The sequence below is a fragment of the Acinonyx jubatus genome, chromosome A1 (assembly GCF_027475565.1).
Source record: "Acinonyx jubatus isolate Ajub_Pintada_27869175 chromosome A1, VMU_Ajub_asm_v1.0, whole genome shotgun sequence".
Lineage (NCBI taxonomy): Eukaryota > Metazoa > Chordata > Mammalia > Carnivora > Felidae > Acinonyx > Acinonyx jubatus.
This window is the reverse complement of record NC_069380.1, coordinates 232,111,702-232,252,494: the sequence shown is the minus strand read 5'-3', so window position 1 is coordinate 232,252,494 and position 140,793 is coordinate 232,111,702. Positions and strand designations below refer to the sequence as shown.

General features: G+C 51.6%; 2 protein-coding genes and 1 long non-coding RNA gene across 12 annotated transcripts; 1 reads left to right on the top strand and 2 right to left on the bottom strand.

The window, feature by feature from the left end:
* Positions 1-39,662: 39,662 nt before the first annotated feature.
* LOC113603224 (uncharacterized) lies at positions 39,663-41,248 on the bottom strand. The gene is made up of 3 exons (XR_003424773.2): positions 40,474-41,248; positions 40,102-40,265; positions 39,663-39,851 (listed from the first exon to the last, which is right to left on the bottom strand). It is a non-coding gene; the product is annotated as an uncharacterized LOC113603224 (long non-coding RNA).
* Positions 41,249-44,569: 3,321 nt separating this feature from the next.
* LOC106985127 (uncharacterized) lies at positions 44,570-55,684 on the bottom strand. 8 transcript variants are annotated; one of them, XM_053202329.1, is made up of 8 exons: positions 54,708-55,684; positions 54,418-54,612; positions 53,143-53,248; positions 52,012-52,147; positions 50,372-50,587; positions 49,029-50,012; positions 48,121-48,728; positions 44,570-44,853 (listed from the first exon to the last, which is right to left on the bottom strand). In XM_053202329.1, exons 1-6 carry the CDS (start codon positions 54,719-54,721, stop codon positions 49,606-49,608), a joined length of 1,074 nt encoding a protein of 357 aa, XP_053058304.1. In that variant the 5' UTR covers positions 54,722-55,684; the 3' UTR covers positions 44,570-44,853; positions 48,121-48,728; positions 49,029-49,605. The 8 variants fall into 8 exon arrangements, 5 of the variants coding, with proteins under 5 accessions (XP_053058304.1, XP_026929706.1, XP_053058296.1 ...); XM_027073905.2 differs by lacking the exon at positions 44,570-44,853 and adding an exon at positions 46,595-46,968; XM_053202321.1 differs by lacking the exon at positions 44,570-44,853 and adding an exon at positions 46,595-46,965.
* A 253-nt stretch (positions 55,685-55,937) lies between these two features.
* Positions 55,938-112,941, top strand: ICE1 (interactor of little elongation complex ELL subunit 1). Of its 3 annotated transcripts, XM_053202305.1 has the most exons (19): positions 55,939-56,265; positions 68,507-68,565; positions 69,222-69,250; positions 71,445-71,469; positions 72,213-72,324; positions 73,832-73,908; positions 74,864-74,901; positions 77,033-77,115; positions 77,339-77,378; positions 77,464-77,520; positions 85,280-85,366; positions 88,094-88,506; positions 90,782-95,533; positions 96,653-96,821; positions 99,410-99,570; positions 102,500-102,690; positions 104,959-105,065; positions 110,750-110,848; positions 111,889-112,210. In XM_053202305.1, exons 1-19 carry the CDS (start codon positions 56,182-56,184, stop codon positions 112,068-112,070), a joined length of 6,765 nt encoding a protein of 2,254 aa, XP_053058280.1. In that variant the 5' UTR covers positions 55,939-56,181; the 3' UTR covers positions 112,071-112,210. The 3 variants fall into 3 exon arrangements, with proteins under 3 accessions (XP_053058279.1, XP_053058286.1, XP_053058280.1); XM_053202304.1 differs by lacking the exon at positions 104,959-105,065 and having other exon boundaries at positions 55,938-56,265; positions 111,889-112,941; XM_053202311.1 differs by lacking the exons at positions 110,750-110,848; positions 111,889-112,210 and adding an exon at positions 105,727-107,150 and having other exon boundaries at positions 55,938-56,265.
* Positions 112,942-140,793: the final 27,852 nt, after the last annotated feature.

Genomic DNA, 140,793 nt, shown 5'->3' with positions numbered 1-140,793 from the left:
TCTCGCAGCTTCGAAGAAGGAAGAGGCGGACACAAAGTGAGCAGCAGGAAACAGTTTATTAATTAAAGAGTAAGATTAGAAAGGAAAAATGGTAGGGAAGCTCTCTTTGCAGAGAAGGGGCTTTCAAAAGTGGATGCCCGTGGACCAGAGGCAAGCGTCCTTGTTTTAGAAGGTCTTGGTCAGTCCCCCGTCCCTTGCCCCTGGTTCTTCTCAGGTCCCCCCCTTACTGGCTGGATCACTCTAGGTGCTGGGTTGTCGTTCCTGACTGGCTGGACTCCACTGTGTGAGGAATCAGATTGGTCATACTGTCCCTCGTCTCACAGAAGTTGTATGGTTCACCGGTTTTAGTTGGGCATCTTGATTGTCACATACCTAAGGGGAACCTGAGGGGGAGTAGGTGGGGTCTGTTGCATTCTTAAGAGGGACCTTATGCCCAAGGGGTTTGCTGTGGTCCAACACTCCCAGCATTGTTCCAGAATATGTGTTTTTCCCCACCCTGGGACCACAGGTCCTTTCCTTTCCCTCTCTGCCTGCTGAATCCCATCTTTCCTATCACATGAGGATACCTCCTGCTATGGCGTAATTGGTGACATATGCAGATTTGGCTGTAGGATTTAACCCTTTCTCCTCAAATCATGCGGGTCCTCGTGCTCTCTTACGAGATATTCCGAACTGTTAAAGGATCCTGACTACCCAGGATGCCACAGTGGCCACCAGCAAGGATCAGGCTGCCGCCACCATGGCGGTCTTCTCACCAGAGCTACCTACTTACCCACGGTCCAGCAGGTACACGTGGGGGCAGCTGAGAAAAAGAACGAGGGGCCATGAGCCCTGACACTGAGGGAACATACCGTCCAATATCCTCTGACCACAGTGAGTCTACTAATTGTTTTATTTGGGTCAGTTTGGACAGAATTGGGAACTGGGTATTTAATTTTTTTTTTTTTTGATGTGTATTTATTTTTGAGGGAGAGGGAGACACAAAGTGTGAGCGGGAGAGAGTCAGAGAGAGAGGGAGACACAGAATCCAAAGCAGGCCCCAGGCTCTGAGCTGTCAGCACAGAGCCCGATACGGGGCTCGAACTCACAAATGGTGAGATCAGACCTGAGCCGAAGTCGGATGCTTAACTGACTGAGCCGCCCAGGTGCCCCTTGGGAACTGGCTATTTAAAGTGGCCCTAGCCACCTTTTGGGATGAGCACTGGGTGCTCTATGGAAACCAATTGGACAATAAATTTCATATATTGGAAAAAAAAATAAAAAAATAAAACATTGAATGCAAAATACATATAATAAAAAATAAAGTGGCCCTAGCTTCGACTTCATGATCAGTCTCGGCGCGTGATACATGTGTCCTCGAGTTTCTGGCAAGAAATGGGGAGGTGGTGAAGTGGTCACTGATGGGACCGTGAGGAGTCTGGTGTCAGTCCCCACCATGGCTGCGTCGATCATGTCACACGGCAGAAGGCAGACGAGATGTGAGCCGGTGTGAGCTGCCCCTCGCTGCCCTTCCTCTCACACAGAGGCTCTGCGTGGGGAACAAGGACCATGTCTCTGGCTGAAAAGGCAGAGTGGACGGGCCACGTGAAGCGTGGATGTGTGCAGTTTTGTGTATGCAAATGTGGACGTGTGTGTGTGTGTGTGTGTGTGTGTGTGCTTGAAAGTATATATGGTCAGTTCTGTTACAATATGACGTGGCTGTTGCTAAAAATCACCGAGCTGGATAAGATCACGCAGTGACGACGACAGGGCTTACGGGGCCATGGGGGCAGTGGTAAGGGACTAAACACCCTCATCAGTAACACACCGATATGGACAGTGGAAACCCAGCAAAACCAAGGGGACCATTTTATACGTGTTACATGGCTACGAAACACGTAAGTACGCAGACTTCACCTTGGGAAAGACCTGAACAAAGTCTGATGTGCACAGGCAGCCCCACTGCCCCTGTTCCCGCTGCCCCCCACCCCCATGCCAGCAGCCCCAGTGAGAGGAGAACCAGAGAGGGAGCAGAGGGCCCAGGTGGAAAGCACAGCCGGCTGAGGGGTGACAGGAAGGGGGAGCCCCGCCCCGCGGGGCAGGTGTGGCCATGGCAGCCGACAGCCGACAGCTTCGAGTGACAGTGAGGGCTGGGAGCGGGGTGCCTGAGGCGGGGCTGGAGCTCTCACAGCAGCTGCGGTGGGGTTCTCACCGTCCTACGCAAGCATTTTGTGAACACCAACACGGCCGTGGTCCCCCGGGTTCCTTTCTCTATGTTCACCTGATGTTTGTCTCCGACAGTCCCCCCTGAGCAAACAGAATCCCTGCCACCTAGGACCCGGAGCTGCCTCTTTGGTTTAGGTCCCAGATCTGCTGCGTACTAGCTGTGTGACCTCGGGCAAGTTACTTAACCTCTCTGTGCCTACGTTTCTTCTGTGGATCAGGCAGGGTGCAACCAGGACAATGAAAACCATGGTGAGTGTTTAAATTTTTTTTTTAATTTTATTTTCAGAGACAGAGAGAGAGAGAGAGAGAGACAGTGCACGTGTGGGGAGGGGGACCAGAGGGAGAGGGAGAGAATGTCAAGCAGGCTCTGTGTTGAGTATGAACACGGGGCTCCATCCCATGACTGTGACACCACAACCTGAGCCGAAATCAAGAGCTGGACACTCAACCCACTAAGCCATCCAGGTGCCCTTTTTTTTATATATATATAATTCTTTTTTTTTTTTTTTTTAATATGCTGAGTGTTTAAAGACAGAGAGGACATAATGCAAGGGTTTCGTTGATCAGGTAAGGGAGAGGATGAAAAGTCAACCGACCAGGGGGTGGGAAGGCAGCCCAGGGAACAGCCACAGGAACCTGGGCCATCCTGAGGTTTGGCAGATGACAAGGGGAGCGGTGATTACAGGACGCATAAGCTGGGCCCATGGAGGGAATGTTCCGGCAGGGTCCAACTGGGCATTCAGCCTTTGATTCAGCCCCCACCAGATGGGAAGGATCGGGACAAACACGAGGACACGTGCCATGGTCTGGAAGGTGGGCATCGCGACAGCACCTCCCCCCAGGGCTTCCTGAGAGTCATGAGCTAACCCCTGGGGACCCCAAGCCCGCCCCAGACACCACCCTGGGGACGGTTTCCGCCCACGAGGCCAAAGCCCTGCGCGCACGTTGCCTGGCGATGGCCGGGGTGAGATGTGCTGACGCAGATTTTCATGTGTTACTGTTTTGATATAAAACTTCCTCGCTGGCTGCAGCAGCACATCCTTACTGCTCGAGTTTAAATCAGGATACTTTGGGTCTCGCAAATGCCAAGAAAATTAGTTTCTACTGATATCTAGTGGTTTGGGCATTAGGGAGATACAGTCACAGAAACATTAGATGTGCTGGCCCGGGTTCCATCTCGTTCACTCGAGACACTCCCACCACCGCGATTCTAAGGAAATCAAGACCCTGTCCTGGCGTAAGAGGGGTCAGCTTGCTGTCCACAGTCACAGCAACGTCCTCTGCGAGAGGGCCCCCGAGAACCGAGAGCACTTGGGCTGGGATCACCACCATTGCACACCGCGGGGTCCCTCCTAGTGCATTAAAGATCAACCCCTCGGGTAACGAAGCAGAAAGAGTTGCGGTGTTTCGTGAGTTCCAACTCTGTCTCACACTTTTGCCATTGCCAGCACATTTATGTTCCATAACATAGAAGAATTATTTTGCCCACATGGGCTCGTTCGATCCTCAGAGGAAGCCGGTGACGTGGGCAGGACAGAGTGCCTCTCCCCTTCGGGCAGATGAGAAGATTGAGGCTGGGGTGCTCCCCGCCCCCACCCGTGGGACTGGGTCGTGGGGGGCAGGGAGCTGAGCGCTTCCGACTCTACTCCAGCCGAGGGCTGTCCCTGCTCCAGCCTTTTCGCAGAAAGGAGGCGAAACACCCTGCCGTAGTGAGCATTAAACTCCACTGCACATGCACACGGTCACACACACAGAGTCACGCATACACATGTGCACACAACCACGACGACACGTATGAAGACGAGGTCTCCCCAAGGCCCGACTGTTACCCAAACATCTCAATCGTGTTCCTGGGACGCGAGCAGGGATCCGTGGGGGTGCAGGACTCACGCTGGCCCGAAGCAGAAAAACGAAGGCGATAGAAAAACTGTTTTTCCCGAAGACAGTTTCATTGGTTACCAATTAGGAAAACGGCTCCTTGGAGGATCTTTAACGCGAAATCTCCATCTGCTTGGAGCAAAGCTGAGCCATCGTTGTCAGCCACAATCCCTCGGGAGCCCTCCCTCTCCGGCAGCACCAGCCCGCCGTGGCGGGGCCTCCCTTCTGGCGGTGGCCTCAGCGGAGGACAGCTTGCCAAAGAGGAGAGCCCACTCCACTTTCCCCCTCATTACGGAGTGATTGCATACTCACTGTAGGTGAATTTGCAAAGCACTGAGCAAAACAAAAGGAAAAAAAAGACCCTCACTAGCCCATCAGCTGGAAATAATCACTCCTAAGCATTTTGTATATTTCTTCCCAGCCTTTGGAAAAGGACTTGGTGATTACAAACTCGTGGATGTGAAAAGCCCTACTCCATTCAAGAAGTGAACTCACCCACTGGTAGTGGATGCAGGGAACCTCCCCGGGAGAAAGTGAGGGTGGCGACTGGCTTCGGGAAGCTGCTCCCAGACCCAGCAGCCCCCCCTGAGGGGGCTTGGGAATCGGGATTGTATGTCAACCGGAGGCTTGCTGGTCTCAGCAGCCTCTATCGGGCTTCTGCGTATGCCTACGCCTGGAAAAAAGGATTTTAATTAATCAATGGATTTATTGATGTATTTTTAACGTTTATTTTGAGAGAGAGAGAGAGACTATGAATGAGCATGACCGACGTGGGGCTCGAACTCCCCAACTGTGAGATCGTGACCGGAGCCGAAATCAAGACTCACGCACTTAACCGCATGAGCCGCCCAGGCGCCCCTGGAAGAAAGGACTTTAGTGCTTAATTTTTTTTTAAAGCCCATTACAGTAGAGTCCTGTGAAATGCTACCTGCTTTTTGTGAAGGAGAGACTCACGCTTTGTTCCGATATCTTCGCGGTGTACCTGTCATTGTCGAGTCCAGCCCCTTTCCACTCTAGGGACACGCCTGCCACGTGCCTGTGAGCTGGGTCTCGAGGTTGAGCATTCAGCAGCAGGAGAGAAAGAGACTTCCAGCTTCCTGGAAAGTTAGTTTTGTGGGGAGAATTTGGGGGTGAATTTCAGATGCACGCAAGTGTGCTGAGGAAGCACGGAGAGTGTGCAGAAGGCGTGAGACGCACACAGGGCAACTCAGACTTTTACAAGGACGTGGGACCCCTGGCTAAGAGAGCAGATCTTCAAGATTGTCATCACACGGAAAAACATGTCACTGTGTGTGGTGACGGATCCTAAGTCGAAGCACTGTGGTGAGCGTTTCGTGATCTACACAAATACCAAATCATCATGTTGTGCATGTGACCCTAATGCCACCTTACATGTCAATTATGTTTCACCACAATAGATGTGGCCACTTTACTTCTTTGCAGCCGACCTGCACTCCTCTAATGCCCATCACGTTGGTGACAGCAGAGGACACTTAAGCTGGCCACCTAACCGTCGCTCATACTTTTCTTGCCGCCACTTTCTGGAGGGGTGTATTCAGTCGTCTTAGGGATCAGACTCTGCCCCATTTCCTGTCCTTGCAAAGATGCCACCTGGCACCTGGGACTCTGCTCCCTGCACTGCGTTCTCCTTGCTGGTTCCCACTGCCTGGCCCTGCCCTGTGCCGTCCTGGGGGAATCGGAGCTGGAGGACGTCAGGGCCCGAGGGTGTCCAACCAGGGATGAGTCAGTACCTCATCACAGGCTCAGAATTGGCGTTTTCCTCATGTGGGATGGTGCGGAGCCCTTTCAGGCCACATACTTACTGGCCATTGGCACATCTTTCTGGTGAAACATCTTCTCAAATCTGTTGCCCACTTTTATTGGATTGCTTGTTCTCTTGTTTTCGAGTTTTGGTTGTTTTGTACAAGAGCCCCTTATCAGACATGGGTTTGGCAAACATTTTCAATCTGCGGCCTGGGTTTTTTGTTTTTCCATTTTCGCAACAGCATCTTCCACAGACCAGAACCTTGCCATTCGATGAAGTCCAATTAATTCATTTTCCAGCTTATGAATTGTGCTTTCGGTGTCGGACGTGAGCGGTCTTTGCCTCATCCAAGGCAAGAGATAGTCATTCTCTCGTATGCTTTCTTCCCGAAGTTTTACAGCCCTAGGTTTTCTCCTTCGGTCTGTGATCAACGCCGGGACGGTGTTTGTGGGAGACGTGAGGGTCAGTTGTGGTCGTGGGGACGCCCAGTGGTTCCTGCATCACTTGTTGAAAGAGCTTTTATTTTTCATATTACATATGGCAGCGAGGCTGCCGTGGATGATAGGTCTCTGTAAGCTTCCTCAGTTAGTCTTCAAACCAGTCCCACGACCAAGGGTGGGGGTGGGGGTGATCAGTCACCTCCATCTGTGACGGACGGTGGGGGGTGGGGGGGAAAACGAGGCAGAGAGTGTGTGAGCGTTGACTCAGGATCAGCCAGCCGTTAAGAAGTCCAGCTGGGATCTAAGCAGCCCTAACTGACCCCCAGTCCATTTCCTGCCCCACCTTGGGTGGCAGGGAGGAATGTGGTCAGACCGAGGCAGTCTCTTTGGCCTCTGGGCAGCAGACCCTTCTGCGCACCTCAAGGCGTCGGCGGGGCTGGGGTACGCCCCTCAAGTCTCATCATGATGCCAACTCATTATGGGGCTAAACGTGACAACCTATACACCCCGCGGCCACCAGGACTGGCATTGGCTATGTTTCCTCCGTGCAGAGAAGGAGGCGAGGAAGGGGCAGGAGCCGGAGCTCCCCCTAGAGGCCAACCAACGTCTCAAATGAAGAAAAGGCCTCGCTCTGGACCAAGAGAGGAGGGGGGGCTCCTCTGTGCCAAGGCTTTACTCTCAGAAGAAAGGAAACACGATCCCACCCAGGATAAACATCTTAGTGAAAAAGCCCAGGGACTTGTATTCTGTTGCATTTCTGGGCTTCCTTTATCCTATTCTAAACATTGGTTTTGGACAGTGTGCTAAAGCCCCACTGCTATTTGATTTTCTTTGTAAAATCATCCCGATGGTCTTGTACTTCTTTTAAGTTTTCAATAAATAAACACCGTCAGGCACTGTTGCCCCCCTGTGGAGTGACACATCAGTGCCCCAAACACGTCTCCTCAATCATAGGATGGTGAAACCCCACTGACGTTGTTTAAAAAAAAAAAAATCTTGTAATTGTACATGTTTCTGATATTTCTTCATTTAAGAAAATCACGGAGTCAGCCTTTTCAAAAGTTACTTTTCATCTTAAATTACTCAAGAGAAAAGCTTGCCCAGTGGAGCCCGGAAATATGTGATCCCTCTCATCTTAGATGATTCATTGAAAAGCGCCCTGGCCTAACATTAACCACTAATATCACTCCCTGTAGGACCGAAGTGTGCGTTTAACGCTGGACTCAGCCCATGGACTGATTTGTTCTTTTTCCTCGAGAAAATAAATCGCTTCATCTGATGGTTACAGTTTAGTGGTCATGTTGGTGCTAATTGGGCCAGTCAGCCTGCTTGTTATGCTATCGGCATCCTCGCCGATTCTGCCCTGACCAGCAGTGTCTGCTTATGGACAACTTTCTCAGATGCCCTTGGTTCCCCGAGGCTGGTCCACGACACTCGCCCCGGCCCCGCTTCCAGCCCTGCCACAGGTCCCAGCGATGGTGAGAGGGTCCTCAGCATCCCGGGCGCCCCCCCGGGGTTCCCACCACATGTGCACCTGCTCCCCAGTTTGTGCCAACAGTCGGACCGCTAAGAAGCTCTGTCTGCCTGGAGACTGCCTGCCTCAGTGGCTCAGGCTGCTCTAACAGGTTATTACCGACTGGATGGCTTAAACAACCAACAGTCGCTCATAGCTCTGGAGGCTGGCAATCCGAGAGCAGGGTGCCCGCAGTGTCGGGTTCTGGGGAAGGCTGGCTTACCCTTTCCCCTTCTGAGGGCACCAATCCCTTCGTGGGAGCCCCACCTGCACAACCCCTATCACCTCCCAAGGGCTCCCCTCCCAGATACCGTCAGAGTGAGAGCAGGACTTCAATGCATGCATTGAGGGGGGACACAAGCATGCGGTCCCTGGTACCGTCACTTCCACGTCAGTCCTCAAGGCTCCACCCACGCACACACTGGTGGCCTCGGACCATCTCCGAGATCCCCGCCATTCTTCTAATTCTGCATCTGCCTCTACCTCTTGAAATGGAATTAATTTGCACCTGAGAGAAGGAATGAAGGAATGAGCCATGGCTCACGATACACACCTCCCCACACTATTCACATCAGGAGAACCCAACGTACTACGTGTTGAGAACGAACACATGATCAAATGGCGGGTAAAAGAAGGGTGGATGGATGGTTGCATCCACAGAGCTTGACATCACTAGCCAATCAACTTTATTTTGTTTAATGGGGCCAAAATATTTGGAAGTTAAGGTCACGGAGGTTCAAGTTACTCAATTATCAGAAATTTGAGGACAAAAATCATATTTCGCTTTTCTGTGAAAATCGTCTCGGCAAATTCCACAGTCGTTCCTGCAAGGATAAATTAAAGTTCAGTGTTGCAAAATTCTGGAGAACGTGCCATTCCTTACGCAAGCCTTGCAAATTATTTGTAAAGCCTCTGAATTAGATGCTCGCTGTAAAAATAAAAGCCCGTTTTTCAACCGCGAAGAGTCATAGGTCGGACTATACTTGCCTATGTTTGTGTGTGCATTTCTATAGTCTTCATAGAAATAACTTACGACCGTAACATCTAATATTTAGTCCTCAGAGAAGACAAAATCCAATCAGTCCACACACTTGAAACATCTACCTTCAGAATGATGTGACAACCGTCGAGGTTGTCACTTCCTGGGAGTGCCTACCAAAGAACACCATGGTCTTTTCTCAAACTGGAGGCCATTGATATTACGGAGGGCAAAGAGGGCAGCATTCCTGAGAAACTGGGAGTGAGCTCTACTCAGTGAAATGCTTTCAAACGTAAATAGCCTGTGATCATGAAACAGAGACTCCCTTTTGGACACGGAATGTTCCCACACCTAAAAGCAAAATAAGCCAGCCCCAAATATACAAACAAAGCACGACGTCACCACGGAGGCGCTAAGAGACTTCTTACCTTGCTGCATGCAGGTCATGGAAAAAAAGGACATGTGGATGCAACCTTGTCTGCAGTGAGGGCATCTCCGCACAGCCCTCCTCAACCCCGTTTGTCCCTGTTCATCCCCGCGCAGCCTGCGGAACCGAAGGACCTTGCGAGACAGGAGACACGGCGTCCCTGATCCAACGAAGAGAGGCAGCTCAGAGAATCCATCTGCCCTGTCAATACAAAACACCTTGACCACCCTGACTCACGCAATAATTCCTTTCAGGTCACATCCGGAAGAAGTGTCCACATTCTCTGACATTCCAAGGGGAAATTTGTCAAAAGGACGTATGCGGAATGAATATCGCAGGTTTTTAATATTTTAGGCTACCTTTTAAAAAAAAACATTGATTTGGTTCATCAGGTCAGTTATAGCAGTGAAGTCATGTTGTGATTAGACAGCCTGGCTGCTGTCCTTAGACTAACCACAGGCAGGTTCAAGCCCGCACTAAAGAGGGGGATTAAACTCATCGGTGGGGGGTGGGGGGAAACTTCGGCAGGCTACTTAATTCCATGGCCAAAGGGGACAGAGAGCGCACTGGGGTCTCTTGTATAAGGACACTAACCCCATTCATGAGGCTCCACCCTCGTGACCTAATTACCTCCCAGCGGGCACGATGGGATTCGGATTTCAACATGTGACTTTGAAGAGTCTTAGACATCCAGTCCACAGCCCCGTGGGATTTCCCTCCCATACGCTTCGTTCTCGATGGGGAAAAACCAAGGTTATGTGGTGAGTGGTAAGGACTAGGATTCAAGGATGTGAGCCTACTCGGGCGGGCTGGTAGAGGCGCCCCTCTCACTGCACCTCTGTTCTCCTCCCTGCCCTCAGGTTTGGGTGCAGGATCCAGGACCCCAGTGTTCTGGCCTTGCCAGGGAAACACAATGTCCCAGCACGTGTCTCTCCTGGCGTCGGTCAGACCCTTGTGCCCTGCCTGGCCAAGATCTCATCCAACACCTGGAGGAAACCACAGGCGCTGCTCTCATGCTCGAGAACCAGAACCTCGAGCCAATACTTGGAATAAAAAACCCAAATGTAAGTCTTTCCTCTCCCCCGTCATGCAGCGCGTGCTTCTTGTGGAGTTGATTCCCCTCCTGCGGTCGAAGGGATGGACAGCGGTGAAGAAAGCAGAGAGGCTGGGAAGAGAAGGCACCCCTCACAGGGTCCAGGCCAGGAGGGTTCCCATCTCAGTGGCCCCGGAGACAGGGCGCATCGTCCCTGTGCAGCCGCGTCCCGACACCTCGCTCTCCGACACTGTTAGGGAGGCTTTCTGCTTTGCTGTGTCTTCTCTGTCTAGTACAAAAATGGTTTTTGAGAGCGGTGGGCGGATTTTGCTCTGAAAACTGTCACGGCTGTTTCCATTGTTGCTTTGCTTTTGTCGTTTTAAGAAAGAGTTATTCTCCGGGAGACTCCACAGAGAACCTTGTGCCTGGAGACATCTGCCTAAATGTTGCCATAATTGAACGGATTACCAATAGTCAACCATTGATCGGGTGTTTAGTGCCACGTGATTACGTGCGCGATCTCTCCACAAATGTAGGCGTAGATGCTCTTGCCCCCAGTTCACACGTGAGGAAAGCCCAGAGTGGAAAAACCTCTCCCAAGATGTCCAGTGACCAAGTAGAGAATGGGGCCAGGATTCCAATCAGGGGTTTCTGGTCAACCTGGCAGAACCCCCCCCGCTGGGTGGCTCCAGAGGGCGATCTTCCGTGAGGCTGAGATAACTTTGCTCGAAGGGTTTCCAGGGCTGCTCTGGGTAGGAGGGAGCCAGGCTGCAGCCCAGAAGCAGAACCCAGGGGGCATTTCTGATAAATGCCACAACCACATCTCGGAAGGCAGCGGCCTGAGCTGTCAAGGCTCTCTGGTCCTCAGCTTGGCTTTCTTTCCTCAGTCTGAATAAACGCTACTTTCCTACCTCATTTTGTGTGCTTTTCCCCACAGAGGGCCCCACAAAACCTGGATCTGCCTCTGTCGGCCACAGTATTATCATCTTACTGTGGATTCCTGTAGTAGATTCTTTCGTGCAGGGCAATGTCCTAAAGCACTGGGATGTGGGACAGCGAGCTTGGGTGCAAGGATGTAAGTTTCAGCCCTCAGAGGACACTTTCTGGGCCTGGGAGAGGAGCCCGTGGGCAGGTATGTCAGTGGGAGACGGACGGAGAAAGCCGAGCGAGAGGGAGGCGGAGCAAAGGAAGGGGTAGGAAGGCCCACCCCAGGGGTGATCTCCTGCCCCCCTCCCCAGGGCGCCTCCACTGGAGAGGGAGAAGGCTGGATTTTATTACAGTAGCAGCTACACCCCCAGATCAACAGTGGAAAGTCAGGGGCGTGCAGGAGAGGGGCTGTGGGTGGCCTGAGGGCCACCTGAGCAGAGAGAGATCGTTGCAGATGGGGGACAGAGGCCAGCGGCGTGTCGTGGGAACATTTCAAGTGCACCTGTTCAAGTCACCAGAAACAATGAATTCCTGCTGTGCTGTGCTGTGGTATGGTAGGTTGACTGATACAATTGCACTGAGAACTTTAAATCTCCAGATTCCACATATTCTTGCCTACTGAATCCTGCTTTCGTGAGCGTGACTTGCTGGCACGCCCCTCCGCAGGGGCTGCACCCCAATGAAGAGAAGTGGGGTCGGTGGGCTTGCAGAGGCCTCTTTCCCCACGTGTGGACTGTTCTGGACTTTCAAGATCGGGCTGAAACCAGCCGTCCCATTTGGTGGAAAACAACCAACAAAATAAGGGATCGTCCGACTGCCGCCCCCCGGGCCTCCAAAATCTTTGTAAGACGTCTCTACAAAACATAACGTCCAGGTTTAGACGTTTAAAACACAACCTCTTAAACGAACGGTTCTTGTAATTTCGCCTAAATAAAAGGGTACGTATTCGAGCAGAGTCAGAGAGTTAAACACGATAACGAAAACAAGTTTTCTAATCGACACTGAAGAAATGTGAGGTGTCTGCGAGAATGTGTCAGGCTCAGTAGGTTTGAACGTATGAGGCTCAGAGCCTGGGAACTTGAGACGCCCCGTAGCTCGGGTTGTCTCTACCCTTGTCGACGCCTGGTTTCTGCCTCTAAAAGCTCATTCTGTCTGTGCAGGAGACCAAAGCATCGCTCGGGGCCCCAGATGAGACTGGCAGATAGACCTGGCTGCACATAGAAGGTGTGGTCCCACAAATCTGAATTTCTCTTCTTGTGACCGGCGAGGCTGGGATAAATGTCTGTGTCAAGGGCGCTCACCTGGAAAACGGGGAAGGAGGCAGGGCTGGGAAACCGAGGGCTGCGGTCAGGGCAGTGCAGGGTGTTGGCAGCTAGCCAGGGGCTCAGTGATGCTCAGTCCTTCTGTTCTCTCCATGCCCGGCACGGACAGATGTGGATCCCTGACTCTTAGTGATTCGAGGGTCTCTGTCAAGGGGGATTCATTTGCCATATAAGAAATTGAACGCAAAATAGGGAGAGTTATTTATTTATTCTTTTAATATAATGTATTGTCAAGTTGGCTAACATACAGCATATCCAGTGTGCTCTTGGTTTTGGGGTAGATTCCCGTGATTCGTCGCCTCCATACAACACCCAGTGCTCATCCCAACAAGTGCTCATCGGGGCCCTCCCTGATGCCCATCCCCCATTTCCCCTCTCCCCCACCTCCCCATCCACCCTCAATTTGTTTCTGTATTTAAGAGTTTCTTATGGTTTGCCTCCCTCCCTCTCTGTAATGTTTTTTTCCCCCTCATCTCCCCCACGGTCTTCTGTTAAGTTTCTCAGGATCCACATAAGAGTGAAAACATATGGTACCTGTCTTTCTCTGCCTGACTTATTCCATTCAGCATAATACCCTTCAGTTCCATCCACGTTGCTTCAAAAGGCCATATTTCATTCTTTCTCATTGCCACATAGTATTCCGTTGTGTATATAAACCACAATTTCTTTATCCATCCGTCAGTTGATAGACATTTAGGTTCTTTTCATAATTTGGCTACTGTTGAAAGTGCTGCTATAAACATTGGGGTACAAGTGCCCCTGTGCATCAGCACTCCAGGATCCCTTGGGTAAATTCCTAGCAGTGTTATTGCTGGGTCATAGGGTAGGTCTATTTTCAATTTTTTGAGGAACCTCCACACTGTTTTCCAGAGCGGCTGCACCAGTTGGCATTCCCGCCAGCAGTGCAAGAGGGTTCCCGTTTCTCCACACTCTGGCCAGCATCTGTTGTTTCCTGAGTTGTTCATTTTAGCCACTCTGACCGGTGTGAGGTAAAATAGTGAGATTTATCAGAGGCGCTCAACAAATGTGAAGCAGTGAGGCTAGGGGATTCCACGTCCATAACTTTATTTAAGAAATGATATGGGGCACTTGGGTGGCTCAGTCAGTTAAGCACCGGACTCTTGGTTTCAGCTCAGGTCATGATCTCTCAGTTTCGTGAGTTCGAGCCCCACGTCGGGCTCTGCACTGACATCACACAGCCTGTTCGGGCTGTCTCTTTCTCAACAATAAATGAATAAAGTTTTAAAAAAGAAGGAAAAAAAAAGAAATGATAAGTAACCCCATTCTAACTGAATGGGGAACCGGCTTCTTGTTAGGGTCTTATGGGTTAGGTCTGCCCTAAAACCATTGTTCTTCTGGATTGTTATGGTGGTTATTTGCAGCCATAAAGAAAAAAAAATCTTAAAATCTCCTTCAAGTAAAATAAATAAAGAAATAACTACATAAAAGATCCAAATGCCCACCCCACCAGAGCGCACTTTATAACCAGGTTAGTAAGGTTTTGCCTGAAAGGGATGTGTAATTTACATTCAGTCTATACAGACAAGCCACGAGGTTTATTTAAAGAAGTTTGTAAATAAAACTAAGTAAAGGGACTGAAGTCTAGTTACCCGAATCCAGACACAGACTCGGGACTTGTTCTGTTTTGCTTTTCCTCATTACAAGTTCTTTCTGAGGCGTTAAGGACAACAGCCAATTAACATTCCCTGAATGATTAAAAAGTTTCATTTGCAAACTGGGTTCATAGATTTATTAGGTGCTTTGTTCTGGGGGAAAGCTGAGCCATTGCAATGCTCTTGCCTCATGCAAGTACTTCCCATCTGGGGCAGAAGCTGGGAGTCAGGTTTTTGCCCGTTGCAAACAAATTTGTTTTATCTGACACATTCCGTCTGAATACAGTCACATTTCTGGGCTCGTCTTTTGTGGTTTCTCCTTACATCATGCCCCGAGGAGTCCTGATTACAGAGGTGAGGGGGGTGAGTGATAAGACAGGGGTGAGTGACAAGAGCCTCTGGGTCAGAGTTGACTGGGGGACGTTAACTGCGCCTCTGCCTCGCTTCTCTGTTTGATATCAGCAACAGGCTTTCCATTTTCTCATGAGGAAAAAGAAGGGGTTTGGGATCGCTGCTGCCTGGGGTCCCCTCCAGCTCGAACTGACCTGAGTGTTTGATGCTAACCTCTTCAGGGTCTTGTCCATGGGCACCTGCAGGCTTTACATGATCCCCATACAGTCACCCAGAGGGTCCATTCCTCATTCCTCTTGTCCACGGACCTCTGGTTATGGACCCAGAGTTGGAGGTGAGTCTGGGGGCCTGTGACTTCCCAGAAGGCTACCCGGCCGGAGGCATGGGCACACCCATGTGCTGGGCTGCCTCAGTGCCCGCCCCGGTGGGTCATTTAGGGTCCCAACTCCCCCCATCCTGATGCAAGGCTGGTCCTGGGCGCCCCCTCCCTCTGGGGCTGGGTCCAGCGGTCACCTCCCCACTCTAGTGGCCACACCGCTTAGTTTCCTCAAAGTCAGCCAGCCCCGGGCCGGAAGGCCACCTGCGGGACACATCCCAGCCTCTCACTGGGGGGACTGTGGGGACGTGGTAGCCTTTCTGAGATGTGACGTCGGCATTTCACTGAGGCAGCCTCTGCTTGACATCCAGTAAAAACTAACCCGGACTTTATTCAAGAGGATTATTGCAGTGTGGGGAACGTTCTGACAGTCAGATCTGCAAACTTCTCAAGAGTTAGGGAAAGGGAGTTTCCTTTTGTAAGGAGATGTCACAGGACTCAGAAGATCCCGCTGCGGGGCAGTGAGAGGACACGGTGACCTGAATGGATAGTGGGTCAGAGGAGGTCCCAGCCCCCAGGACGGGCGGGGGAGGCTTCTTGTGGGTGGCAGGGACCTACCTGTACCTGCCGACTTCGAGCTGGGGAAGCCCCATGAACTGGCCACAGACATAGGGCCATACAGAGAGATCTGGGTGCATAGAGGGCTCCACCCCCTCTACCACGGGCACTCCAACACCCACATGCAAACCTGATCACCCAGGACACAAGTTTTGCTACAAAAGTAGCACATATTTAAAAACTGTGGTTAAGGGTTCTGGATATGAACTCCAAGAAAAGGCTTCCAGGAACCCAGGCAGCTGCCAAAGGTCTGTGAGGAGAGGGAGGTGGGGTGGGGGGGGACTTAGGTCGGGGTCTGGGTTTCTGGGACAGGAACCTGGCAGTGGTGTTCTTTTCTGAAACGCCAATGCTGGAGAAGCATTGGCATGGATCCCGGGGCTGGTGGGTCTAAGGAGCTAGGGCAAAGGAGAAAGAGCCCCACACAAAGGAAACGATTTGAGGGAAAAGATCGAGGTCGAGATCGGTTTCCAGGAACCAGAGAATATTCTGTGGACCGGACTCAGCTTGGCCGGGGCAAGAGTGGAGCCTGCGGGGAGGGTTCTAACAGCCTCCAAAGAGCAAGGGACTGCCTCTCCCAGCCAGCGCGGAGCCTGCCGCATCCACTGGGGCCGGGGGCCTCCGTTGTATTTTGTGTTATTAACTTTTCTTTGGGTAAAATCCATAGAGGAAAGCATTCACCATTTTAATCGTTTTCAATGTGCAAGTTAGCAGCGTGAAGGACCACATTTTACTTTAGGGTATGAGCCTGTTTCTATGTAATAATTTGCCGTTTTACTTTTATTAATGTTTATTTAGGTTTGAGAGAGAGACAGAATGTGAGTGCATGAGTGGGGGAGGGGCAGAGGGAGAAGGAGAGGGAGAGTCACACGCAGGCTCTGTGATGTCACCGTGGAGCCTGACTCCAGGCTCCATCCCACGAACGGAGAGATCGTGACCTGAGCCAATATCAAGAGTTGGACGCATGGGGCACCTGGGTGGCTCAGTCGGTTGAGCATCTGACTTTGGCTCAGGTCATGATCTCACGGTTCATGGTTTCGAGCCCTACGTCGGTCTCTGTGCTGACAGCTCGGAGCCTGGAGCCGGCTTTGGATTCTGTGTCTCCCTCTCTCCCTGCCCCTCCCCCGCTCATGCCCTGTCTCTGTCTCTGTCTCTGTCTCTCTCTCACCCAAAAATAAATAAGCGTTAAAAAAAAAAAAAAGAGAGGTGGATGCTTAACCAACTGAGCCACCCAGGCACCCCTGCTGTCTTATTTTTAGCACAACTATTGAATCTGAAGGTCAGCACCACGTTTAATTTCATACTCAGATCAGAAGGGATATGAAAGCAAGTACTTTCCAGGTACTTGTGCTTAGAACTTTCTGTACGAGGGTTTTGTGAGCAAAGAAACACAGCATCACGTCATATATGTGTGTGTGTTGTGATATATAATAATATAGCATCTTATTAATAGCCACACTGACTGATCAAGAACTGACCAAGAGAGGTGATGTCATGGGCCAGGGCGCGCTGCTGGTTCCTGGCAAGACTGGGTTCGAATTCAGGGTCCCACCTGTCTCCACTGTCCTTCCCGACAAGCATAAATAAATGCTTTCTTTCTTCCCTGACGTCTGACAAACTAAGGTGTCGGTTCTCCACAAAAGCAGAACAGAACAAGGTGCAGAAGACACAGGCGAGACGTGCCATCGTCCGCCCTGGGCAGCCTTCCCCACAATCCCACAGGAGCCCGGGCTCTGTCCACCTTCTCTCCCTCCTGGCCCTGCCCACCTCCCCTCCTAGCCCCGCCCCATCTCCCTCCTGCCCCGCCTTGTCTCCCTCCTGGCCCTGCCCATTTCCCCCCAGCCCTGCCCCATCTCCCTCCTGCCCCGCCCCATCTCCCTCCTGCCCTGCCTTGTCTCCCTCCCGGCCCCGCCCATCTCCCTCCTCCCCCGCCCTATCTCCCTCCTGCCCCGCCCCATCTCCCTCCTGCCCTGCCTTGTCTCCCTCCTGGCCTCGCCCATTTCCCCCCTCCAGCCCCGCCCCGCCCCATCTCCCTCCTGCTCCGCCCCATCTCCCTCCTGCTCCACCCCATCTCCCTCCTGCCCTGCCTTGTCTCCCTCCTGGCCCTGCCCATCTCCTTCTGTCCCGCCCCATCTCCCTCCTGACCCCTCCCCATCTTCCTCCTGCCCTGCCCTGTCTCCCTCCTGGCCCCTCCCCTTCCCCTCTCTTCCCTTCCACCCCAAGGTGGCCACTAAGACTCTGTGGGCATTTGAACGTTACAAGGATAGCACACACACACACACACACTCACACATGTACACCTGCACATACACACTGACATGCACTCACACACACCACACACACTTCTACACATACACACTTGCACATACCTCATGTACCTGTGTATGCACTCACACACATGCACACACCATGCACACACACACATCACATCACAGGCACACACACAGACCCACATGTGCTGCACACACTCTCACGGGCACACACACACACACACACACACACATACATGCAATCTCTCACACATACAACTGGCTCCCAACCCCACTTATTTCAGAACCAGGTAAGGTCCAAGATTCCTGTTTTCCAAGCTCACCTCCATTCCCCCCACTTCCTTTTTTTATGAATATGCATTTTCCCTCAGTAATCTTGTTATTTATATGTTGAAGCTTATTGATTAATGTTGAGAGAGTGAGAGCAGGGGAGGGGAGAGAGACAAGGAGAGAGAATCCCCAGCAGGCTCAGTGTTATCAGTCCAGAGCCCCACGTGGGGCTTGAACTGACAAGCCGTGAGATCACGACCTGAGCCGAAATCAAGAGTCGGACGCTCAGCCGACTGAGCCCCCCAGGCACCCCGTCAACCGGTTGTTTTTGAGAGATGGAGCGCAGCCTGGGGTTGACTCTAGTTGGAGAAAAATCTCACATTTTCTTGTGTGTCTCCGGAGCCACGCTTGCAGGTTACCAGAGGACGCGTTTCCCTTCTCCTGTGCGAACCACTTCCGAAGCCCGGATCCCGCCTGCTCGCTTCCCTGGAACTTCTGTGGGCTGGCCAGTCTCCACTGCAGACGTGTTCTCCCATCACCCCTGCTTGGAAGCCATCTAGGGAGCCACCACGTACGTACACTTAGGACAGAAGAAAACCAATGGTGACAACTGACTGGGGGGCAAATGAACACGTGTTTTATAAGGAGCCAGTGACTTCCATTTCACCTCCCGCCAACCAGAGTAGAGATCTGTATAAACTCCCGGCTTTCCACTTCCTGACCTTGACTTTGGCCCTTGCTCCGTAGACCTTGCAAAGCCGTTCCCACGTCTGCCGCCATGTTCTGTCGGTGCATGTGTCTGACGGCCAGTACGGCTGCGTCCTGAGCCACCGCATGTGCGTTTCTGAAGGGTGTATCTGCTGCCCCCTCCATGGCTCTACTGTCCCCTTCTCATTCCCTGTCCGCTGTGACTTTGGAGAGGGGGTGAGGTGTCCACAGAAGGGCCAAGAGTTCTGAAAATGCCTATGGAGACATTTCTGGTTTATAGCTTACGTTTTACCTCATTTCACACTTAAACGTTGCTTTTCCCACGGAAGTGACAGAATGACACCTTACCTCTAGTGCAGTGGTCCATTCATTAGGTGTATTTATTGAGCCCCTACTGTGTGCCCTGAGATGAAGTCACTGGGGTACAAAACAGGACGGCAAGATGGCCGTGTGTGGGAGCCCACCATCCAGGAGAGAGGGATGTGCGGGCAGGGGAGCCGCCAGGAAGGACTCTGATGCATCTCCCGTAAAGAGCTTTCTATTCCCATCGCAGGCTGAACAGGTGTACTGTTCCTGGGGAGAGGTCAGGGGCGTGGAGGGGGTACTGTGGGGAGAGGACGAGCGAGTTCCCTTGCCCCGTGCCTTTCCTCTCAGTCAAGTGAGGAAGGAAGGCTCCGCCTCCCCAGATGGGTCACACTGGACTCTGTCGTGGGTCCCTGTGGCACGTGTGATCCCACAGGTAGCCAAAGACAAAGGCAAGGTGGACCCCGATCCCACATTCCCCAGTGTCCCTGTAGCTTCCCAAAGGGCACCCTTTAAGAAGGGAAGCGTGTCCCTGTGCTGGAGAGCACAGGGCTATGCCCACCTGCCCACACCAAGCCCCCACGTTTGCAGAGCTCACGCCCAGTGCTGTCTGCGGGTGGGCACCCCGCTTCAGTCCGGCCGCTCTCCTGGTGCCTATGTGCACCCTGAAATGTGTGTAGATTCCCCCACTCGGGGCTGAGGCGTGACCCCAGCTCTGAGCCAGACAGCCCCCTGGCCAAGGACGGTCCCCGCCAGACCCTGGGGACGCAGGGGAGTCTGGGGCTTCCACTTTTGCCGGTCTCCGCACGTGTCCTTCGAAGGGAAATCCGACGCGCTCCGTGGCTCCTGCTCTGCCGAGAGGTCGAGATAGGAGCAAATTCTGGCGTGTCATTTTGCAGCAGGGTTGAAAACGCCTTTGAAGCAGACAAATGCAGCGTGATGTGATTCCGGGTAAACCAAATAAGAGAAAGGAGGTGAGAAATGAGAAGTCATCTGGTCCGGTTCCCCGACTTTTCGGTAAGCCAGATGATTTGACTTGATCTACCCAGGGCTACAGGGAGTGATGGGAGATCCATTAAAAGCTGTCTCCTTGAGAGGTTGGTACTTCGACGAAAGTAAACACTGGGAAAAGAGAGCTGGCCCAGTGATTCTTAAACCCTAGTGGACGCGGAAATCATCCAAGGGCTGTTAAATCCCACCCTGAAAATGAGAATCACCGAAGCATTGGGGTCTAACACTGGATTTTTAAAATTCTTCCTCTCACATTTGGGATTTTAGTTTTTAGCCATAGTTTACTTTCAACTGACGTCAGCCAATATTGGGCAGAACGACACCCTGTAAATTACGCTTGGACGCCCTGTGGTATTTAAAATATCTTTTGTTTCCAACATCCTGGAGTATTTAGCTAACCCTTTTCCAGATCAAATGACATCCCCTGCGTTTTGATTTATTTACAGTTTTTCTGAGGCCGCAGGAAAGCCAAGTCTCATTGTTGGCACACAGCTGGGTTTTTTCCGCCCTCTGCTACCTGGAGGTTAATTGAAGCCAACATCCTAGAAAGGAGAAAGTCACCAAACACGTGGCGGAAAAGCGAGCGGCCTCACGCCCCACCTGCTGCACCATTACCGAGTTCAAACAGCAGAAAGCCCGAGCCAAGGATGCCCCCGAGTGCGAGTGACCCCCGGCGGGGCTGGGTTTCCAGGAATACATCGCACTGCTTTCCCTGTTGTTTTTAACACGTTATGGCGAAATAAAGTGTTAGAAAATTAGAGAGAAAGTTGTAAAACAGAACAAGAACACCTGTGTAGCCTGTATTGAGAATCAACTACTGTTTCCTTTTGACCCGTCGGCTTCTTCATTGTGTCTCTCTGTGTAGAATATTTTCTGAACCCTTTGAGAATAGCCTGCATACATCACGTCTCTTTACCCCCAGACGGATGATATGTCCTGACCTAGCCACCGTCCAGTCGACACCTACGGTGAGTCTCACATTGACACAACCCTCTGATCTGGCCCACCATCTATACTCCATGTGCGGCCACGGGCGCAAAGATGTCTTTTAGGACACTTCCCCGCTAGGACTAGTGCCGTCTAGGGTCACTTTCTGCACTCAGCTGTCACTTCAAATCTCCTTTCCCCCAAAACATTTCAGAATCCGGCCCTTCTCGCTTTCTCAGAGCGTGTTCTCAGCAAGCATTTGCTCTCGTGGGTCTGGTCTCTGCACTGTGTCATGTGCACTATGCAAGCTGTGCTTGGCACTAAAGGCCCAGCCTCCCCGTGGTCCGATTTCTCTGCTCTGCACTTGCCAGTTCTATCCTTGCCTCTAATAAGAAATCTGTGGAGGGGCGCCCGGGTGGCTCAGAAGGTTAAGCATCCGACTACGACTCAGGTCACGATCTCGCGGTCCGTGAGTTCAAGCCCCGCCTCAGGCTCTGGGCTGACGGCTCGGAGCCCGGAGCCTGCTTCTGATTCTGTGTCTCCCTCTCTCTCTGCCCCTCCCCCATTCATGCTCTGTCTCTCTCTGTCTCAAAAAGAAATAAACGTTAAAAAAACTAAAAAAAAAAGAAATCTGGGGAGAGGCCCTTTAAGATTTGACAATATCCTGCTCCTCCTCAAAATCCAGCCCGTCCCCGAAAAGACTGAGCGGTCATTGATGATTCTTGCCGGAAGGACACTGTTCAGCAACCTTCTACCCAGCGCACCTGCCGCATTTATCGGCCTGACTCGTCAACACCACTGCAACACCACTAAAATGCCACCACAATGCCGCTACAATACTATTCTAATACTACCACAAGCGAGAGCCCTCCCTTCTCCCCCTGTTAGCTTGTGTATCTATTTATTTATTGCATGGACTCCTGGATATTTTGCAATAATTCATTGTCATCCTTGAATACATTGGAATGCAAATACTCCCAGATTTGGCCAGTGGGAGCTCCGTCTGGCGGCTCCTGTGTCCTTGTGACAAGCCCCCATCTCTCTCTCTCTCTCTCTCTCTCTCTCTCTCTCTCTCTCCCTCTCCCTCTCTGTTTAGTATTTCCTTACTTTCTGACACAATAAGACGTTCCTTGATCATCTACTTTCTCCACCGCAATCCGGGATCTGCCATTTTTATGCCCAAAATAAAGTGTTTGATATCTGTATAGTATACTTCAATGCTGTGTACAGAGTTTTCTTTACTAAGGAATTAGGCTCTAGGATGGAAAGCCACTAGTCCGATAGGACCCCTTTGGTGGCAAGAAATAGAAAACCTGAGGTGAATGAGCACGAGGAAAGCGTCAGTTAATCGGGTTGGCAGAATCCAAGGAAGGGGATAGACGGCCAAGCCCTGGCCGTGAGCAGCGTTTCTGAACCCCAGCGGCTGCTGACCGCTGGATGTAGGCTCAGGCTTTCTCAGCGTCAGGACCTCAGCTCCTCTTGGTGGGCCACCGTGAGCCCAGCGCCCTCCGTCTAAATAGCAGGGGACCTGGTGCCCAGGGTGTCGTTGGCTTACGTTGTTCGGCTTCCGCCCCTGAGGAATTTCCATTCAAAGCCCTGGGGAAGAGGCTCAGCGTTTCCCGGTGAGGATTGGGTGTCCCTCACTGGATCCGTTGAGAGGCCCTGGAGACAGCCTCGTAAAACCACAGGACAGCCTCTGAGCTGGTGAGTGGTGGCCCAGGAGGAGGAGCTGAGGGAGCATCGGGCGTGCACGAAGATGGTTGCTTGGATTCCTGCTCACTCTTCTCGGGTGCTGCAGAGGAGTTATCGTCTCTCTTGTACGCGATGCTGGAATGTGAAGTTTCCAACAGCTACAAAACCGTATGGCGTCCCTGACAGCTCGTGGGTCATGGCAGCCAGGTATCAGCGTAGCGGCGGGCATCGCTTCCTAGTGTTGCATGCCCCTGCCCGCGCGGCGGTGGCGTTTCAATACATGGTGGAGAGGTCACTGGGTGGGAGGGAATTTGGTGACTCGGGCAACTGGCCTGACCTTGCGGATCATCAACTAGCCTGAAAGGCACTTCCTCCTCTGGCACCCCGTGGCTGTGTGGTCTGTGTTTGGCCGAGTCATTGTTTTGATGACTTATAGCCTTGCCTTCACATAGACCTTGGCCAACCATGACTGTTGGTGGCCACAGATGGACGGAGAGTCCAGGCGTGGGCTAGCCCCTTTCTCTCCGTATTACTTAATTCCCGACTCCCTTCCGGCATGCCTTTGGCATTCTTCTGGTTTGGACCCAATCTACGGGTCCCGTCTCACCCGTCAAATTCCAGATTAGGTGTATCCAGGACCTTCGCAAGGAGTGGCCAGGGTGAGGCCAGCATGCCGGTCCCCTCTACACGGAATGGCAGCCACTGCCCCTGTCAACCCAGGGACCACCCACCACGCACAGCCCACATGCTCAGACCTCATGATCAACAGCCGTGGTGGTCCTAACAGCAGTCACTCCGCCATCAGCTGGGAGGGTCTCCATGAGTCCAGAGCTCCCACCAAGGTTAGGGAAGCTGCAGGGAGACGTTTGGAAGTGAAGCTGGGCTCCGGGGCTAGGGGACTCATGTTTTGACTTTATTATGAATGTGTCATGTTTCCAGGAGCATGGGCATGCCTGAGACTAAACCATCGGCTCCACCGTGAGGGATGGGATTAGCGGTTCCGGGGCCCTGACAGAAACACAGCTGTGTAGACAAGCCACAGTGACCTAATCTCCCAAACTATGAGCTGGCCCCGTCCAGCTGCAATGGGGAGTATGAGAGGGAGCCGGAACAGAGTGGAAAGGTATGCCCGTGTTTGTGGATACAGGATGGGGAGGGAAATGGCTAGGTCAGACAGAGAGAGAGCACGAGAGAGAAATATACTTTATGATTCCAGGGAAAGGCTATGTGAGCAGATGGCGAGCCCCTGTGCCCAGGGGGAAGAGAGAAACCACAGTGAAGGGGACGGACTGCTTTTGTCCAAAGGAAGTGAGTTATACTTCACTTCCGGGAAAGTGACTAATAAAATGAAAAGTACTTGGTTGTTTTAAAGAAGGGATTAGTTCGATGTGGAGTCCTCATCTTGATAAGGGTTTTCCCCCTTCTGGGGACAAGCTCACATCTCTGCTCTATCACCTGAAACTTAATGAGTAGGCAGTCTGGTGTGCATTTCTTCCACTCATTTAGTGGACATTTGCTGAACACCTACTCTACGCTAAACTCTGTGGTGGATGCAGGAGACACAACAGCGGGGAAGGCATCGAAACCCAACACGAGAAAATAGAGGTGTGCACAGATGGCAGGGTGGCAGGGCTCGTGCTGCGTATAGTACATGGTGAGCGTGGGGTGTGACAGTGGGTGATGGGGGTGGGGGGGGACCCTGGAGATAATGAGGGACAGCCGCATCACATGGGGAGATTAGGGAGTATGTGGAATTAACCTGGCCCAGGGCATCATCGTAGCGTGTTTACAGGGTGGTGGCGTGTGGGGCTTAAGGAGCTGGGTGGGTCCCAGTCATTTCCTAGATGGAGGGTTATGGTCATTGGGTCCAAGGCAAAATGGATCCAAACACAAATGCTGTCTCCCGGGCTGGGATGCTCCCCTCAACTCCCTTACCCTGATTCTTCTCTTACCCCTGCTGTCAGCCCCCACGCCCCCCCTCAGAAAAGAGGGACCTGCCCTGCTCCAGCCCCAGCCCTGTGGGCACAGTCCAAGAACACAGAGCACTTCTCAGTTATTCCAGTGGTCGCTCCCTCCGTCATCGTGCAATTGTTGGGGGCCCAGTGTTCTCTCCTCCCCACCCTTCCCCAGCCTCCCGACAGCCTCCTCTCCCCCACACACATTTTCAGAACAAACCACAACTGATGGCAAAGGAGCCTCTTCAACCCTTCGATTGCTTTTACTGATCTTTTCCGGTTATTTTTGGACACTCACAAAATCATTAAGGTATTACTGAAAACAGGTTTGTCCTGTCCCTTTGAGTCAAAAATTCAGAGTGGTATCCCAAGAAAAAGAAAGAACAGAAACCTTTGGACAACAAGCTTCAAAGATTCGTTTTTTTCACCGATTTCCTTATCTCAGAACAAAATACTTGAACTAGAAAGAGAGCACACGTACATTCAGTAGCTGGTCGGTCAATCGTTCTAACAATACATGTAACTGGATCGATGAAAAGGGGACATTTGGGGAGGAAATGGAGCCAATTATGATAATTTCTGAATGGCTCCAATTAACCGGTTCAAAATGTCCAAAATTTAGTCCAAAGCCTGGAAACCAACTCTTGTAAAATTGGAATCTTTTACGCGAATGAATAAGTTCAATAAATAGTACGAGGCCTTCCCCCTTTATCTGTGTGCCAGTACCGCATCCGTAGTGATGGTGGGTGGGACACAGAAGACCCACGGTGACCTTGGCTGGATGTGTGGTCTCGTCTTCCCCTGCCCCGGGGCTTCCTCTGGGGGTTCCCGTAGAGGTGAGCAGCGTGTTGGGAGGTGGGGGCCTGGCTTAGATTTGACTCAAAAGCAACTTGTTTCACAAAGAAGGTGCCAAAGTGAGCTGTTCAGCCTTCTGAAGACTGGATCAATAAGAAGGTCACTGATCAAATCTGTTGGCAATAAATGGTATTTTCTAAACCAAGGAATTCGGAAGTAGTAGTACTCTAAATGGACAGAGGGATACGGGTACCTGAGGTCCCGATCTTTTGAGAGATCAAGGAAGGGATTGGGGAGGGGGGCGGGATGGGTGGACTTAGATCATGGCACAACTCAACAATCATTCCTGTCCTTAAACACATCCCCTAGGGAGGCTGTCATCCTATGAAGAGACCCAGCTACCATCCAGTGAAGTCACACATACGCCTGAGGGGAGGAGTTCAGCAGATCTGGGTGATGACGATAAACTTGCTGGAAAAACAGGAAAGACTTCCATCCCAGTGAAATTCATTTGAGCACCTGAACATTCTCTCCAGCTACGTTTTTGCCCCTTGACGATTTGGTGCTGACACATAAATCTGCTTCCATGAAGACGTATTGAACGAGGTCCTGCTCAGCACGTGAATTCCGAGGCAGGGGTGCAGGGCTCAGAGGCGCCCTTCATGTTCTGGATGGCCATCGGACCGGAGGTTGCGTTTACCCAACCTTGAAACACTGTCTCCTGGCCTCCCGAATGGCCATCTTCGAAGTGAAATAAAACCCAAATTTCTCTTCTGTCAGCTTTCAGCTCTGTGGTGAAGGTTGGCCGATGGTTTTCCCGGTCAAATTTTCAACAACCATAACAACGTATGAGGGTTTGTAATGACCCCAAGTGGGGAAAACGCAGAAGGCCAGACTAAAGCTCTACGATGGTGAGGTAGCTGATTGCAAACCCACCTGGAAATACGATGACTTTGGTCCACAGCCAGAATTTTCTCGAGTAAGCCAGAGCACTCTGGAAAGACACTTGCAACCCTTACCAAGTTCACGTAGGTATGTTTGGGCCAATTTTCCCAGTCGTGCTGCATGGTAACTTGCCTCCCAGGTCAACACTATGAAACAAAAAGGCAGGCTTCGGGAAACAAAAAGATAATACTGCTTGTTCAGAGTGAGATCAAACCTGAAATTGGATTCCATCCAACTGACGTGATTAATTCAAAGAATCCACCGCAATTAGAGACTGAAATATCTTAGACTGTTCTATTTCCATCACTCGCCCCTCCATGCTACAGGGGCTTAAGAAGGAGCCAAATTCAATAGGGACAGACATTTAAGGAAGGAAAAAAAAAACACCTCATTTTATTTAAAACCTCATTTTATTAAACTCAAGGAATTTGTCTCTAGGTTTAGAGAGTTGATCCCGTGACTCAAAGGTTTCACGCTGGCCTCCTCTGAGGCCTTGAGAAAGCCTCGGGTGCCCACAGAAGACACAGCTGATTAAACAGAGACACTGCTTACCCCCCACATCAATGGGCACTTTCGGATGATTCCGATGGGATAGAAATGCGCCAGATACACAGAGTTCTCCAGTGCAGGGAAACAGAGAAGCATCAGCCTTGCCCCGGGCTAGGAACGCCGTTCTGCTTTCCTGGTTTTTCATCAGCTACATCTGTCTCTTCCTAGACTGAGAAGCTGGTCCGGCTGCCACATGTGTGCAGATCTCGTTTCATTACCGCGTTCCTTCCTGCGATGTCTGCCCTGCAGAAGGATGACGTAAACGGATGTCACGAAGGAACAGAAGAGATCATCAGCAGGGCGCAACCTGTCCCTGGAGGGGAAGCTTTAGCACAGGACAGAAGACGTTCCTTGCCCACGGTGTGGCCCACACCATCCTCCCTAGCCCCCCAAAGCAGCAGAAACGTGCTCTCGGGGGCGGCTTCGTCTCGCAGCTGTGTGTTTGTGGTCACCGGGAGAAATACGTTCTCCGCCACAAACACTGAGGACTGCCCTCTGTGTGGACAACTGGGTACAGATGTTGTCTCTTGGAGGAGATGTTTGACAATGGATTCAACTATTGACATTTTTTTTGTCCTTAATCACATAAACCATCCTTGACGAGCCTATATGCCTCTTCTGTTTCAACCCAGAAAATGCTGAGTGATGCCTGGATTAGAGGGGTAGGTGAGACCATATGCCTCTGTGTAATGGGGAAAAGAAAATGATTTTCTTCCTAAAATGACTCCAGGGGATGACGAGAGGTCACTTTATTAGAAAGTTTAGTTTGAAACCACATGCGATCCACACACATGCAATCCTTGCAAGTATCTGTGCCTTTAATTATTGCAATTAATTAGGAGAGTCGATTATACTCAGAAGAGCTTAGCTGAGACATTTGTTTGCGATGAGCATTTCCCCTCTGTGGAACTAGAAATATCGTAAATGTGGCGACGAACATCTCTCTCTCCAGCTCAGAAAGTGTTGACACAGATGTTTGGCTAATCATTCCGAGCAAATCACTATTCCCATAAAGGCTAAGATTAGTCGGAATTGGCATACATTTCTTTCTTCTGTGAGCCTCGTTTGATTATAGATGATGTTTTGTTAGAGTGTATCCATGCAACCTCATAAATGATGTAAAACCCAAGAAAAACAGAGATTTTGTGCCAAAACCAAATTAAATACACATCAGAAAAATGCGGGCTCGATTCGGGTTCGGGTACCGTGCGGCTTGCCTTGGTCTATCGTTGCTAAAGCCTTCAGGAAGACTATAAAAAGCAACCGTGACATTCATATCAGTTTAAAGTTAGTGTAGCCGCCAGCAGGCTCAGCTGGCTGTATCCTCTCGAACTCAGCGTCTAGTGGTGGCAATCACAGCCTCCAGAAACCGTGAGAAACGGCCCGCGCGGACCAGGCAGGCAGGGAAAAGCGTTCTTATCTGTTGAACGTATTGCAGTCGCCGTCCTCTTTCCCGCGAGCGGCACAGACATGTCGGGAAGGTGGATGGAGAGCTTGCTCTCTGGGTGAGCAGCTACAGAGTCAGTGGCCCGTGTGCCAGGTCCCCTTCCCCTTCCGCCAACCAACCCCAAGAGACACGTTCAGATCGCCGCCCCCTTCCCTCCTTGGCCGACTCCTCACCCAGGTCCCTGGAGCTGCTTGTTCAGTTACCACCGGCTCCCTCTGGAGCTTCTCAGGAAACCTGAAGTCCCCAGTCTCGTCTCCCTGCTCCCCGCCGTCCCGGTGGAGGGGGTTCAGGGCGACCAGAGCAAGGCCAGCCCCCAGCTGAGAACCGGCACAGAAGCAGCAAGGCTGGGGTCCACTTACCACTCACAGGTTTCAGAGGCAGTCGGGTGCCTGCTCCCTGGGCGGGGGCATCCCGCCAGGCGCTGGGGACAAAGGAAGACCGATGCTTGTGCACACTTTGCCCGAACTCGGCCACCAGGAGGCAAAGTCACAGCGGGAAGGCAGATGAGTACTTGAGGCTCCCAGATATCAGGCGAGCTTGTAACCAGTTACCCTGGCAAGAAAGTGACATCGGGTGAGCGGAGAGAAGGCTGAATTACTTGTCTCCAGTGGGGGGAGGGAGGGGGGCGATGCCAGCACCACCGCGGGGACCCGCCTGTGTGGATGGAGCCCTTTCTACAGGTGCCATCGGCCGCTCACCGCAAGGTGCTTGGTCTGCAGGAGGCATGGGCTCCAAGTGACCCTCAGGGTCTTGCCGAAGAGCCTTTTGTCCCCGTGACGATACGTTTCCTCCCCCAATCCCACGCCACCTCTTCTCCATCTCACGGACACTAGTTAAGCGGCCTCCCCTCCGAGTAACGTGGCTCCGTCCCCCCAGCACTCATGCTGCGCGAACGCTCTCTCTGTATTAATCTTGCCAAGCTTGGGGTTTTACACCTGGGTGCGTTTCTATTTATTTTCAGGGCCCTGGGTAGGGTCAGCCGCTCACCTGTCACGGTCTGCTTCACCTGGTGGCTCCCGCTCATCCTTGGAAACCTGGCTCAAAGTCAGCATCTCCGTGCTAAGCGCTCCGCACCTGTGCGCTCGTCTGCTGGGACTCATCGGGCACCATTCTCCCTTCCATCCCTCGGCAGCCGACTCCGGACGCCTCCGGAGAGGGCGACTGGGTCTTTTCTACCACGCGGCACACAGCTCTGAGCGCTCGGACTTCCAGCAATGACGCGGGAGCGGGTGCCGGAGGGGTGATGTGTCGTCGGCTCAGGCTGCCATGAGCAAGCGTCACAGGCTGGGCTGCCCAACACACAGACGGTGTTTTCACGGTTCTGGAGGCCGGAGGTCTAACACGAAGGTGCCATCCGATTTAGCGTCTGCTGAGAACCCCCTTGCCGGTTGGCAGATGGCCGCTGCCTGGCTGTGTCCCCACACGGCATGGACGAGAGGGGTCCGGTCTCTCCCTCGTCTTGTAAGGGCCCCAGTCCTATCACGGGGACCCCACCCTCAGGACTTCAGCTAACCCTAGTCCTTAGTCGCCTCCCAAAGGCCCTGCCTCCAGAGGCCGTCTCGCTGGGGGTGAGGGCCTCAGCATGAATTGGTGGGGGTGGAGGGGACACAAATATTTAGTCCCTAACAGGCAGCCACTAGCTACGTGTGACTGCAGGGTTCTTAAGTGCGCACCGTGTGACTAAGGAACTGAGTTAACTGTGGTTTGCCTCAAGGAGTTTACGTTTCTATTTCCATGGCCACATGTGGCCAGTGGCCACCAGATTGGACAACACAGCTCCAGAAGCTGCCATACTGCTTGGAATAGAGTATTTAGCCCTGCAATGAACTGAACTTAGGAGGAAAATCTATGTCGGTTCTTAGTTTAAATAGTTAAATCTTCCGAGATCTCAGGGAAGCTACACATCTTTGTCTTCTCGTTTCCCAAATGTCTGTGGGACTGGCCCGTGCGAGCCAGATGCCCTCTTGCCTTGGGGACACCTGTCCCACTGGGCCCCATCCTGTGGGGGAGGGAAGCTCTCTGGAACTGGGACGTCTGCCCAGAGAACTATGCACATGGGACCATCTGGCGGGAGTGGGTTCCAGGGGGAGGGGCCAGGACCTGAATGGGCCCCGAGGTGGGAAGGGACCTGGCGAGGACAGTGGACAGAAAGGCGAGGAGGCTCTTGGAGGCCAGGGGGTCGAGGAGGCCGCATCAGAGAAAGCAGGCTGCGGGCCGCTGTCATATCTGAACTTTATTTTAAGCCAAACGGGAAGCTCTTGGAGGGCCTTGAGCGAGGGCACAGAGTGACGTCATGTGGGTTTGAAACCCGTTCCCTTGGCACCTGGGTGGAGGGGGACACTGGGTACTGGGGTGGGATTCTTTCCAGCGGCCTGGCCGGAGGAGGGAGGCGGAGGGACACGGGGCCAGGAGGACATCCCGTCATGGGATCTGAGCTCCGAGAACATGAGAGAAACCCAGGGGCACGTCCCGAGTGAGGTGTGAGAGGTAGCTGGGCTGCAGACCGAGAAGGGTGAGATGTGGGGCACACGGGTGCGGGGCGACCACCACCCACACCCACGGGGCATCTCTGTGGGCATGTGGAAGGGAGGGAGGCGTCCGGAATGACTGATCTCAGAGCCACCACCCTGTTCTCAGAGGGGACAGGGCATGGCCCAGGGGGCGGGGCCTCAGCGTCTCTGTGCTCTCTGCCCCGGAGGTGGGGGACTCCGCGGGCCCTGGTTGGGGGTGGGGGGTGGCCAGCTCCGCCCGGAACAGCGCGATAGCTGCGGGCTGAGCACCGCGGAAGGCCCCGAGGCCTCCCCCACTCCCCTGCCCACACGCTGAACTGCTAGATAAAGTTGTTGAGAAATTCTGGAACACCCCCCCCCCAGATTTCTGTACAGTTTTATTTCTCACAGTGGACTATCAGCAGTGAGATAAATTTAGACTCCCTGCTAAGTGTGACACACGGTAATTGTGCAAGTATGATGTCTTAAATTACACTTTTATTATCTTGCGTTTCCCTTCCAGCTTATAATTCTTCTTTCTCATCACTCTCTGACCTGTGTCCCACCCCCGCCTCACAAGACAATCATTAAACTTCTCCGATCACCAGTAAATGGTGGAAAGAATGAAAGAGCTTGGCTTTAAACACTTCTAAGTAGACAGCTGGGAAGTGCTTGCAAATTAAAACCAGGCAGCTTAATGATATTAGCGTGGCCTGCTTGGGACAGTGGTCCCCATGACATCAGAGCTCGGAGGGGATAGCAGTGCGGGGGACGCAGGGACCGGCCCTGGAGCGGGGGGGCCCGTGCGGTGGGGCCTGTCCACTCAGCCCCCAGAGGAGGCTTGTTTCGTGTTGTAACAGGAAATCACTTCCCGGCCGGTGGGAAGGCTGACGGTTCCTGCAGGGGGAAGTATGGCAGGGCAACAGAAGGGTGGGGGGGCGGGGGGCGCTGTTCCTTTATCATCTCCCCAGTTCAACCCACCCCGCAATGGTGGCTGAAAGCGGGGACCTGCGACCCACCGATCAGTGGGCCCAGGGAGTCTGGTTTGGCTAAGTGTTTTCCTGCTAGATTTCACTAAAAACGTAGGGTGACATTTACAAACTCGCGATTAGGAACTCGGATGGTGAGGTGAGCGGTAGCTGGGGATGTGACATTCATGTGACAAAGTGTCCGTTGGGGGGTGGGGTGGGAACCGTAGTCTCTAGCCATTGATCATCGACGACAAACAAAACGTGAATGATGTTAACATCCCGTAAAGAACAGCCGGGCCACGGTGGCTAAGGATGTCATTGCCCCAGTACATTGAGCATTATTTCAGCCACAGACAACAAGTGGAGTTTCAAACAGAATCTTCTCAAAATAGTCACTAAAAGGCAACCATTGAAGGCTGCACAGATTCTTTCCAACCCCAGGACAGCACGGACAGGCAGCAGCGAGGAACGCAGTTTTGCCGGACGTGGAAAGAACGTGGCCCGGTTGTCACCATCAGCTTCTGGGGAGCCTCTCTGGTGTCCTCGTGTGTTCTACGAATTCTAACTGAGATCAAATCTCTTGTGACTCATTTTTTATGTCCCCAAGCACACATGGACCACCTTAGCAGCACACAAGAGTTTCTAAAGCAAGCCCGATCCTGGAGCCGCACCCAGTAAGAGGTGAATGTGGCTGGCAGAACGCCCCGGATCCCCACTGCTTCCCCCCAACCCCATCCGGTACACAAACTGTCTCCCAGATGTTCGATCCACACGAACCGCCGTGACTGGATCTTACAGGGACCAGTAAGGGTCTTAAGGGACCGCCGTGACTGGATCTTACAGATGGGATTGAGGTGCAAGTAAATTGACTTCTAGGCAGGGAGACTATCCTGGGTGAGCCTGACCTAATCAGGTGAGCCCATACAAGGGACAGAGCTCCTCCTGAAGAAAGAGACCTGGACTCCCTGTTGCTGGCTTGGAAGATGAGGGTTCACATGGCAAAGAGCGTGCACGGCCCCAGGACCCGGAATCCGCAGTCCTACAACCGTGAGGAAATGAATTCTGCCAACAACCCACATGAGCTGAAAGCCGAATCTTCCCCTGAGTCTCCAGAAAGGACGGAAGCCCAGCCAACCCTGATTTCACTGTGTGAGACCCTGAGCGGAGAACCCGGCTTCACTCTGCCGTGTTTCTGGCCTGGAGGACTGTCACCTAATAAATGGCTGTTGGTTTCTGCCATTGAGTCCTGTCGCTTGACACAGCAAAGGAAAGCTAACAAAATGTGTCGGGCAATCCACGGGCGCCATGCTCGTGCGGGCTCCGGCATCCCACGGCCGGAGGACGTCGGCCTTCTCAGCAAAGAGGGATGATAATGCCTCGCCTGCACTCTGCACCGGGGAGGAGGGAGGGCCACCAAGAAAATGTACAGAACTCACTTGGGAAAGCTGAAACCGCCACCAGAGATAGAGTGGATCGCCGCCTCCTTGTCGGTGATGATCATCAGTTACGGCTGTTTTCTTTTTCTCTGTTGGCGACATTTTGTCTTTTTCAGTTTTGTGTGAAAAATCATAGTATCGGAGAGATAGTCTTTCCCAGGCTTCAGAGCTTAGACAGCCTAGTGTTGACTGCGATGTTGACTATTGTTTCTAGGAGAAGGGTGCCAGGGTGTAATAACCAGCATTTCTGGGAGAAGGGTGCCAGGGTCTAATAACACTCTTGGAGAGTCACAGGATACGAACAGATTAAAGGCCCTGAGAAGTCCCGCTGCAGAGAACCTTGTTCGATACGGTACAACAGGCTATTTTCTAACTTTATTTTGAAAGAACTTTTCTCCAGCTACTCTGATAAATCTCATGGAACTTGAGGAGCCCAGTGTGAGAAAACGGGTTCAGAAGTTAATAAAAACAAACAGGGCCACCTGGGTGGCTCGGTTGGCTAAGCGTCCAGCCTCGGCTCAGGTCATGATCTCATGGTTGGGGAGTTCAAGCCCCGCATTGTACTATCAGTGCAGAGCCTGCTCTGGATCTTGTCGCCTTCTCTCTCTGCACCCTCGTCTCGTTCTCTCCCTCTCTCTCTCTCTCTCTCTCTCTCCCCCTCAAAATAAATAAATATTTTAAAAAATTAAAACAAATACATAAAGATCAGCTGACTCTTCATTGCAAGCACTCTGATCAAGCTGTGTCATGAGCATGTGAGAGTCTGCACCCTCTCACGTGCCCAGTTCCCCCCCTCCCTCAGCCAATTTCTGGACACCCCCCTATGACTCTGGGCCTAAGCATTCCCAGACACTCAAGCAAAGGAAAAGGGAACCTGGTGAGAATATTTAAGGTCAGTGGCAGTGCCTTTCATTCCACAGAGGGAAATGCCATGCCCTCAAAGGATTCACTAAGAAGTGAAAATATCTTTTTAATAGGAAAATAGCTGGTTTGATAAGATGATGGAACACCACTGTCCACCGAAAAAGAGAGAACACCCTTTTACTCATGTAAATTAAATACAAATCGTCACTCTCCCATTTGCAAGTAAAAGCTGTGATATTTAAAATCAGACCTGCTCTGCCAGATAAAGAAGTATGGTACGTGATCACTAGCAATTTACATTTTGTGGCCTGGGGCCACGACCGCAGGTCGATCAAGGGAAGAGAACAGACAGTCCAGAAGCAGGCTCTTCTGTACAGAGACTTCACATCTGAACAGTATGGCTTAAAAACATGAATTATCCAACAAAGCCAAGAAAACTGCATAATTCTTTGGGGGAGAACTAGTTGTATCTCCAACTCTCATCTTTTAGAAATGGGTTTCGAATGGAACACAAATTTAAGTATAAAATAACCACTTCTAAATATAGTTGGAGGAAGCATAGGTGAAGATTTAATCCCGGGATTGAGAAAGGACTTTTATTTTTTGTTGTTGTTCATTTACTTATTTTGAGAGAGAGGAGGTGAGAGAGAGAGAATCCCAAGAAGGCTCCCTGTTGTCAGCGCAGAGCCCGACGTGGGGACTGATCCCACGAACCGTGAGATCATGATCCGAGCCGAAACCAGGAGTTGGATGCTTAACAGAATGAGCCACTCAGGTGCCCTGAGAAAGGACTTTTCAACATAAAATCTCAGATGTGAGCCCATGAAGACAGATGCTGGTGAACTGGATTCTGTATCGATTTCTCTGTTAGAGAAAAACTAAATGAAAAGGCAAAGGGAAATTTAGAAAGACATTTCTAACATTTGTGAGAGACAAATGACACATAGACAGATGGGTTGCAAATGAATGAGGAAACGCAGAACTCTCTAAAAGGAAAATCAACAAAGGACAGGAAGGCAAAATAAATTAGAGCTGAAATGGCCAATAAATGTGTGGAAACATACTGGCCTTCCCAGCAGTGACAGAAAGGGAAGTGAGACACGAGATACCTGTCTGGTGGGCGGGAAGAGAAAGGAATGTTCATCCCACGTGGATGGTGGTTATGGGAGCCGGGGCAACTGAAGGAGACCACTCTGTGCGCAATGTCAGGACAGCGACGTTGAGAGAAAACATCGAAACTCAGGAACGGGCAAGAGGATGACTGTGTCTTTTCAAGGATACGTGCGGGTGAACGCAAGGACCACCTAAGACCTCTCTCATTCATGACTTACTAGTTTCCACTGACTAGCGTATCTCACAACCCTGTACGAGTGCACACTGACACACAGAGAACTGACCGCAACGCAAGTGACCACTGCTGTGGAGCCTCACGGAGGACGCTGTGCACAGTCAGAGCTTCCTTGTGAGTGCGATCGTGAAACCCCCTTTTGGGCACTGTGCCCCCTCTTCCTCCTGAACCAGCCTCCCAGCCCGCCAGCTGTCTCTCTAAATGAGACAAAGAAATCTTGGACACGGGCTCCCTATATGTTTGTGTCAGAGCTGTGCTTTTAACTTTCTAAAAATGATACTTGGATAGAAATTTGGCAAAAATATATCAGAGTTCTCAATGGATGCTGCTTCTCTGCAATAGTAATTTAGCAGCTGGGAACGTACCTTCTGGGTGTACTTGGATGGAGGCAGAAAGCAGGCTGTGGGGAGGTTCAGGCAGCTTTGTTTAATGATCAGCAAAGCAAGTAAGCGAACACACCTACAAAATAAAACCACTTAAATCCACGGTTCTCAACTTTGGGTGAGCCTGCCCCTGGTGGACAGTTGGCCCCATCTGGAGACAACGTGGGTCGTCACCACTGGGAAGGGCTGCTGTGGGCATCCGGGGGGCAGAGGCCAGGTACTTTCAGTGCCCAGATCCTCTGAGGTCTTCATCATGTAGCCGGCCCTGCAATTCCACAATGAATGAACGGTTAGCATCCTTACCGTTGACGGCCCCGTTGAGATCATTCCCTTGGCCTGACCGCTTTCTCCTGTTACTTTCAAATGATCGCAGACTCCAGGGAGGAGAACTGAGGTAAACTTCTCTCCAAGTGTCCCAAAGAAATGTCTCCCTACAAGACATTCTAGAATGTGGCCGTAGAAATCCAGGTTGACCAGCCCCGCTGCTCCCGCGGGCAGAAGGCGGCGGAGGAGGCTGGCTCTGTCTCTAGTCTTTGGTGTGTCCTGATCTGTCACTTGATAACATGATTTTCCTGTAATTCCTTGACGCCCAATAAATCTTCTCCGGCTCTGCAGCACTTACAATTGTTGCCTCATCTGTTAATGCATGTGAATGTCTCCCCAAGGTTGCTATGGGATTTTAAAGGTGCTGAGTTCAGTAGGTGCTTTGCGACTAGGTCACTTTTACTCTTCACTTCCATTGGGCGGAGCCATGAGCTATGACCGAGAGAGAAAGGAACATCTTTGTGAATACTGTCCTCCACCCCACAGCCTCTTCAGCTTCACATTCTCACGTGAGGATTGAGACCAGGCTCTCAGCCTTGGCGCCATGGATGTGTGAGCCGGGACGATTCTGCGTGTCGTGGGATTTTTCTCGGTATCCCTAGGCTCCACCTACTAAATTCCAGTAGCACTTTCTCCACCCCGAACGGTGTAATAATCAAAAATTCAAAAATGTCACATCACTGGGGGCTCTACTGGCCCAGTTGACCAATGGCCTCCACTAGCAGGGGAAGAAGGAGCTCCAGAAGCTTCTCCCTCACCAGTCAAGATGGAGCCTCCTCTCTGTGCCCTACAAGAACCTGTTTGGTCCCAGACTATTTCTGAAGAGTCCTCAGTCTGCGACATTCAAGTGTTGTAAGTGATCATCTCTTCATGGTAGAAATAGTAATAGCCAGGAATGATTTTATTTTCTTCTTTGGATTTATTCATGTCATCTGCATTTTCTATGTTTATTCCTTTTGCGATTTCTAAATGCTTAAGAAATGGAAGGATTCATACACGTTTAATATAGTCTTAGATAATGTAGCAGACATACCATAGGGTGATCCCCTGTCCAATGATTGATGTCCTATATAATCTTCACCTTTTGAATGTGAGCGGGGTTTGTGACTTACTTTTGGATGACAGAATATGGCAGAGGTGATGGGCTGTCATATCCAAGGTTATAGGTGATGTAAGAGTTTGAGGAAGAGAGACTCTCCCTTGCTGCCTTGAAGAAGTGAGCTGCCGTTTTGTGGGACCTCCTGCAGAAAGGCCATGGGACAGGGAACTGTGCAGCCTCTAGGAGCTGAGAGTGGTCCCAGGTGACAAACAGCAGCAAGGTGGGGACTTCCGTCCTGTAAGCCCAGCCAAACAAAATGAGAAGGCTTGGAAGGTGATCTTTCCCCACTTGGGCCTCTGATGAGACCACGACCCCACCTGATGCTTGACTATAGTGTGGTGAGACCCAAAGCGGAGGACCCAGCTGGGCTGTGCCAGGATGTCTGACCTGCATAGAGTGTGAGATAATTAATGTGTGTTGTTTTAAGTCACTAAATTTGTGGCGATTCACGACGAATCAACAGATAAAACATGTGGGAGGCTTCCCTGTCCTTTGAGAACACATGAGCCAAATAACTTCTGTAAGTATTGCAGCTGTGTCTATATTGAGGGACTAGTGAGCCCTTAATTACCCAAGAACTGATGGATCAGAACGTATGAATCTTTCAGAAGAGGAAAGCAGCCTCCAGGTGCTGCCAGACCCCGGCACCCTTGGCCATGCTCCTGCCCCTGTGGGGGTTAAACGGTGTCGCAGAGCACCAGCGCTACAGAAGGCCACTCTGGGGACATGGTGGAGCCAGGCAGAATGAAGACCCCTCCCAAATCATCCCACATACAAAGACAAGTGCCTCATGAAAACCACAAACGTGACTGAACATCCCTCTCCTCTGGCTCATGTGGGTGACTGCTGCTTTTTAACCAGACAGCATTAGCCTCACTCTGCTCTTTTCACCTTCTGGTTGAGAGTTATTATGACATCCAGTCCTGGAATCATGTGAGCCAACTCCTCAAAATCTCTCTCCTCCTGCCCTCCCTCCGGAGATTACGTATGTATCAGTGTATGTAGGTGCATACATATCATCCATCTATGTATTTGTCTATTATCTACTATCTATCTATCTATCTATCTATCTATCTATCTAATCTCCTCTTGGTCCTGTTTTCCTGGAGGACCCTCTATCATACAGAGTTTCTTTTTTTTAATGTTTATTTATTTTTGAGAGAGACAGAGAGACAGAGCATGAGTGGGGGAAGGACAGAGAGAGAGGGAGACACAGAATCCGAAGCAGCTCCAGGCTCTGAGCTGTCGGCACAGAGCCCGATACAGGGGCCCGATCTCATGAACCGTGAGATCATGCCCTGAGCCGAAGTCGGAAGCTTAACTGACTGAGCCGCCCGGGTGCCCCTGTCACACGGTTTCATGATCGTACTCTTTGGAAGCATGTGTGTGATTGCCTTCTTTCACTAACAAAACACTTTAAGGGGTGAACACCTTGTGTGCTGGAGAAAGCTGTATATCATCAGGACCTGATGGTCAACAAGTAATTATAGAGGCTCTTCCGTGTACTTGGCACTCTGCCAGCCTGGAGCGTCTTGGAGGTGGAACCTACAGATCGTCTGCCCACACGCAGCTTTGCGGATCTGATACGAAACTTGGTTTATTTTTATTTTTATTTTTTTATATTTATTTTTATTTTATTTTTTATTTGAGAGAGAGAGAGCGCGCGTGAGCAGGGGAGAGGGGCAGAAGGAGAGAGAGAGAGAGAGAGAGAGAGAGAGAGAGAATCTTAAGCAGGCTCCTCGCTCAGCAAAGACCCCGACATGGGGTTCCAACTCACGACTGTGAGATCATGACCCGAGCCGAAATCGAGAGCTGGACACTCCATTGCCTGAGCCACCCAGGTGCCCCGAAACTTGGTTTTAAACAGAGACATACTAGTTACAGTAATGACGTTGAGTGTTTACTGTCTGACTCTGCCCCCAGTGCTTTATGTGAGTCGCCTCACTGAACCCTTGCAAAAGCCCCTGGCTCCTATTTCTGCGCCGTGCACTCCAAACACGAGAAAACTGCATTTATTTGTGTCCTGTTGCCGCTGTGACATATCACCACAGACTTGGTGGCTTGAAACCACATGAATTTACTCTCTTGCAGCCTGGAGGGCACAAGTGCACAAGCAGGCTAAATCGAGGCGTGGGCAGGATGGGTTCCTTTGGGAGGCACCAGAGATTTTGTGGCCTAGACCTCCCCAGATTTCATCGGCCACCTGAAGGGCTTGTGGCTCCTTCCACTGACTTCCAAGTGCCTCTCTCCCTTCACGTGGCCTTCTCCTCTTTCCCAAGCCTCCCTCCACATCCCTGTTAAAAGGATACCTGTGTTTACATTTAGGGTCCCCCCCCGGGGAATCAAGGGAAACCCCCCCCCCCCATCTCAAGACCCTCCTATCACATCTGCAAAGTCCCTTCCACACACCAGCTGACGGGGAGGGGAAGTTGTGACTTCTCAGCTCACCAGTAGAGCAGGTGTTGGTAAGGGGGGAGTCTGGACCCACAGCCGATGCTTTAAAACAAAAAATGTTTATTTATTTATATTTGACAGAGAGAGAAAGAGAAAGAGAGAGAGAGAGAAAGCAAGGGAGGGGCAGAGAGCGAGGGAGAGAGAGAACCCCACGCAGACTCCTCATCGTCAACGCAGAGTCTGAGCTCTGAGTGGGAGCTCAAACCCACGAACCGTGACATCTTGACCTGAGCAGAAACAGAAGAGTGGGATGCTTAACCGACTGAGCCACTCAGACCCCCCTGCTGCTGACGCTTGGCCCTGCACATGGCTGTGGCCAGTCCTCAGAGATCCACGTGCTCAGCACAGAGGGCAGAGCCCCCAGGGAGGTGACCAAAAGTGCCTGTGCGTGCGCGTCGTGCTGCTGAAGGCTGGCTCCCCGAAAATCCTACCAGTGCCGTCTGGGGACAAGCAGGGCTGAGGGGGCTGCTCGCTCACTCTGGCGCAGGCAGGCATTGCCCTGACGGTCTTGGATTTGTCTGGGAGGGACTTGGACAAAGGCGACATAGTTGTGAGGTTTCTGCTTTCTGGTCCAAGGCCGGTCTTTCAAGTGGAATTGGAGCTGTGTTACCGGTCACGATCCATGATATAATCCAGTTGACCTTTGGACAACACGGGTTGGAACCATGTAGGTTCACTTAACACGTGGAATTTTTAATAAGTACGGTAAATGCATTTGTTAATAAACACTGTAAATGTATTTTCTCTTCCTTATGAGTTTCTCAACGTGTTCTTTTCTCTAGCTTCGTTTATGGTAAGAACACGGCAGATAACACCTGTCACATACAAAATGTGTGCCAATGTGCTTACCTTAGCGGTAAGGCTTGCGGTCAACAGTAGGCTGTTGGTGGTGAAGTTTTGAAGCGTCAAGGTTATACGTGGATTTCTGCCCGTGCAGAGAGAGGGTCGGCGCCCCCGACCTCTGTGTTGTTGGAGGGTCACCTGTAGTTTAGCAGAAGCGGACGCAACAAGCCCTGAAAGCACACCGTCGGGCACTGCTGTTCATTGTACATTCAGTGGCCTGATACCCGTTTAAATTAATACCGGGGAAGTTCCTGATATTAGCAATAAAGTTATTTGCACATTTTATCTTTCTGGGCTAGACTTACCTAGAGCGGTGAAGCCAGATTGCTTAGGACAGAGGAAAAGCAAGTAGATGTTAACGGTGACAGTCCGTTATGGGTGTAGATGCGTTGGATCTTATTGAGAACCAGCCCACCCCAAATTCCTGAATCACATTAGGGCGGGGCATGCCTCTGGGAGGTCCGTCCTTGGTAGGAAACCCAGAAGTACAAAGTGAGAGAGTCAGACGCATGTGGGGACAGGAGGGGGTCACCTGCGTAGTTTGCAAGGAAGGCAGCTGTCCGAGCGGAGCATTTTCTCCGCATGACTTCCCAAGCCCACACCCCGAATGACTTCCAAGGGTGTGTTCAAATGACAGAAAGTGTGGAACTGGAGACAGAAGGGGGGCGCATTCCGTAAGTGACAAGGGCAAGTGCGGCAGCCCCACCACAGACCCGTGCCGCCTGCCACCTGACCACGGAGGGCCTGCACCCAGGCGTGCGCATGCCAGGGGCCTCACGCTGGGGCGAGTTCGAACGTCGACAAAGCGTGAGCCCTTCGCCTTATTATCCAGAGCCAGGGGAGTGTTCTGGTAGCTCGTTCTGCTTCCAGTGAGAGCCTGTGGCAAAGGCGTAGAAATTCGCAAGTATCAAATCTACGAACGTAGTGTCTCTTCAGAGCTCAAAATCTCCCGCTCGCTGAGCACCTACCTGCTGCTCAGGTACATCGCACATGCAACCAACTCAGCACAGAGAAAGGTCTCGGAGCCGCATCTTACAGATGTAGGAAAAAAAAAACCCTCCCGGAGGCTGAGTATCCCGCCAAGGCCACACAGCGAGTGGCTAAACCCTAAACTCTTAGCCTCTGCACAATGCCATACTGCCCCCTGGCCTTTCTGGAAAGTCACTGTTAGGTCTGCTCTTACGCTCTGCAGCGATTGCACAATACGTACCTATAAATACACGTGTTGCCATAAATCACGCATTGTACGCCATGTGTGTTTTTATTTCTGTCCCACTGAAGAGAGAAGACGTCTATCCCAAGGAGGCTCCTTTCCCTTGAAGCCCAGACTGTCATACAAAACCCCGCTCCTCCCCCACCTCCCACAGAATACGGTGTCCTTGGTGGCCAAACTGTATTTCTGGAACTCCAGGGGCCCCTCAGCCCGCGTTTATGAGCCCATCCTCAGTGCCCAGTACACCTTTCTTTCTAGCTCTGTGCTACCCTCCAGCTCCCCTCCTGAAGCCAGTACGTCTGCCAAAGCCATCCCTCCCCCGGGAGCGCCCTAGGCCGAATGGCCCTGTTCTTGGAAAAATCCTTTTTAAATGGCCACCTCGAAATTTCCTACTCCTCGCTCTTGTGAATCATCCCCGGACACCCGGTGAGATTCTTGCCTCTGACCCTGCAGTGTCTCTCTGTTCCCCGAGTGTCACGCACAGTGCAGAGTGTCCCGGCTTGGGAGGTGTGTGCCAGGCCAGGAGAGCAGCCCCAGCACGTCCACATCCCAGAGCAGTGCCCCGCCTGAACACACGCTCAGTCTGCACGGTTCAGTGAGCCAAAGCGGGGGCAAGGCGAGTCCCTGACGTGAGCCCTTAGTGCTGGGGAGACGCTGGTGTGAGGAAGTTGTGCATTCTCCTCCTAGAACATACAGATGCATCATCAAACCTGGTGCAAAACAGGAATTTCCCTTCCAAACGAATAGGAAAGACTTTTAGATAAGTGAATTAAAAACATAAACTCTGGCAGGAACAAAGATTTTTTTTTTTTTTTGGTCTTCTTTGCTAAATTAGTACCACTTGGGTTCAAAGACAATAGATCATGTTTGTCAAGTTTGAAATTTATCAAACTCCTTTCACCTTTCCCAAATTTTAGATCTGTGACTTAAACATACTTCATAAAGAAGATTACCCTGTCCTCTCCATGTTGCTATTTATCAATGAGAAACAGAGTGCTTTATGAATAACACCGCACTTCAAGGATTCCTTTTCGGTGAGACAATATACGTACGCCCGCTTCTTGGGCAGAAAATCTGAAACACGGGCGAAGAAAATATTTTTAAGCACACAGGAAAGGCACGACCAGCTGGGTACTAGACATAAGGTATTTGCCACCATCTTCCAGGTCTGATGGCCGGAGCTATAGATCCATCCATCATCCCCAAGTGCCTGCTCCCCTCGCGCCATCACAGATTATAGCCTTGGGAGTCACTTTGCGATGTGCACTGGGGAAGACAGTGCTGCTGTGTGGTTCTGAGGGGCCGCGCCCTACCTGTTGAAGAGTGTGGGGTGGCTCAAGACGAAGCATCTAGCGCAGGGCTCAGAGGTATGGGGCAGGGCGCTGTTCTGGGCCAGGTACAGCCCTCTCTTCTCCGGCGGGGTGGGGGACTGGGGCACGGAGTCAAAGGCAGCAGCATTTGGATGAAGTTATGGGAGGGAGGGAAACGTCTTGAATGAAAGGTGACATCATCCAAGGCATGATTGGGAGTTTGAGGGTTGACTTAATGTTCTAATTGATATTAAGCTTCCAAAGGGCTTCCAGAAGGCTGCACAAGGGGTGGAGAGGAGGCTGTGAGTCTCCTTCTATGGTAGCGGGCTTTGTCTTGTAGGTTACTGTAGTGACAGTATTTAGGCCAAGACAGTGACTTGCTTTAAAAAAAAAAAAAAAAAAAAAAAGAAGCTCTTTAAGAGCACTAGCGTGTAGAGCAGTGAGGGATGTGGAACAGGTGGAGTGTGGGGCTCTGTAAGTCAGCCGATGCAGGGGTGCACCCTTGCTGTGATGAGATGCAAGGAAGGGAAGCAGAGGCAGGAGGAAGGGAGCAGGGGAAGCGTGGGCTGGTGGGGAGAATGTGTTGTCGTTGGCAGAAGTCAGGTGGGTGAGCAGGGAACCAGCTTGGGGACCGGGTTCGGGAGTAGCGTGTGCTCTTGCCTCCAAAGCCACGCCACGTCAACACGCAAGCAGCAGGAATCACTGGCTATTTAATTAATTAATTAATTTTATTTATTTATTTTTAATTTTTTTTAAACGTTTATTTATTTTTAGGAGAGAGAGAGAGACAGAGTGAGAGCAGGGGAGGGGCAGAGAGAGAGAGAGACAGGAAGATACAGAATCTGAAGCAGGCTCCAGCTGTCAGCACAGAGCCCGACGTGGGGCTCAAACTCACAGACCGTGAGATCGTGACCTGAGCTGAAGTCGGACGCCCAACTGACCGAGCCATCCAGGCGCTCCTTTAATGTTTCTTTTTAAGAGACAGAGAGTAAGCAGGGACAGGCCGAGAGAGAGAGAGAGAGAGAGAGAGAGACAGAGAGAGAGAGACAGAGAGAGAGAGAGAGAATCGAGGCAGGCTCCAGGAGCTGAGCAGTCAGCACAGAGCTCAACGCAGGGCTCGAACTCACCAACCATGAGATCACGACCTGAGCCAAAGTCCGACGCTTAACCGACTGAGCCACCCAGGCGCCCCACTAGCTATTTTAAGCAGAAAGAGATCTCCTGCAAAGAATTGTGTGCTGCCATCAGCGTCCAAGGGAGGAGTGGTCCGTGCCCCAGGCTCCAAGAATGAGTCTGGAAGGCCTTCTGTAGAGCTACGTCCCCTACCCGGGGCAGGAAGGTGAGGCCTGGGGAGGCTGCTGTGGGAAGCCTGCTTTAGGAACGCGCAGCCTTAGCCACGTCCCCGGGAACACGCACCCTTAGCTGCATCCGGGGCACCAGAAAGCCACCTCTGGGTGTAGGCAGTGAGGGCCCAGAGAGCAGGCTGCAGCCGCAGAAACCCAGCATCTCCGTCCTGCCTGCCAGCTCCACAGGCCAGGGCGACAGCTCCCTGCTGCCCCCTGCCCGGCAGCCTTCCCATGCGGGTGGTTGCTTCCTGGAAGTTAACTTCCACGTGACGCAGTTGGAATAAAATGACAGAAACACCGCCTCAACCTTGGACCTCTGGGAAGTCACATTTGCGAGTGTCCAATGGACTTGGAGTGCCCACGTGCCAAATGCGCCCTAGGAACTCCTTTGCCAACTCAGGGTCTACACACCATCGCGCACCGAAGATTCCGCACCGCCGTGAGGACACCCGATGCTCCCGCCCAACGTGACGGATTTGTTTATTCTTCATGCAAGTGAGAAGTAATTCCATCTTCTCTGCAGAAGGGAGGAAAGAGAGTGGTGTTTAAGTAGAGATTTAAGTTTTCCCCTCATCAACCATAAAATGTCTTACTGGATCCGAAATCTCTTCTTAAATAGAAATGCAGGATATAACCACAAGTTCAACGGGATGCATCCAAGAGACATTTGGGGGTCATACTTCCCTATCTTTCTTTTGATAAAGAACATTAAGTTATTTTCTTTTTTTTATTCTGGTATATGGTCTCCAACTCTTGGAGCACTCGCTACACATCTGGAATGCACTGTTCAAGTCAGCACCATTTTTCTTCATGGCAGGGTTTGAAGATGAGCCCAAAGGAAAATTTCTGGCTGAAGATGTTTGGTATCATTTTATCTAAAATTCAAACAATTGCTACACACTTATTCTAAATGAAAGACACTTTCGCCACCACCCCCTTCTTGGCAATAATTTTCTGCCTGGATAATTTACAGAATGTACTATATTCTCACGATCTTAGAATAACACCATTCCAACTCACAATCTGAATCATCAGTTTCAGAAATAAGGAAGTTTTGAGACCCGTGGCTTCTCAAGACCACTTAGAAACTCAAAACACTGCTTTTCAAAAAAGCTCTTTGTCACTCTGGGGTCCAGAGAGTTTTGTGTTGTGTGCTTTTTTCCCCGAAAAAAAGTAAACCTCTTTTAGGCTGCATACGTCATTGAATCAACACATCCTTGACTTCCCACCTACCCAGCACCAACTCTTCCTTCCCAACTGGGGAGATGACACCCAGGCTCCCAAGTCTATTTCCAGAAGGCAGCCGGAACCAAAGGTTTTCATGCAAATCTGAGAATGCCACCCCCGTGTCTGAAAACTCTTTATGGCGGCTCCTTGCACCTAGAGTGTAAAACGTATCTACCCTGGTTTCCAAGACCCTGGTGGCATCGGCAGGTGCTACCCTGCCCCCCAAGCAATCAACACCAGGTAAGTGGCTTCCCACTCTCTACACTCCAGACTCTGAGCTGGTTTCTGATGCTTCGACATGCCAAATTCACTTCTGACTTGGAGACTCTCTATTGTCGCCTCCAGCGCCTGCAACTCTTTTTTTTTTTTTTAATAGACTTTACTCTTTAGAGCATCTTTAGGTTCACAGAAAAATAGAGCGGAAGGTACAGGGTTCCCGCGTGCCCCTGCCCCCCACACTGTGCTTAGCCTCCGACATCGTCAGCATCCGGGTGGTTAAGTCTGTTACAGCTGATGAGCCCGCACGGACACATCCTCACACCCCGTCCATGGGGAGCGTTAGGGTCCACTCCTGGTGTTGCACACTGTATGGATTTTCATGCACGTACGGATGACGTGTATGTGTCATTACAGCACCACACAGAGTAGTGTCACTGCCCTCAAGATCCTCTGCGCTCTATCTATGCAGCCCCCCGTCCCCCAACCTGTGACAGCCACTGACCCCTTTACTGTCTTCGCAGTCTTGCCTTGTCCAGAAGGTCACAGAGTTGGAGTCCTGCAACATGTAGCCTTTTCAGATTGGCTTCCGTCATTGAAAAATATGCATTTGGGGTGCCCGTGCGGCTCAGCTGGTTAAGTGTCCTGTTGTTGATTACAGTCTCACAATTTGTAAGTTCGAGCCCCACGTCAGACTCTGTGTTGACAGCACGGAGCCCGCTTGGGATTCTCTGTCTCCGTCTCTCTCTGCCCCCTCCCTAATCATGTCCTCTCTCTCTCTCTCTCTCAAAATAAATAAATAACCTTAAAAAAAATAAAATTAAAAATACGCATTTAAGATTCCTCTCTCTGTCTTTTCACGGCTCAACAGCTCAGTTCTTTTTAGTGCCGAATAATATTCCACTGTCTGGATGGACCCCGGTTTATCTACTCGCCTACTGAGGGACATCTTGGTTACCTCCAAGTTTTGACAATTTGTAATAAAGTTGCTGTAAACATGTGTGCAGGCTTTCTCATGGAGATACGTCTTCAAGTCATTTGTTTAAATACCAAGGAGTGTGATTGCCGGAGCTCCCGATGTTTTTTATTCTCACAAGGTTATTCTTTTATTCAGATGAATATCCACATATTCATGTGCTCATTGATCCTTTCAACAACTCTTTGGTGAATGACTGCTTCTTCACTCCTTCTCCAGAAAAAAAAAAAAAAAAAAAAGCCTTTCCCTTGACTCCAATGGCCCTCTTCCAGCCACCGAGAACATCTCAAAAGCCACTGCTTAGATGTAGAGTGGCAGTTCCCCACCAGGGAGCTTCTGTGACTTCCCCCCCCCCAACCCCCACCCCCGCCCCAGGTCGTGGGGCAAGTCCGGAGACAGCTACGACGACCACGGGACTGGGCCAGGCGTTCCTGGAGGCTGGCGTGAGACATGGGGGACGTTGCACAGGGCATAGGATCGCCCCGGCCGGAGACCCAGGAGACCCGCTCGGAGTAGCCCCCAGCCTCAGGCCCCCTAGCAGAGCCCAGTGGAAACCCCCTACACCAAGCACACAAATCTGTGACAATACTTGCCCGCGTGAGACTGAAGACACCAGGGGGCTAGGTCGTGCCAGACCTTGAATAGGGCTCACCAGACCTCAGGCAGTCCCGTGGATGATGGTAAGCAAGGTAGGGGTGCTAAGAGAGGGGAGCCCAGGAAACGTCAGGCAGTGCAGGAACAGAGCAGTTCCAGAGCAGGTGCTCGGGGCCATGAGGATGTGGGCGCATGGGCGGAGGCCGTGGGACCTGAACCCACGGGGCTGGGAGGGCGCACGGTGGACGCGGGTGGAGGGGACGGCACGAGGGCCCCCCACGCGGAGAGGGATGGAAAATCAGAGCGGTCTCCGAGGAACCCTACGACAGAACGCCTGGCACCCTGTGAGGCCCACGTCCAGAGGTCAGCAGAGGGCTTAGCCTCTGTGCTGGACGTAGGGAGGTGGCACCAGACCCCCGGGGAGGGACCTCCAGGGCCGCGGCAGGGGGAGAGGGTGGGCAGTGCAGCTGGCAGGCGACAGCTGCCCTGGGATCTGGGCGACTCAGCAGCTGGGACTCCCACGAGGGAGTCCGTCCTTGAAGGAGCGCAGCCTTCCCTGGACAGCGCCCCTTAGAGACCCCCCTCCTTCAGACTTACCTAGAAGGACCAGGGGATCAGTTCTAAACCAGCAGGCAGGTACCAAGGCAGCGGACAGCCTTAGCGAGGGCATCGGTGAGCAGGGATCCCTGTGACGCCTGCCTTGCTCCTGTCACCCCAATGCAGGGACCCACCCTCTCAGCCCCGAGGTGGTAAGGCTGGAAGATTCTTTACCAGGTGTCTGATGTAGAAACGCCCTGGGGGACCTCCTCGGAGTGGAGCCCCCTTCACCAGGCCTCGACTCTCACTCTGGCACAGGTCCGTTTTCTCTGGGAGTGAGAGCCTTCCTCAAGGAGGCATCCCGGAGGAGGCCTGGTGGCAGGTGTGCTGTGGTGGGGACCAGAGCCCCGTGACAGTAGCTGCCTCCCATCATGACAGTCTCTCCTGACCCAGCGTTGGCCAGGCTCTGACCCTCTGCTCGGCCAGGCCCCGCCTTCTGGGCTTCCGTGCTCATCTCTTCATTGTCCTCAAGAGTCCTGCTAAGTGTTTGCCCAGAATCCCCCACCCTCTAGGTCTGACCCCCTTGATATCGAGTCCATTGTCCCCCAGGTCACACGTGGTCACTCCATCTGCCTAAAAATCCTGTGAGGTCAGCTGCTCCCAAAGCCGCCTTTCCCCCAACGTTCCCTCTTAGGAACATTCCATTCTCAGGCTCCTCTTGGGGTCACTCGGCAGGTGTCCCAGGGCTCCCTCGGGTCTTATGTCCATGGCCCCAAGAGAGAGGACAGACATCCAGCGTGGGCAGGCAGGAGAGCTCCTGTGTAACTGGAATCACAAAGGGCCTGGACGGACAGACAGAAACGGCAATGTGAGACCTGGAATCCGAATTTGGTGAGGGTGATATGGGTCGGTGCCCGTGGACCGGCCGGATGGACGTGCCTAGAACAGGGAGGGCTGGGCCATTAGAGGCAAAGCGCCCCTTCAGTGCGCAGAGTCTGAGGGCGAGGGTGGGGTGACTCTGTGACTCTGGACTGGGAGGAGGCCTGTCCCTGCAGGCGAGGGGGCCGGGAGGGGTGTGGCCAGGAGGCCGCTGGCAGGGAGCTTCCCTGGGCGTGCGGTGCCCCCTCCGCTCTCGTTCTCACGCTTTGCTGTCGGTGCCTTCGAAGCCTCAGTATGTTTGAACACAGGGCCTGGCGTTTTCATCTTGCACTGGGCCACGCAAATTGCGTAGCAGGTCTTGGCGCTGGAAGGTGCTGGAAGCTGGCTGGGCCTGCGGTGCGGGCGCCTGGAAGGAGCGAGTCGCTGAGGAGGGTCCAGGCAGACAAAGGGGCTGCGCAGGAAGCCAGGGAGTGAGCGGCCCGAGGGCAGGGCCGTGTCCGGCCTCCCCTCCCCAAGGCGCCGTGTGCCTGGCGCACGCGGTCATCCGGCGACGTTTGCCGCGTGATGAACGAGTGCCGGGGAAGGGAAGACAGAAGGTGGACGAAGCGTGGTCTCTGGGTCTGGTCTCAGGGCACCCGGAGGTGAGCAGGGAAGAGGCCCCTGTTAAGGTACATTTGCAGGAAGCACGTAAGACGGAGAAGAGCTGGGGGAGGCGGAGAGGGGCTGGGGAGGCGGCTGCCCCTCCGCCCCCAGTCCAGGGAGGACAGCGGACGAGGCCCGGCGTGGACACAGCGAGGCCCCTTCACATCTCACATTCACCTTCCTCCTGGGAGAACGGGGCTACTGGGGGGAAGGAAAACGCAGCAGCCGTGTGTGGCGGGGTGGGGGGGGGGGGCACAGGGGCCTGGAAGGTCTGAGCAGGTAACATCTGGGCTGAGACCGGGTGAGGCAGAGGGCCGGCCAGATCCGGAGGACTGTGGGGTCACGTGGCACGAAGCGTGGCCCGGACCGGAGCCCGGGGAGCCTTGGCGACGGTGGAGGGGAGTCCAAATCCTGTTTCTGGCGGAGAGGGAGACGGTGCATCGATCCAGAGCCTGTCCGCCTCTCTCCTGTCGGCGGTGTCGTCCTCATGGACAGCTGGACACCGATCTCGGCTGGTGGCGAAGGGCGGGAGCTGGCTGTGGGGGGCTCCCTGGCCGTCCAGGGGCTGCCGGTCCCCGGATGGTAGTGGCGGCCGTGGAGGGGAGCTGGACGGCGGGGACGTGGCACCAGCAGGGCCGCAGGTGATCGGCCGTGTGGGGAGGCGAGGGGGCCGAGCGGGGAGGACAGCCAAATCAGACAAGGGGATGAGCCACTAGGCCTGCAAGGCAGCACCAAGGAGACTCCCAGGGGAGGAGCCGCCACCGGGACGCCGGGCACCGCCCCTCAGTGGCGGCCCAGAGGGGCGTCCTGTGCAGGCCGGCCGCGCAGCCAGGTGCCTGGAGCCCCCTTCGAGGCACGGCCCGGGGGGCAGAGGAGGGAGGGCGGTGACCGCAGGGTCCGCACAAGTGCAGCAGGTGGGCAAGAACAACCCTGGGCAGAGCCACCGCGAAGCCACTCCACTGACCAAGCTCTCTGTCGCCGGTCCCCACAGCACGGGCTGTCTGGGGCCCCTGGTACCCTGGACCCCGTGTTGGGCCCGTGGCCTCGCAGGCGTCTCCGTCCACAGGAAGCCCAGCACAGCTTGCTGGCCGCTCACCTCCTGTCTTGGGCTTGACTTCTCCCACCGGCTGAGCTCCAGCCTGTGCTGGGATGCCCCAGGGAGGCTGGGGGAGGGGGAGGCCTGGCGGGGTGGGGAAGGGGGAGGGGTTAGGGTTAGGGGAGGCCTGGCGGGCTTTTTCTCTGCTGCAGCCAGGGCCTGGGCCCTCCAGGCGGAGGAGAAGGTATGGTCCCTCGTGGTTGGTTCTGCGGTGACTTGGGTTCACAGGCTGCCCAGCTCGGGGTCGGAGTGCGACGTGGACAAGCAGGCTGTTGGGAGGGGGAGTCCGCTCCTTTCAGGACGGGGACCTCGGTGCAGCCAGAGGCACCTGCCACCCCGCAGGCTGCAGGCGACCTCGGGCAAAGGACAGAACCTGCAAGAAGGGACGCCTGGAGGACGTCCCCTGGAGCTCAGGTTCAGACGTGGGAGGAGGGGCCCTGTGGGGCTGGGAAGGGACTCTCCGAGGACTCAGATGTGGCCCAGGGCAAAGCGAGGCAGAGACACCGACAGGGCCTGGAATCCGCCAGTACGAAAAGGGAGGCCGAGGGCCTTCTCCCTCCTCCCATTGCTGCGGAGCAGCCTCTGGGCAGAGTCTGCGGGTCCCCAGCAGCGGGAGCCCGGCAGGCCCAGCTCAAGGGTCCCAGTACCGCAGGGCGGGTAGCAGGGGAGGGGTGGGGCTGGGAGGCGGGAGCTCCCTACCCCTCAGTGCCCTGGGGCTCCTCTCTGCCCCCTGGGGGGGCAAGTGAGGAGCACAGAGGGTCTTCCGGGCCAGGCCCCAGCTTCTGACAGTCAACCGGGAGAAGGCAGTTGCACACCAGGGGCCGGGGGGCCGGGGAGTTCTCGAATGCCTCGGAAAACCTGACGCTGTTGAGCCGCTGCCCTGCCGTGGTCTGCGGCTGGTACAGGACCCAGGAGGGGGCCCAAGCGGACCCTTCCCAGCGGCAGTGCTTCTGACGGTGGCCAGGAGCCACGTTGGGCGTCCGGCTGCCTGCTTCCACTCTGCCTTGGCCGTGGCATCGGGAACACCTGCCAGGCAGCTTGCCTCCCTCGGGCCGCCCTCTGGGTCCCCAGCGGCTTCCACCAACAGGCCCACGATATCCAGTGGGCAGAAAACCCTCACCTTTTGTCCCCCGCCCGTGAAAGCGCGGCTCACTCCCCGCGCGCCCCACCTCCCACAGCCTCAGGAGTGGGTCCCCTTGGAATGACACCAGGGCACGTGCCTGGCTTGGGGTGGGCCATCCCACAGCCCCCTCCCTCCTTCCCTCCCTCTCCTTTGGGGTGGGTGGGTCGCACCCCGCCCACCAGCCCTCCCTGAGGGAAGCCTCTCTCCCTTGCCCCCGAGACCCCAACCTCCCTCTGCAAATCCCCAGAAGCGACTCGGGACAAGCGGTTTACTGCTGCCTGGTGTTCACAGAACACCCCACGAGGGGAGTGAGCCTGAACTCCCGTGGAAAGGATTATACAACCGTGAAAGTCCTTTAAAGTCATGCTTCATCATTAACACTCACATGGGTTCTGCATTCTCCTCCCAATGATGCTTGTCTTGAAAAATGGATTCTTCGGCTTTCTGAGCGAGCTCCATCTTCCAGGAAGCGGCCGCGTTTCCCCCCAACTCTGCATCACTTCGAGGGTGGGAGCTGGGCTCTAAGCGAGGGCCCAGGGCCGAGTAGTGGCCCGTGGGGACAAGTCACTGCCGTAACCCAGGACAGTGACACCAGAGCAAAGGGAGCTCAGGACCATGCGTGATGGACTGTGAGAGGGCAGATGCTCCCTGAAAAGTGCCTTCCACTGAGGATGCCACACAAATAGAACCGTAAATATGGTTCCAAAGCCCATTTGTGTCTAAAAACACAAGGAAAGACTGACATCTGGTGGCCATTTGTTAGCATGACATCACAGGTCCAGAAATTAACTTCTTCAGATGCTGTCTGAATTATAAACTGTCAGAGCTGGAAACCACTCCATGAAACGTAGCCAGGGATTTTAAAAGACATAATGTGGTTTATTTTTATTATGCAGAAGCGCATCAGATAAAGGAATAGCTCTTCGTAAAGCAAAACATAGGAACTTGCAAAGAACAAGTATCTTTCCGTTTTGAGTTCATATCTATCTCCTTGGCTTCTAGAACAAATCTATTAACCATTTCAGGGGAAGACGACATTAATAAATTAAGTCATCAGTGTAACTAACCTCCAAATTATGTTACGTTCTAAAGCTTTAGTTTGGAGATGTTACTGAGTATCCGGGAGGCCGTGAGGCAAGAACTGAGCCTTTGAGTCAGTTCCTCTAAACAACCGACTGGGCTCCACATGTACAAGGGAGCCCCCACATCAGAAGCCAGAATCTAGACATCCCTCCAGGCCTGAGGAGGCTCGGACAGAAAAATGCAATGTTTTTCTTGTAAATTTGGTATGAAAAAATGATTAAAAAAAAAAAACAAAACCAAACCCGAGACCACAAATTAGGTTTCTACAAGTAAGCTAGACGTATTCGTTTTCCGAAATGGATACCATCGATAACGTGTTACTAAGTACTCTCTGCTTCATAGATCCTATGGATTTGGATCTGCCCTGGTTGCTTTTCCCCTAAATGACAGGTAATCCTTTATAAGAAAACACCGGCTCAAATAGGCCACTCACTTGACAATTTAAAGGCAGGCATGTGGTTCCAAATTCACTGTTCGCCACTTTCTGTAGTGTAGACGTTTGCTGGCTTTTTTCCATGACAACAATGAGACAGGTGTGGCTGTGGGAAATGGGGGAAAGAGGAAAAATGTAATTTTCGGCATTCCTCAATTAGTGGCCCTACATCAGTTTCCATCACCACATATAACATGTGGTTTTGCTCAGCTTGCAAGGTAAGAATGAGTTTTACATTTTTTTAAAAAGACTTTATTTTTTCTTTCATGTTTATTTTTGAAAGAGAGAGAGAGAGAGAGAGAGAGAGAGAGAGAGAGAGAGGGAGTGGCAGCGAGAGAGGGAGACACAGAATCCGAAGCAGGTTAAGGCTTTGAGCTGTCAGCACAGAGCCCCACACGGGGCTGGAACTCACGAATGTCGAGATCATGACCTAAGCCAAAGTCACATGCTTAACCGGCTGAGCCACCAGGTGCCCCAAAATATATAATTTTAAGTAATCTCTGTACATGACCTGGGGCTTCAACTCATGACCCCAAGATCAAGAGTCGCATGCTTCATGGACTAAGCCAGCCAAACACCCCAAGTTTTACATTTTTAAATGATTCTTTAAAAACCAAAAAATTACAAATACGCAGTAGATCTACGTGGCCCCCAAAAGCCTAAAACATTTATTATGTGGCCCTTTGTAGAGTTTGTCTACCCTACGTTATACGAACAAAACGTTTGTTTCTTTGAACGTCTTCAGGAGTGGTTTAAGAAGAAAATGCGCATTCAGTTTTGAATGTTAAATGCTTATTTTTTTTACCTTCACTTAGTTGCAGCAAATTTGATTCACTCTGACATTCATTGAGTACCTACTGTGTACAGCACTTCACGAGGTTTATAAGGAAAACTGAGGTCTCAGAAGACATGACAATCACTGTAATCCAAGTCTAAATGCAGGGTTACAAAAAGATCAGTCAGGGGGCGCCTGGGTGGCTCAGTCGGTTGAGCAACTTCAGCTCAGGTCATGATCTGGCGGTTCGTGAGTTCGAGCCCCACGTCGGGCATCAGGCTCTGTGCGGACAGTTCGGAGCCTGGAGCCTGCTTCGGATTCTGTGTCTCCCTCTCTCTCTGACCCTCCTCTGCTCGTGCTCTGTCTCTCTCTCTCTCTCAAAAATAAACAAACGTTTAAGAAATTAAAAAAAAAAAAAAGATCAGTTGGTGCTAAGGGGAAGAAAAGAAGGTAGTGTCACTTCAGGTAGTGGAATAAAATGTGGGACCTGGAAGGATTACCTGGTAGATGACAACCAGTAGACCTGGCAGGAAGGTGTTCCAGGCAAGGGGAAGAAACAGGCCGAAAGACAAAGGCAGAAAGGCAGCAGTGAGAGTTCTGAGTTCCAGCAACAGCAGGTGCGCTGTGGGTGTGGAGGGCAATGTAGAGGGAGATAAGGCTGGAGGGTAAGCTGGTGCCTCCTCCACTCAAATAACCTGGGAAAAAAATACTCATTTGGAAAACTTTAAATAAAAGGGAAGTTACTGTTAAGACACGTTTGTCTGGATCAGAGCCAGAGATGGAAAGTCACCAGGACGCAGACATGGTCTGCTCTCCCCTTTCTCTAATGGGTCACACGACGGTCTTCCGAGGTACATCTGCTTCCCGCTGCGCTGCTGCTCATCTCCTTTCCCCGTAAACCCTGGTCTTGTTTTCCGCTCAGGGGTAAATGGATCCGTCAGGTACTGGACCGCCTTAGGTGTCAACGACAGGAAATCTCGCTGTCAGGTCCGGAGCCCTGGTCCCTTGCTCCACAGCAAGTGGCAGCCACGGATTGTGTAAGAACGGGCAGGGGTGCGGTATTTGTAGAGGAACCAGACTGCTCTCTGGGGAGGGCCGTTTCCCGTCGCAGTGTCCGTACTGAACATTTTGGAAAAAGCCGGTGAAGTCTGGGTGTCTAGGTAGCACATACAATGCTCGTATCGAATGCTAAGAATTTGGACATTGGGAAGCCGCGGGAAGTTTCTGAGCCAGGCAGTGATACGGCAACGAGCTGGGATCGTTAAGAAGAGAATTCTGCTGCCGGGGGATAAGGAGAAGACCTTCGGTCCAAGCCGAGGATCAGGGCCCGAATCTACCCAGGAATGCGGCCAGGGGGAGGAGTTTTGTTTTTTCCCTCTCAAGGGGTATACACTTGAGATCTGGGAGCGGCCTGCTACCGTCCGTGACTGGGGTCACCGGCTGCGCCCCAGCCAGGGCTTCGGGCCGCAGGGAGGGCCTGGCAGAGAGACCGACCGACCGACCGCCGCAAGCGCGGCCAGCTGCCGGGAAGAACGACGGTCCCGCAGGAAGGAGCGGCCGCTGTCGCGAAGGCCGCGCCACGGCGGGAGGACTCGCCCGGGGTCGTCCGCCGCACGGGGCGTCGGGAAGCGTAGTCCGTCCTTCCCCTCCGGGTACCCGGCCGGGCTCGGACAGAGCGGTTCCCTCCAGTTCCAAATCGCACACCTGCCCGGCCCGGCGCGGGACCTTCCATTGCTGCAGGCGCCTGAGTGACGTCATCAAGGGGGGGTGTCACCGTCCCCTCTGTGAGGGCTGTAGGTGTCTATGGGAACCTGCCACACAGCCAGCCGGCAATAAAAGATTAACCCCCTACTCAGCGCAAGGGGTGCACCTCCGATGCCTCTGCTCTCCCTGACTTTTCCTTTGTGGGCGCCTCTCCCGCCGCCTCGGCTCGGCTCCCCTCCCTATTTTGCTCAGGCGGCGCCGCGGGCAGCCCCAAGCCGCGGAGAGGGGCGGGGCGAGCTAGGGCGGGGCGGGGTCCTGGCTGGGCGCTGTCGCGCTCGGGGGCCGCGCCGGGTCGCGTTTCTCTCTAGTGCCCGAGGCGGCTCCGGTTGGGAGAGCCCTTCGCCAGCTCCACGGGGACCTCTGTGCACGGATGGACCCGCCCGCACCCGGCGGGAAGCGGCCTGGCAGGCGGCGGCCCCGGCGGCGTCAGCAGAGGGAGGACAGGGCCCGGGCCGCGGGTCCCTGAGGCGCGCGGGCCCACCGGGCCCGGCGGTGGCACCATGATGCCGGGCGAGACCCATTCGGCGGCGCCCGGGACGGCGGCGGACCTCTCGCGGTGTCAGGGCTGCGCCTCCCTGCAGCAGGTGCGGCGCCTTCCCGGGCCGGGGGCGCGGAGGAGCTCGGCCGGCCGGGGCGTGGGGCTGGGGGTCCCGCCGCGCGCGCTGCGCCCGCTCCACGGCGGAAGCTCCCCCTCCTCCCCTGCCCGCCCCCCTTTCTACTGCAGTTGTATTGGGAACCGTCTCCTTTGCTTTATTCAGGCTTGCAACCCGGCACTCGTTTACCGGGATGCGGTGGTGGTAGCGGGGGGCAGCGTGAGCGAGCGCTGGCGGGGCCCCTTGCTTCACTCCCCCAGTCTCAGGGCTTCCCCGGGGCCGACGGGTGATGGGCGGAATGCTCGGGGCCGCTGCCTCTCCGAGGACGAGGTTTGGGGCTGCTCTGGCTCATCTTGAAATATTTCTTGCCCGGAGGCAGGCCGTGCTGGTTGGCGGGGAGGGTCAGTCATCAAAGGCGTGCACGTACTGGAAGTTTCTGACAGCAGGAGGGACTGTTGTCTACGGTGACAGGAGAGGAGTTACTAGTGCCTGGCCCCAAGTCTTGTGAGGTAGTAGAAACGGTCCCAGGCACTTGTGTCCGACCTGATCCTCTTAGCTGTCTGATATCGAGGGTCTCTTAACTTCTGTCAGCGCCATTAGTGGTGAAGTGGGGCCCCTCCCTGCCCTACCTACTAGATGTCATGAAGTTGGCACTCCTTCTGCCTGGTGTGCTAGGCACCAGGGACATAGTGAGCAGAACACACGATCTGCCTTTATGAGTAAGACTCGTGTGTGCAAGTAAGACTTTGCAGGCTTTTAAGGATTGGGAGGAAAATAAAGGAGGAGTTGGAGTGGTGGTCTTGCCTCCTGGCCGTGGTGGGGGCAGAGGGTTTTTGAGGGGGTGAGGTAGGGAGACCTGAATGTGGAGCCGAAGAGCGGGAGAGGACCTTCCTGCCTGGAGGGGGCAACATGGAGGAGCCAACAGGTGGGATGTTCGGAGGTGGGAGGGAGCAGTGGGTCTTTGGGGAGCAGAACAGCGTCTGCTTGGCATGAGCACGGTGTGGAGGGGAGAGTGGCTGCTGGGATGAGACCAGAGAAGAATGTAGGCCAGATAGGCCATGGAGATAAGGTGTTTTTCTGTTGTTTTTTTTTTTTTTAAGGGCGCTACCTGTGAAGTGATCCCACATGTTAAGTGTTGAGAGCAGGGGAGGGAGAAAGGGAGTCCTGCACTGGCAGGGGAAGCATTTCTGAGCTCAGCTGCTGCGCTGGATAGGTGTCTGTAATGTGCATTTGTTTTCCCTCAAAACCCCAGGAACTTGAGTGGAGGTCTCTTGGATCTTTCATAAGCCGCATTCTTTGGGCCAGTTTCATCCAAAACTATTTGCAGGTAACCAACCTGCTGTGTTTTAGGCAGCAGGAGGAGAAAGTCAAACATTCTTGATTTCTTGAGCTTCCATTTTAGGAGGTGGGGGGAGGGAACAGATTAAACGAGTTACATGGGAAAATAATAAATACGTTGGAGGTCAATTAAGCAAAGGAGGCTAGAAAGAACAAATGGGCCAGGAAGGGGCCACTGGTTGGTGGAATTCACGTAGGAAGCCCTGGGAAGGCCTCTCTGAGAAGGTTCTATTTGAGCATGGGGAATGAGAGAATGAACCCCGTCGACATCTTGGGAGGAGAGCGTCCCATCCAGCAGCAGATCAGGTGTGGACGCCCGACACAGGAGCATGCTGGATGTGCTTGGGAAGAGAAGGCCAGTGTCGCTGCAGTGGAGTGAACGTGGATGTCATAGCCCTTCTAGGCTGCGTAACAAAACTCCGTAAAATGCAATGGGAGTTCATTCCTCATAGTTCTGTTGACTGGGAGGTCTTAGATCTAAGCACAGGCAGATTTAGGGCTCAGGGCGGGGGGGCGGGGGGGGCGTGGTTCTGGTTCCTGGTTTGTGTCTGTCTTCTCACCGTGTCCTCACCCCATGTAAAGGGAAGGGAGCTTTCTGGGGTCTTTTGGAAAGGGCACTAATCCCATTCCTGAGGGCTCTGCCCTCATGACCTAAACACCTCCCAAGACCCCACCTCCCAACGCTGTCACATTGGGGATCAGATTTCAACCTGTGAGTTTTGGGTGGTGTTTATTAGCAGTCAGGGAGTCTGATGAAGGCAGAATGAGGAGGGCCTGATTGTGGGGCTCTTCTGGACCACTGTAAGGATTTTGGCATTTACTCTGAAAGAACAGTGAGCTGTTGGAGGCTTCTGTGCAGAACAACTGGTGTGAATTTCACTTTTCAGTTGTGGATTTGGTCCTCCTTCAGGAGCGTGGTTAAGTAGCAACTGTAGCTTTCTCGTGTGTAGGCCGGAAACTAAGTGTCATCCTTGGTTCCTGTCTTTCTCTCCCATCCTGCATCCAGTCTATCAACCCATTCCCTTGACCGAGCGTTCGTTTCCCCCACTCCTTGCTCTTCCCCGCTGCTGCCAGCCTGTGTGACCCAGGCGATCTCTGGTCTAGAGATTCTCGCTGAATCTTGCCGAGGACTCCCCCTCTCCTGCCCTTGCTGCATTCCCACTCTTGGGTCTCAGAACAGCAATGGGAGACCTGTGAAGTCTCTTCAATCCAGGGGCCTGCAGACTGGTTCCGTGGGGGGCAAGGTCATCGAGATCCAGGCTGTTGGCAGCTCCTCCCCTGGTCATTGCAGGGCACACACCGTGCGGGCAGCAGGCAAGGAGCGGGCATGCTTGGGCTGCAGGGAAACTTGATTCACAAAAGCAGGGCCTGCCTTTGGAGATCTCTTCCCTAAATCAGGACACTCCATTGCATTTGGGTTTTTGCCTGGATCGTCTTTTTAGGGGAAGAGGAGGATGAGATACGCGTAGAGCCTTGAGCAAGTCTTTAATTTTGCAAAGTGAGGCTGGGAAAATAGGTTTGTGGCAGGCGATTGAAGATCTCGATGGTCACCACCTTACAGTTCTGCGTTAGTTTTCTCAGCTTATGGGCTAGAGCGAGGTCTTGCACGATGGCCACGTAGTAGCCGTGTCTTCCCTAAAAATAGCAGGTGGTGATGTACTGCTTGGATTGGAGGGGGTGCCACCAGCTGTGGTACGTGCTAGTGATAACAAAAGCCTGGGGGAACTGAAGCTTCCCAGGGATGGGAACAAAGAAGAAAAAGGTCTAAATGTGAGAATCTACAAAGAGGAGAAGGGTCCCAGGTCTGGGAACTAGAAGACCAGAGAGTAAAACCTGAGCAGCTGAGCACTGGTGGAGGGAAGGGAAGTAGAAACGCGGCCGGAAGAGACGTTGGAAACGTGGGAGTGAGGTTCTGGAACCACCGCGGGATTGGGGATCCCCAGCTGCAGTCACACGTGGTGTGTGTGGCGATTTGTGTGCTACACGGTGCCCCCAGGTGCCCAGGGGACTTCTAGGAAAACAGAAGCGGCCCGGAGGGGTACGCTCTATCACTTACGGAAACTTTGGAAACTTCTGCGGCAATCATGAGACGAGGTGCTGTTGTGAGGGGTCCGTGAAGGGAAAGCTGCTGGCGGAAGGCAAGTGTGGACCAAAGGGGACAGAAGGGCACAGGGAAATGGGAGCCCGCGAAGTCAGGGTGGGGAACGTGGAGAACAGGGAGCAGGGATCTGACAGCCTGAGCGGGGTCACCTTTTGGAGAGGCGCCTCAGGACCGCAGCGGGTTCCACACTTGAGGCAACCTTGTGCCAGAGAAACTAAGGGGGTGCCGTGCACAGAGAGGGTGGCCTGCTGTGTAGTGTCGCACAGCTCCCCGCATCTCGCACACCACGGGCAAGCAGGCAGGTGTCATCCCTGCGGGAGGCAGGTGCTAGGCCTTTGTTGCGGACCGTGGTGGGAAGCTGGCTGTCTGTCCTAAGTCCCGCGGTCCTGTCCTTGCGCTGGAAATCTTCCCTCCTGCCCACTCCGTCTTTCTCTTTCGTGGTACCCTACGGTCGTCGCTGCGTCCCGCAGGGTGCGGATTAACCACATCTTCTGCATCCTCTGTGTTTTGTAGTCTTGTGCCTCCTCTCCTGTGTCTTGTCACCCTCAGTGGTGATCATGGTTTGTCACTGAGCTCTGGCCCAAGGTGCGTATGGGTTCCTGAGTGTGAGACGCCACGGGATCCAGTGTGGGTCCTTACTCTGTTGCCAGTGACCGTTCTTGAGCTGGTTGTTTTAGGTCTGGCACAGGCTGCTGTGTTCTGGTGGAGGCGAGGCCCCCTTGTCACCGGTTCCTCCTGCGGAGCAAAACCGTTTAACCCTGGGAATCCTGGTGAGAGGCCGAAGCACATGGTGATCCCTTTGTGCTCGTGTCACTGGACTGCATGCGGGACAGATGCTCTCTGGCCGTCCTCAGAGCAGAATCGAGCCTGTGATTTATGTAAACTTGTGTTGGACTGCCACTGATAATTGCCTGTAGTTTAGAACCTGAAACCTGTTCTCTCCTAGACATACTGTAAGTGGTTTGTAAGTGGTTGTGTTACAAGGGACACTCCCTTGTCCAGCATTGTCGGTCATTTAGCAAATGTGTGTGCGTGTCACGTCACGGTATGAGTTTGGAATACAGTCACGGACGGAAGGGGCTTGAGGCTCGTGTTCTAGTTCAGGTTACAGATGGCGAGAAAACCACAGAACAAATGTGGGAAACAGGTACCACGTTGGGGGATGCACGGGGTACCCCAAGAGCACCGAGGGGCAGGGCAGCGGAAGGCGGCTTCCTACAGGAAGTGAATCTGAACTGAGGTCTGAGGATGATTCTTAGCTGAGTAAGGAGAAAGAGTGAAGGGAGAGTGTTGTGGCCCGAAGGGGGGCCACGTTGTCCTGCCTTCCCAGGAAGCGGAGCCACTCAGCTGGTCTGGTGGGGAAGTACCCGGAGCAGCGCTGGAGGGGGGCATCCCTACCTTCCTGCCGTGTTCTCGGCCACTCGACGCCAAGGAGTCCACAGGGGGGTCCTCGCTCACTGCTCAGGAGACACGCTCCACTCTGGTGGAGATCAGTGTGGACTTTAAATGATTGCAGTTGATAAAAAGTTGACCAGGACGAGGAGGTGGAGATGTGGCACCCTGGAGAGGATTCAAGGCGAGCAGCGAGCCACATCACCACAGCCTAGGGGTTAATGGATTACTGTGATTTTTAAAAATAATTTCTTTTGGAAAAAAAAAACAAAACAAAAAACGACTTAACCTAGAACGTACAAGAAAGTCACCAGAATAGCACACGGAACTCCGGCATTCTCTTTACCCCACTCACCGATTGTCCAGGGGTTTGCTCGTGGGCCTCGTCCCTGCTGTGCACACACGCCTTCCCTGCCCTGCAAACTTCGGGCTGTGTTGCCCTGAAATCCGAGCACCCTTCAGCATGGTGAGCCCGCTGCCGCCCTCCAGTCCTGACGTGAGTGTCGGTGCAGCCGCTCACCCAGTCCCTGGGCCCCTCGCAGTTTGCTTCCGGGCCAAGGAGGAGCTTCTGCCTCTCGCTGGTTCGAGGCCCGGTCAGGAAAACGTGTTGTAGAGCACTTGTGTCTCTTCAGCCTCCTCCGTGGAGTCTCTCTCTGAATTTCGTGTCCCTGAAAGCTTCAGGAGCATAGCCTGTGTTCTCGTTGGCGGGGTCTGCAGACGTTGTGGGGGCCACGCTGTGTCAGGGCTGTGTGAGCCCACACTCGGGGCCAGGGGTTGGCCAGGAGCATGCACGTGAGTGCGCCCCCCTCCTCGCCAGGGGCCTTACGGCCGGAGGGCACAAAGCAGAGTCTGCTGGGCGGAAAGGCCCTGAGGAAGCCCAGCGAGGGTGACTGGACTCAAGTGACGTTACCCAGCAGTGCTCAGTGACGCGGAGTGTCTGCGGGGGGCTGGTCGGGCGGATACACACTCAGATTCCAGAAGGAAAGCAAGTTTTGGCAGAAACCACACTGCAGGTCAGCACAGGGAGCCACTCTTAGCATCGAGCGAAGGGTGGGAACCCTCTAGAATCCCAATTCCCCACACACCACCACAGGCACCCTTGTAGCAGGCCTTTCTAGGCACATTCTCAGACCTGCTGTGTCCTTTGTTCCCACACGTGCCCCGGGGGGGCCGAGGGAGTGCTCCCGCCACCTCGTGAGCCGTGAGCCGAGGCCAGAGACGCCGCGAACATCGCACAGTGCACGGCACAGCCACCGCAGACAAGAATCTGCCAGCCCGGATGTGAGTGTGGAGGTCGACCTGGGCACCCTACTTCTCCTGTCGCCACCTCTGCTAACTGACTTGCTGTCTGTCTGCACGTGTGCTGACCCCTTCGGCGGTGTCGGTTTCCTAACCGCACCTCCTAACTGCACCGGCATCTCGCCTGCCCCAGGCCCACGGGCCGGCCCCCTGCCAGGTTGTCCCGCCCCTCCTCGCCCTGTGCCCTCCGGCCACCGCTCCCGTTCCACGTCCCTGGGAGAAGGGAGGGAAGGTAAGCAAACGGTGGTGCCCTTTACTTTCATCAAGTGCTAGACATGCACAGTGACCGTCCAGAGGATCTTCGTGGATAAGATTGAAACAGCGCGCTGTGGAAGAGGAGTACGTGGGGGAGTAAGTAGGGGTGACAGGACGTGCTGGTCTGGGAGCCGTATTGGTGGACGAGTGAGTAAGTGCGACGTAGGGTTGGAGGGAGACTCAAGGTGGGGTTAGCGATGGGGGACAACCGGGAGGAAGCCCGAGCCTTCCGGCAGATGTTGCAGCACGACTTCCAGAAGAGCCAGACGGCTGGGAGAGAAGCCGCGGTCAGGGGAACCCCGTCACGTCAGCCTGTCCTGGAGGGGAGCTCCCCACACCTGCCTCCTTCCCGAGGCTGGGCGGCGGAGGGCCGTGTGCACTCGTAAATGAGCGCAAGTCACTTACACACAGCCCGCTGCACACTCACAGCCCTGAGACGTGCTGGTTAGAGACGGTTTGGACCAGATTGGAGAGGCACAGAAGACTTGTCAGGGTGCTGCAGGATCTGCCCGGATTTGAGCTGCCGTGAAGGCGGGCTCAGAGGGAAAAGTCAGGGCCTCGAGTGCTGTGGTTTCGTCTTTGCTTCGTCTGCTTTTCCCCTGTGTGGTGCTGTGTTTTGTGGTTTTCATTTCTTACCTGTAGCAAATGTGGGTGAACACAGGCTAGAGAGGTGGCCAGATGGACAAGATGTGTCCACGGACGGACAAGAGCCAGCAGCCCCCAGCCCCACCTCCCTCCCGTCCCACTTTGAATTGTTCGCAGTGCGTTTTGTAATGAACCTTAATAGCGTCAAGTGACAGACTTGGGTTGCTGCTTCTTGCTCTTCAGTGTCAGGCGTCCTGTCGGATGGCTGACCTCGGCAGGTGCACGCCGAGCTCTCCTTGCAGCCGGGACCCTGCTGCCCCTGAGGCCCCTGCCCTCCCTCTGCTCCCCTGCCTTCTCAGCCCGTGTGTAATTTCGGTTCCGTCCCTGCTCCGAGCGGATGCTTTTCTGCCTGTATGGTCTTCAGAGCTGTACTCTGGAGTAAAGCATGATTACTTTTCCTTTCTTGTGTTTTTTTGTTTGTTTCCCCGGATGAGTGATTCTAGGCTTAATTCAGCTTGCTCACCTTGAACATGTTAAGGGCTCTTTGCTGTGTGCCAGGGACGGGTTGACCCTTTCCCGGCTCATCCTGTTTACTTCTAATAGCAGGCCAGCTCTGTCCCTCCCAGTGCTCTGTCTCCTTATCCATAGGATTGGAAAGGGTCCTGAGGCAAAGGGAGGCTAAATAAATCTGCCCAAGGGTCCCGGGCTGGAAGGAGGTGGGGCAGGAATTTGAATCCAGCTGTGTGGGACTCTAGAGGGTTCCGGAATGTCTCTTGCATGGTACTTAGCACTACAGAACGGCATCTGGAAGCAAGGTGGGGAAGGTGAAATCCACTAGCAAAGAACTGGAAAGAGGAGGGGAAAAAAGGAAGAATCACCTGTGCTTAAAAAATCATAATTTAAATGCGTGGTGCGAACCAACCACGTTTACTTGCAGCTCTCTGTCAGCTAGGTCAGAATATCCTCAGGGCTTTCGTTCCGCCAGATGCTCTGTCGTTTGCTCCTTAAGGGGGAAATCCCGTGCAGAGCCTTGGGGCCTGCTCCTTTCCGGGGTGCAGCCGCCTTCTCGATTCTCGTCACCTCTGTCTTTTGTGCCACGTCGCCTTCTCTGGGTTTACTCCACGAGTTTGGGGGGGGGGGTCACGTGTGGTCATGACCTGCAGTACCTCCCTCAGTAAGGATGTCTGCGAAGTAGAACTTCTGACTGGGAAGAGTCTATTTTCAGCTAACTTGAATTTACATAAAATCTTGTTGGAAGAAAAAAACCAAGAGTGTCAGTCTTACCATCCCAACTGATGGCTAGCTTGCACAGAATTTTACCTTGGAATTCACTTTTCCTTCAAAACTTGCAGGGTTCTAGGTTTCCAGATTGTTGTGAAGGCTGAAGCCATTCTGGTTCCAGATTCTCTGCATGCGACTTGGCTGGTTTCATTTTTCTCTCAGCATTCCTGTAGGGTCTTTGCTGTGTCTCCGATGCCCTGAAACCTGGTGCTGATGTTTCCTGGTTTGGATTCTGTTTCTATTTATGTGCTGGGACCTTTCAGTTTGGAAATGTCTGGCTTTGGTTCTGAGATTTGTTTTCCTCGAGTGTCAGAATGACTTTGATCATCTGTCCATCTTTCCTGTTACTGTGTCTAGAACTCTTACTTGTTGGGCATGTGGGATCTTGCCCTGACAACTTTAATTGCTTTTTATTTTACTTTGTTCTTAGGTCTGTGTTTCGTTTTATCTGGGGAACTTTTATTTTCAACTTTATCCTCAACTCTTTTGAGGTTTTTATTTTGCTTTCCTGTTTTTAATTTAGTTCTGACAGTTTTATTGAGATACAATTCACATACCATAAAATTCATCCTCTTTATATGTGCGATTCAGTGGTTTTTAGTTCGGTCACAGTTTTGCAACCCTGTCACCACTTTGTAAAACACGTTCCTCTCCACCCGAGTCCCCCACGTCGCCCCTGCCAGGAACCTCTTGGGCATTAGCGGTCCTTCCCTGTGTCCCCCGCCCCCGTCCCTGGCAAGCGCCAATCTCCTTTGTGTCTCTGGATCTGCCTGTTATGGGCAATTCACGTGAATGGAGTCATACAGCCTTTTGCGAGCTCGTGTGGGTAGCGTGTGTTTGCGAGGTTTACCCCTGTGGTAGCGGGTGGCATTCATCCATTTCATTGCCGAGTAATCACGTTATGTGGCTGTGTGACATTTTGTTTATCCGTTCTGTCAGCTTATTTTTTACTTCTTTGTCTAGCGTGACTAATGCTGTAAACCACAGTGTGCGGGGTTGGCAGGGACGTGTGTTTTCGGTTCCTCGGGGCACGGACCTAGGAGTGGAATTGCTGGACGGTCAGGTGATTGACATTTGAGCCCTTGCCCAACTGTTCGATGCAGCTGCACCGTTTCCTGCCCCCCACCCCCGACTCGGAGGGTTCCGGCCTCTGCATCCTCACCAGCACTTGCTGTTGTCTGCCACTTTGGTTTTTTTAGCCATCCTCGTGCGTGTATATGGTTTTAATTTTTAAGAGCTATAATACAGTTCTAGGAACTCTGCATGTTCCTTTTACAAATGTTGTTTCGTGAATGTAACATCACTTAACCTCCGCTCACACTACTGTTCGTCGGTTTTTGTCTCGGTCTTTACTTACTCCGAGTTGCTTGGTGGTCTTTTGGTCTCTCTCGCTCACGTTCAGGGTTCTCTCTGACGGGCGGAGATCCTTGATTGTTTGTTCATCTTAAAACTGTTGGCTAAGGTGCTGGCGGGAAATGCTGAGCGTGGGGCTTCCGGCCCCCGGGCTTCACGCAGAAGGTCTGGCGGCCGTTTATTCGAAGCACATCTCCTGTCAGCACCTTTAGATCTCATCTGCGGGCTGCTTACACTTCCTCCAACGAAGTGTGGTCGCTCTCCTGCCCGGAGGGCAAAAGGACTGGCTGCCAGTGTCTGGGAGCTTCGTGGGGCCCGGAGGTGGTCGGCGTCCCCTCTGTGTTTAGCAGCGGCTCGTCCCTCTGTGTCTGGCACTGCGCTCAGTGTCCCGGACAGAGAATTCCTCACAGCACACCTTTTCCTGGATGGTGGCAGAGAGGTAGGAATTTGAGGGTTAAATGCTTGCAAGAGCGCTTGCGCCCAGTTCTCACGTCAGCGCCGTCTGCCGGCCTCTGGTCTCAGAGGAACCTGGTGTCCCCGTTCCCCGCCCCCACCCCACTGCTCTCTTGAGCCCCCTGAATCCGTGTTCCTGAATCTGCTTTCCAGTTGCCATTGGCCTCTTATTCTGCTCTCATCTTCGTGGGTCTTGCCTTTGGCGGAAAGTTCCTTGACTTCAGTTTTAGCTGGTTTTTGGGGACGGCGTAAAAGCAGATGCATTCCTTACCCTCTGGGCCCGGAAGTCTGTTGCTACACCCCAAATTTGTTAATGAAAGATTGTTTCTTCAACGTGGGAGGCCAAGTATACATGGAATACAAAAATGAATGGGCCCCCTGTTGCCCTTTTGACCGTCAGCGTTGAGAGTCTGGATTGTACACAGCACCAGAGCGGTTAAAGCTAGAAATACAAAATATGAAAGCCTAAAAGTACTAGGATAGCATAGAGGAGAATCCTTTAATTTTAGCGTCATGGGTGGGATAGGACTTTCTAAATACATCAGGAAGCCGAAATTTTGTAAAAAGTGACGGATTCAACTCTGAGTATTTAAAACGTGTACATGCCTACGTGGGTGTATTTCAGTGGCCACCTGACATACCGTATATGCATTTGTAACATTTAATGAAATGTCACCGTGCCTTAGATGTGGCAGCCCCTCGGAAAGGGCAACTTCCCCGTGAGCAAACAGTAGGAAGGAGCTGTTAACTAAGAGGAGCAGAACTGTGAGTAGCCGGAAGAGATTTGTCAGTCACGCTCCTAGAGAAACACAAATGAAAAAATAAGGGCCCTGATGGGGCGCCTGGGGGGCTCAGTGGGTTAAGCGTCCGACTTCGGCTCAGGTCACGATCTCGCGGTCCGTGAGTTCGGGCCCCGCGTCGGGCTCTGGGCTGACGGCTCGGAGCCTGGAGCCTGTTTCCGACTCTGTGTCTCCCTCTCTCTCTGCCCCTCCCCCGTTCATGCTCTGTCTCTCTCTGTCTCAAAAATAAATAAAACATTAAAAAAAATAAATAAATAAGGGCCCTGAGGTTTGCATTGCCCGTAACTGTCACTGCTGCAGGAGCCTGTCTGCACTTGATCCTAAGGACGGGGAGCAGCGTCTCACAGGGCATGGGCAGGGACGCTCGTGGGGCGCGGGTGAAGGCTGAGGAGAACCCGCGTGTCCCGCAGTGGCCCCTGGTGCCCTGAGCACACCCAGTGTCGTGTGTGGGAGCGGTTCCGGAGGGAGATGGGCGACGTGGAATCGAGATCTTTCATTGGGGGGTGGGGCCAGAAGAGAGCTAAGATTTTTTCTTTATGTCTTTCAGTGTATATGGTTTTTATTTTAACGATCACGTTACGTGTAGGACTGAAGAAGGTGCACGTGCTACTGTAGAGGGAGATGTTTCTTTAATTCTCAAAATCATTTGCATTATCTAGAAAAAGGTGTTTTGGTATAATCAGTGAAAATAAGTACTTATTTCTGAAATATTTGCTAATGAAATGTGCAGACATGAAGGGGAAAAAAGTCACTTAAGGAAAAAAAAATTTGCTTTTACATCTTAGAAACACTTGGAGCAGTGTAATTAATGATGTTTTCCCTGTCGATAGCAGCAATGTAGAGCCGGATTTGTAGTTCGTCCCTAAAATCTACAGATCCTTATAAAATGAATTTTTTTTATTGAATCTTGTCCCTATTTTAATATTCCTATTTGTCCTTCCTGTGTTATTTTAATTTTTAGTGTGTGTGTGTGTGTGTGTGTAACTTCTGTGTCTTTTCGGTTGTCTTCAATCCCTTCAGAAACAATGCAGAGTAAGTTGTAGACTGATGAGGACTGCTAGTTGGTGAGCTAAGGTACTGACTACTCACCAGACTGTCATTGAGAGCACAAGTCACGGCCTCAGCACGGCTCCCTTGCTGTCGGGGAGAGAGAGCGTCATTCACGTAAAAATTCAGAGAGATACAGCATGGGTTCAAGATCACTCGGAGTCTGTGGGTCTGTGTTTATAGGTGAAGTGAGTAGCGTCTTCATTTCTGCTTTTATGTCACAGAGTGAACGAACAACATGTTCGTGTTTCACAATACGTTACACAGAGAATCTGTGTAGAGTAACTTATGAAACAAGTAGCTGACTGTAGCTGTTTTTGTCTTTCAGAATTTAAACGAGTATGTTGAAGCATTAATTACCTTGAAGCAAAAAATTATTAATACAGAGTGAGTATGTTTTCAAGTGTTTGGTTGCACTTCATGAACCCAACGGATAAGCCGGAGCAGGTGGTGTGTTAGACCCCTGGGCCAAAGAGACCTTGAGTCTGTCACCTGGAGCCCGCGTGCTGTGGGCCACGGTGCAACTCACATTGCGTTACTGGCCCACAGGCCTTCACAGCCAGCCTTACAGCTTGGGAAGTGATCTCTGCTAGACAGAGTGGACATTTTGTTTCAAGCTGTTTTCTGTCTTTAAAGCCCTCTTAGCTTTAGGACTGGACCTCAGGTTTCCTCACAGTAAGTATTTCATAGTCATGGGATGAGATTTAGTCTTTTTTTTTTTTTTTTTTTTAATATTCTAAAAGTCACATGAATTTATAGGCTAAGATGTTACTCCAGTCAAAGGGATTTAAATTAAAAGTTCGTGTATCAGTGCAGTGATGCCTCTAAGGAATTGAAGGTGATGTGTACATATATATATATACGTATATATATATTCAATATATGATACAGCTGCGATATATACACACACACACGCATACGTATTAAGCATAAATCTGTTGCCAGAAACCTAGGAACAAGGGTGCCTGGCATATTTTGAAATGTGATTTTAACAATGTACTTTCCAGATCAAAAAGGTAACGTAATTCTTTTCTTTGTTGCAGTAATTTATTAACAGAATATCAGAAGAAATGTGATGATATCCTTTTACCAGCTTTTTCCTTCGAATTGTAACATTTACTTCTTTATAGTTTCTTAATGAACCGTGGGGATTTTCAGTTATCTTTCGGAAGGTGGGATTTACAGCCTCTAAGGAAGGAACACAGCGTGGACGTGAGTCTCTTCCTGTGACCGCGTGGAATGACAAAGACTGTGAGTGGCCGTTTTAGAACAGTCTGGTTTTGTCCCTGGCTTCGGTTTTCTTCAGGTTTCCTAACTTTCTAACGCGTGGGTCTCTTTCATTTGTCCTAAGGAGGTGTGACGTATGTTCTGCGGGTTTAGGAATAGCGTGAACCTGAATGTGAGAATGTTTTGGAATTTCTGAAAGACTTGCCCTGTAGGAATAGTCAGAATGTTGGAAAATTGACTTTTGTTAATTAGCTTTCTGATTTGTAGAGAATTACTATAGATATTATCCCTCATCGGGGTGATTTGTGTTGACAAGACAGGTGTGGACTCGTGGTCAGCATTTGTTCAGTAACCGTCGAAGTATTTTGTTGCGAGGGTGCAGATGGTGTGTGTGATTCATTTTTCTGCATTTTGTGGTGAAAACATTCATCACGAAGGAAATCTCCCCCGTAAAAAATAGCACAGGTGTATTTGTGAGGATTTGCTGAAGTTCGGCTTCAGTCTCGGGACACATTCTGCTCTTCAGCTTTGTCGGGAACCTGAGGCCTGCTTCGATACTCTTTCTGACTTTCCTGAGCTTGTGTGTGATCACTGATTGTTTGTGTCGGTGCTACCGTACCTAACTTGTGTGATTCGAGTAATAAAATGAAGGCATAAGCTTTAGACTTATTTTTAGTACTGGATTTTTATGTTAAAAACAATAGGTCAGTGAAAGCCCCTTGTGCTTTATTTGTTGAAATTCGCAGTCTGTTTAACTAAATGTATATTATGGTAAGAGCAATGATATCTTTGATAGTAATAATATCTTTTATATCTTTGATCATGAAAGCTGAACAGAAACAATTAATAGAAATACTTTTAATTAGCTGAATAGGGAAATAGGCGATTCCAGTATTAGAAGAGTATATACTTTCATTATATCCTTTTTTGGCATACATTTTTGAGGTAATTAACACATGTAATCTAGCAGGAAAACTGATTTACTCTTCAAAAATTTGTCAAATTTTAAAGTCAAAATTGTTAGAATAGTTTACTAAAAACTGGTAAGCCTCGGGCTTAATTCTTGAATGCGCGTTCTGTGCTCTGATCCTCTGTGGCCTAGCTGCGTACTTGGCGTTGGTCCCAAGTACGGACTTCTGTACCTCGCGTGGACAGTAGCTTGCTCTCGCAGCCCACGGTGCTCGTGGTGCAGGTTTAAATGGCTTTATTTTGTAACTTCATTTCCTACTTTTTTGTGTAATTCTGGTTGTTGTGTTAAGTTTATTTCCTTTTTCTGAAGGACAGAGAGTATATTTTATTTTTCCTTTCGATATTTTTGAACTTTGCTTTCTTGCAAAGACTGGCAAGAGTGAATATAGTCCTTGATCTGGAGCAGTCTGTATTCTGGGAGGAGGATGGAGGTGTGAGGTTGTAGACATTTGCCACATTGTGCTGTAAACGTGGAAACTTCCAGGAGGTGAAATTTAAAGGGATAATTGTTTTGTTCTTTTAGCACGTTTTCCTGGCAGCATGAGATGGGGGTGAAGTGATCATACCATGGACGCTGTCAGAGGAAGGTCGTCTAGATTTCTGGTTCTCCCTGTGTTTCTCTTCTCCTTGCTCATTAAGTGTAGTGGTAGATGGTTTGCGCAAGAACCTAAACTCTTGTTTGCTGGAATTATGCTGGGGACCATCTGAGAAATCCAGGGTAGGTTGTTTCAGGATTTTGCTACTTACAGGTTTGGAGATGTTGCTCGTTGGTTGAATATTACCTTGTGTTTATTCTTGGAACTTCATATTAACCTGTATTTCATTGAATACCTTGTTTCAATTTAGAGAAGTAGGTGTTTTGACTTTAGGTACATGGTATGGTAAATAGAATAACGTAGTAAAAATTTTTATTGCTGTGTCATAAATGGCACGTGAAATAATTGTTTTCTAGGAATTGTGATCTTGCCTGTATGTATATTGAACAGAGATTATTACAGATACTTTTAAAGTGAGTTTAATCTTCAGACAAGTGTCAGTAGATAAAACTCTCAAGAGTTTTCTTTAACAAGTTTCACAGCTGCAGTTTGCAAGAAGGTAAGCTACCTGTTTTCATCGTTGTTTTGGGGTAGACATTTAAAAGACTACATTTTTTAAACAGACTCAATCAAAGTGTCACATAGGATTGGTCCATTGTATATAATGTTGCTTTGATGGTCATAATAGAAGAAGATTTACATTTTTATCCAAATCAATTTGTTATCAAGGTCTTAAATTACAGCCTGGCATTTGACTTTTCAATATTTGAACCCATGGCATTGCCATTGAAATGAAATTTACTGTTAATCAAATTGTAGTCTGTATGAATTGGACTGTTAAGTGCGGTTATCTTGTGCATTTTAAACAATTTTAAATGGACTTAACATTTAGCAGTGTCTCATACTCTGAATACATTCGTCACCTAGAAGAAGGCAAAACGTTGTTATGACCTGGATCACAAAATTGCCCGTCACTTAGTTTGAGTAAATGGAGATGACTTCCAGATCGGAAAAGCCAGAGTATCTGACAGATTGTTCTTTAATATATTCTCCATCAGACTGAGAGTGTCTCAGGTAGCTGTTTCATATACTTTTTATTAGAAATAGACTATCATGTCAGAGGAACAAAGGGCAGCATGAAGGTCATGTTGATGTAAATAGAGAGAAGGCATGTCAAATGAGACATTCTCTTGTTTCTTTTTTGTTCCAAGTTAGAGAAACCAGGAAATCATCAGTAGGTCTGTTTAGTAACATGCTGGAGATACTTTTGCCGACTGACGCTAACGCATTGTCCATTTTTAGAGAGAACAGTACTCTGCATCACCAAGTGGAACAGATGCTTCAGAAAATCTCTCCTCTGCAGAAATGTCAGGAAGAGCTGGGATCTTTAAAAGCAGAGCTAGAGGAGAAGAAGGTACCTGAAGGGATTTTCCCACAAAGCTTTACCTTCCGTAAACTAAGGTCTGCTTATTCACTGTCATTGGAATGAGGGGGCATTTTACGTCTTCACAAAGGAAACAGGTGCTAGTCAAGAAGCATTAAGCGTATTACTATTTTTAGAGAAGGTCGCACGGGTTGATTCAAGGCTTGATCCTCATGGTAATTGCTAGCCCTGTAATGCTGTGTTCATGGCTTCTGTGTTCTTTGAGGTTCTCCGGAGGAACCTGCTAACTGTGGGTTTTTAGGGCTCTTGCGTGTCCTGCGTTGATTGCCTGTTCACGTTGGTCTTGCTTTAGTTATAAAATGAAAAGCAAACATTCAAACTTAAAGGTAGAGAGATCATGTTCTCTGCTTCAAAATCAAGTTGCAGTTTATTTAAAATTCTGTAAACCTGGGGGGTGGTGCAAAAAAAGTGCTGTAAACTTGCACTTCAGTATGAATTTCGGCTTACTCTTCCCAGGAGTCTTAGGAGAGAATTTATGGCTTTTACAGGTAACGTAAGTCAGAGGCCAGTAAAGTTGGTTGCTTGGTTTGCTTGAGACATGTCGTAGCTAAGCTGGGACAACGCTGGTCTTCTCAGCCTGTTCTCCAAGCCCTTGTCACGATAGTGTCTGTGCCTCCCAGTCTTCACCTTGTGCTGTTCTAGCAATGCCGTGCACCGATCGGTTGTCTGACCTGCTTCAACAGTGACCGGTCATAATACTTTTGTAGAAAGTCTTTATTCTGTGTTGAATGATGCAAAGAAGGTGAAACGGAAACAGCCGCAACATTGAATTTTGGCTGCCTCTGACCCATAATCGTGTCAGCAGCCACAGCCGAGAGGAAGCAGGAACACTGGCGTCAGACCCCAGTGACAAGCCCTCATTTGTCACTCGTTCTCTGTGGCTCTAGAGGAATAAGTCAGCTGTGGATCCTCAGACCCCTCATGTGTACAAGGGGGTCGTGAAACCCCTCTCGGAGCTGTGGCAGTTAGAGACCCCGCATGTGCACGTAGTAGGAGACAGTGCTCAGTGACAGTCTTTCCCGTTCTGTGTTGGCCATCAGGACATACACGTTAATGGGTGTTAACACATTCTTCCCAGTTATCGTTAAGTATAATGGTTTGTTTATATTTTTGTATAGTAAAAATGATAGCTTATATTTATTAAGCTCTAAAATTTCCTCAGATTTTGTTGAATTTTAACTGGTTGAGACCAAAATATTTGCTAATCCGTATTACAGAGATTTGGAGTTGCCCTAAAATTAGTACATTTTCACATTCTTAGCAGCTTTCTTTGATGAGACTATTAATCGTGTTAAATTTACGTTAAGGATCTGGTTATCTTTATTAAAATGTTCAAAGAATTATATGGTGGTTTCCTGCCTAATGTATGTATTCATCTGGTTAACTTCTTACTGTTAAGTGATAATAATTTTGCTGGTCAAGGTCAAAATACGTTATCAATGATGGTGATAAGATAAGATGTGTTATCTTTTTTCAGAGTTCTCTGAAGTTGTACCAGGACACTCATCAGGAGTATGCTCGTGTGAAAGAAGAATGCTTGAAAACAGATGCTCAGTAAGTGTTAAGATAACTGTGGAAATACGGTTTTCCTTTTCCAAAAGAGCTAATGCTTCCATCGGTACCATTTGTCTCTCTGTCTTTGGGTTGTTGCCTGTAACTAACCTTGTGGTTGTAAATGAGTCGGTCCTTCAGTCTTAGTCTCCACATCTGTAAAACGGAGGTCACACCTCGCGTGAAGGTTATAAGAAGGACCAAGAAGCCTGGGCGCGTTGAAGAGCTGCACAGAGAAAGAACTCCAGAGTTTTTATGTCTGTCTGCGCGTGCATGCACGCGTCTCCGTGTGCCTTCAGACACGACCGTCAGCTCCTTGCCCTGTGCCCTGTGCGGTGGGGTCTTTGTTACCATTAATAAAAAGAGCTGTCTGAAGGCACCCAGTTGGTCACTTCCCCGCTCCTCACAAAGCTTGGGAGCCACACACACAGTGCGGTGACGTCGACCTGACGCGGTGGTTATTCAGAGACGGTTTCTCGGAGTTTCCCACTCGCTCTGACTCCGAAGTCTGTCTGAAAACCGGTGCAGCTCGGCAGCCCCTGCCTCCTGGGACGTGGGACCGTGAGCACTGCCGGCACGTGCGCCCCAGAAGTCCCCCCGCCCGCATCCGTGCCGCACCGCTTGCGGGAGCCCGTCTGCACGCCTCGGCTCGGCCTGGCGGCGAGGCCGCTGCAGTTCCGGGAAACCGCAGACTTGGCGGAAAGAGAGTTTTTTTAGAACCAGTGCACGCTAAGCCGCGTAGCGCTCTCTCTTGGGTTTCCTCTGCCTTCAGAACAGTTGCTGGTGATTTCAGTGGTCCAGGTGCGAGGCTCGTCATGACTGATCATGACCGACGTGCCTTTGTTGTGTAAATTGTAGCAATTTAAGAAAATCTATGTACCGTGAATTGTAACGTACATGTTTCTGGTTTGAAAGCTGACCGTTTTTACCTTTTTAACTTATAAAATTGTCTCAATAGGAAGAAGAAGCTAGAAGCCAAGGTGAAGAAGCTGGAAGGTAATGGGCACTGTTGTCACCTCGCTGGTGGGGTCACTGCTCTTCTCACCAGTCCCACCGGTGACTTCACAGAGTTGTAGTGCTTGGCCCGGTGGCTGCGTGGTTCTCGAGGGCGGGCCCTGAGTGGCCGCGCGGAGGGCACAACTAGCGGGAGGGTCGACGGCAACGCTCCCTTCCGGGGGAGGAATAGGAATATGAGCATACTGTGTGGCAAATCTCTGAAACGTGGCCCAAACTAGGAGCGGCCCGTGTTTTTACCTTCAAAAGCAGCAGTCAGGAAAAGGATTTAATTCGGGAAGTTGAGTTTTAGGAGGCTTTCTCATTGTTCCCTGAAATAAGAGGCTAGTAGAAAGAAAGTACTACTTCTGGTGCCAGGAAACTTGATGTTTTTAGATAGTTATGACACATCCGTGGGAAGGTTCTGAGAAATTGCCTGCCCTGGGTATCATCCCTTTGTCTCTGACCCCCTCCCCGCCCCAGCGTTTGGATTCGGGCTCCTGGTCTACGCTGAGTAGGCAGAACACAGAGGGACCGCGGGAGGGTCAGCTAAGTCCTCACGGGACAGCTAATAGCCCTTTCAGGAACTGATCTCAAGATCTTTCCTTTGGGTTCTTTCCCCTTTCGTTATGTGGTTGGGACACGGAAATACATCAGGGAGAGACCAGTGGGGCTTTGCGGGTCTCCGCGTCCCCCTTTCATTCCTGCGTGGGCTGTTTCATCAAGCTGATCCCACCTTCCTTCAGAGCGTGGTTCATTTTTCATGTAATGAGGAGTAAGAATTTCAACGTAGTTGGATCGGGCACGGAGAAGAGACTTAGCTGAAAATATTTCTCATCATTAATTTACCTAGACTGAGCCTACATTTTTAGATTTAAACTCTATAAATATTTTAACAAGTTTTCCTCTGATTGGGTTTTTGCACAAACACTGACAATACGGTAGTAAACATGACATGACTGTGTTTGTTAAGTATTGCTTTCTCTTGCTAGTGTGTGGAGAGAAGTGTCTATTTTAGGGAATGTTTCAAAGACATCTGAAATGCCTGGGAGACTGTGTATAGCTCTTAGAACAGATTTCCTTTGAAGCGAAAGTGTAGCCTTTATTTCCCGTGTGACAAAAATATTTTTTCCTTGTAAGTGATATGGCATAATAATCAGGTAAGGAAATGCTCAGGCTTGTCAGAGCAGTCAGGGATGGCTCGTTACTGCAGTGGTTTATGGGAGTTTAGTGTTCATGGCAGTTGTGTCTGAACATATTCAGATGAAGTCAATGCTGGTTAGATTCTTTATTTTTTTTTTTAATTTTTTTTTAATGTTTATTTTTGAGAGAGAGAGAGAGAGAGAGAGACAGAGCACGAGCCAGGGAGGGCCAGGGAGAGAGAGAGACACAGAATCCGAAGCAGGCTCCAGGCTCCCAGCTGTCAGCACAGAGCCCAATGTGGGGCTTGAACACATGAACCACGAGATCATGACCTGAGCTGAAGTCGGATGCTCAACTGACTGAGCCACTCAGGCTCCCCTAAATTCTTGATTAATGTATTTGGAGCGTGTGCTTCAGAACCAAAAGCCAGATTGAAGAATTTGCTGAAGATCCGGGGAAGAACTATAACAATTCCTTAAAAGTAGATCTAGAGCAAAGACACTCGCTAGAAGTACGTACTTGAAGGGAACTCCAGGAAGGCATAACATAGAAGAAGCATGGCAAAGATTGCCCCCCTCCCCAACACAGAGAATGGTAGGAACTATTCCGAGATGAAGTCACGCTTCTGACACGTCTGAAGCGTGAACGTTGCTTCTTGCCGAAGAGCAAGGGGGAGCAGTGCCCCTCCTTCTGGAAAGTTCATGTGTATTGGGTTCTTGCCTGACCAGAGGGCACGGGCTGGCTTGTGCTGGGATCGGAAAGGAGTCTTAGGGTCTGAGCCAAGTCTGTGGTTTCACAGACAACAGGGTAAATGCGAAGTGTTCCTACATTTATCCCTGACCGATAACACGCTAAAGGAGCAGCGACTTACAAAATTTGTGTTAAAGTTCTGTGAAGTAAGGAGAACTCAGATTATATTTTGAGTATTATGCGAGCGGTGGTTGTAAAGTTGGTAAATTATCGTTCTCTCTCTCCGTTGCACTCTTGAAAGAGGCTGCTGTTAAGCAAACTCAGGACTTCAAGCAACTGAGGACTGAGAAGAAGATACTCGAGAAGGAATTTAGGAAGACACAGGTAACAGATAATAGCACACACACGTGGGAACTGCCAGCCTCGGGGCTTCGTACTGTCCGCCAGCCCAGCGGGTCCTGGTCCCACGGGAGTCAAGAGCGGGGCCACCCCACGAAAGAGTCCGCAGGACCCGCCTCAGCTCCCTGTCTCACATTGGGTGTGGGGCGCCTGCGCTCTGTGTCCCCCTCTGTCCCCTACAGACACTGGCAGCCTTTTGTTTTCACAGGAACGGCTGGATGAATTCTCTAAACAGAAAACTGCGAAGGGTGAGTATTCACTTCATGCCTACTTAAAAATCCTGGCTCGACATGCAGTGTTCTTTATTAACAGTTTTCTCCTCCATGATTTTAGAGTTGAGACATATTGGAACACAAATTTCAAGCGATTCTTACGGAAGCATAGATAAAAGTGAGTATATTACAGATTTCTTTTTACTTGTGCGTGATTTCGGTGGTTTGGGAGGTGGCTCGCTGCTCTCACCTGTAATTAGGAAGATTCTGAGGTTTAGCGGGTGTTCACGTGCGAGGCGTCCTGTCCTGTTTTACGTCTCCCTCAGGTCTGCACGTGTTACCACCTTGCTGTCTGATCAAATAAAATAGCGAATGAAAGACTCAGAAAGCAATATTGTTTGGAAAAGGAAACTGTCAGAGACATAATTTCCATACTTGTCAATAAATAAGTATAGTTTTCTTACGAAGTTTCTCAAGTTAATTTATAAACTTTCTTAGGTGCCAGATGTGTAATCGTTATTAACGTCAGGCAGGAAAACTGGAGTCAAAGCCCTCTGCTGTATTTTTGGAGGACAGAAGCATTTGGGGGAGGCCAGCATTTATACAGGAAAGTAAAAGGGCAGTCGTGGGGGAGCGAGGGGTTGCGTCCGACAACCGAGGGGTTGTTGTTCGGTGTGTTACCTTGTAGGCAAGAAGGTCTAACTCTGGAAGTTGAGAAATTGGCAGTTTGATCTTTCGCCATTTACTTTCCTTCTTTTTTCTTCACTTTTATTTTTCTTGAGAGAGAAAGTGAGAGTCGGGGGGCAGAGAGAGAGGGAGAGAGAATCCCAAGCAGGCTCTGCACTGTCCGCGCAGAGCCCGACGCGGGGCTCAAATCCACGAGCTGTGAGATCATGACCTGAGCTGAAGTCGGAAGCTCAACTGACTGAGCCACCCAGGCGCCCTTGTTTTTCACTTTTAAAACTTAGATTGTGAGGGGTGCCTGGGTGGCTCAGTCGGTTAAGCGGCCGACTTCAGCTCAGGTCATGCTCTCACAGCTTGTGAGTTTGAGCCCTGCTTCGGGCTCTGTGCTGACAGCTCAGAGCCTGGAGCCTGTTTCAGATTCTGTGTCTCCCTCTCTCTGACCCTCCCCCATTCATGCTCTGTCTCTCTCTGTCTCAAAAATAAATAAACGTTAAAAAAAATAAAATAAAATAAAACCTAGATTGTGAATTTCTGCTCTACCTGTCTCACACTTTCTCGGGAAGGGATGGATTGAAAATGGTAAATAAGTAACTAATGGTATTTTCATTCACCAGCGTGTTATTTCTCATCCAAACGGAAATTACTAAAACCACTCGTGTTGTTCTGGGCGTGTAGATAGTGTCTCTTCGGAAGTCTCCTTTACCTTGTCTCTGCTTCCTTTTTTTTTCTTTTAATTCCGAGCATAGGACCAGCTTTTCCTGGGCTTGAGGCTTTAATAGTTGACGCCTTGCAGTTGCCTGGACCCCGGTTGGCCGTTCACTGCTCTCGCTACGTTCCGTGTGCTCTGACCCTACTCTTCCTGCCCTTACATGCAGGAAGCCAGGCTTCGGGCAGACGTGCTGCCTAGGGAAGCAACGGGCACGCTGGGCTGGCCTCTCGCAGCCACCTGCCGGCTGCCGGTGTCCCCGTCTTCTCTTCTGCGCTGACGGGTGATTGAGGATCTGATGCGCTCAGGCCTCGCCGTTTCAAACCGAACCCTCCCACCCCATCCCCTTGGCTGCTCCGTAGCCCCGCGTTCTGTTTTCTTTGGTCTTTTGCCTCCCCGCACTGTGACGCTGAGCATATTGTCTGCTGTACGTTTTACTTCTTCTAAGTAAGTGAAGTCTTTGGGCATCTGTGAATTATTTCACTGAGGACCTTGGTGGATTTAATTCCCAAGTAACACTTTTTCTCTTAATACACTCTTTTGGCCCTTCACACTTGTTTGAATTACACACGTATCCGCTTATATGTGGGTATTCTTTTTTCCTGTAACTACAGTACAGCACTGTGAATGTTTCTTCTGAGTTTTTAACAATGTTTTCTTTCTTCTAGCCTACTTTACTGTAAGACTACAGCATATAACGTGTATAACATAAAATATGTGTTATTGCCTGTTATGTTATCAGGAAGGTTTCAGGTTAATAGTGGGCTATTAGTAGTTAGGTTTTAGGGGAGTCACAGTTACATGTGCATTTTCAACTGCCGGGGCTTGGTGCCCCTGACCCCCATGCCATTCAAGGGCCATCTATACTTATGAAAGAATTCGTAAGAGTATTGGGTTGACTTCATTTTTAAAAAGTCTGCCTGAATGCCACATTTCCCTTTTATTCCTTCTGAGTTCCATTAAAAATGGCAGGGAAAAAAAATAACACAGAAGTCTCCTTTAGAGTTAAAAATGTATGCAGTGGAGGAAGGTGTAAAGCAGGTGGCTTCAGTTGGTGATGAAACCCAAAACGACAGAGAATAGCAGCCCTCAAAAAGCAAGTTTTATCGCAGAAGCCCTATGTTGCTTCCACTCAGGGGCACGGGGAGTGGGAGAAAGAGCAGGACAGGAGAGGTTTGCCAGGTAATTGATTCAAGGGTGAACATTTTGTAGTCTTTCCATGTCAGAAGCCGTTTCTGGAACTTGTCCACATGCTGTGGCCCAGAGTTCGGGTGTGTGAAGTGTCATTTGTGGCACAGGAGGCACTCGGAGTGGGTGTGGATGCAAGGAAATCAGGAAATTGAGGAATTATGGCTGCTTTGAAGGGTAGCCACTCAGGTTCCCAGAAAATGGGCTACTTACGTTCTCCGGGTAAATCATCGTAACTGGTTCACTCTGCATCCCTTCCGTCCAAAGGTAGAGACCTGTAGGTCCGTGAGATGAGACCCTTCGTTTATTGCCAGGGAAACGGAGGCTGAAGAAGTAGACACTGGCTCTCAAAGATGTCGTGCCTCGATTTTCATTTAAAACTGAGAGGCAGCAGTCATGTGAAAGGAAGCCACCACACTCAAGGAGAAGAACCCTGAAGAAACAGGATTAAATCATGAACGAGGAGAAAATGTTAAAAATAGAGGTAATGTCGTTAGAGAAAGTCTAAGAGCATAGCCATCGGCTGCTGCTGTGAAATTGAGCCAGTGGGGCTCTCGACTGTGGAAAGCCAGATCGTCGATGTCCCCATGGTCCTCCAGCAGGACCTCTTGGAGGGGAGGACAGAGCCCTCGGGACAGAAGGTCGGCAAGAAGTAGTTGAAGGAAACTCAGGAGCAGGACACACACGTGATACTTGTGTTAGAAAGGCCTTTCAGGTGTTGGGTGTGACTTCTTGTGCATGACCTTTGTTTTTGGCATGTTGTAGGAAGTATTTTTAAAATCAAATGGAGTTGAATATAGAGGGATGGATAAAGAAGTTTCAAACAAATGCTAACTTGAAGCCATAATCAGGCAAAAAGTAATTCCAGCCTGGAAATGAGTTTACATGAATTAAAAGGGAATATCCAGGTTGATTAAGTTGATTGATCAGTTGGTGATTGATCAGTTCGCCAAGCAAATGCTACGGTCATAGACCTAAAATCATGAAACTGCATCAAGTAAAAATGCCTGGAAATTCTAGAGGGAATAGTCACATTGTTTCCACAAGAGGCCTTAGTATTCTTCGTAGAAACAGTTGATTTTGTAAAAGCAGACAAAGTAGGAGGTAGAGTTGATTTCATAATTGCAGGTTGGTGATTTCCATCTAGTCCTTTTAAACCACAAATGTAGAATTCTTTAAAATACTTTTCAAACATATAGGAAGGTTGACTGCTAGACAACAGGAACTATAGCCTAATATATCATTAAGATACCGATATTTAATAAGATGTTAACAAAAATCCTGCCCTTGCCCAAAGGGGGGAAAATTACTTCCCAAACCTATCTGGTAACTAAATGTGCGTAGACACAAACCACCTCTTGGATAACAGAAAATAACTGAAATACTAAGCCCTTTTGGAAGTAAACAGTAGGGCAGTATTGAAGTCTCTGCGATCCTGCCAGTATGGCATTCACAGGAACGAATGGGCCTATGTGATTATTCTAGAAAGCAAGACCTACAGAAGATGAATAACAAAGTAAGAAAATGCAATGGAAAACAGAAACTAAGGAAAATGGAAGGAAGGACCTAAGTTAATGAAATAGGAAACAAAGCAATTGATTTGGGACCATTAAATGGAACAGCTGGATCTTTGCAAGGCCGGTGGAGCCCACAGCTCCTTTCGGCAGGTGTGACCGAGACAGGAAGGGACAAAAGCCCGAGGACTGGGAAAACTGGGACAAAACTGCAGTTAGAGAATTACTTAGTTCACAGATTTATATTCAGATTTGATCGTGTTTGTGAAATGGGCCATTTTCAAGGAAAGCATGCTCAGATTGAGTCGGGATAGTTGTAAACCTGAACGGGAAAAATAACCCAGAAGAAATTAAAATAAAATAAAGATCTAACACCGTCGAAGATCCAGATGACTTACAAGGGAGCTCTGTAAAGGCGCCAGTGGATGAGACGAATGTCTTTATTGTTATGTATTCATTTCGGAACTTAGAAAAACACGGACCGCTTTCCATGTCATTCTCTCGAACTCAAATAGGCCAGTACCAAAGGCGGCTGAGAATCCCGTGCTCACATCCTCAAGACTCCAAGCGCGGTCACTCAGGAACGTGGCTGCAAGGCACTAGATGAAGTTTTGGGGACTCAAGTTTAGTAGTAGTAGAGAACACACACAAGTTACGACTCACAGATTTGTCTCAGGAATACCACAACAGCTGCCGAAGAGAAAAAGTACCCATTCCTCAGGGAAAAATATTTGGTGAGGTAATAATAGAACAACACATTTTGTTTTGTTTTGTTTAATTTTTTTTTTTTTAACATTTATTTATTTTTGAGACAGAGAGAGACAGAGCATGAACAGGGGAGGGGCAGAGAGAGAGGGAGACACAGAATCTGAAACAGGCTCCAGGCTCTGAGCCGTCAGCCCAGAGCCCAAGGCGGGGCTCGAACTCACTGACCGCGAGATCGTGACCTGAGTTGAAGTCGGACGCTTAACCGACTGAGCCACCCAGGCACCCCCTAAATGTTTATTTATTATTGAGAGAGAGACAGGGTGCACAGGTGGGGTGGGGCAGAGAAAGAGGGAGACACAGAATGGGAAGCCCGCTCCAGCCTCTAAGATGTCAGCACAGAGCCCGATGTGGGGCTTGAATTCATGAAATGCGAGATCATGACCTGAGCTGAAGTCGGACGTTTAACCGACTGAGCCACCCAGGCGCCCCGAGAACAACACATTTTGAAATCGAGAAAGGTGAAATGGAGGAGCCTTGTCACTACCGTGAGAAGCGGACGCGCGTGCTTTCTGTGCCGTCTACTCTGTGTGGGCTGGAGGCCATCAGCAGTGGAGCAGGGCCAGCACAGACGAGGGCGAGCTGTAGATCCGATAAGGAAGGCTCAGAGTTGTCATCATTGCAGATGGTAAGACTGTCTTCTGGACTCTGCTGGCAGAGTGTGATGTGCGGTGCCTGACGGTGACCTGTCAGAATAGGGACGGGACAGGAACAGCCCATCCTCCAAAGGCGGCGGGACCATCAGCCCTCTAGGAAGAGAAAATCTATAAACCGTGTGCGCCGGGCCTCGGCGGGGAAAGCCATAAACCCCGTGGAGAGCGTTAAAGACCAGAACGTGTAAGGGAACGTTACGTTCCTGGATCAGAGACTCGCAGTGTAAAGATGTGAGTTTTCCCGTCTTACACAGACCCCGCTGCGGTTTCATATGGGGAAGGACAAGCAGGCGGTCGAGGCTTATCAGGAAGAATAGGTATTCAGAATAATCGAGTGTTTGCGAAGGAAGAACCTGAGCAAAGCCCACGCCCACCCAGACATCAAAACGTAACTGCGAGCTCATTATGATGAAGGAAGCGTGGTGTTCATGTGGTGTAACTGACAAATCCGTGGAGCAGACAGGCTCAGAGATGCTCGTCGACGCCTTAGATTCTGATTCAGGGAGGACTTTACAGGCGTGGGGGAAGGTGTGCAGTTGGACCCAATGAGGTTTCCTCTTCACAGCTGAGTAAGGAAAGCACAGGGTGGATTTTTTCCTGCTTTACTGGGAAGGGCTACTTTTGTTTTGTGTTTGTCCGATGAGAAGTAATGAATGCTCAGTTAGAACAGGCGTAGTTGTGGGCAGTAGCCTCCGTAAGGATAGAAAAGTAACTTTGTTTCTTTTTTTTTTTTAAGGTTCCTTGTTTGCTGCTTTGGGTATAGGTAATAAGCAGGGATCCCGGTCAGGTCATTTAAGCAAAGGGCGTTACAGTGTTTGGAAGGAGGCTTGGGGGTAGGTTAAATCGCCACGTAGATAAGTTGCTTGTTGAAGAATTTTGGAACTCAAGAATGGATGTGGCTCACAAACAGTGCAAGTCGGAAGCTGACCTGGCTCAAGAGAGGTTGGAAACGTCAGACTTTTAAACTTGCCTGTTACCGTGTTCTCACCACTTATCCTGGTCCCCTTTCTGGGGCCGTGCAGTCCACCAGCCTCCGTAGAGCCGACCTATTTCAAAGTATGAATTCTTGCAGATACTTTGGCTTAAAAGGTTGGTCTTTTATCCTCTCTAGAACCGGATTAAAGATTTCAGTACTTTCAGTAAGTGCTTCCGGCTAATTTAAGAGCTTCAGGGAAACTATAATAGAGCTTGAGATGGCCTGAAATTACCTAACACTTAAAGCGCGTTTTTAATTGAACTTTCCTTAGCGTGGTCGGTCTTTTGATGCAGATTTGACCACAGGCTCTTCGTTCATACTTAAGTTTTTAAGAATATTTTTGTTCTGGGAGTTTTTTGGAATGTATGTACACATTAATGCTAAACTCACTTAAAAACCATAGTGTCATATACTTTTTTTTTTTTTAATGTTTATTTATTTTTGAGACAGAGAGAGACAGAGCATGAATGGGGGAGGGTCAGAGAGAGAGGGAGACACAGAATCGGAAGCAGGCTCCAGGCTCTGAGCTGTCAGCACAGAGCCCGATGCGGGGCTCAAACCCACAGACCGCGAGATCATGACCTGAGCTGAAGTCAGACGCTTAACCGACTGAGCCACCCAGGCACCCCCATAGTGTCATATTCTTAATGTTACATGAATTTCGTTAGGCCTGTCTTAGTTACAAAAATCTGAATTCACAGATCATCAGGGATCTAAATCTATAGAAATACTTACCTTTCAACCTGATCCGATGGTTCTGAACTATTTTAGGAATTCAGACCCTTTTGAAAATTCATACAAATTCAGAGACTTTCACTTTTCCTTATAAAAGCATACGCTTCTCTGTGTGTCTGTTTGTGTGTGTGATGATCCCTTCCTTTCCACGTGTTTATACACACGTATTTTTGTCTCCCACCCTGTCACCCCTGAAAACCATTAATGGATTTTTCCATTATCCGCGAAGCCCCCAGGTCAGTTACAGCGTGGTCAGTTCTCACGGGTTCTCTGACACCCTGTTGTGACCGAGGGTGCCTCTCTGCCGTTGTCTGTCGTATACGGGGAGCCGGCGTCTCCGACGTCGGTCATTTTGGCCGTGCTTCCGTCCCTCATCTCTCCCCGCCTTCCGTGACAAGGCCAGAGATGTATTGGGCCCACGCATATACAAAGACGATAGAGGCCTTCGACAGCAAGTAGATTTGGTCCTTCGAATCCCGTGCCTTCTCATTCCCCCACCCCTCGAACAAAACCAAGCGTGCATTCAGCCTTCAGTGTTGAGCTGAAGCGTCGCAGGCCTTCCCGTCTGCAGCTGAGCGTGTCACGCGCGGTGGTTGCGCTCGGGGGGCGGTGTTGCAGGAACCTAGTCTTGGAACTCCCGATTTCCTACGAGTGTGTTTGGCCTTGGGTGGACTGGGCCAAGTGACCTGTCTTTAATACTTTGCCCTTTTTCACAGGAAAAGTAAAGCTGCTTCTGAAGGAACTCTGGCTCTGTATAAACACAACACACAGACTACCTGGTGAAGGCAGCAGGTGTGTCCCAGGTGAGAGCGCAGCTTCCGCGAGCACTTCTCATACGTGACCGTAGAAGCGTCTGCCCGGGGATCGAATGCCTTTAGTCTGTGACGTCTCCCGTTACAAGAGCGAGATGGGCTGGCGTGGGTACTTCTCGTTACGCGGAGCTCCTTTCCCTTCAGCGGGGCCTGAAATTCAAATCAAAAGGAAATTAAAAGCGCCTTCGGCTTTCACCGTTTAAATGGTGGCTTCCAGCAGAGAACGTGTGGAGAAAGTGGACGGACGCACGACGCAGCGCGTGTGGCAGGAGCCGGCAGGACGCGGGGAGCACGGCCCTTTCTGAATCCAGCGGCAGCCCAGCTGCGCGTAGCGCTCCTGCGACTTCCCCAGTGCCTTTGCTTGACCTTGTTGCCTCCACCTGCCGCGCTCGCGTCGGCTCCTTTAGAGGACCGCTGTGGTCAGACGAGAGCCCGCTTCCTTCCATGCCGTCACGTCACGTGGTCACCGCGCAGCGCCACCCCTAATCTGCGGGACACCCCGATTTGCAGGGGAAAGCCGCGGAGGCGTTCTCCCCCGTGCCCACGTGCACCCGACCCAGGATTTAGGAGTTGGAATCGGGGTTGGTCGTACCAGCGGGGATGGGGAGAAGTTAGCGGTCTCGCGTTAGAGGAAAGTGTTTCTTGGCCGTTTTTCTTTCGTGTAACTAGTTTCTTGTGGTTAGCTGCTGTGAATTGCCAGATCATTGAGGATCTAAATCTGTAGAAACGTGGACCTAGTTTTCACTCTCCGGCTCTGAAGGCAAAGTTCCTGCAGAAAAAGGTTGCTAGACAAGTTCCTGGTTCTCATCAGTGCTCGATTCGGAACCCGTGAGGTTGTGTGAGGCGAAGAGAGGCACGGTGATGGGGTGCTTTTAAGCAGATTGTCACATTCTGGGTAGACGCACCGCCAACGGGCCGGTGGGGCCTGCGTCTCGTGAGTCCGTTTCTGCGGTCCCGAATCGCTCTCTCCGTGCCTTCAGGCGGAAGCAGCCTGGGACTCTTCCACCTGCCTCGGCAGGCAGTAGTCGTGTTTCATTAGGAGCACGCGACTTCTTGTCGTTAAAGGTGTTATTGAAAGGGCTTTCCGTTTAATAATCCGATGTTTTTATTTAAAAGCAAACTATTTTGAGGGGTAAGTCTATGGCTTAATGGTAACTTTTTCAAGTAAAAAGGAAAACGTGGCATCTTTGGAATCTTAAATCCTAAAACATCTTCTTTTTCTTTCGAGTTTTTTTTCTATGAGAAAATTCATAAAAATAAGGCAGAGAATCCCCTCAGGCTCCTCACCCAGATTCCGCTGAATGTCACCCTCAGCGCGGGTCTCTGAGCCGAGCTGGGCCTCACACGGACGCCTCCAGTTCCGCTCCAGGTGTTTCCATCCCCGAGCCCTCGTTGCCCCTCGCAGCGCCCCCAGCCCACATCTCGGCCCCCAGTCCGCGGTCCGTCCATCTCGCTTTGTCTCTTGTCTTCGACGCCTTCAGGGAGGGAGAAAACCCGTCGGTTTCGTCTGCGTACCGTCGTGTCGTGCTAGGCGAAGACTGTGTTTATGGCAAGAGGTCCCCAGTAGCGCCTGGCGCTGTGCTCGGGCCGTTGCAGGGGAGGGGGCGCGTACGGGGAGGGGGTGGGGCAGGGCTGCTGCTTTACGGTGGCGTCCACCAGGGTTCTCCACCGCAAGTCGCCGTGAATCGCCTGGAGGGGGACACTGGGATGCTGTGCAGACAGTCTGTTTCTCTCCCAGTCGAGCCCACTGGCAAAGCCCCCGTGCTGCAACTACTACTTAGCGTGTTAGCGATCTTGCGTTTCTCTCATCCCTTCCACACACATTGATCGGGATTCTGTATTTGCATCATAACTCATCATATCGTTTCATTGTTCAGATTTTTCCCACTTGGTGATTGGGTCCATCTTCAGGTCGGCTCTGGGGCCCTTGAGGCACCCCCAGCCTCTTTGGAGAATTTCTTTCTGGCTCTGTGAGATGTTCAGGTCCCCCCCCGCCCGACCCCCAGCCCTCCAGTCAGCCAGTCACTTCTCTAGGCAGCCTTGAGTCCTTGTGTAAAACATATGTTTACAACTTTCGTAGATGACAGATGGTTGTTTCCAGTTACTTCCCAGGACACAAACATCTTCCTTGACAGTTCGCTACAGTTCACCAAAATCAAGACCCCCAAACCATTGGCTCTTTTCTGTGATTTTCCCGGTGCGCTGTGATACAAAGCATTTATGTGACCTAGCCGAGTCCCTTAATTAGAGCGTTGTATAAATATGACCACTGGATAGGCTTGATGTTGGCTGATTTTTGATTGCTTTTCAGACATGAAGATCATGTTCCCTGTCAGCCTCTATGCACAGAGCCGTTCCTCCCCAGTACTACTCACTGTGTGGAAGCTTTACTGAGAGAAGGCACGTGCCGTCCAGGCCCGTTACCCGCCGTCGTGGTGCCCTTCCGCCCAGGCACCGTGCTGCTGGTGGGCGGGGGGCATCCCCTCCCTCTGCCTGCCGGCCCTCTTGGCTTGCTTGTTGCTAGGGAACTGTGCTTATGGGAAATGTGCTCGGGTCTTCTAGGGTGATCTGTGGGGAGGGATTGGTAGGTTGCCTTTTAAAGGATGTTTCTGTTGATTCGAATTTACTCAATAATACAAGCATTTTGAACGTTTAGTGTATTTTTTGTAAGTTTTCTTGATATTATAGATGTTTAGTATCAGCTTTTGTCTCCCACAGAAAAACCCGCCAAAGAAAACCCCCCCGCACCCAGAGAGTCCCGGGACGCTGGCGCACCCCCTCCGGCGGGAGGCGGTCCCCTCAGAGCCGCAGCCGTGCAGACGTGCCTGACGGAACTGTCCATGGAGATAGAGGGTGACTTCTCTGCCTGTAAGAGTGTGGGAACAGAGGGGCCCGGTGCCGCTGCTCACCGTCCCGAATGCGTGTCTCCCGAGGGCCGGAATCCTGAGGTCTCGCTGCACAGGAGTGAGCAGGACGGCGCTGACTTCTCTGATCGTGATCGCTTTTTTGATGAAGATCTCCAGGCTGCAGTCGACTTCTTCAGACTTCCCCCTCCTCTTTTGTCTCCGGTGCCGTCCCCGCCTCTGGTGTCCTTACCACACCTGAGCACGTTACCTTCTTCGCTCGCACCTGTGAGTTTGCGCTTTGGATTTGAGTTATCCAGTGGGCACGTTGCCCATCCTGGCACTTAGCCGTGCTCGGTGGGAGGTGCTCGGTGATACTCGGGCCAGATTTTATTGGGGACAAAGTGAGAACTGCATAAGGCGTGCCCGTGTTCTTGGGACCAACGTGGCTGCCGTGACACTGGTGGCTTGTGTCAGGGTCGTGTTCTGTTTGTCTTCATTCACAACCAAATCCTGAGTCCCTGCAAACAACGTGTGTAGGCACAGAGTTGGTTTCAGAGATGGGGCATCCCTGTTTGTAGCACGCATGCCCGTTAACCCGCGTTTGCCAAATTCCCCACCTTCGCTTGATGAATTCGTCATCTTTTCGTGTGTTTGCACGATGGTTTGTTGTAATTTCTTAGGAAGCCAGCCTCGATAAAGCAGACTTGTATGCTTTTTGGCTTAAGGAGCAGATAAAAGCATTGCTCCTCTGAGTCGCTCCCTTCATTTGGGAAGTAGTGCGTGTCCGTTCTGTTCCGGAGGCCGTGCCCGGCACTGGGAACGCGAGGTGACGTGGTTACCACTCGGCGGGTCGCTCCTGGCAGTGGGGTGGGGAAGGGCGCAGGCGATTGCGCGGCCGTGATGGACACCGTGGGGCTGGAGTGGACCCAGGCCGGAGGCTCGGCCCACAGGGAGGCCAGGGCGGGCAGAGAAGCTCTGGGAGGACAGGAGCCCGCTGAGTGTTCAAGAGGGCAGGGTGTGTCCGGTGCTGGAGCTCTTTACACACCTGTGGGACTGAAGGTGATCCCGTGCCAGAGGATGTTCACGTCGACCAGGCGTGCAAGGGCCGTCTGAGGCCTCGGGACTTTCCAGTTGATCGTGGGGGCATTGGGAAGCGGTGGATCCCGGGAGGCGGACCGGCTGCTAGGTTTTCAGTTGGAAGGTTCCACTTAGGCGCTGTGTGGCAGAGTGTAGGCGGTGGGGAGAGTCCGGAGGGAGGTGGGAGCGGGGCCGGGGACGTCACTGACTGACTCAGCCGTTGCCGGCCTTCTCCACAGGTCATATCCCTGCAGCGGCACTGGGGTTCAAGGTGGGGTGGCTTGAGAAATGGTAGGAGGCGAACGAGCGGCCTCTGGCGAGGTTTTCCCCGTGGTGGAAAGGGAGGCTCAGGAGTCAGCGATGCTGGAAAGGAGAGGAAGGAAGAAACTGTGCGTGGGTGGGAAGGCGCGGTGTCAGGTGCGGATAGAGGTGTGCGTGGGTTTCCAGGCGGACACATGCGTTGCCACGTTAGGCCCATGGGCGTGGGGCCCGGGAGGAGGCTGCAGTGGGCCCAGACGTCGGGGCTCCCCAGCCTCGGGGTGTCACAGAAGCCGTGGGACTGGGAGGTTGTTCGGTGTGGGTGGGTAGCAGCAGAGGCCGGGGTCCCAGGAGCGCATCCACCTGTAGGTGACCACGTGGAAGAGGAGAGGAGGTTGCGGACGAGTGGCAGGACAGGAGGAGAACCAGATAAAAGTGCCTAAGGTTTCGGGGGAGGAAAGTGGGGCGAGCATATGTCCGTGCTGCTCTTCGCGGGTCCGTAGTCTCCCTTGTGGAATGAGGCCCCGCGGTTGAGGAGGTAGCTCTCCTGGAGGTGCTGTGTGATGGGGGCCGGTTCACCTGGGCCATGGGGCTGCCCAGGGGTGGTGGGGGGGGTTTCTGGAGCGGAGGCGGAGAGCGGGTCGTGTGGGAAGGAGCAGTGTTGTGTGTGCACCGTTGAAAGAGTGGAGCCCGCCCGCTTGTTGGTGGCAGCCCGGGTGCAGCCTGGTGAGAGGGGCTGTTGGCACGAGAGGTCTGCGTGGCGTCACCAGAGCGGGGGCCAGGTGCACCGCCCACACGGGTGGCGCTGGGCCGGAGCTGGGCGCCTGGGCCAGAGTGACCCGGAGGCCAGGGACTAGAGGGCAGTGTGTCCCGAGTTGGACACCGCTGTGCCGGGAAACGGAGGGGAAGAGCTGGAGAGAGGGGCTGTTTGGGCCTTAGGAGAACAGACCGCAGGCCACGTGGGGCTGTGAGTTGTGGGAGGAGCCGGCGGTGGGGGTGGGGCTCTGGGACAGGGTCAGGGTGGAAGCGAGGCGGTGCTGTCTGTGCTGCCGCTGCCGCTCGCCCGTCACCTGTGGGCTGCACACGAGGAGATGCTCCTTCTGCGGACGGGTGTTACGGGCTCTTCAGGAAGCAGGAGTGTGTTCTGTGATGCATGCAATTGGTAAGTTGTGTTCACTCGGTTCAGTTAGTCTTAACTAACGGGAACAACTCCTTCGTTTTTCAGGAAACCTACTTTGGAGAGTATACGGATTCCAGTGACGATGAGTCGTCCCAACCTAGAAATTCTGCCGCGTCTGTTTCAGAAGATGAGACGTCTGAATCACATTACTTTGGCCCATCCAGAAGAAGTGATGGAAGGAGGGATACGCGGGAGGAAAAGCCCACATCGCACGAAGCCTCCAGAACTCTGACTGCGCTGGAAGTAAATGGAGTGACAGCGGTTGGGTTTGGGACAGTCACAGCGGCCCTGAGAGAGCCTTCAGCCACACGTGCTTTAGCTCGCGAGCAACCCTGGGCAGTGTCCTCGGAAGCCACGAGTGACAGGGAAAGAGGCATTTTAGATGAGGCACAGAGACTGAGAGAGGGTCGCGAGGCGGACAAGTCGGTGCAGACAGAGAACACGCTCGATGACACCGTAGGAAGCGTGTGTGGGGGGACGTCTGGCCGCCAGGCCCAGGACGGGGCGGCGGCCCTCTGGAGGGCTGACGTGCATCACCCTCCCCTCGGCAGCAGACCATTCAGTGACCTCATGGAATCTGAAGGAAAGACCCTGCTGTCTGAAATGATAGGATCGCCCAAACCACAGTTTACTACGTGGACACTGACAAATGAAATCCCTTTTGAATCGGATCATGTATCCATTTCTGACCACTTTCAGGGAATGTGTAGAGTGTTGGGAAAAGACAGAGATGTTCGGAGGTTCATTTTAGGAGCCTCGCCTGAACCAGCAGACGACGCAGGTCACACAGTGGGCACCACGGGGCTCGGTGTTGACGCCAGGCTTTCTTCCTCTCCTACCTCGGGGGCATCGTCTGTGTGCAGTGACTCCCAGCCTTGCTCTGATGCACACCTTCCTCCTGACTCCGCCCCCACCGAGCTGCAGCGCTGCTCAGAGCAGAAGCTACGAGCTGAGGCCTTCACCTTGCTGGACCTGCAGCCCGAGCCCCCAGAGTGTCCTGCCGGAGAGAACCATCTGGAAAACAGCTTGTATGCTTTGAGCGCCGAGTTGGGAACATCACATTTCAATAACCTGAGTAGCAGTGAGGTCGAGGGCACAGACGTTGGGAAAGGCATGCCCAGAGTCTGTTCACTTCCGCAGTCGGTGTTCATAAAAGCTGCGAAAGAGGCTCAGTGTCGAAGTCAGGGTCCGAGAACTGAGCCCACCCTCACCAGGGCGGATTCCACGCCGTTGGTGGAGTCTCAGTGCGGCTTGGCCAAGAGTGGGTTTGGCTTCGTGAAAAGCCCTTCCTGGCACCAGAGTGACCTGTTAAGGAGAGGTAGCGAGGAAAGGCTGAGAGCTAAATCAGAACACGAACACAAGACTGACCATCAGTTACAAAAGGCAGTGCCAGCCTTAGAAAACAGGGGACCCGCGTCCAGGCCTGAACTCGCCAGAGAAAATAACCCCGCGGGGCTCAGGGCCGCTCCGTCACTGTTGCCTAACCAAGTTTCGGTGATCACCAAGCAGGCCAGACCCGAAACGGCATACGGGGCTAGGTCAGAGCACTGGGGGCCGCAGAGGACTGAGCCTGCCTTCGTGATGGCGTCTGGAGCGGGACGTGGTGGAGAGAGAGAGGACCCGGCCTGGAATGTGCCGGGGGCGGCTGCTACGGGGGGGGCGTCGCCACAAGTTTCTGCCTCAAGGAGAAAATTAGATTTCAGTTTTCCAAGCGGTTCTGTACCTGTAGAAAATTCTCACTGTTCCACAAGTAGCAAACTGTCTTTCCCTTGTGAGAAGATCCCAGTCCCGAACCAGGATGTCCTGACGGGAGCCCCGGCCCAGGAGGCAGGGCAGGAGCAAGGTCTGCCCCTCCGTGCCCCGAGTCTGGACTCGTCCGGGCTGCCTGTGGACGGACGCCTTCCGGCCGCGCCGGCACCCGTGCCGAGAAGCTCTCCTGGTGCAGGAGCGCCGTGTGGGGGCTCGGGCAGATCTGGCGGGGGGGCCCTGGCCGCGTCCGAGGACCCTCCTGGCGGGCGGCAGAGCCTGAGGGGGTGTCTGGAGCTGCCGTCGCCGACCCCGGGTGGTGCTTCTCCCGGAGGCCCAGGCTCCTCCGGGACGGTGCTCCCGTCGGCAGGTCTCTGGAAGGATGAAGAGACGCGCGGCATCCCCCCGGGTGCCCTGGCCGCGGCCCCGTGTCGTTACATGGGCATCCGGGAGGCGGCAGGCGGCGACACGGAGGTGGAAGAGAGCGAGGCGCCCAGCTGCAGCGAGGGCGAGAGCGAGCCCGAGGCCGTGACGGGGGCCGCCAGCGCCCCCGGGGAAGGTGGCGGAGCCCTGGGGGCCGGCGCGGCGGAGAGCAGGCCCTCCGTGGAGGTGGGGCGTCTGACCTCGGCCCTGCAGGACTTCAACATCAGCACTCTCTCGGAGATAGACGGACTTTCTACGTCCGAGGTCGTCATGTTTCTGGAAAGTTGTCAGTTAAGAGATTATAGCTCCGGGGACTCTGTTTCAGAATGTTCTAGCAAAGGAACCCTGAGTAAGGACATGAGCAAAGAGTTAAAGCCAGGTGAGCCATCAGCGGAAAAGTGCAGGAAGCAGCTGTGTGAAGAAGCAGCGCCCGCGACGCCGGAAGCGTGGCTCGAGTCCGAGGAGGAGGACGGGCCCCCGCGGGGCCCACGGCGGCTCTCGCGGCGCTCTTTGGAAGCGCTGTCCGAGGTCCTCACCAAGATCGGACGGGAGCTTCAGGCCAGCTGCGAGGGCCGCGCCGGGGAGGACGCTGCCGATTGCGTGCTCTTCGACGTGCACGACGCCGTGGCCGCCGGGCCCGTCCGAGAGCTCCGCCCACCTCGGGAAGCGGGGGGCCCCTCGCCACTGCCCACGCGTACGCCCCCTCCAGCAGCCAGCCTGGCCGGCGAGGGCCGCTCTCCCGGCAGCGGTCCCGCGGGGAACGGGAGCGCCCCCAGCGGATCCGAGGCCGTTTCCCACGTCGCCAGCCCGAACCGTGGTGGGGAGGGGGGCCCGTCAGGAGTGGCGGAGCCCTCAGCCCTGGATGCCGACTCGGGAGCGGGGCGGACGGCGGAGCGCCGTGCCGAAGGGGACGCGGAAACGGCATTCCAGTGCCAGATCTCCACAGTGACCTCCGAGGTCATCAACGTGCTGATCAACAAGGATCAGAATCTGGTCATTGAAAAGGGGGACCGCTGGACCATCATCAACGGGGTGGCTCTCATGCCACACGTGGACCAGGTTATACTGTGCGACACTCCCGAGGACATCGCTGTCTCCCCGGAGCCGGGAGGCCCGGGAGCCGGTTTCATCGCCGTCACTGCTGTGGACAAGTCTCCAGAGACCGGTCACCCTGGCCTTGCGTTCCCGGAGCCCCAGGGCGGCAGCCTCCCGGGTGCCCAGGAAGAAATCTCCAGCAGTAGTCAGAACACCAACTTCGATAAAAGTCGCTTGCGCAACAGGCCGGTCAAACCTAGTGTGAGGCTTAGCTCCGAAATCTACGACCAGAACTTCGAGTCTCAGGTAGTTGCGTCCGATCACACGTATTTTAACTCAAAACTGGAGCCGTTTGGCAAGAATAAGAACCGATCCAAGGTGACCAACAAAGATCAGTCAAACAAGCCAGCAAAGACCTCAGCGTCAAGCAGAGTTGAAGCTAATCAGAGTGAAGGCTCCCAGTCACTTTTAGGGGAAAGAGAGAGCACAAAAACCCAGAGAAATCAAACTCAGACCATCCTAGCCAATGCAGACACGTCGACCCCCACGGACTGTTCTGACACCCTGAGTAAAATACGGCAGGAGGTGGGGCCCCCTCTGCCACCCTTGCTTGCTCCTTTGGTTGCCACCCCCCCACGGACTTCCCGGCCGGTGTCTCCTCTGATAGCTGCTTCCACTCCCTCCTCCCCCGCCTCTCCCATCGGCCCCATTTCTCCCTTGTGTGAAATCCCGGTGCCTCCTGCGATGTCTCCTTTGCCGGAAGAGCCCGGATGCCCCTCGCCCCCGCACACGTCCCCGTCCCCATCCACCGCAGCAGCTGGCGAGAGGATCCTGTCGTCTCCCCTGCAGTTCTGTGCTGCGACGCCAAAGCATGCCCTCCCTGTGCCGGGCCGCCTCCCCCCCTTTGCTTCCGCCCACGCGGCTGTGGCCGGACCCCAGGAGAATTCCGTCAAAATCCTTGACAGCATGTACCCGGAGTTGTCTGCCAGGGCCCGCACCCTCAACATCCTCAAAGGGAACATTCAGCTCGCCCGGGGCCCACCTGCTGACTGTAAGAACTTAGCAGGGCCCGTCGGCGCCATTACAGGGTTCAAAGCAATCACGTCAGCGTCAACCGCCTTTGTGAAAACGGGGGGCAGCTCTGCGAGTGACTGCAGTCAGGATAAGTCCAAAGATACGGGGACTCACCAGGACTCAGGTGGGAAAAGGACGTTGTCTGCATCTACGCTGAGGAGCGCTAAGAGACTGCGTCTGGACAGCGGGTCCCCAGAACCAGAACCCGGGAGCACTGGCGCAGAAGGCGTCCACAAGACCCTCCGGAGGAGCCTCCCTCAGGCTGAAGGCGTGGCGACAGAGGAGGAGAGGAGTGCTCTTCCGACCGTCAGTACAGCCTCACAGTTGCCTCCAAACCCGAAAGAAACCGTAGAGTCCCACGACAAAGCCATAGCCGACGCGCTGAAGAAGATTGCAGAGTCATCTTTCGATCTCCTGCCTGTCATTCGGAGTCACGTGTATGTGGGAAATATCTCCAAAAAGCCCGTAATGAGAGATCAGGAGAAGGAAGTTGTTCACGAATTCAGCACAACCAAAAAGGTACGTGGAACTTTTCTGTCTGAGCGTTAGGAACTGCATGCGCTCGGAGACGCTGTCTGCTCGCAGCCCAGTGGTAGATGGCCCTGAACAGCACTTTTATTCCAGAGGTGGACAGTTGCCCGTGTCCACATTGTGACCCATACTTGGTTTCTAGTCAGCATTTTACACACGCGGGATGTGGTAAGGCAGTGGAGATTTGATCACTTGTATTTATTAAATACCTGATAATTTGGAAGGAAAAAAGTGTCTGTCAGGACCACAGCTGCACATTTTCCATCGATTCTGGCCTGTTGAAAGGCTCAAAATGATTTCTGTCAAAGCAGCAGATTTGTCTCCTGTGGCGGAGCCTTTCTTTTCCATGAATTGCACCATATACACACCCGAGAGTGAGCGTCTTTCGCAAAGATAGCGCGGGGTTTCCCGTCCCTCCCTTGATGTACGTCACGCACGAAGCAGGACCACGTGCTGGCTTCCAGGTGGGGAGAACAGAAATGGGAGCATCGTGTAGACCAACAGGTGGTTTATGGGGGCCTGCACAGGGCTGTGTCTTCTGAGTGCCCGTGTCGACACCTTGTGCGGATTACTTCCGGTGCCCCTGCTGTGTTGCTTACCCGCACCTCCTCGCAGTGGAGTGGTGGAAACGTGCACGTGGGTTTCCCGGGCCGCGTACTTTCAGAAAGCGCAAGAGCAGTACGAGTGACTTTGGAAGGTTCGTTTGAAACGAACAAATGGACCAAATCATTTAACGGCCTTCTTCCAAAGTGAGACAAACGTTGCCCGGTGTTTTTAAGATCTAAAGGAGTTCAGAAAACAGGAACTGGAGTAGATCAGAGAGTTACTTTAGCGAAAAGCAAGGACGTGTACTTGGGTGGGGAGGTGGCGGCTTCAGGGGCCCAGGCGTGCTCGGGCGCGGCCTGTGGCACCTGCAGGCAGCCACGCCGCGTGGCTCACTGGGCCGAGCGAGGCGGGTTGTCTTCTGCAGGCACCGCTCTCCTCTGCTTGCTGCTCCGGGGCACGTCGTGTGGTCCCGACAGACTTCATTTGTAAGTTGTAGCCGTTGTTTAGTAAGCAGAAGAAATGTCGCTATACGTTGTGTTTTCTCTTTGTGTTTCGACCCAGCATCTAGCAGAGTGCTTGCTTCACTCCATCCTCTCAGAACTGAAGATTCAGAAGATCTCCCTGGAGCGCAATTACATTCACGCCCTCTGCAGGGTGTACGTGGGCATATGCCGGCAACTGGGAGACTTGGAGCGAGCCCGCCTGTTTTGCTACAGCCTACTGAAGGAAGGTGCGTTCACACGGTGGTCGTTTTGTGTTGACATCTGTGTACTTACCCCGTGACACTTGGTCTGTCCTGGCAGCCGAGGGATCGCTTGTATCTCTGCAAATACGCAAGACGTTGGTGCGTTTCCCCGAGGCCGTGAAGAACCTTGGCCGGGTGAAGCCGTGCCTCCTTGCCCGGGGGGCAGTTTCCGTGGCTTACCTGCTGGTAGCAGCACGCGCGTTCCCGCTTGTGCATAGAGTGTCGTCATGACATGTGCCCGTCTGTTCTTAGTGTAGCCACTCAAGAGTCAGGTGTAGGCCACACGAGACGGGAGGATGGTTTTATAAGGTCGGAGTCAAAGCGTGCTGCTGTGTTGCTGGCTGGAAGAGGCAGCGTCTGAAATGGAGCCGTAAAGCCCACAAGACGAGGACCAGAGATGTGGAATCCTAGGAGGGCTCCCCTGGGCCCCCCTTGCCCCTCCGCTCCCTCCGTCCCCACAGACGGGTCAGCACAGAAGCCTCCTTCCTGATCACACATCATCGGTGGCAATGTTTGTGAACGGTGACACGGCGCATAAATGCGATTTGACTGCAGCCCAGAAAGTCTGACCTGGATCATGAAGACTTTTAACCTTTAATGTTTTAATCTTACGGGGGGGGGGCGTGTGCATCGGGTGACGGGGCATGTCCGCTGCCCGGGGGGCTGCGAGTGAGGCTGCTGTGTGTCGCCCTCTCCCTCGCCTTGTTTACTCTCTCAGGCCCTGCTTTCCTCAGCAGTGGTAACGGGGTGCGTGCCAGGCCTCGGGCTTGGGTGGTGGCCACAGCCCGACCCAGATGCGCACAAGCCAACGTGATCCCGGCTCGCGTAGGGCGTCGTCAGTGCTGGGCAGGAGAGAGGCGAGCTGCGTGTGCTCTGCTGAGCCCCCCCCCCCGGGGTTCATCCCGTGCCCCTCAGGCTCGTGGGCACAGTTTTCTCCCCTGGGAAGCTTTCCCTTTAGCTTTCTTGGGGCTCACGTGGTACCTCCCACATGGACTCCTGCGGTCTTCTGGCATTTTCTTCATGGCCCTCACCCCGCTTCCATTGTGTCTGAATCTGTTTGTCTTTCTCCTCCACTAGATTGCATGCTCTGTAAAGGAGGAACTTCGTCTTGTCCCCACTCATTCCAACCCCAGAACAAGGCGCTGTCCACAGTCACGGAGTATCTGTTCAATGAGTGAACGAATAGTGCTGTGGAGGGAGGATTTGTGAGTGTCTGTGGGGTCAGAGAAGCTCTTCTTGTCAGAGTGACCTTTGAGCCTGAGGTGGCAAGATGCCAGGCAGTGTATCCAAGAAAAGCGAGGGAGAGAACGCCAGGCAGAGGAAGCGGCATGTGCAGAGGTCCTGGGGCAGGACCCAAGATTTCAGAGAGAACAGATCAAGAGAGTGCAGTGAGTTTATGCTTTGGTCGTCTGCTCTTTCAGCACGTTGCGGCGTCAGATGAGATAGAACAGGAAACGGAAGAGATGCGCTTCCTGCCAAACAGGGTAAAAGTCCGTGTTGGCTGGCTCAGCCACGTTGCAAAACACTGGCAGTTTCTTATAAAATTCAAATACTCGCTTACCCAATGACCCAGGAATCCCACTCGTAGGTCCTTACCTAACAGAAGTAGAGACATGCGCTCACTGGACTGGCTCGCGGTTGTTCGTAGCATCTCCATCTGCAGTGGCCCGTGGCTGGAAGCCCACATCCCTCAGCAGGTGAAGGAACGAGTGTGCTACATCAAGCAGCTGACCACTGTTTGGCCACGCAAAGCGAGGGACCACTGATGTGCGTGGCAACACGGGTGAACCGCAGAAGCATTCTGTGGAGTCAGGGAGCCGGACGGAAAGGGGTGCGTGCTGTCCGAACCCGTTCGTACATATTTGAGAAAAAGCAACTCATTGAAAGTGACAGTAAGCGGATCAGAGTTGTCTGTATCTGGGACTAAGTGACGCCCTGGAAAGGGTCAGACCATGGGAATTTGGGGTGACGGAAATGTTCTTAAATTGATTGCACTGGGGGCCACGCAGATCCATTCATTCACCAAACCGTCTGCTTGAAAAGGGTGCATTTTGTTGTGTGTGAGCTGTACGTGGCTTAGGTTGATTAAACAAAGCCAGACGTGGGCAAGAGCATTCACGATAGAAGATCATCCTCCGCAGTGTATCACAACATCTCTCCAAGTCAAAAGCCTTTTATAAAAGTGTTGTACCGGTGAGTTCTTTCTTACAGATGCATAAAAACTGGCCTGAAATGACACTTAACAAACGGGAAGGTTCTAGGGTTGGAGAATCTGGAGAGAGCGGTTTGCCTTGGCTTCGTGTTTTGGATTCCATGGCTCTTTTCATAATTCAGTGGTGTTTCTGAGCTGTCATGGTTCAGATGTAATTAAGGAAGGTTTGCCAGAGCAAAGGGTTTGCGGGAGAAGGAAGCAGATTTTGAAATAACTGCGGCCGGGGCCTCTTCGGGCTCCCTCCCTTCACTGTTCGGAGGCCTTGCGAGGCACAAGCACAGTTATTAAAATTTGTTCTTAGCTTGTAATTTATTCATTTGATCAGACGTAAAGGTTTATTGTCTGTCTGTCTTTCTCATAGATTTTCCGGAATCAGAAAAATTGACTTTGTTCATTGCAAACATGTGGCATGATATATTTATTTCCCAGTCGGTGATTAATAAAGCAATGCAGCTGGTTGCCAGGCAGCGTGCGAAAGGAGAGGTTCGGAACTGTCTGAGAGCGTTCCTCAACTGGGAAAAGGTGAGGCTGGCTTTTACTTATTGTCATAACTGTGCTCGTAGATCTTACGTGAATGTACTCACTCGGGTCGTACTCGTTCATCAGCATTTCAGAGACATTCCTCTTTGTGTGAGATCCTTTAAAATACCATTTTAGCCCAAGCTTATGCGTTTAGTTCGGGAAATGTGCACGGGCCAGCTAGGGAAGAAGTGTAGACTTACGTGTTGTGTGGATTTAACGAAAGTTTCTTCTGTCCACTGGTTTACCGCTGATGAAGTCCACGTGTATGTGTGCAGGGCCCAGAGGGGCTGTCTGCAGTAGGCACTTGGAGAGGCAAAAAAAAATGGTGAGGTGAAAACTTTCCAACTCCACGTTTTGATTTTTTTCAGTCTGTACTCTCTTTTTCTTTTTGGTTGATGGGATTTTTATTTATTTAAGTACTTTGTTCCTATGTGTTTATTTGGTAACTGAGTGCTAATCCGGCATCTAGATTGGTATTCCTTTATGTATAGCTTTTATCGAATGAGAATCTCTGGATGTTGAATTGCCAGCGGGAAACTCGAAGAGATGTCGAATTCAGTGACGGGTTGACTTTGGTTTGTTTTTAAATGACTGTGTATTAACATCCTCTTAATATTATCCTGGCTCATGCACGTAGTGGAATTTTATATGCCGTTTTGCTTTCCTTTTTGGTACTTTTTGATATTAATATTCGTTAGACTTCTAGTTTCTTATGAAAAGTACAGGAAAGGGCTACTGGTGGATACAAGTTAAGGAAATATTTAAAAGCAAGTCTGTTATCATCTGTTTAGCAACTTAGTCTAGACAAAGCAGAGTGTAGTCCTGGGAGGCATCATCAGATTCCCATCAGTCACTGAGTCAGAAGGGCCCTTCCGTCTCCTGCCATTGACCGCGATGGCCACCATCACACCCCCACCCCCAGGTCCCCTGCGGGGCCACGTGCCTCTGCCTGGTCCCCCTGCTTGTGCCCTGGAGCCTGCTCCTCTGGCCTGTTCAGGATGAAACCAGATACGGGTGATTTGATGATAAAAGACATTCTTTATGAAAAAAGCAGAATTTTAAGAAATGTGTTTGCCATATATCAAATAAAAATATCAAGTCCAAGGTACACAAAAACGAGTAATACTTGGGGGAAGAATGCCGTTATAGTACAAGACTTGCAGATTTTCTCTCTCAGAGAGACAAAAAAGAGTAGACGCACTGGAATTCATTAATATGTAAAGTAAACTTGAGTGAAGAATATTATTTTTCTGTTTGCCTATAGCACATGTACAAACCCATCATGAATTTGGTTACGTGAAAACCTTAATTCTTAAAAAGTGAAGATTCCCGGGGCACCTGGGTGGTTCAGTAGGTTAAGCATCTGACTTCGGCTCAGGTCATGATCTCGCGGTCTGTGAGTTCCAGCCTCACGTCGGGCTGTGTGCTGACAGCTCGGAGCCTGGAGCCTGCTTCCGATTCTGTGTCTCCTTCTCTGTGCCCTCCCCCGCTCATCTCGAAAGTTGGCATATATGATCCTGGACAAGTGGGGAATAGGGAACTCAAAAGTAAGATCAGTGTTTCGCAAGTCATTGAAAAGGAAAACCCTTCATACCAAGGGTCTCTAGTTTTGGGAAAACTTAGACTCACTAACATAGTTTAAGTGCTTTCATTATTAAACCGATAAAGTGGCTGATAATTATTTTAAAAATTAAAAATCTGAGAAGCAATCTGAAAAAAAAAAAGAATATAGCTTGAAAGGTATGAAGCAGTGAACAAAAAGAAAACACATAGAAGAAAAACACATTGCCTTTAAAAAATAGTAACGAAACAGATAGCTCTCAGGTCAGACTAATGAAAAAGGAGAAAAGGGAAAATATTGAAGATTTCAAAATGAGAAAGAAAATAGATCTGCGGTCGTAGGATAAAGAGTGCGAGAAGACCGCTAGCCACAACCATGGCGGCAGATTTGGAAGCCAAGGACGGTTTCTAACAAAATAAATAGTATCAGATTTGGTTTTGGGGCAGAACACTTGAAGAAACAGCTGTTTTCAGCTAACATTTATAGAATAGGTGGAAAAGTTGATGTAAAACATAAAAAGCATGCATAGGCTCCACCTGAATTTTGCTTCACCTTATAAAGAACCAAGTTATTCTAGTCTTTTGCAAGTATAAGAAAAGATTGAAAGCTTCCTCTTTACTGTTGATAACAAAACCCAATGGAAAATAGGACGGGAAAGAAAAAGTTGTAAGTCCACTGTTAGGTATCTATCCAAGAAGTCGAATGAACGTCCACACGAAGACTGGTATATGTGTGTTCACAGCAGCATTCTCGCGCATCACCTGAGGCCGGAATAGCCCAGAAGCCTGTCAGTAGGTGAGTGGATAAGCACACTGGTCCGTCATGTAATGGAGAACTATTCAGCAGCAAGGAGCGTTCAGACCGCCAATAGGTACAAGGACGTGGGTAAATACCAACAAATGTGCACAGGTGTGAATGAAGCCAGGCCAAGGAGTCCAGCACTGGCTGACTAAATTGTATCAATTTCTGTAACAAGACTGATATCTAGGGTCAGGAAGATGTTAGAATTTAAAGGACTTTTTTGAAGTTAAAAACTTTTTTTTATTATAACTTTTTAATTCTTTGCTTTGAGGTAATGACAATTTGCATTTCTATCTGGATTGCAGCTGCTCTGTTTTCTACCTGACTGGATTCTGCATCCTGCCCGGAGCTTTTTTTGTGGCCTACCCACCACCGGTTTATAATCCGCTTAGGACAAGTATTATGACTAAGATAAACGTAGTTCCTTATTCCAATACAGCTTTCAAAAGGTGTCTTAAAATTAAATGATTATTCATGGGATGCTTGTTACACTCGAGATTACAAATGAAAGGTGCTGTATTTGAAAGTCTAAATTGTATTTTGGTTTTTTCCTTTTTCGTTTGCTAGAATGCTCCTGTGGATGTGGGTTTCATGGTTTCTAAGCTGCTTTTGACCATACAGCTGTGTCCAAAAACAGAATTCCAGTCCAGTGAAAAATTTGGTGAGGATTTGAGTGATAACACTTGGGAGTACATATTTGCCATCGACCTGCTGTGCTGTCACCAGAAGTGGATTTGGACACACGACAACATTATAAGGTGCGGCCGTTTCACTGACTCAGAGCTGGGCTGTTGGATGGGAAGGTAGTCTGTTGAATGGTTGCTGAATTTGGTTGGAGCAGATTTTGCTGTTGAAGGCAGCGGAAACATGTACAAATGACATTTGGATTTGGGTCAGAGTTGGTGAAACTACCCTTGAAGGACTCGTGTTATCGTCACATGTCCTTGCGTTGTTTTTTTGTGGTGCCTGTGACGTCTTCCCCTAGATTGTTTTATCACCACCTCTGTCCCAAGGGGAAAGGAATCTCCTGGAGGAGGGGTGTGGGCCCCTGGCATAAGCCGGCATGCGGAGCAGTGTCCACCGAGGGAAGTGCTCAGCCAGTAGCGTAGGATGAAGTGTGACGATCGCATCTTGACCTTCAAATACTTGGGGAAACCCACGCGAACAGACAGAGTGAGAGTCCAGATTAGCGGCTCTCCTCACCTGGCCTTTCAGGAGAGAACGGAGTCCCAGGCATCTGTTTTATGTAGCGAATCTGCCTTTCTCTGGGCTTGGAGAATTCTGGCACCGGCAGCGTGCCATCTTTGGGAGACCGGGAGGTGGGGGGAAGGAGAAAATAGCTGCTCAAACAGTTGTTCTTATATTAGATCTTAATTGTCTGGGGACCTGACTTAGAAAGGCTAAGGGTTTGGGGGGTCTTTTGATTTTATTTAATCAATCAATTTATCTATTTGAGGTGATTTATTTTTGAGAGAGAGAGTGAGTGTGTGTGTGTGCGTGTGTGCGTGTGCGTGCATAGGGGGGTTGTGTGGGGGCAGGGAGGGCCCGAGGGAGAGGGAGAACCCCAAGCAGACTCTGCCCTGTCAGCGCAGAGCCCAATGCAGGGCTTGTTCCCACGAACCATGAGATCATGACCCGAGCCAAAATCAAGAATTGGACACTTCTACCAACTGAGCCACCCAGGCGCCCCAGAAAGGCTGGTTTAAAGGAGTTTATGACCCGAAAAAGGATTCACAAAGGATTGATAGTCCGTATCCTGGAGATACTTGAATGTATTCTGTGGGAAAGTGTACTCTCCTTTTTTCTCCTTAACACTAGGGAAAGATTATACTCCTAAATGTGAAACAGTAGGGAATTGAACGATGGTACTTCGGTATAACGAGGTACGGCTGTGTTAAAATACACAGCTACAAACGGATGCTCAGGTAGTGACATGATGGCATCTCACAGTCCTCTGCTGACAAGTAAGGAAGTGACAGCCGTCTGCCCAGTGCTGTCAGGAAAGGCACGCGGGCCTCCTGTGGGCCTCATCCCCTGGCTCTTGGTGGGAGCGCAGTGGGCAGGGTGACCGATGAGACCACTGGAAGTGGTTCTCACCAGAGGTCCTTTGGCCAGTGCCCCCCGCTGGGCATGAGGACAGGGTGTGGAAGGCCGGGATCTCTGCCTGAGCAACTCCAGTCCTGGAGCCCTAAGCGCTGTGGTCACCCTCCCCAGGTTTTTACGTACATGCACATGGAGAAGCATGTGGAAAGAAAAATCCGGAGTTAGTGGAGTAACATTCTCTGCAAATGTGCTATTTGGGGCACTTTTAAGTTACATTATTCTCCTGTGTGTTGTCACTCAGCTTTTCGAATACTACAAATGCTATGTAAGAAGGAAATCGGGTTTTGGAAGGAGAGAAGGCAAAGAGGAATTGGCAGTGTTTCAGTCAGTAGAAAGTTTCGAAAGTGTGGTTTTCTTGAGCTCCGTGCTCCTCCGAGGACACGCTAGGCTTCTGGGAAACAGAGGCCACGTGCACGTCTGGAGGGTCCCAGTGAAAATCCAGACCCCCACCGCCGCCAGTTCTGGGACCTGGAGACCTTGTTCAGCTTCTCCACTCAAAGCCTTGTGAAAAGGGCGGAAACAGAATCAAGATGCAAACATAGCTATTTGTAGCCTCTTTGAAGCCAGTGTGGGCAGAGACGCCCCGAATAGTTGGAGAGTGTGTGAGCCTCCCGTGACTGTCCTCATTTTAACCTAAAAAGTTACATCTTCAGAAGTCCCTCTTCTCGGGCGCCTGGCTGGCTCACTTGGTAGAGTGTGTGCCTCATGATCTCAGGGTTGTCAGTTCGAGCCCCACGTTGGGCATGGAGCCTGTTTTTGTAAATAAACAAATGAAATGTTTTTTTTAAGAAGTCCCTTTTCTTGACTAATTGTCTGTCTTTTATGGGCCAGTTTCAAGTTGTTGATATCTGAGCGGTGACACACATATGTTCTTTTCCTGCACATGCACATGAACACGCATGCGTGCTGTTACTGTTTTGTAGTAAAGAGCTGTGGCCCGTCATGGATAAGTGGATAAAATACCGAAAAGGACATGCAAACATTGCATATACTCCCGACATTATTATAGCATCAATTCTGAGGCTGATTGGTGAGTTGTCTGTTTTATTAAGCCTTTTCTTGTTATTGATCGTATCTTGGTAGGGGAATAAAGGTGTAATAATACACGTTGGGGGAACCTTGACCATAACGAGTGACTTTATCACCATCACAGTAGATATTTTCTCGCTTACTCTCCTTACTCCTACTCTTACAAATTCTTGTTTTTTCCCACTCTGCCAGAGATGAAGTTTTCGTGCCAGTATATTTTGTGTATGATTGAACGTGTGCTTCTCAGTTCGTACTGTTCGTAGCCGCACAGGCACACACTGCCATACGCCAGCCGGGGCACAGAGTTGCTCTAAAGGACACTCTGGTCTCATTTGGTTCCTGAAAGTCGGCTGCCTCCCCGCCAGGCACCCGGGTTCTTTCCTGTTTGCCTAGGCAGGGTCACGTCCTGTGGTGCCGTGACTGGGAACCAACTTTGTTTTCCTCCAAGCTGATATGTAGGAATGAAAATCGTTGTGTAAACATATTTTAAATGAGGCATCTCAGATAAGGAGGACCTCAGTGGCTTTTTGGTTCTGCTCCTCCCTGTCTGCCACAGATTTTTATTTCTTAGTTGTTACTCATTGTTTCCTCTTTGCCTCATCTCTGATGAGGTGCTCTCTAAGCCCTGTGGGATTTACGTGATGACATCTGTTACCTTTCAGAAGGCTCTCCTTACTCGGAACTGACTTCTCTGTCTGCAGCATGTAGCATTGCCCCCCCCCGACACAGAACAAACAGGGTTCGTCTGATAACCTGCATTGTAGCCCCTCAGATCCTTGAAAGTACTTCCTGTGACTTTCAAGTATCTCTAGAGTTGAATTATTTAGAACTTCAAGACAGTACCGCTCAAAAGAAGGTTTGAGAGTAATATTTACGTTGTCTAAGTAAGTCTTCTACTTAGAGCTGTCTGTGGCTGCGTTTGTTACTGTCTCAGCAAGAAGGTATTCCTGCTCTGTATCTGCTTCACATGCAAACCTAAGAACCTTGCGCTAAGTAAATGTGTAAAATGGCTCAAGACGGCAACCTGCTTTCAAGGAAGACTCTAATTTCACTGGAAAGGACAGAAAATACACTTGGAGTGAAGTGTGCGAGCCCGGAGTGATTGCCCGCGACCGTGGAGGAAGAGAGCCACCTGCAGAGATGAATAAGGCGTGGGTGGTGGAGGGGGCGAGCGGCTCCGTGGGCACTGCCGCCACACGGGCCCTGCAGAGCCCCTCCCTGCAGGCCCCCGGGACAGTCCGCGACAGCAGGAAGCAGGAAGGACACGAGGGCCAAGGGGCGGCAGACGGGCCGTGTGTGTGTCTGCACATTCTCCTTTCGGTAGCATCTTCTCTTACAGATGTTCATAGTTTGAACTGATTTATTTTAAACCGAGAAACCTTCTTGAAGAAAAAATTAGGAAAAGATGTTAAGTCTATAAATACATATATCAACCTCCATAAAGTATCTTTGGATTTTGAAACGAACACGAAACTTTTTGAAGTCACGCTTACAAAATACTGTGTGATTTTTGCCGCTGTTGTTGCAGGAGGTTGTCCACTTACACGCTTGTTGGTCGTGACGGGAGAGGAAGCGGGCGTGGGAGAGCAGAGGGCTGCGCTTCTGGTGGCTTCCGTGCGGTCCCCGTGCACCTGTGGTGGAGGGTCGGCCCCACACGTGCTTCGCCCCTGGAGCTGGCTCTCCGGAGTCCGTGCCTTCCACCTTTGGCCGGTCGTCCAGATTCCCTGAGAAGCTTCTTAACGAATATGTGTACACTTACATAATTAAGCCATATGTGATGAAGTTACATAAGCTAGGAGTACACGATGACGTGTACTTAACAGCGTTACGGGATGAGATGATAATATATAAACACATGAGTGTCATTCGGAGGATGGATCGCTAGGAAGTGGTAAGGGTGAAAATGAGCGCAGGGTCGGGCCTGGAGGATTCTCCTCGGGTCTGCAGACACCCGGCGTAGCCGCCGCAGCACCCCTGCCCGAGGCGGGTGTGGGGAGGGCCGGCGGGCAGAGGCCGGTGCCAGAGAGGGCGGCGCAGCTTGGCCAGCTCTGGTCGTCTGTGGGCGCTGAAGCCGTGGCGCTGGGCGATGGGGGCGGGGGGTGGGGACAGAGACGGGTGAGGCCTGTGTTCTAGAACTGCAGAGCTCTGACAAGTTGTGTCCGGGCCGGATGTGCACGGACCCCCTGCACAGCTGTCCCATTTGGAGTTTGAGCCGTTTCTGAGAGGAAGCTCCATTAGAGAACCTTCCTGCAGTTTCTGAAGCTGGCGCTATAGAAGTCGGCACACAAACGGGTGAGCCGTGATTTTGCTAGTAGTGACACACTCATCATTCAAAGAATAGAGGAGTCGTCTTTGTTTTTATTTCCAAATTGGCAAAATCCCAAATGAATTTTCACTGCACGGGAAACCCAAGACGCTTTCTGTCAGAACAGCCCGGGGTTACCTGACGTTGCATGGGGGGGTGAGCAGTGCTGTCGAGGTGGTCGTGCATGATGAGTAAGCGGGGTTTCTTCTAGCGTGCGCGACTGATCGCGCATTAGAGCATTTTGGGGAGTGTTTGGGCTGTTCTAGATCAAGGGGGTGCAGAGGAGTGCTAGAACCTGCTTCAGCCTGCTCATTTCGGGGCAGCGGTGAGGCCAGGGAAGGGCAAGCCTCGTCTGAGGTCCCTCGGCGCTGAAGGTGGCCGAGCGGAGACAGAAGTCTGTCTGCTGCTGGACTCGCTCGCGTGCAAAGCCGTGTAGCGCCACCTTTGCCCCTAAGAGCCAGGGAACCCTCCGGGGCCCACCTGGTATTCAGCCCAGAAGCCAGGGGAGCACTGCCCACATCAGGCGTTTGCAGGCCAGGCTGAAGTACAGCCTCTGCTTGTCCATTTCCACCCAGCCTTTTGCCAGGCCTTTCTTTCACCCTTTCTTTGACGTCGCCTCAACTCCTGTTTTCCGTGGCCTGCCCGCACCTGCAGACTTGAGGGAACCCTGGGGGGCTACTCGGTCACCTTCCCCGCAGGCCCCCAGCTGCCTCCCTCATGCTTCCCTGAGTGCTGGGGGCTGTTACCTTTGACAGCGAGGTGAACTCCGTGTTTCTTACCCGTGTTTTCACGTGGCCGAATCCCCTGAACTCAGGTTCCCTTCTGGGGGGACTGTTTCCCCCGTCTGTAGGGCAGATTTGTCTCTCATCTTTGTTCTCGTGCATTAAGGTCTTTCCCCCAAGCCACCTACTTCCGACTCATGATTACTGATCATTTGATCCTTGAAAGTTCCATTAATGTAAAGAGCTTATAAAATCCAGTTCATTAAGCGCTTTGAATTTAAAGAAAAGGGGCCATTATATTACCTGGGAAGACATGCGCATCCCGGGCTGAGCGAGCCCGTGTCTGTTTGGCACACGCCCTTCCCCCTGCTCAGCTGCCACGTGTATGTTGCGCACCCCTAGTAGATTGTCCCAGAGGACAGATGGGGGCAGACAGCAGTTTGATCTAACTGGAAGCAGATAATTGAGTGATCGCTGATTGAAATTCCTGATCTCTAAAGTACATTGCTTCTCAACCTCGCTGAGAGATTTCCCGGGAATTATGCAGATGTCCATAGTTTCATTCTGCATTCGAAATTTTCCCGGCATCCATCCATCGGTAGGAATTTATCGAGCTGTCTGTGACAGCATTTGGGCTGCACGCAACCAGTACTGAGTTGGTTCCTGTAGGAAATGCTAAGTGATGAAGGTTACTTCGGTTTCTCCGTGTTCAAGATGGCAACGAAGCTGGTGGCCTGGGTTCGTACATAGATGCAGCTGAGGGTGTGTGTAGAGTTGAGAAAACGCAGACACAGAAGAGTGAGGTTGCAGGGCGATGTCCTAAAAACTCAGGAAAAGGACCTGGATAAAAGGGCATCCAAGTTCGTCTGGAATCCCCTTCCTGTGAGAGAGGAGGGGCGGAGAGCACGAGGCCGCACCTGGAGGGAGGGAACGGGGTTCCACCTCGAAGCAAGCCCACCTCCACGGACCGCGGAACCCAGGAGGGATCCAGGTGGGCGGGGCTAGGCGCGTGGCAGCCTCGCTTCCTCCGCCTTCAGCGGGATGTGCCCCCCCGCCCCCCCCCCCCCCCCCCCCCCCGTGAGGACCCCCAGGGCTTGTCACTGCAGGTCCTACTGACTGGGGAAGAGCTTCCGTTAGCACTGAAAGCCAGTAATGATAAACCGGTGTTAACATAAATGACATTCTCCGTGGAAAGTGGTTGCCAAACAAAACCGACCTCGAGGAGAACGGTTAACTTGCTGCAGACCCTCTTTTCTGCCAGGATCCGAGGGCCTGTCCGCGCTGCACCGGGCGCTTGCAGTGGGTTTTTTGGTTGAAGTGTGTAAAGAAAATCCGGCTTTGCACGGAGCTCCTGAGTGTTTTAATAGCCCTTTTAGATCATTGTGGATATGCTGGGACAGCACGTAAAAATTCGCGAGTGCCGACTCCCTAAACGGATGGAGTGGGGTCTGAACCGTCACCAGGGGGCCTTCCTGCCGCATCACCCGCTGGTCACGGGTCCTGAGGGCTCCAGGGCGACTTCATAAGGCGCGCTGCTCCCTCGGAAAATACTGATTTGCACAGATCTTCCAGCCGTCAACAACATCCAGAAGACAGACATTAATATCGTCGCAATCTCATCAGAGAAGTCTTAAACTTTGAAGCTGTCAGGCGCAGGATGGCTGGGGGAAGTTTTTCCAAAATTCTAATTTGGCTTAAGAGCGCACATTTTGTCACTGACAGCAGTGATCAGTTTCCTCGCTTTACTCGTTTTTGAGAAGAGGTCTGTCTGGGCCCGAAGAGCTGTAGGTTGTCAGTCATTCGGCAGAGAAATGTGGGCGTGTCTCGGAAGAGCACCGCCTCCCTCCCGGTTCAGGCAGCCCCCTCGGTGCGTTGCCGCGGCCCGAGCCTGGCCAGGCCCCCGGTGTGCCGTGTGCCCCCCACACCCACAGCAGCTTACGGGCTGAGTAATTGTTGGTGCTTCGGAGGGGGGCATCGTTCCGTGAAAGTAGCTGTTTTGACCGGGAGCTCCTGGTGGCAGCAGTGGCCCCCTTGCGGCCGCTGCCGTGACTGGTGCCGCGGACCCAGTCGTCCCATCTGCGCTGGTGTTGAGCCTGGGTCTTATCTCAGCATCGGGAAGGAGGCAGGTCGCCTCTTAGTCCACGCTGTTCCGCTGTGAAAATCATTTGGACCCTGGGGACCGTGCAAACCACGCCCGCGCGCTCCCGGGCTGCGGCACGTACGGGGCTGCGCCGCTCGGAAGGGTGCTGGTCCAGAACCTGGCTGCCGGCGCCGCGGCCTCGCCTGGGTCCTCCCGACCCAGCACAAGTCAGCCGTGTCGCGCGGAGCCTGCCGAGACCACGCGCTCCGCCGAGCTCTCTCTCGGCTCCCTCGGCGGAGAAAGCCGCACGTGCGTGCCGCCCTCCTGTGACCGGAAGAAGGGACGGTTAGTCATCCTGGCCACCGTTGCCCCACCCCCCAGGGGGACAAGGGGTGCTTTAGGCGTCCCGACTTTCCTGTTCCGCCCGCTCTCGGGTGAGGACAGGGAGCCGTTTCAGCTTGAGGATCCTTCACCTTAATGTGCGGAACGGCATAAGAGAGAAAACGTGAATTTTACATTCTCGGGAAAAGTTGTCATGTAACCAAAGACCGTTTACGTTTCGGTTTGTTTCCCCCCAGGTCGGTTGGGCCAGTTGGGCTTGAAGGAAGGGTTCCCGTCTGCTGTGAAAAGCATCAGCTCCGTTATCGGCATGTTTATTCAGCATGCCCAGGACGAAGGTAGGACCCGTGTCCGCTGAGATTGTTCTGAGCCCCTCGTGGCCCCGTTAAGCCTCTTGTGAGTTCCCACTGTGCGCCCTGCTCTGTGCACCTCTCGCTGCCGTTAGGCTGGGGGAAATGCGTGGTTTTCATGCTTTTAAATGTGTGTCTATTTTCGAGAGAAGGCGAGCGCGTGAGGGGGAGGGAGGGGCACAGAGAGCGGGAGAGAGAATCCCAAACAGGTTCCACGCACAGCCCAGAGCCCGCCACCGGGCTCGATCCCAAGATCCTGGGACCGTGACCTGAGCCGAAATCAAGAGTCAGACACACAACAGACTGAGTCACCCAGGCGTCCCCCCCCCCCCCACCTTTTTAAAATGTTTATTTGAGGGGTGAGTAATTTTTAAAGCTATGTTTCAGAACTGACGTTTGAGCACATGTGGGTTTTATGTTGTGTTCTTTGAATTGTAGTTTTAACTGAAATTCAGCTAAATTAAATTTTCATTAAAGGACTTGTAAATAAACTTAAGCTAAATGAGAAAGAAGCCTAGCACACGTGGTCTGTGACCTCGCTGTAACCTACCTTCCTCTGCCGTCTGGCCTCTCTCAGGCACATGGGGGGGGGGAGGGGGTGGCAGTGCGGCCCCGGGGAAGGGCTTTTCTTCCCCTCTGGTGTCTGTGTTCGTTTTCAGAGTAGCACTTGCTACTCTTGCAGTAGCACTTGCAGTGGCTATGTAATGGAATCATTTATTTGAGGAATGCTCCGGGATCCAGCTTCCATCGCAACATAAATGTGGAGCGTGATCCTTCCGGAGCTTCCTGCTCGGACACCCCGGCCGTGCCCTGGGTGCCGGCCTGCACACGGCTCTCTTGCCGTTTTGTTTCTTGCCACGTGTGGATGGGTCTTCGTTAATTTTTTCACTGTGGGTTTTTTCTCTGATACTTTTCACTGCTGGCAGAAAGTGTCCTGTGTGTGAAGAGTGTTCCCGCAGATTACGGCATTCAGATTCTGAATAACAAGCATTTTCTTGCGTAGCGACTGATAGGAAAATTCTTTGCAGATATACCGTGGGGCATACAGCTAGCAGCTGTGTACGCGCTTTGCGATCTGAGTCCCAGCAACCCAGCGGAGATCTCCCGCATCCTGGAAGCCTGGCGCAGAGAGACCTCTCACAGCGTTCCCTCCGCGGTGCTCAGCTGCCTGGAGGAAGTCAGCTGCCTGTGCGCCGAGGAGGTGGGCTAAGAAGCCGTGCGCCCCTGCGTCTAGAGAAGTGCCTTCGCGAGTCTGAGTCCGGACAGTTGAGTCAGCTCGCAGAGTCCCGACTGAGGCTTCGGAACGTCGTCGCAGAGGAGAGGATGTCCAGGCGCGCCCGTCGCTGTGGCGAGGACACCGGAGCCAGCAGGGGCCGGGCCGCCCTCCCCCAAACCGCATACATTTCACTTAAGGCTGTTGTGATTCCATGACATGTGGGTTGTATTATTGTGTCTTGGTCAAACAACAAAAACTTGAACTTAGCCCTTTTTTGCTGCAGAAAGTGTCCTTTTAGTCGCTTTTTAAAATTGAGTGGCATTTTATAATGAATTTAATATAAAAGCATTGATTTGGTTCCTGAGCTAATTTTGGACTTTGCGCTGGAATGGTTGACTAGGAAAAAATAAATCGGCTAAGAAGGATCTAGAAGACTCTTCCGCGGTCTTAGCTGGAAACGGACTGTTCCATTGTTTCTCCAGGTGGGCGCACCACGGGTGAGAGGGAACCCGGGGAGAGCCTTCGGGCCCGTTGTAGCGCGTCTTCTTCCTGTCTCTGCGGTTCCTTAAAACCCTGTCACTCTAGGAGGACCAGGAGCGCCTCCGAGCAAAGGTCACTTGCAGGGTCGTGTCCGCGACGTGTATCTAAACGATTCAGAGGCCAGCGCGGGTGGGTCTCTGTGTGTGCCGTGTACATATGGACAGTGCTATAATGTGTTTCACATTTGATGATATTCCACTTTCGGAATTGTAGTATTTGTACATAGAAAATGGGTTTAATAACTCACCGTGGTTCCGATTTGTCTTATATTCATCATTTCTTAAAACTCTTGTATGTGTTTTTTGTAATAAAAAATAAAAAGTAAGCCACGCACGTGATTATTCTCATCCGCCAAGAGTGACACTGGGTGCTAGTTATCAGCAAAGATGGAAAATTCTCCACTCTAACCAAAGGGAAGACGGCCGCTCCAAAACAGGAATACGCCACGCGCTGTTATCAAGACGGTCGTGAGTGTTCTCCGAGATGCTCTTGGCGTCACTGATCCCGCGTGATTACGTGCTGATGGCCCCTCTTTGTTTACTTACGAATATTGCTGCCCTTTAAAAAATCACCTCCGACAACTCTTTTGTCACTGCTGCCTCGTGTTTTGAAAACAGTTGTAACAAACATAATCGACATTTCTAAATAACTCTGCGCTGCCCTTTGGAAGCTTTTTGTTGGCGGGTTGTTCTTTCTGCCAGTATTTACTGAGCGTGGGCTCCGTGCTGGGGCCTCCCTGGGAGGAGCTGGGGAGCGGCCAGCCCGGGCTGTGTTCTCAAAGACCTGTGAGCTGCTGGGGGAGAAAAACCCGGCCCCCCAGTGAATCGGCCGTCTGAAATTGGAGCAGGTGTAGTGAGGTCAACGTGGAGGTTTGTGCCGGAACAGCAGGGGAGACTCTGTCTGCACCGGTCCCTCTGAGGCCGTGGCCGGCAAGCTGGGAGCTGGGCGGAGGGAGCGAGCCTTGAAAGGAGACGAGTGACCCTCCCGGGCAGGCGGCTGGCTCTGAGAGGGAAGAACCCGCTGCGTGCGGGAAGGAGGCCGGTGTGGCCCGGGCACGCTGTGGAAGGGAGCGCGTGGTGTTTGTTCGGTCAGTCACACAGGCAAGGGCCCGTCGCCGGCACCCGGGGGCCCCGGGCGCATTCATGCTTAGAGGGAGGTTTGACCGAGGTGTCCCACGCAGTCACCTTCCACTGTGGCAAATGACGGGAGGAGGGCAAGAGGGAAGCAGAGACCCGTCGGGAAGTCGGGGGAGAGCACAGGGCGGCAGTGCAGGGGGCGAAGGGTGGGGGGGGGGGGGGTTTCAAGTCCCCCTTGGGAGTAAAGTCACTGCTGAACTATGCATTGCCGGAGGGGCAGGTCGGAATCGGGATCCCCGGGTCACGGAGTCGGGCACCAGGGCTGGGGACAGGTGCAGAGGCTGGTGGTTGGAATCACGAGTCCTAGGTGTGCGTCTGGGATGTGGGGACCATGAGACATGGCAGTGGAGGGGGCAGCCTTTACGGGCAGAAGTCTGGGGGTGGATGAGATCGGGCAGAAGTTGGGGAGTCGACGGCGTAGGGAGGCTGTTTGAAGCTGTGTGTGTGATCACGAGGAAGGAGAACTTGCCAGCTTCGGTACCTCCTGGCATTTGAGGCTGTGTGGGCTGGGGACAGTGGGGTGGCCCCTTGGCGGCTGTCTCCTGGCCGAGGCTAAGAAGGCAGGGAGGCAGGCAGGTGGCCGTCTCTCTGCGCTGGAGCCGCGAGGTCAGGTGAGGTGATGCATTTTGCCCCCCGCGGGTGGCGGGGACTCGCTGATCCTTTCCCGGAGGAGAGGGCATTAAGGGAGAGAGAAGAGTGGGTCCGCGGACAGGCTTGTGGGAGAATCTGCCTGGTAAATGGACTGGTCATAGGCTTCAGAACGGCTTTTGGACCTCGCTAGGTGTCATTGGTGGAGAATGCTGGCATCCAGGCAGAACACCGTTGCAGGTTTTATCACTTAGGGGAAACGAATAAACAACAAAGGGAATGTGCAGTTGAACCTGGAGTTGGATGGGGCGTTAGGCTAGAGCGGGGTCCTGTGTGCCCAGGAACCACACAGGGTCTGGGCAGCCCAAGCCGGGCCCCACACAGTTTAGGATTACAGCCCGGGGCAGGCCAGGCCACGCACTCTGGGCTGGGCCCCCTAACGCTAAGGGCACAGGATGAGGAGCTGTCCCTGGGACGGGGGCGGTGAGCCCTGTGGCCGTGATCGTCACTCACTGCCGAGCCCTGTCTGCAGGGACTTTGCTCAGGAAGTCCCCGCTCTTCGTTCCGAAAATCAGCCTGCATGCGGCCCTTCAGGCTGTCATTTTCCACCGTGATGGCACTCGGTCACTGCTTGCTTCGTTTTTCAAGACATGTGCTGGCGTCACTCACAGATTGAACTTCTGCAAGAATTAGGAGCCTGGATTAATTTGGGAATGGGAAGAATTGCACCGTGGCCATTAGAGGGCGCTGCAGCCTCGCCCGTGAGCAACTCCCGCCGGGCCACAGAGGGCACCTGCCTGGGATGTGTCTGATGAGGACAGTGCACACTCACAGAGCCTCTCACCCCGGGACACCTGGTTCCCGAGTGAGATTCCCCTGCCTCGGCCCATTCTCCCCAGCAGCAAATGGGGAGAATGTTTGGAAAGGGTCACACGTAAGCTCAGCGGTACCTGAGAGCATACCTACCCCTCCCGCCAAACACAAATGCACACGCTTTGCCTGTTCGATTCTCTCCTGGATGTTTTTTAACGACCCTGGAGCAAAGGGCTTGGACATAAACAGATACACGCATAAGGTGGCCAGGTGCCTAGGCCGTAGCGATAGTGGCTGGGACGAGCCCGGTCCTGTGTGCACGGCGGTGAGACCCCCCCTGCCCACCCTGAACACGCTGGGTCCTGTTCAGATGCCGTCCCTCACACGTCCTCTCGCGCAGGACCATAGTGTAGGCAGTCAGTGGCGCACGTGGAGCTCAGACTGGTAAGTTTAATCCACCTGCCGGAGACTGAAGAGAAGGGGTTTGGTGTGGAACGTTCTAGAAACGTAGGGGAAAGTGTTTCAAAAGGAGGGCCGAGCCATTAACTGAAATACACTTTCCTCGCCTCTTTCCTTCCGTTTGCCGGATACCTGGTGGGAGGAATTCTGCGCGTGGTTGTGACACGCAGAAAGTTCCTTTTCGTACCTCCGAAGAGAGTTCTGAGGGAGACTGACTTTCATGGGTCTGTCTGAAGTGAGGAGCGGTTCCTGAGCCGGGTCCTATGTTCGGCGCACTCACATGGCGCCGAGGGCGTGACTTTGGTTTTGGGAGAGTGACCGCGTCTGCCGGCTCTTGGGGAAGGACTTGGGGCCGCTGGTGCCCATACCTGGCGGCTGGTGCTGCCCTGTTGGGGGCTCTGTGCTCGGGGGCCAGGGGCCCGTTGGGCCGATCCCCCCACCCCTGGTTCTCGGAGGGCCCGGCCTCCCCCCTGCGCCCACGAGTGCCAGAGTGCGGGGTCTGGGGCCACGGGTAAGAGGCCTCCTGCGAGAGGCACGCCCCCCCCCCCCATTCCCTTCAGGGGAAGCGGGAGAGGAGGGGCCGGTAACCTCCCGCCATCGGGAACCGCGGTCTGTTCTAAGTTGTTGACGCATCGTTAGGAATATTCTTTTCTTTCTTTTTTATTCTTTTATTTTTATTTTTTAATGTCTGTTCAGTTTTGAGAGACAGAGCACAAGCGGGGCAAGGGCAGAGAGAGAGGGAGACCCAGCATCCGAAGCAGGCTCCAGGCTCCGAGCTGTCGGCACAGAGCCCGACACGGGGCTCGACCCCACGAACCGTGAGATCACGGCCTGGGCCGAAGTCGGACGCTCCGCCGACTGAGCCACCCAGGCGCCCCTGGAATATTCTTTTCTTAATACATGCTCGGTAATTGCTGCTGTGGGATGACGTCACCCTGCATCACGGGTGCGCAGCTGACAGAAGAGGAAAGCGAGGGCTCAGAAATGTCAACCCTGAACCCTCCACACCTTTCGCGTTCACAGCTGATCTGCTTGTCGCCATGTTTCTGTGTGTAAGTGTGTTACCGTGGATCCACTTTTAATAGTTTACATTGGGACCCGGTGCAAGGTTTAATTTAATTTTCCGTGTTAATTCTGTTCCGTGTGCACCGAGCAAATTCAAAAGGGAAGCAGGTCACACGCTGGCCCCCAGTCTCCCTCCGGCCTGCTTCCCGGGCCCGCGGCTCCCTCCACATCCGCCAGCCCCTCCCGACTCCCACCGGATGGCCTGACGCCAACGTGGGGGACCGCGTGCCCGCCTCACCCCTCTCTGCCCACGACCCAGAGCTTACTGACAGCAGGGCTGCGGGCCCTCCTGTCTGCTGCTCCCCTGCCTGCAGGGCGGGGTCCTCCGGGGAGGCTGCCGGCTTGGCGGGGACGGGAGGGCCCGCAGTGACTGGGGGGACACATGTACCCTTGTCAGTGGGCGCCCTCAGAAGCTGAAGGTGGCAGGGAGTCCGGTCTGGAGGGCTGTCCCTTCACTCCAGCCTTAGCATTCTGGGAGCGGGCACTCCCGCTGGGGTCCTGCTCCCCCTGAAGGCGGGGAGGGCCGTGTGGTGGCTCTGAACCCAGCTGTCACTCAGGTGGTTCGTACGCCTGAACACCAACTCGGGCGGATGGCCGTTGTATGATTCCCTGAAGTCCAAGCCAACACCGGTCAGACTCTTAAAATCAGCTCTAATCTGTGTGCAGCAAGCCCCAAATAGGGGAACCATTCTGACCTCGGAGGAATCCTACTTCGGGTTTCCTGACAGTCCTCTAAACACCACCACCTAGTAACTTTGGGGGGAGGGTTGTGTTTATGATGAGCCAACCAAGTCAGTGTCTGTCTACACCTGCTTTGTCTGATGCGGTATTTAAGGCCACCTTCAACGAGTGGACCAATGGAAGGTGACAGAGGGGGGTTAGCGAAACGATTGACAGTAGGGCCGGAACCACAAGTGCCAGGCCCTCTGCCCTTCCTGGGTACCACCGCCACGTGTCCCTTGGGGGCCCAGGCACCTGCTCCCACAGGCACCGGGGAAAGCCCACCTCCATCTGCCCATCAGTCACTAGCAGATAATTGAGGACTGGCCTTATTTTCTTTCATATTTTCAATGTTCATTTATGTTTGAGACAGAGAGAGACGGAGTGTGAGGAGCGGGGGTGGGGGGCAGAGAGAGAGGGAGACGCAGAATCCGGAGCGGGCTCCAGGCTCCGAGCTGTCAGCACGGAGCCCGACGCGGGGCTCGAACTCCCGGACCGCGAGATCGTGACCTGAGCCGAAGTGGGACGCTCAACCGACGGAGCCCCCCAGGCGCTCCCCGACTTGCCTTACTTTGATAGCAAACAGCAGTCATGTGTGCAGGTGTCTGGACGACCCAAGTCTGAGCTGCGGAAACTTCCCTCGCAGGAAGACTACTGGCACGTCGGGTCTCCTGACCTGCATGTCTGTAGTTTTCCGACCAATGCTTCTCCTTTGGGGAAAAAGCACGTTTGTGGAGAAAGTGGAGAGTCTTTCAAAAACAGGCATTTAGCCTGCGGGGGTTTCTTCTGCTCCTTGGAGCCCTGGCCAGCCCCCCCCCCCCCACCGCCTGCCCTGGGCCGAGGAGGGTTAAGGGGAAGCCCCACAGCCCTGTACCTGCTGAGCGGCGGGCGCCCCCACCAGTAACTCGGAGGCGCTCAGGATTTCGTCCGCAGCATCATCCGTTTTCACGTCACCCTGGGGACCTTGGGGAGAGGAGGAAAGGGACCCCGAGGGGGAGGCCCTGCCAGTCGTCGGGTGTTCACTTCCTCCGGAGTCTCGTTAGTGTGGAAACCTCTAGAAAGGCAGAGTTGGGGTCCTTTGTGGTGGCAGCCAGTGCTCCAGAGTCATTTCTCTTCTGGGGACATCAAGGGAGAGACTGATGGAGAAAGCCAGGGGGACCTCCCCCCGCCCCCGCCTTCAAATGCAGAGGAAGTGTTCTTTTGAATGCTGGGGACTCCTTTCAGAGGTTAGGTGACCGCCAGGAGTGTCCAGAGGGCAGTTCCCGGAATGCCTGCAGGGTCTGTAGTGTCCTTTCAGCCTGAGGCCCCAGGGACACGTGCTGTCCTGGGGAGCCACCTGCGGGCGGAAGGAGGGGCGTGACTCAGCGGGCTGTTCAGACAGGCTCCTCTCTGCCTCCGCCACCCAGGGCCAGCCTTCGTTTGCACCTTGGAGACCTGTTTGTTAAATCTGCGGTGGAGGGGAAAATAGTTTTTAAAGCACTCACTCCTTCCTGACCTTTCCGGATCCGTATTTTTAGGGAGCCTGAAGCCGTCATCCAGAATAAAATGTTCCTGCGTCTTTCTGTTCGGACAGCCTATCTGTTTAGTGATGGGGAAATTAGTTTTCTGGATTCTGATGCCGTTGGGAAATACATAACTTTAATTTGTAAATAGAAACATTGACATGGGGGGGGGGGAATAAAGCGAGATAAATACAATTCCAGGAACTGTTCGGTTCACGTTGCTTGATTTCTGGCTTTGCTCAACTGCACACCCCCATCTTCCCAGCCCGCTTGAGGTCAAGGAAACGATATGGCGAACGGTTTGTTTTTACATCGTGCCCTTTACCTGCGCCGCTTTCACTCTGAGATCCCAGTGTGGCCGCGTGGAGAGAAAGGAGAGGGAGAAGAAAAATCTTAAAATAAGAAAACCCTGGTGCCTGGGATTTAAAAGAAATCTGGTGCAGGCGGTGCCCGTCGGAGCCTGGCCGGCCTGCAGGGGGGGCACTGCACCGGCCGCAGGAACGGGGCGCACAGGCGGCGTGAGCTGGTGTGGCGGGGCTCCCCCTGGGGCAGGGGCTCCTGGCAGGGACCTTTAGAGACCCTGCTGAGAGATCACACCCTTCCTTGTTAATCACGGGGCAGCCTCCGTGGGACCACTGGGGCCGGGAGCGCGCACCCTCCTGCGGGTGGAGGGTGGGTGGGGGAATGTCTGTGTTCTCCTGTGACTTCCTGAGGCTGTGGCGTCCCTGGGACTTGTCTTCTGTCTGGGTGTAGCGAGACAGAAGACGCGCATGGCATACGTCACATCTTTCTATGAGTCACCCAAGAAATTTCGGTGGGGCTTAAAACTTTGTTCTGTAGAAAATACAGACAGTACCCCTGAACGATGCCGATTCAGATCATGAGAACTTGAGCTCAGGATGATGAAGTTTTAGGGTGATGGTGGGGTGAGCCGGAACCGACGACCAAGAAAGAATTCTTGAAGACGTTTTTGGTGCAAGAAAGGCGATTTTTTTTTAAATTTTTTTAACATTTATTTATTTTTGAGACACAGAGAGAGAGCATGAACAGGGGAGGGTCAGAGAAAGAGGGAGACACAGAATCCGAAACAGGCTCCAGGCTCTGAGCTGTCAGCCCAGAGCCCGACGCGGGGCTCGAACCCACGGACCGCGAGATCATGACCTGAGCCGAAGTCGGACGCCCAACCGACTGAGCCACCCAGGCGCCCCAAGAAAGGCGATTTTATTAAAGCATGGGGACGGGACCCGTGGGCACAAGAGCTGCCCTGGGGTCCTGACGGGTAACTCGTTATATAACCTTAGGTTGGGAGGGGGTTAGGGATAGAGTAAGTCTCTAAGGTATTTTGGAAGCAAGGTTTCCAGGACCTTGAGGGGCTAGCTGTTGTTGCTGGGGAAACACCACTTATCACCGTTTAATAAAACCTCAGTCATGAGCCCTTTCAGATGTGTATCGGGGACCATAAGCTTGGATGTAGGATTGCCAGCATATGTCCCAGGGCAGGTGAGATAAAGGAAGTAGGCTTACAGGGTCCTCGAGGTTGGGACAGTGTTAAGCTAAGGGGCTCTTTTGTCCCCAGCAAAGTGTCATCATCGAGGCAGCTGAGCTCCTAGAGGGAGGTCACTCTGCCCGTTTCAAGGACTTGTCAGTGGGCTGCAGGCGGTAAGGGAATTTAATTTTTCATTTGCCTTAGTTTCCCACACCACCATAGCAAGCACTTAAACCCCTCTCCTTGGTTCTTGGGTAGCCAGGAGTGTCCAGAGAATGTCACACATACACCGTGGCTGGGGGGGGGGGGGGGGGGAGGGGGATGGTACTACCCTGTATTTTGCCCTCAGCTTGCCCCATGATCCCCCATCAAGGAGACATTCACCTCGGAGACACTGCTTTTTATTAGCAAAGCCCATCAATGCTCTAATAGCTTTTGGGCACGATCCTGGTGGTTTGGGAATTGACAGCTAGTAACCTTTCACCATCGGAAAGGAATTATTTTGATTGCTTTCTTTTGCCTTTATTGCCTTCTTGTTGATTTCGGTTGGGTTTTTTTAGGGGTGGGGAGAGGGGAGATTTGCTTTAAATGTTCATGTTTATACCCAAATATCACAATCTTCTGTGTTAATGATTGAAGTAATTAAGTGCCACCAATTTCTTTCGGTTAAATGTTTAAATTGTTGGCTCGGTAGAGCTTTTCAAGACAAACTATTTTATTAAAACAGAGGAATATTGTATCTCTGCATTAGAGCCTGCTTGAAAATCAGGGAAGGGCATCGCTGCGGCTGCCTCCAGAGCTGAGCGGCAGGCAGGTTAGGTGACCTCCAGTCAGTGACAGCGTGGCTTGTAAAGAGCACTAAGCAGAATGTAGGAGCTTGTTTCTGTTTCTAGCAGCCTCGTGAAGTGTCAGTGGCCATGGATACGGTGTTTCCTGAGTCAGATCCAGGTAGACTGAGCAAAGGCACGACAAAAGTATCTGAGAGGTCGGCCCTGATTTCTAGCCACTCGCCTTGTCTCAGAAGAACGGAGCTGCCGGTGTGCCCCGGCCAGTAGAGCGGGACAGCCCGTGGCCCACACGAGGCAGACAGACGAGTGCTCTCAGCCCCACTGCCCCCAGACCCTGTGCCAGGTCTCTGTGACTTCAGTCTCGAACCCGCTGTTCCTAGTGCCCGTGCCATCATCTGCACCCAGCGTGCGTATCCGTGCAGGAGGCGTTTCTTCTCTGCAAAAAGGGCAAATGACCGTGTGTGAAGAATTCCAGGATTACTTACTTCCACTTTCACCCTGGACCGGCCCTCGGCGTTTCCATGTAATTCCAGAATCGATGACGCACTTCCCTTTTACGAAGCTGGCACGGATTTATTCAACCTTGCTTTTAAACTTAGTAATATCTACCTTCGCTTCAGCATGTACAGCTGCCAAAGTAAAGGCTAATATAAAAGCCACTTTAACCCAAAGGCTTTAAAGTCAAAATGGGCCAGTGGCCCGAGGCAGGAGCGGGCTCTCTCCTTCGAAAGTTCTGGAAGGTGGTCATCCGGACGAGTGTGTGGAAGTTTGCCCAACTGTCCTGCCCTTAACCCAGGTCCTGGAGTGTGCTTTAAAAATACAGATCCTGAGGCCCCTGGAAAGCACAAACTTGCACACTAGTTGTCAGGAAAGCCCAACAGAGGTAGTAAACGTTAACGAAGGAATCCTGCAGAATTGCAGACTCACAAATGCTGAGTAAGACATTTAAAACAGTGCACAGTTGAGCTGGCAGAAAATAAGAAAATCTGCTGAAGGTGAGACAGGACAAGGAAGCTGAAATCCACTCGGGGAGGCATCATTTCAGCATCTGCCTGCGTGACAATGGGAGGGAGTAAGCCAGTCTCAGGTGGCAGACGGATTGAGGTGTGCGGGCCACACGGAAGGGGAGAGGTGACAAGGCCTGGGGAGAGAAGGACACGGGTTCCATCAGTGACAACCGCACCCCATGAAGCCAGGACACAGGTAGGGATGAAATTCTAGGTCAAGCCAAGGAAAAAAAAAAAAAAAACACAGAAGGAGAAGGTAGGGACAGGAGCCCCCCTCCATCCCAGCTGTGGATGGAAGAGGAAAAATCACCCCCAGCACACACACAAAACAGTATCTTGCATGAGAATTCCTACCCCACGTCTTGCACTCGTGAGTGTGGATAGGAATGTGCACCACTTGTGTGGCCCCAGTCCCTCCAGGTGAGTTTACAGCGATCCCAATTTAGCTGTGCTAAAGCACCTGGAAAAGCCGAATGGAAATCCTTGTTGGAGGAAAGAGTTTTTAAAGCCCAGTCCTTAAAGAATTCCCACAGGTAAAGTTCCAAGGAGCATGAATTCATACTCATACCCATAAAACAACTGAAGAGACGAGAACTTCCAGTAAGAACAAACTCCAGGTTTATGGACTTTGTGTATGTCTTGTTTCCCAGATTTAGAATACACACAGTAAGTATTTCACATTTCAAAGAAATTGGACGGGAAGATGAAAACATAACAGGAGGACAAGGGATGATGGAGGTTTATCAGACAGTCGGTGTGAAAAACAAAACAGAACTAAAACCAAGACGCAGACACGCACGTGTGTATCTCAAAGTATAAAGCCGGGAGACAGGATATGAGCAGATTAGTTACAAATCAGGAGTTATTGGTATAAGAGTGCCCTGCAAATAATTACAGAAAACAACTCAAGAGAAAAAATGATAGGAAATAGAGGGTGAGAGGCGTGGAAGATGTCTCCCAAGAGACTGATGCTCTTGATAACCCAAACAAGACGTATAAGCCACGAAATCCTGGTCTTTCCAAACCAGTGAGAGAGCTTAAAACGTGGGGGAAAAATCCCATAAGGAACTTAATTCCAAGAAATGGCGAGGTTTTCAGAGGCGAGAAGAGACCCAGAGCAACTCACATTCTTGGTGTACATACAAGAGAAACAGGATTCTGCCGTAGATGGGGATAAGGAGAAGTGGGTATGAATTTTAAAAGTCTTCGCATGGCCACACGAAGCTGGCAGATTGGAATTCCGAGGAGCCCCAGTCACAGAACCGGTCTTTCCCACAGGCCCTCCTCGAGTGCTCAGGGTCAGGGCTGGACAGGAAGCTGGAGATTCCCCCAACGTTCCGGGCACCTCCTCCAAGTCCAAGACAACCACCTACAAGAGGAGGGGAGAAGCAGCACATGAGAACTGATGTCAGTCAGTCAGAGGCGCTGTGGATTGTCAGCTGCCGAGGGCTGGGCATGAGCAAGAGACCTGGGGGATTGTCCACGGGCATTAGCTGCAGGTGGGTGGGACAGCGGAGAGAGCCCGTCCGTCCACGTACCGAGGCAGAACAGGTGCCCTAAGGGCCGTGGCTGCACCAGAACGCAAAGGGAGCTCAAAATATCGGTTGACTTGTAAATCTCAAGATCTCATGGTGTGGAAAACAGGCGGTTTGGGTAACATGAAGACATTTGGGAAATCTTGCCACAGCCCAGACCCCAAGCACTGCAGAATGGAAAATCCTAATCCCATTCTCAAAACATTTGAAGGTCGTGGTGAATTAACTCCACTTGCCAAAAAGCTCAGACCTGGCTTAATGGTAAGACACATTTACTCGGTCCCTCCAAACCAGTGGCCTGAGCCAGAAAGGAAGTGCCCTTTAAGATAAAAATACTATTTACTTCAGTCTCTACTGTTCTCATATACCACGATGAAGAAAGGAAACAGTAAAGACAAGTAGACCCATAGATGGCTCAGATGTTGGAATTATTTGACAAAAGCTGTAAAATAACTAGAAATATGTCAAATGATCTATTGGAAAACGTGTGCGGTAGATATGAACAGATCTACTGCACAGTAGATCTCAACAGTAGATATGAACAGATGAATTTTAGCAGACGCATGGAAAGTATCAAACAAATCAAGTAAAAATGCTAGTAGTGAGAGAGATAATATCAGAAATAAATATTTTATTGGGTTTAATATCAGAGTGAGCCAGCAGAGGAAATGATCGGTAAACTTGAGGACAGGTTAATTGGAAGGCTCTAAACTGAAATGCAAAGAGGAAAAATATTTAAAAAAAAAAAATAAAACAACAGAAAAAAACAATAGATAAAAATGTCTTAATTTACGGGACAATATCAAATGGCGCAGCATTGTAATTGGAATCTGAGAAGGAGAAGAGAATGAGGAAGAATAAGTTTAATGAAATATTTGCTCCGAATGGTCTAAAATTGACGAAAGACATCAACGCACGATTCCAAAATGCTCGGAAAACACCAATCGGGAAAAATAGAGGATGTTCACGCATGCGTGCGTACCCGTGCAAACAGCTGTCAGTCCAGAATTCAATATCCTGAAAAATAGCCTTAAAAAATGAAGCTAAGACAATCCCAAATTGTAACAGCCTGTGTAATTTCATTCTTGAAATGGCAACGTGGCAGAAAGGGGAGACAGATTAGTGGTCACTAGGGGTCACGGACGGGTTAGAGAGTGTGAGGTGTTTCTTAAAAGAGGCGCCATAATAGATCCTGTATTGACGGAGGCTCCGTATCTTGACTGCCCCAGTGTCAGTATCCTGGCTGTGGTATCGTAGGGTAGTTTTACAAGGTGTTATCATTGGAGGAAACTGAGTACAGGATACACGGAATCCCTCTGTTCTTTAAAGTTGATTATGAATCTAATACTATCTCAAAATGAAAAGATTAACTTAAATAAGTTTTGAGAAGAGAAAAGCTAAGAGCACTTCTCCCGATGAAATCTTCTCTACAGGAAACACTAAAATAATTTCTTCAGGCTGAAGAATAATGTCAGCTCCAATTCTGAATCTGTAGGAAGCAATAAAGAGCACCAGAAAAAGTACGCATTTGTATACGTATAAAGGACATGATAAGTGTGAGTGTGTATTAGAAGTAGAGAGAGGAAGAAATCAAGGGAGGTGAATCCATCTGGAGATGCAAAGAAAGGGATGCAAAGAAAGTGCTATTTCGGTGGCAAGGACACGGACAGCGATAGACAAGTGTGGCCGATAGGTCCGGGTGGGGCCCTGGAGAGTAGCTGGAAATGCTAGAAAAGCAGGCAGATCTCAGGGGGGGCTGTCTTATGCCCCCAGGTGTATGAAAGCTGGTCGTCAAAATCTGTATTAAATGCCAAATTGAGGAAGGAAGGAGTATACCATCCCACTGCTCTATATTAATACCGTGTAATTGAGGTCTTACAATGTGCTTTGCATGAGATCCATTTAAAACGTTGTATGGAATTCACTCCATACAAGATCCTAGTTAAGATAGACCAAAATGTAAAGGTAATGTAAGCAAGAAAATGAGAAAACACAAAGGACCATATTTGTGACCTTGGGGTAAGCAAAGGTTTCTAATGAGTCAAAAGACATGCTCACAAAATTTAAAAAATGATGAATTAGACTTCATGGAAAAAAAATTCTACATCACAAAACACTATCAATAAAATAAGCAAGTCACAGACTATGAAGACATATTCATAAGTCCAAGTATTTGTAACCAGAATATATAAGGAACTCCTGGATTCAATAATAAGGGGCAATACAGTTTCAAAAGCGATAAAGGCAAATAGGCACTTCGCACACACAGGTCAATAAACCTGTGAAAACCTACTCAACTTTATTAATCATCAAGAAGCTTGCACATTAAAAACCCAGTGCAGCATTGGCTATAATATGATATAATGATACACAGGCTGCACTAGAATGTCTGGAATGCACAGGGGTGACCACAGAAAAGCCTGGAGGACACAAAGGACACGGTGACTCTCACACGTTGTAGGCGGGAATATAACCGCTGTGGCAAGCTGTCCGTTTCTTAAAGTGGTAAATCTGCTTCTATGACACGGAAATCCCACTCCTGGGTAAATTGTCCAAAATAAACGTGTCCGTGTGTATGGAAAGTCTTTCATAAGACCTTTCTAATAGTCACATGTGGATTATTGATCAACAGAATGGATAAACCATGCTTTGTCCACACAGTGGAATTTTACTCAGCAATGAGAAGAAATTAACTACATGTACACGCAATGTGTAAGTCTCAGAAATAATAGGCTGAGTGAAATAAGCCAAACGCGAAAATGCACATACTGTGTAATTCTGTAGATATAAACTTCAGGAATAAGTAAAAGAGGCCTATGGTGATAGGAATCAGGATCAGAGCTTGCCTCAGGGAGAGAGGGATTGACCAGGGAGGGACGAGGCAACTTTCCATGCAGGAAGGTGCTGTGTGCCTCAGTGGATATTCACAGAACTTGTAGAACAATGCACTCGAGATCTGAGCATTTCAATGTGTGTATATTACATTGACCTTTTTTTCCCTTGTGTGAAATTGGGTACTTTCCACCCTTGAGGCTCACAGAGCAGACCTGACGTCACCTTCAGGGAAATTTCCTGGGGAACAAAGCATCTGACCTTCAGAACACCCCCAGAACAGCCGGCTCGGCCTGCCCTCCCAGGCCCCCCACCTTCCTCAGTTTCCTACCACCTGACTTCCCTCTGCTTTGGGACCTGTGGCTGGTGGGCCCACTGGCATGTGTGCTCTCTGGGGAAAGATGACTGTTCCCACCCCATGGAAGTTCTAGAGGGAAGGAAGTATGTACCAGCTGGGATGGTTAACGTTATGCATCAGCTTGGCTGGGCTGTGGTGCCCAGCTGTGGTCAAACACCCATCTCCACGTCACCGTGAGGGTATTTTCCAAGTGTGTTTCACATCTGCAATAGATATATAGGTTTATATAAATCTAGAGATAGACATAATCTCTCTAATCTGTATCCATCTAGGTAACTATATAGATGTAGAGACGTACGTAGATATCTAGATTTATTTGTCTACAAATAGATACAGAGATCTACATGTCATATCTAGGTCTCTCTATGTCTGTGTATCTATATCTGATATATCTGAAACCAATTTCTATCCATCATCTATTGATCATCTGTCGGTGTTGGGTTCGTCAGGGTTCTCCAGAGACACAGAACTACATATTCCCGACCAATACATGTCCTCTTGGTCTCTGTCTCTGGAGAACCCATACTCCCAACGCAGAGGAAGCAGGTGACTTGGTGGGAAGGTCATTTATTTGGAAAGAAACATTCTTAAAGTGATTGATGAGGGCGTCTTCAGGCTGGCGTTTTGGGGGACCAGGGCATTCATCTTTCTGAATCCAGACTCCCTAAAACAGTGCTGTAGTGCTCATTGTATACTTCTTCATGATGTGCCTGTTCATTATCTTCTCAATGAAAAGCCGTGGTTGACTGCAAACTTGTTGAGCTGCAATGTCTTCATCTCTGGTTTGTGAGGGTTTCAGTCTGATACCCGTGTGATACTTTCTGCTGAGGGCAATCACGTTGGCTACTCTAGAGTGAATACACCGGGTGGGTGAATGTCGGTTCTCAGAGTCATCATAGGATGAATTGCTTGGTTGGGACCGGAGCCCCGGAGTGAACGGGTATGGGGGCTGGACCACCCTGTCTGGACCCTGCCACCCCAGCCCACGCCAACACAAAGCATACATGTGGTCCCGCTCACCCTCCGCCTCCCCACTCACCCCTCCTCTCGGGATGTATGGAGCCCTTTGCTTCTGTGTCCCCAGATCAGCAGCTCCTTTCCATAGTCGCACCATTGCCTCTTGAGAGCCACGCCGTCTTCCGTCTCACGTGGGGTCACCAGGTGGACTGCAGAATCCCACAATGGGGTCCAGCTGCAGCCTGCTATCCTCAGTGTATCCGATGGCGTAGGGTTGTCACCGGCACACCGTTGAAGAAGACAGTCGCATCCAAACTGGGATAGGCCACAGGTTCCCGAGCAGAAGGAAGGTGAAGGCTGGGGCTTAGAAAGAAATGCTGAAGCAGTAGCTGATATCCGGTTCCTCTTAAGGAGATTACATGACCTGGCTGCACACCACGATGGACCCTCCCTTGCCGTCCTCCAGATGATGCACGCGCTCCTGTCCCGGCACCTCGCCCCCTCTCTTTCTTCCCTCCCTTTCAAAGGCATAGACCTAGGGGTGTCCGGGTGGGGCCGGGAAACCCGTCCATCCCCTCGCACCCCTCCCTCGCCTTGGACATGGCGCCCAGGAAGCCTTCGCCTCCTTCCAGGCTTGGATCGGTTTCCCCCGCTGGTTGGTAGAATGCTAATTTCACTGCCTTTACAGATCACCTGCCTCCACTCACCTGCCAGTCTGGCTCTTTGATGGGCCCACGGGAGACCAGCATTCGCCCCTTGCGTCTGCAGGCCCATCTTGTCACACACCATCTGCGCTGTGAACACCCAGCTGGGCGAACTTGCATCCCCTGTGGCTTTGCTCATGGAACCTGTATCTGGGATTTCCTTGCCTTGAGTCTCTGGACAAGTACCATGCTTCTCAGCAGCCGAGGGCTCACCCCCTGCAGCCTTCCTGAGGAGGCTGCCTCCCTGTCCCCCACTCTGAGCCCAAGCTCTGTGCTTTCACCCTTTAGTTCTGGCATGAAGATCCTTGCCTGCTTCCTTCCTCGACCTGCTGTTCTCCCGGGGGGCCATCCGCTGGGGCCCTGGGCTCAGCTTGTGCCTGAGAACCTCCCAAGAACCACAGAAAGTAGCCAGCGTCAATATCTCCAATTATCTGCAAATAGCGTATCATGCTGGCTTTCTTCCCACGAGTGATAATACATTTCTTCTAAGGTTGAAAGGAAAGGGGCGCGAGGAGGGCGTGGGCAGAAAATACGGGGAAAAAAGTGTGAGGGCTCTGAACTCAAGTGTGACTCGATTCCTGCAGTCGACTTTTAGTTCATCTGTTTTCCTGGAATCAAAAAGTTACTTGCAAAATCGTTAAGTCAAGCAGAACTAACTACGATCAAACTGCATGATTGTTCAGGGCTATAATAAGAATCAATACGCTGCACGTCGTTTCAGAATTAACACCAGCTTCTGAGAATAAATATTTATTGAGACGGGCACTTTGGCACGTTAAAGGATCTTGCAGAATAATTTAATGGCCTACGTCTACAGTCCATTCATTTTGTGTTTTTCTGAGACTCCATTCCCAGCGTGGGAGGGTGCTGACAGGAGATGTCATGGGAGCTAGAGGTACGCATCTGGGGATTATCATGTTACAAAAGTATGTTCAGCTAAAGAAAGCCCATGTTCTATCATAATGGTAAACGCAGATGCAGGGGAAGGGAGGCCATCATCTACTAGCCACCTCTGGCTTTAGAGATGATGTAAAGAAGGGCCGTCCGGGGCCAGACCTGCAAGTGTGGAGCCCTGTGCAGCCCCTGAACTCACAACTTGACCTTGGCCAAATCTCTCCAAGTCTCCCTGCCTCACTTTCCTGCTTCGTGAAACAGGATCCCCGCACCGGTTGTTTGAGGACTAGGTGCTGAATGTAAACGGCTGAGCACAGTATCAGTAGACGGCTCATGCCCACGAAGTGTTGCCTTCTCTGCATGTGACTCCGGCCCCAGCCTTCTGATCTCCATTTGAAAGATGGAATGCTTGGAACCAAACCTGCGTTCTCCAGAAAGCGGAGCCTGAGGAAAGGATTATGTGCTGCTGGTTGATGCCCGTGGTGTTGGGGAGCAAGGGAGCGGGGCTACTGTTTCCGTCTGTCGGGCTGCCGTGACAAGTCAGCACAGACTGGGCAGCTCGAGTGGCACACGTGTATTTCTCATCACCCTAGGTATCGAAGTGCTGGCGGACTCTGAGAGGGTGGCTCTGGGGTTGCAGAGGGCTGTCTTGCTTCATCCTTGCGTGTCCGAGAGGACACAGAGGAAGCAACCTCTCTGGTGTCTCTTCTTGTGAGGACGCTGCTCCCATCATGGCAGTGCCACCTCCAGGACCTCGGGGAGACCTGAGGTCCCCTCAAAGACCCCATCTCCAGATACCATCCCGCTGAGGGTTAGGCTTCCGCATGGGAATTTGGGGGGGGGGGCACAGTCAGTAGCAGGTGGGAAGCGGTGCCGGGGGGAGCCACAGCCAGGTGGGTGCACACAGGTGAACCCGCTCTGCTCCGCAGGATGGCTCCAGGCGGCCCAGCTTCAGTGTTAAACGAGGCAACTCTACTCTATTATTTTTTATTATTAAAAATTATTATTTTTATTATTTTTTAAATTATTATTTAAATTATTAAATTATATTAATATATTAAACTATTATTTAAAGTATTAAATTATTAAATAATATTATTTATATATTATATATATTAATATAATATATATTATATTTATTATATTATACTTATTATTATATTCTATTTATTATATATTCTATTTATTATATATAATTATTATATTACATAATATATGTATTATATATAATTATTATATTACATAATATATGTATTATATATAATTATTATATTATATAATATAATTATTATATAATTATATTAAATTATTTAAATTACTATTTAAATTATTATTATTATTTTATTTTATTAATTATATTTTATTATTATTTTTATTCTGTTTGTGCTTAATTTATTTTCAAGTTAGTTAACGTACAGTGTAGTGTTGGCTTGAGGAGGAGAATCTAGTGAGGCATCTAACACCCAGCGCTCATCACAAGTGCCCTCCTGGATGCCCTGCGCCCATTTGACCCATGCCCCCCACCCACCGCCCCTCCATCTACCCTCAGTTTCTTCTCTGTAGCTAAGAGTCTCTTATGGTTTGCCTCCCTCTCTGTTTTTATCTTACTTTTCCTTCCCTTCCCCTGTGTTCGTCTGTTGTGTTTCTGCAATTCCACATCTGAGCGAAATCCCGTTTGTCTTTCCCTGACTTATTTCGCTTAGCGCAATACCCTCTAATTCCATCCACATTGTTGCAAATGGCAAGATTCCATTCTTGTTGGTTGCCGAGTGACGTTCCACTGTGTACATAAACCCCCATCTTCTTTATCCCTTGGTCGGTTGATGGGCATTCGGGCTCTTTCCATACTTTGGCTATTGTTGACAGTGCAAGGGGTGCGTGGACCCCTTCGAGTCAGCATTCCTGTATCCTTTGGATACATACCTAGTAGTGCGATTGCTGGGTCGCAGGGTAGTTCTATTTTTAACTTTTCGAGGAACCTCCACGCTGCCTTCTGGAGCGGCGGCCCCAGTTTGCACTCCCACCCGCAGTGCCAGAGGGACCCCCTTTCTCTGCATCCTCGCCAACATCCGTCGTTTCCTGAGTGACTTCTAGCCATTCTGACAGCTGTGAGGTGGTATCTCATCGCGGTGTTGATTTTGCAACAACTCTACTGCAGACAAGCTGTCTTGAAACAAAGACGCACGTAAAACAAGGTTGTGTACCGGTAGGTTGACAAGGGTGCCCGGAGGCCCCCGTATTTCCCCTGGCGTGACCACTCGGTGCGACAAGGCTCGGCACCCGCCAGCACAGCGTCCACGGCAGCTTTCTGAGACAAACTGCCAGCTGTGCCCCCGGCTGGGCTGGGTGCCTCGGGGAACTCGCGCAGCCACGCCCATTCACCTGCGTTCGCGGACCGCGGGTGGGAGGGTCGCGACTAGACCGCAGAGTCCTGAAGTGTGACTATTTAGTATCTGATTCCTTGCGCGGGGTGGGCGGGCCTGCCGAGCAGAGTCCCCACCCCCACCCCCTTCGTGCACACAAGCGTAAAGGGACAGCCCAGGAGGCCTGACGCCTTGGGTGGGGAAGGCAGGCGGGCGGGGTGCCGGGGAGGAGCCGCGTCTGGGGCGTGAGGACGCAGACCCAGGACCGGGTCCCAGCTCGCCTTCGACCCTCCACCCCCCATTCCCGACGAACAGCCCCAGCTCTGCTGCTCCGTGACCTGAGCAGGCCGGTCAGCCCTCTCATGCCTCACTTTCCAATTTCAGTGCCAAACAAAAGCAGGTACTTGGTGGCTGTTTCTTGCGTTCCTTGATATTATAACCCTGCCCAGAGAGGAAACTGGGATTATTTTCACTGAACATTTTACTGCAAGGATCCAGGCACTTACCCAAGGGGTAGATGTTGCTGGTGGCCCAGCCAGTGTCTATTTCCTTTCCAGCTGCGGTGGGCAGGAAAATGACACCCCTCCCCCCCAAGATGTCCACGACCTACTTCCTGGGACCTGGGAATGGGTCACCTTACGCGGCACAGGGGCGCTGAGGCCCCTGAAGGCCTTGAGGTGGGGGTAGGATTCTGGGTTGTCAGCGTTGGCTCAAAGTAATCACAGGGCCCTTGAAAGTGGAAGAGGGAGACAGAAGAGGGAGAACCAGAGAGACCAAAGTTCGAGAGGACTCCACGAGGCTTTGCTGGCTTTCAAGACCCAAGGGGCCCCAAACCAGAGAAGGCACGTGGCCGCTGGGAGCCAGAGAAGCCAAGGAAACGGATGCTTTGCTACAGCCTGCAGAAAAGAACAGAGCCCTGCCCACACCTCCAATTTAGCCCGGTGAGGCACGTCAGACACCGATCTCTAACCCCGGAGGAGAATACATGTGTGTTGTTTCAAGCCACTACGTTTGCGGTATGCTCTTACGGAAGCAACAGGAAAATAATGCTCGCATGGAAACAGCATTCTCAAGCAGCAGTGAACTCAGATCAGGGAGTATTATTTCTTAGCCTCCTTTGCTCACGATGTCACCATGTGAAACTGTTCTGACAGATGCGTGTCCTGGGGTGAGCTTCCTAGGAAAACTTGAAAAGGCAGAAGGCTCAGCTGGCACTTAGCATTCTCCCTTTGCCCTTCGGCTCTTTCTTCCTGTTGCTTGCGGTTTGGGTGTGATGGCTGGAATCACAGCAGCCATCTTGTGACCTTGAGGGAAGGCCAAGAGACTAGCAGACTGCTTCCAGACATCCGGACTGAGTCACTGAATTAGTGCTGGCAACCAGTGCCTCTGGAATCCCCATTAGGTGAAGGAAACAAAACTGCCAGTTTTTAAGGATAACTTCTGTAGGTTGCTCCTGGCACGCGGAAGAGGATGGGTGTAAGTGTCCGTTGCACAGAGGCTGTCGTGAGGGTGGAGTTAAACACGTGCATAGTTGTTCCTGTCCATGAGCCAGCTTGACACTGGACTCGGGGACCAGAGGCTCACGTGGCTGGAGCTGACTAGGCCTCTGGTCATCTGGGGCCAGCAAGGTTCCCTTTCTGGTTCTTCCTGCTCCCGGAACGCGGTTCATCAGCGGTTTCGTAATTAGCAAGGATCTTCCTGTATGACCTTACTAGCTAGTTGTTACTTCATTTTCCAGAGGAGGAAACAGGCTGTTACACGAAGGCAGAACAGAGAGGTCATAGCGCGGGCCCTCGGGGCGGACTGGGGGCCTGGCTCTTCCAGCTGTAGGAATATGACCACAGAGGAGCCCTACGACCTCGGGCCACTTAACCAACCTCTCTGTGCACAACTTACCCGTCTGTAAAATGGATTGTTACAAGGGTGAAGTGAATTCCTATGCATACATTGCTTAAGTGTCAAATGATAAAAAAATAGTCACGGCCTGTGGTGGATGAAGCCAAGTCCTTGCTCGGATCCCCCCAGGTCCCTGGGTGCTGCTCCGTGCTGGTCCCCCTCTTCAGCACCCATTCAGTGGCCGGAAGCTGGGGCTCCTCCCTGATGCACTGGCCTCCTCGGGCTGCTGGGCCTGTCCTCCCAGGTGCACAGAGCAGGAGTGCCTGGCCCAGGGTGACCGCTGACCGTGTCCCCGGGTGTGGCGCCTGGTGCCGGCTGCCTCGATGGGGGAGGCAGAGCTCACACCCCGGGCTCCCCGTGGGGTCAGCCGAGCTGCCATCGAGGGACTTTGCTTGGCATCTCCCCTCGCTTGGCTCCCCGTCCTTGCCCGGCTTCGACTGGCGCTGGCTTCTGCTCAGCCCCCTTTCTTATCACACGCACGTCACCCCGTGTCTCAGGTCTGCTTCTTGGGGACCTGACTGGAAACATCACCGACGGCTGCCCGGCCCCGCGCTGGGGATTCTGGGACTGAACCCACCGTGCCGCCCTGTCCCTCCCATAGCCGCCCACATTCCTGTCCCGCGTGTAAAGTCAGCTGAGGTCAGAGACAGGTGCACCTGCTGGTCGCTGGAGGGGTCAGTCCGTGGCCCTGGTGCCAGCAAGCACCTTCCACGGGCTCTAGCCAAGCAGCGTTAAAAGCCACCATGTTGTGGGGCGCCCGGGGGGCTCAGTGGGTTAAGCGTCCGACTCCGGCTCAGGTCACGATCTCGAGGTTCCTGAGTTCGTTCGAGCCCCGCGTCGGGCTCTGGGCTGACAGCTCGGGGCCTGGAGCCTGTTTCAGGTTCTGTGTCTCCCTGCCTCTCTCTGCCCCTCCCCCGCTCATGCTCTGTCTCTCTCTGACTCTCAATAATAAATAAGTAAACGTTAAAAATCAATGGGTGCCAAACGGGAATGCCGTCTACCTGGGAAGAAAGCTGGTCGGAGGGCAGCAGGGATCTCTGGGCGGAGAGGGGCCTTTCTGTCCCATTCGGGGTTCCCCCGTAAACCAGGGATTCAGGAGATGCTGTCGAAGGCTGTCCTGAGACCCCCTGAGACCTTACAAGTCTTTCATTGTCCAGGGGCCTGGGTTGGGTTCACCAAGAGAAGTGCAGGTGCCACAGGGTCACGTGGTGAGTATGAGGGAACAGTGGGCGAGGGCTGCCCAACCCGGGCGCTCTCGGGCGGAAGACACAGGCCCCACGGACGCTGGAAGTGCAGGAGGGCTCAGGCCTCCTGGCGGTCTGGGGGTCCAGGTGTGGCTGCAGTTCTAGGAGCCCAGGCGTGGTGGGGACCCGGGTATGGTGAAGGCCTGGGGGCCTGGGTGTGGTGGGGAGGCTGGGAGCTCAGGTGCACGCGGAGAACACACATTTGAAGGCACATTCTGTGGTGCTTGTGTGATTTCTGCCCGCAGCACTGGCCCCTCACGTGTAGACGAGCAGTCGGACCCACCGGGAACCTTTTTGAAAAGCGGAGCTATGAATCGTTTTTTTGCCAGGATTATGCGAAGGGAATGGGATAGACGCGAAAGCATCTCTCACACCACAGGTCAGTCTGCAAATACAGGTGATCTTTAGTGATGGGCAATCCGCCTGATCTATAAATATGGCTTACCCTATCAACTGGAATATTGAATTTACCCACTTCCCGGCCAAGCAGAAACCCAAATTCTGTTGGGACACGTGGGGCGTAGGTGCGGAGCGCGTGCACGTGATCTGGGGCGAGCTGGGTTTCTCTCTGCAAGTGCCGTAGTGCCGCGTGCCCTGAATTACACGGGTCCTGCTTGCGAGCACACAGCAGAGCCTGAACGAAACGGATCATTCTATCCGTTGAGAAAGCTTAATTGGGGGTTTACTTCGTATTGTTCTTGGAAAACTGGGTAGCCGACGACATCAGTTGCAACCGTGTGATGCATTTGAAGCAGATGTTTATTTACATAACGTGCTGTTGCCAAAACCCAGCTCACGTACGCCAGATGTTTTTACCACAAACCCTTGGTGTCCGGGAAAAAATAGGACAGCGCAGCACGCGGGCCATTAAACGGGGGGATTTCAAGGAACACACTCCCTAAAATGCCGTCTTGAATGTCCTCATAAATTTCTTCCTTCTAAGAACCACATTTACCTGAAAGAAGACGAACCGTTAGTTGGAAAACGGTGGTAGGGGATATTGGAATCACATTGCGGGCCACATTCGCTCCCATTCCAAATATTTTCTTTTTCCTAATGCTATTTATCTAAAGGGATGATAAACAGGGTGGAAATTTTATCCCAGTGACCCCAGGGCTCAGCATTTCCCCTCGTTCTCTTGATGACTCCTGTCTGGGCCCCTCCAGTCAATACCTGGTCGACTCGTCCGACAGAGATCCCGAAAACCCCCTGAAGTGAAGTCGCGTCTAGCACACCTCGATACTCAGCCTCCAGGGGCTTTACTGGAGCCTCAGAATCGTCCCTGAGACAGTGACGCAGGCAGCTACTCAGAGTTTTCTGTTTTTCTCTCTCTCCCTTCTAGGCACGGCCGTCTAGCCACGGCCTCCGAGTTTCCCTGCTGCTGCATTATTCCCTCCCGCCTCCTCTCTCTCCCTCGGGCTTGACAATTACGATTTTCTTTTGCTTTCTTCACTTCCAAATCATACGTCATCTGGTATTTATCCCACACTGGAACGTGCCTATTGTTGTAGCCGCCCTTGTTGTTACTCTTCATCCACATGTGTTTGGGAGATAAATTAATCTGTGCATTTGATGCTTCAAATTAATATTTTTCTTAATTTTAAAACTTAATTTAGCTGGAGAGGGTGCCGTGACATAGACACACTCCTCTGTTATTGGTGTCACTCTGAGTTGTTACAACTCTTTGAAAATAAATCTGACAGTGTGCCTCCAGAGCCTACAGTCATTAATCCTCTTTAAGCTAGTAATTGAACTTCTGAAAATCTGTCTTATAAAACCAATCCCAAACTCAAGCACAGAATCACATACAAAGCTATTCGTGATCGCGTCGTCCCTAATTGCATCCGGTGGAAGAGAACCTGAGCATAATATTAAGACGGCTTTCAAATGGAAACGAGCACACCCAAATATGACAATGAGAAAAGTACGAGTGCAAATTGGGTGAAAGATGGAAAAGTTGCAGAAGGGCTGACAGAGACCATGTGCTCAGGATAGAAGAGGGTCATGACGTAGACACTGGGCAAGTTTGAGTGACGTGGCCCAAATCATGATACGTGTTGTAGTTATTGAGCGCTGTGTAACAGACAAACCCAAGCTTAGAGGTGTAGAGCAACAGTCATTTATCATGCTCACAAACCCTATGGGTCCAGAACGGCTCAGGAAATTGTATAGAATGCAGAAGGTTTGGAGGTCTCATCTGGAAAACTCGAATGGCTGGGGTGACCTGAGTTTGGCATTGGAAGCATCGGGAAGCTCCCTCACTGAGACATCTGGTGTCTGGCCTGGGGAGACTTGAAGGCTGAGCTTTGCTGGGACAGGTAAGCGGGAGTGCCCTCACAGGGCCTCTCCACGAGGCTTGGTCAGGCTCTGAGGAGGAGCATTCCAGGAGAGAGTGTTCCAAGAGGCCACATGGAAGCTGCATGGCTTGTATGACCTCCCTCCAGAAGTCAGGTGGTGTCCCTTCTGCCACATTGACAGCCCGAAGCAGTCACAAGCCTGCCTGACTTGAGGGGGAGGTCTCAGGGGAGGCAACAACAAAGAGACACCACTGTTGAGACTGCCCATGGACCGGCAACTTTAGAAATTAGTAATGCAACTCTAAAGTCTCTCTCCACGTGCCTGGTGCCCATGTGTTTACCCTGAAGAGAAGAGCTCACAGCCCAAAGGGACTTTGTGCCCAAACGCTTGGTGCAAGGAGTTCTCATATCTTGTCTGCAGGAGAGCCATAAAAGAAGGTGAGTAATAGTCTAGGTTGGATTGTCTAACAATATTTCTATTTGAGGTGGAAAGAATTACGTCCAATTCTTGGTTTCTAGGATTCGTTTGGAGAAGACGTTTTCCTTTTTATTCACCTTTGAAGATCTCTAAGCAGAAACTAAAATCCATGCCATGAGTTCTGAGATAAATTGGTTTACTATGGAACGCTTGTTATATGCCATCCTACAAAGGAAGGTTCCTGGGTATGGCCGTGAGTACGTGGGGGGCCCTGGTTTGTTCATACCCGTCTGAGGATTCTAGGAAAGACAACAGGAGCAGGTTCAATCCACAAAGTTGAAAGAAATCCTTCTCTCTCTCTCTTTTTCCTTCTGGAATTTGAGAGTAAATTTTAAATATTTATAAAAATGAAATCATGCTCCTGCCGTCATCACTCTGAAGGCTTATTTCCAAATCTCCTGATTCAGTGATCCCCCGTGATATTTTCTCTGTGTCTCTGCAATGCCATGTATCATATCTAGTCTTGGATTATAGTTATTTGTACATTTATCTAACCCATGCTAGATTATATTCTAGTATATCCTATACATAGATTATACTCTATGCATTTGGTTCAGCATTAACCACTTACGGTATTCCATCAGTAATATGAAAATGTCTATATTCATGATTATTCATAATTTTTAGATTTTAATTATGTTTTATAAAAGAATATGAATTATCTGTTTATTTTTTCTAACAGGAATGGGCAGAATTATTTGCTATTCTTTAGAGAGTTATTTGTTGTGTTGTTTGAGACCAGCCCTGCGAATATCTTTGCCTGGTCAGTTTTTTTACACGATGCCCCGGTCATCCAGTGCCTGCTGTCTTCCTTACAACTGTGGCAAAGTTGAGTAGAAATTGGGATAATAGTCAATAAGGATCTGTGGGTGATGTGGTCAAATTCCATTATGTTCCATATTACAGTTTTCTTACTTGAAAATGGGATTTATGATACCTGTCTTACCTACATCACGAGGTTGTGTTAGAAACAAGTGAAAAAATAATGATGCACCCTGACGTGTCACAGCAATTCTGGAATACTTGTCATTGTACACATTTTAATGGGAGGAGGGGCTGGTGCAGCTCCAAGCCTGTGGCTGATTTCACCCGTGTACAGTAGTGTTCTTTGCCATTGACCTTGATGCAGCTTCAGAATCTTTCTGAGCACAGTGCCTGCCAATTGATAAGGTTTGGCACACGAGATTAATGTTTTTAGTGAGTGTGTTTTCCAAGTGACCTAAAATACTCATCAGGCAGGGAGCTTGCAAGGTTTTCTCCCCGACTTGCCCGTACGCATCTGTGAGCACTTCTTTGCTTGTTCATACAGGGGCAGCCCCCCCCCCCCCCACCCCCAACCCCATCTCTACTTTGTACAATGAGCTCTCCTTCCTTGCCTCTTTTCCCAGCCCTCACACTCAGGCTGCATGACAGGGTCCTGGGAGTGACGAGGACTGGGGTCGGGGGGCGGGGGTGGGGGAATGAGCACAGGCTAACTCTGAGGAAGAGTTCAACTCAAACTGATCATCGGCTCTCATTCTCCAAGCTGGATCTCAAGAGGAAATGGATAAAAAAATGAGGCTGTGTAGGATTGACTTGCTTGATTATACTTCTCTGATCTCTCATTTTGCTTTCTTAATTAAAGTTCTTTTTTGCCCCTTACAAATACATTTATTAAGTTTAAGGCTAGGTTGTCCATCTTGAAACCCCTTATCCTGGCCCAAATGCTGCTTGGCAACCTACAGTAAAATGCTCTGCATGCTTTAATGAGGAGTGGACAGTTTCTATGAACACAACACAAATGAAACTTGAGAGAGATTTACTGTTTCAAAAAAGTGAACACTTTAGGCCCTTTATGATGCAAAATGAAGCAGGGGGAAGAAAACTTCATTCAGGAGATTACTTGAAATAATGTGCTTAAGGCACTGCATGAAGTCATTTGTGTTTATACCTGTGGGAACTGCGTGCTGAACTGTGTCTTTCTAGGCATCTGCCATGCTGATGGGCGATGAATGCTTTCAGGGGGACGTCTGTGAAGCTGTTTTAAGCAACTCAGAAGAGACTTCTATTCCTGGTGATGGAAGTCTAGGTAGCGCAGCACAACCTTTCCACCGAGAACAATAAGAAAACTGAACACAATAAAAAGGAAAGAGACTCATCGGTTTGTAGCCATTGCAGAGCTCTCAACAGTGCAGGATTTGAGGAGGCAAGTCCTGAGGTCAGGTGCCACTTTCCTCTCAAGACACCGCAGGAGCCAAATGTCTCAGCATCTGTAGAACTGAAAGGACAGGAAAGGAGTCTCAGAGACTATCTTGAAGAAGTCCAGGCTTTCAGGTGAGACCCTCACAGGATAGCATGTAAGAGTAGGGGTAAACCAAAACCGGTCAGGTCTCCCAAAGAAGGAGCTCCACTGTGAATTCACCCCACGCTGGCCACCAGTCTGACGAGAGAGGTAATCTTCCCTGCGGATTGATCGTGTAATGAAAACAGAGGGGGTGGAATTAGCAGACATAGACCGTAAAACAACTGGTGAATATGTTCAAGAATCAAAAGTCAGGTTGGAGAATTTCACCTGAGAACCAGGGCACAGAAGAAACACGATGCAGACTGGATCACAGAAGGAGTAAGTGATGGAAAATATGACAAAGAATGGAAGGACAGAGTAGCATAAGGGAAAGGTCAGATATTGATGGAGTGAGTGCCCCTAGAGGTGAGGAAACAGAGAATGGGTCAGAGATGATCTTTAAAGAGATGATGACTGAGAATTTCCCCAAACTGATGAAGGACATTGATTCACAGATATAAGGAGCTCATCGATAATGATGAGTTTGTGACGTTCGTCTAGCTGTATACATCTGGATGCATTTTCCTGTATTGAATTTTTTAAAAAAATTTTTAATGTTTATTTATTTTTGAGACACAGACAGAGCATGAACGGGGGAGGGTCAGAGAGAGAGGGCGACACAGAATCTGAAACAGGCTCCAGGCTCTGAGCCGTCAGCACTGAGCCCGACGCAGGGCTCTAACTCACGGACCACGAGATCATGACCTGAGCCGAAGTCGGACGCCCAACCGA

Excerpts from the sequence above, each read along its gene's own strand:
- ICE1 (XM_053202304.1), top strand. The coding sequence starts at position 56,182 with ATGATGCCGGGCGAGACCCATTCGGCGGCGCCCGGGACGGCGGCGGAC. Across the intron at positions 69,251-71,444 it reads AACAGAATATCAGAAGAAAT|TTTCACAGCTGCAGTTTGCA; the intron begins GTGATGATATCC and ends TTCTTTAACAAG. Across the intron at positions 71,470-72,212 it reads CAGCTGCAGTTTGCAAGAAG|AGAGAACAGTACTCTGCATC; the intron begins GTAAGCTACCTG and ends GTCCATTTTTAG.
- LOC106985127 (XM_053202329.1), bottom strand. Across the intron at positions 53,249-54,417 it reads TACTGGTTGTCATCTACCAG|CCACACCTGTCTCATTGTTG; the intron begins GTAATCCTTCCA and ends CATTTCCCACAG. Across the intron at positions 52,148-53,142 it reads GCCTGCCTTTAAATTGTCAA|AGCCCAGCTCCCACCCTCGA; the intron begins GTGAGTGGCCTA and ends GCCCTCGCTTAG.